We start from the raw sequence: 144,179 nt of genomic DNA, 5'->3' as shown, positions 1-144,179 counted from the left end.
CTGCTCATCCTTGGTCAAATGACAGTCCAGCTCCAACATGTCAGTGCCCAGCTGAACAGCGCTGAGGAAGAAGAAGACGTGAAACAGATGAGTTAAAGACACACCTGTTCATTAATCATGAACGTGGTTTTCATCCAGGGCTGCGTTTCCTAAAAGTATCGTAAGCTTAAGCACATCGTAGACGCATTGAAACCAGCGGCTTGGGCTTACGATGCTTTTTGGAAACGCAGCCCTGATCCAATTTTGTCACCATCTGATAACGCCACTTGGACGAGCGATGAAGAAACACTTCAGGTGCTTCTGAATTCTTCAACTCTACTATACAAAAATGAACTAAGCGTGGTAGGTTTTAATACAGTCGCACTCATCTGTGCAAGTCCAAGGAATAAACTGCCGCCAATTGAGAAACTCACTGCTTGAAGGCTGCCATTGTGTTCTCCAAGTTCTCACCAGCTCCTGTAGACGAAGGAAAACAATAGCAGTGCTTGAAATTTGTATTTGTTAGTTACTAATTACTAAAAGTGATTTTTTTTTATGTTGTATTTAGTTTCTGCAGTATTCCAGGGTTCACAGTCCACGCTCCAGTGTGTAGTCAATACAGTCAACGATGAACCCTCTGAACCAACGCTGGCCCAACACGAAGGTATTATGATAAATGACTTAAAGATAAAAAACAGATTTTCCATTACACAGAAGACAAAAATGTTCCAAGTGCATGACTTAAGGGCTTTACTCAGCAATGTTACGAATGTAACCCTGTAAGTTTCATTTATTGACTGTGCCTCAAAACCTAGTGAGCCTACTACCTAGTCAGCATTTTGTACATCACTGTTCACTAGGTTTCGGCGTACGAGGGAAAAACAGTGATTGAATGAAGGGTGAAAAGCTTTGGAGAGCTGTGGGCTTGCTGAAGCAGGGTTTGCCGATCACTTACCGCCGCGGTGTGAGATGTGTTTGCTCCGGAAGGCTTCTTTCTTTCGCCGATGCAGCAGAGACGGACACTTGAGCAGTAACGTCGAGGTGAGCACATATCCGGTAACCGTGGATAAAACATAAACCGCGGCGCTCATTTTCACTTTTATCGGTCGGGCAGTCCTGTAAACACACTTATGTAACTACAATTCATTGAAACGCGACAGTGTCTGCAGAAGTCAACGCACCGGCCGGTATCATCCAGCACCGCTGGCCAGCCGCCGCTGCCGGGCTTTAACAGCGATCACAAGAAAGACGAGAGAAGCTGTAGTGTCAGTCAGATCGGATCCTTCTTTATTTGCACCGTCATGCATGTCTCAGTTAACCCACCCATGGGCTTGCAGTCCAATGTTTCTTGACAGGCCACCCCCCTGCGCAGTTTACATATTGCTCGGGTCAGTCATAATACTACAGTCGCAGAACGCGCATGCGCACTGCAAGCGTCTGGTGACGCGCGTGAACGCGAGAGGATGCTCATGGACAAATAAAGACATTCGTGTCAGATCCATTCCGCTTTAAACAAAAAAACGTTTTCTGTTACAAAACAATGGTCAGCGAGACAAAATTAAAGGGATAGTTCACCCAAAAATAAAAAGTGTGGCTTTATTAAGGTCTACTGAGACTCAAGTTGTTCCAAACCTGGTTCTTTACTCCGTTTAACTCAAAAGAAGATATTTGTAAGCGAACAGCTGATGGTAGAAATTGACTTATGAGTAGAAGAAAACTGTTATGAAAATATGGGGAACTATGGTGTCTACTGTTTGCTTACAGACAATCTTCAAAATTTCTTCTTTTACGTTCAACCGGAAACTCATTCATAACATGTTGAGGGAGAGTAAATGATCATCCATTTTTTTATTATTGGTGAATTTTTAAAAACATTTTTAATCTCTATGTCTAAGTACCTTTATTTGTGTGATTTTGTAATTTTCTAGCCTTACATAGGCTATGAAACATTAGAAAGGCCTGTAAATGTAATTTAACATGTTAAAAAACGAATGTTATCTTTTTTACACACACACACACACACACACACACACACACACACACACACACACACACACACACACACACACACACATATATATATAATGCATTTTATGTGACATATCTAATTGGAATCTCGAGTTTTAAAAGCGAAATAAAAAATAATGGGATGCCAAATGAACTGAAATTACAGTAAAATGGAAATGACATTCAGTTACAGTTAAACATTCTCTACATTTCATTTGAATGCTAGTATAATGTAAAGTGACAGGTGTTATCTCTCGACTAAAGTTCAAGATCTCATTGTTTCAGCCATTCAAGTGTTGTTTTACATCAATGGGATTTATGAGGGATTATTGGATTACGCAACCAAGGCATGAGACTTCAGCACGAATGACTTCACTCTAAAGTAATAACTTATTCAGGCACACGGCATAAGTTTTGCAATCAACACAATTGAGCTTTTATTTCATTGATCAGATTTCACTATGTGGCTCTAAATAAGCAGTCCTTCCCACATATTACAAGCAACTGATCCAAGTGTGTCAAAGGTCAGTCAGTCTTGTCTGTCAAAGTTCACTACAAAGTTCAAGCCTATATTGCAATCGCTAAGAAATCAGATATACGACAAAGATTGCCAATTGAAATGCATCTAAACCGAAGCTCTCTTTAAATACAGCGCAGAAATCAGCTTTTAAGAAATTGCTGCGTTTCCATCGCTGCTGTGTGTATTTAGTTTTTACTGAATTCGTCTTGTAATCTAAGAAAGAGGGACCTGGTTAGAAGAGCTGTAACTGATAAAGTTCTACATGTCGACAGCACTTGCAAAAACCCTTCAAGAATGGAAGTTTCAGGAGAAAGAACTGCAGCAGCTTCAGGTAAATGATTTTCTGAATCTGTTCTGAATGTCCATATAACAGCAGACCTTCGCTAAATGAAGCGTTTCCGTGTCCAGGAGACCCATCGGCTTTACCTGCAGAAGCTAGAGGAAGTCTCCAAACTACAAAAGAGCTTTGCTGCCTCCATTGCTCGACAGAAAAAGAATTTAAAAGAGAATTTAAAGGCTTTGACTAAGTAAAAAAAGAGTTTTTTTTCATTATGAAGCTTTTTTGAATATGATTGTTGCCTGCTAATGTGAAATTCCTGTTCCCAATCAAAGGTTTAACAAAGGCCTGACAGAGGAGGAGAAGGAGGAGATTAAGGAGGCCAAAAATCACATCCGAAATATCCCCAGCCTAATCTTTCAAATGGAAGCGTTTCTTCCTAAGAAAAACGGGTACTGAAAGATTACGCAAAATAAAGGTTGTTTCAACTTTGTTATCAGAAGCTGTAGATACATATATTTGTTATATATTTGCTTATCTTTTCAAGGATTTATCTCAGCCTTGTCCTTGGGAGTGTGAATGTCAACCTTCCAAGCAAAGAGGCCAAGTAAGCACAAAAAATATTGATTTTAAACACATTTCAAATGTACTTAAAAACTGAAACTCAATAGATTTGTAACTTTATGTTAACTTTATGAATACACGATACATTTATTTTCCATCAGACATTAAAACGCCCCTATTATGGGTTATGAAAGGTGCATATTTTGGTTTTGGGAGTCCCGAAAAAAAGGTCGCCATGCATGCAAGACCAAAAAAAAACACTTTCATTGTCTCATCATATGCATTTATTTTTACATGACTGCCAAAGGATTCATTTTTCCTTACATGATTTCATTTCATCATGTACTGCCTGATAAAGCAGTGTTCGTGAGCGCTGCTCTTTGCTTTCAGAGAATATATCTGCAGTTTTGTTGCACCATTTGCATTCGGCCAATAGGTTTTGTGTTTACAATTGAAGAATAAATACATTTCTAATTAAAAAAAGCAAAATTATGGTTATTTAAACAAAGAATTCACAACAAAATAGAATAATAATTAATTTCTTTCAGCTTTTGTGGAATACATTCTTGAATTCGTCGTCCTATACCTGTATCTTTCTATTGCAGAGCTGGATACAAGGATGAGTATGAAAGGTTCAAGCTGTACGTGACCGTGACTTTGTTCCTGCTGACCTTCGCTTGTCGCTTCTTCATCAACTACAGGTAGGAGTGAGTTCACACAGGACCGACCGACACACTTTCCCTCGCGTCGCACTTCACGCCTGTCTTTGTTCTGTAGAGTTGTGGATGCCCTTCTTAACTTCCTGTTGGTTTGGTACTATTGCACACTGACGATTCGTGAAAGCATCCTCATCAGCAATGGATCCAGGTCAGAAACTGTCAGATGAAACACATTTCAGGTTTGAAGATGAGACATTGCTGCTTGAGGCCGTCACACAAGAAATGTTTGATCAGTAATGGGTTTAATAAGCTACTCTTTTTGGCTTGTGCCATCTGTACAACCTCATTTATTTATTTATTTTTTTTGCAGGATTAAAGGCTGGTGGGTTTTCCACCACTACATTTCCACCTTTCTGTCTGGAGTCATGCTAACCTGGTGAGTCAAACTATTCATTTCAGACCTACTTAAGTTTGGCCTTAAAATCAGCATAAATTGCATTCACGTGTTATTTTTCTATTGAGTTTGTACTTTTGAACGAAATAGCCTGACCAAAGTGATGCCAGTGGAAAAATCAGATATTAAGGAAAATGTTTTGGAAGTGATTATTCACGATAAATCACTTGACAGTGCTAAATAAGACTGAAGAACTGAAGAATTATGCGAAAATACAATAATATAAAAATAAGTTGAGTTAAAATGAGTTAATATAAAATGAGTTGAGTTATAAGTTGAAGTACTGGAATTACTCAAATAAAAATAAAATCGACAGCTAAATATTAAAAACAAAAACTAACAATATTGACGAAAGCACATATAAAATAACAAAGGCTTAATAAAACAATAGTATGAACAATACTAAAATAACACGGCAATTGTTTTCTTTGGAATAACATTAACATGTTAATCATTTAGGAGTCAAGGAATGTCCAAAAATGATTTTCTGTTGGTTTTAAATGCATCAGCACAAGAGTTAAAAAACGTGTTGATGTACTAAATAATCAAAAACTAAAACTGAAATGAAAATGAATGAATAACATAAAAAAAAAATACAAATGCCAAAGCAAAATTACAAATTTAACTTAAAATGAAAAAAATTATTTAAATACTTTTTCAAAATATTTCAAGTATAGTAGTAGCATGTTAAAATAACCCTGATGAGCAATAAACAATAAATAAAAATCTGTAAAAATGCTGCTGCAGTTGCTTTTCCCTCAAACTACACTTCTGTTGTTTATGTAGGCCAGATGATGAAACCTACCAGTCTTTCAGGAACCAATTCCTGGCCTATTGTTTGTATCAAAGTAAGTTACAAATTCGTCATGGATACACGACCTTGTGAAACATCTCTTGTGGGAAAAATACCAACGGTGAGCGATTCTGAAGGCAAGCGCATGACTTTCTCTCACAGGCTTTTTGCAGTTTCTTCAGTACTACTATCAAAGTGGGTGTCTCTACAGGCTAAAAGCACTGGGAGAAAGACACAACTTGGACTTGACTGTTGGTATGAATTACTGGATTTGCAAAATAAAGACAATCTGACAGTGTAGAGCTGTTTATCAAATAGTCTTCTGTTCACACAGAGGGCTTTCAGTCGTGGATGTGGCGGGGACTGACTTTTCTTCTTCCCTTTCTCTTCCTGGGTCATGTAAGTGTTTTTCTGCCCTATAGAATATAAAGGACATACATGAAGGATAAAGCTTTGAAAATGGAACAGCACATGCACTTTCTTATATAAGTAATAATTTACTGTATATCTTGGTCAATATGTCACAGTTCTGGCAGCTCTGGAACAGTATTTCTCTCTTCAGATTGGCTCATATGGCTGAAAGTAAAGAATGGCAGGTCAGTGTTGTTGCGTAGGCCTTTCCACAACATCGTAATGAAAGAATACGATGAATGCACTAACTTAGCTAAAGATTACGAATAAACTAAGATCCTGAAGTTGCGCTGACCTGTTGGACCTTTTTTTTGCAGGTGTCCATGTGCGGCTTCTGCTTTCTGGTTCTGTTCGTGGGAAACTTTTGGACTACACTCGCAGTCGTCCGTCACAAGCGCAAAAACCAGCAGAATGCCAAAAGTCTGTGATTTTTAAAAGGTTTCATGTAGAAATGTTGACAATGAAACATTTTCATTTTTGTGCAAAACGTGCATTTTTTGCTGTCGTTCAAAAAAACACGCAGAATGCATTTTTATTACAAAGTGGGATAACCTGTAATAAATGTGTTCGTAGAAGTGGAATTTTTAAAAACCTGAATAAACTATACAAATGAAAATGAAATATGTTGGTTGTTTTATGTATGTTTTTCTATTAGCCCAACACTATTTTAACGAATTTTCTTATTATTACAAAATAATAACGTTACTCATGTCGTATGACTTAATATTGTTTATTACATGATTTAAATAAATTATATACGTATTAGTCACCCAAGCGCCAAAGACCTAAGATGACCTCAATTTCCCAGCATTCCTCTCATAACAATATGGCGGCGTCCTTCGACATGCAGCCGTAAAGTTAGCCAGTTATTTACATGCGACGTACGAAGTTAGTGGTTTCTCTGGCTATTGCTGCAGACTTATAAACAGTGCCGTCCTTCTGATAGTCCACAGAAGATGTTGTTTTTAGCCGTGATATCGTGTTTGCTGTGTTGTACAGTCGGCGCTGACATGTCAGGTGGGTTTATATTGCGACGCATGGCTGACAAACAGCATGAAAACGAGTTAACTTATAATAAACGGACATGTATAATTCCTTCAATGCACGTGCACTCATTTTGCACGGCACACTCAACGTGTCGAGTTTTGCGGTTGGACTACGTTTCGAAATATAGTGAGCTTCCTACTTAGCATTGTTAAGACAACCCAGGCGCCTTTACAGTTTCAGTGTTTTTTAACCATGCTATAACAATAAAAATGCTGACTATATAGGCAGCTCGCTAGGTTTTGGACGTTCTTTTATATCGCTTTTCTGTCTCATCAAAAACGCGTATGTCTTATTGTTTGTTTACATATCATTAGGCTAAATACATGCCCCTTGCATTCATTCGCAGGCGCTTTGAGAGATGTTTGGGATTTCACTGAGAGCTACCTGCTGACTGTGTGGCAGAACAGGTTATATGTGTACACTACTGCTGCTGTTTTCATAGGAGTCTGGTTTACTCTCAACGTGCTTCTCAAAAAGGTAATAAAGCGTTTGCATAAAAAAATGGGAGGATTTTGTTAGTGTTTTTCTCGTTGTTGCTAATGAGCACAGCTTACTGGATTGCGTTTTTCATGCATAGAAGAAAATGGTCGACCCTGCGAGTCCTCTTCTTCATAAAACTGCGAAGAAGCAAGAACTTTCGCCCGAAACGGAAAAAGTCGTTCATGTTTCAGGGGTCAAAGTGTTTTATGGATCACAGACGGGAACCGCAAAGGTTTGTGCACACTGGTGGTCAAAAGCTTGCGACCGTGTTTGTGATGCGTTTGTAAACTACGATTTTTAACTCTGCCTAGGGTTTCGCAAAAGAGCTTGCTGGAGACGTCAGTGCTCAGGGGATCCAGTGTGAGGTTGTAGATATGAAGGAGTTTGACCCGGAGGACACACTGGCTGAGGAGGTGAGTGTGTAGCGTATACTATTCTGACCCAGTGCACTTTCATGTTTTTGTTGCGGTAGCATGTAGTTGAGCAGGTGAAAAAAAAAAAAAAAAAAAAAAAAAAAAAAAGATTTCAGCTTCAGGATTTGTCATGCTTGCGTAAGCGCTTCACTTTCAGCTTTAAGGATATCACAGGAATTACCTTGAGCTTCACATCTTTCAATTACCGCTTACTCCGATAACATTTACAGGGAGCATAGATCTTCTGGCTTGCAGCTAATCAAAATACTTCTCCCTGAGCGGAATGTAGAATAATTTACCAGGCTTCTGTATCACCAGAGCTTAAATATTAAAACCCCAAGACTATTAAAGGCAAAATTAAATGACCTCTGTACTTCGAGGTAAAAGCAGAATGCAAAACTGCATAAGCACCAAAACTAACTCTTCACCATTCTCAATCAGAGCCTAGCTTAAAATCAATCTGTCTGTTACAGGACAGTCGGGTATGTTCCTCTCAGCTTTTATCGCAGCTATTATTCTATTATTCAGCGTCACTGATGTATTATTGTGGTTTTAAGTAATGTTTTGAATCAGTTATCTCCCATGTATTGATGTTTGGTATTTCTTTATAGTTTTACATTATATATGTGTGTGTAATATAAATAAATAAACGCGCGCACACACAGATATACTTATTTTATATACGTATTTTATTTACTTTTTTTTATTTTTAATGTTTATAGGTAATAACAACCCTGTTTATAAATGCTGTAGCATGGTTTATTCACGATGTTTGCTCCGTTTTAAATATTAATGACAATTTGGGTGGATGACACAAATGGTCAATAAATGGTTGGATCATATTCTACCCCAAAATCAAAATAGTTTTTTCTTCCGATTTTAGTGAAAAAAAAAAGATGCATGTTTTTGCGTTAAATATTTCTTCAATTTTTCTCTAGTGCACAAGCAAGGTGATCTGCGTGTTCCTGGTTGCCACATACACAGACGGGCAGCCCACTGAGAGTGCCGAATGGTTCTGTAAATGGCTTGAAGAAGCTTCCACAGACTTCCGTTACGGGAAAACCTACCTGAAGGGAATGAGATACGCCGTCTTTGGGCTTGGGAACTCCGTTTACGTCGGCCATTACAACACTGTGAGACGCACCCTCGCTTTCACTTACTTTTTGATGGGAATGTGTTGAATCTTACCAAATACGCTTTCTGTGTCCAGGTCGGTAAGAACGTAGATAAGTGGCTGTGGATGCTGAGCGCTGCCCGGATCATGACCAGAGGAGAAGGCGACTCCAACGTTGTGAAGAGCCGACACGGCAGCGTGCAGGCTGACTTCCAGGCCTGGAAAACCAAGTTCTTGAACCGGCTGCAGGCCCTGGCCAAGGGTGAGAAGAAAGCCTGCTCTGGCAAGTGCAAGAACGGCAGCTGCAAGAATAAGAAGAAACATAAGGAGGAGGCAGAGGACAGCCAGTCGCTCGCTGAGAAGAACAACTCGGAGGCAAGCCGCCGTCCTCCTCTGATGTCTTTGAACACATGTAGTCATGGTAACAGCTCTCGCTCTGCACATCCCGAGAGCAGATTGTTCCCCTGCAGTCTGTGCTGCACTCATGTAAATGGGATCTGAACAGCGGGGGTGACGTTACCGGCTTCGGAGGAAATTTTATTCTCTTAGATGTCCCTCTCGTATTCTTTACTCAAACACTTATAGGGAGCATCGTTCTCGTAAACTTCAGCTCCTTTGAGTGGTTTAAATAATAAAGTTTAATAACCTTAAAGGCACTTGAAATCCTCCTAGCTAGTTGGGAAAAATTTGGGGAAACTTTGTGAATAAGAAGTTTTTTGGATTAAAAAAATCGTTCTAGAATGGAATATCCTTCAAATGTGTGATAGAGAAATTGCTTTAGATGGTTGTTTGAGAGAGCGGTCGGAACCTGTTTACAAAGCCTATACAATGGAGAGAAAGAACTGACTCAAAAGAATCGATTTGCCTGGACGAGTTGACAAAAATATGGGACATGCATAATAGCTGCTGAAATATTTGAATGGAAAACATTTCTTTGGTTATTTCTCTACGTAGATGTTTTCATGGGTTGGGTATAATCTCTGTTTGGTTTTCAGGAGGAGCTGATGGAGTCCAGCAGTGACGAAGAGTCCTCCGCTGAGGAAGACAAGTCTCACGGCTCCGTCATCGACATGGAGGACCTTGGGAATGTGATGAATCGTATGAAGAAAGCCAAGGTAAAAACAAAACCATGCAGCTCCACTGGGTTTACTCACAGTTTATGCTCTTTCATAATCTATTTAGTGGAGATTTAAATGGATAGTTATTTACCTTGTCTTTTGGCGGCTTTTTCCATACAACAGCAATTAAAGGGAAGAAATTCTGTTATTGTTTACTCACCCAAACCCATGAGTTTCCTCCTCCTGCTGACTATGAAAAAAGAAAACTCTTGACTCCCATAGTACAAGAGAAATGCTATGGAAGTCAATGGGTGTCGCCAACCCTTGGGTTATCCACATTCTTAATAATATCATGATATGTGCTTAGAAGAAGAAATCAACTCATGCGGCTTTGGAACAAGTAAATGATGACTGAAATAAAATCTAACTATCACTTTAGTGTCAACACAGTATGTCAAAGATCAAAGGCAAATCAGCTTGCAGGCATAGATCTCTCAAAAAATGAGAGTTGTCATCATTGACTCACCCTCATGTTGTTCCAAAATTTTTAAACTATCCCTTTAAATCTGATATTTTCCTTTCACGAAACTATTGCTTGACTTCATGGTGCTTGGAATGTATTGTAGGCATGCTGTAGGACTTTTTGCTATTTTAGAGCATGATGTGATCTCCGAGTTGTCATTGTGCGCCATGAAAACAGAAGAAATGACAGCGAGCGGTTTTGTCCTGACACGAGGGTGAGTAAATAATGACAGAGTTGGGCGAACTATTCCTTTAAAAGGACAGAGTGCTGGAGACACACCGGCAATGGCTCCATTGAAGGAGACTGAGTGGCAGATGGTTTGCTACAGCAGACAGCAGCTCCAGCAGGCGCTGGGAGGACTTACGTAACCGTGAACTGTGATCACTGACGCCCACTCTACAGGCCTGTGCGCAGGAGTGATTCATGAGACAGAAGCGCAGACAAATCTCCCCATACACACGCATACGTAGAGAGGATCCCAGCCCCCTTTAATCCAGTAAGGGCCCTTTATGAATGCCTTCAAGATTGGGTGCTTAAAATGTTTTTAAAAATGTGGTTCACAGCTCGAGCACTCAGTTGTGATGTTCCCGATGCCCAGATCAAACGATATCCCATAAGCTATGAATGTGTGTCAGCTGGCAGATAATTACAGGAGAGAGCAAATGGGGCTTTGGAAAAAAAACATGATGGATTTAATAGCGTTATTGATTTATTTACAAGGGCTGGCAGTTTAATGTGTTAGTGCTGTATAATTAGTTATCCTAAAAAGCATTTGTGTTCAGAAACATGGAGGGATTGCAGAGATCTTGATATGCATTTAACACTCAAAGCAGTCTCGGCCTGATATAACATGCACACGTGAACACCCCAGATGATCAAACAAACTGTATCTTTCATCCACAAGGGGGTCTTTTTGTGGTCCATTTGCATTGTGAGTGCCATGAAGTCACTGGTAGCCGGTTCACTTTCTGGTTCACTCTTAACTGAACTGGTTAGATGTGAAAACCTTTTTAAAAACACTAAGATACAGTGGCCATATCTGTCTGTCTCTGATAAAATAATGAAATTTACATAATAGCTTTTTTTAGCAAATTTTGATATACAGTTAATTTGATTATTTAGGGTAGGGTAATTGATTTGATAACTTTTTGCTTTTAATTGATTGGCATCCCTAATATTTACATTTTAAAGATTAAATCAAAATCGTCCAAATTCTTAATTATTTTTAAAAAGACAAATTCTTAAAAAACAAGAATTTTATTCAAATGTAATTATTATTTTTTCTTCCCCTACTGGCATAAACATGTCTGCGCGACCAGGCTACAAATATAATAAATAGGCTAATAGTAGAGTTAAACATCTAATGTGGATCGATAAAATGTCCATCCTCCATTCTTTTACTCACCCTCATGTTTCAGAAGTGAAATGTTATGATTTTCATGCCTTTTATGAATGTGCAGCCGTGACTTACAGATGGCGTGTCATTAATGTCACCAAACAGATTAGAAGAATATTCGTTGGTTGAACGCTCGCCCCATCTGCCTTTGGTCAGCCAATCAAATAGTCTCCTCCCAAGCTTGCACCATTGGTTGAGTGGTTTCAGCTGGTTGTGATTCTCAAACCAACGTGTGCCACCTACATTTGTTTCTCCACATTTAGCCTCGTTAAGACTTAACAATTTTGCAATTTATTGTCTGAGGTGTCACCTGCCTGACTTGCGCTGTTGTTGCTTTTATGTTGATGCAGCTAAACTGGTCTGTTTGGCTCTGAATTTCACATTCACCAAAGTCAAGAGCAAGGAAGAGATCTATCAGTCCCTCACTTCTTCTTTGGCTCTTCTCCGTTTCATTTTGCTCAGTGAATACATTTTGAAAGAGTTTATTCTGAATTTCTCAGCATATTATCTATTTATATGTATTATAGAGAAATCGTTAGATGCATGCATAATTCATATTCTTAGTGGAGTGTGATCATTTATTAATCGCACTGGAATAATGACAACTGTTGTGAAATGCGGAGTTAAGTTTGTGTAGATCTGGGTCTTGTAGAATTACTCCGCTTTGGCTCCAGATGGCATCAGAGACATATTGTATCTTGGCTTTACTGATGCAGACCTGACCTCGCATTGCTGTATTATCTGCGCTGCTTTAGTTGTGGTTTATTAATAGATGTGAATTTCGTATTTTTGCACTCAATAACGATTCCCACCCCTGTGTGTTTTTGACCTTAAAGATAATGGGTGTAATTTAAAATAATTGGTCATATCCCAGCTTGATGTGCTGATATAATGCATTCATCGTCTTTTTTTTTTTGATGTATGTGTGGCAGTTTCTGCACTCTAGGAGTGTCCCTACGTTTGCTACATTGTCTCGACCATAGGTCTGTGTTTAGAGAACGTTTGGTCTACTAATGGCAAAAACATATTTATGAAAGCATCTTTTTTTTGCAGCTTCATATTGTGCTGCTGGTGGTGTAAAATCTGCACACTGCTCAATTACAGATGGTGTTTCAGGGGGTCTTTATGTTAGCGTCCTCATTAGTATTTGCACAGATGAATTTTTTGGTAATATACACAACTACTCAAAAGTACAGGGTTGTGTTCTGTTTGTTTTTGAAAGAATTTCCTATGATCACCAAGGCTGCATTTATTTGATCAAAAATACCGTAAAACACTAACATTGTGAAATTATTACAAGTTAAAATAACTAAGTTAATGTATTTTAAAGTCTAATTTTCAAACCTGAATTTCCAACATCATTACTCGTCATATCCTTTAGAAATTAATTTTAATATGCCAATTTGCTGCTTAATAAACATTTGTGTCAGTATAAGTAACATTATAATTTTCTTACTGTCATTTTGATCAGTTTATTGGATCAATACTTGGTGTTAATTAATTCTTTTGTTTTATATATATATATAAGTATGACCTTCACTACTGAAGTTAAACTCTTAAACAGTATTATGTTTTTAAAGTTAACAGTTTTTCTCCCAGAAAAATGAACCAACGTATTGGTGATATATCCTGCACAATAGAGATCTCTTTATAGGGATGGTTCACCCAAAAGTGAAAATTTATTACTCATCCTTTGTTCATATTGGAAACACACATTAAGCTGGTTTTGATGAAATCCAAGAGTTTTCTGACCCTGCATAAGCATTAACAGCTACAACGTACATTTGTTAAAATAGTCCTTGTGAATTCAATGGTTTAAACATCATTTTTATTAAAGGTACAGGAGCACTTTTTGTGTACAAAAACACAAAACTTTATTCAACAATTCTTCTTTCCGTGTAACCATCTGCCACCATTCAGTAAATCTGTAAATCAACACAATTATTTATATATATATATATATATATATATATATATATATATATTTTATTATATATTTTATATTTTTTAATGAATACTCTTTAAACAAAGGTCATGCTAATGTTAAATATATGTTGAGTCCCCCAAAAGCATTACTTTTTGTGTACCATAACGTAGCTGTTTTTAGTTTTGTAACCGAATGACTAGTTTTTAAAAAAAAAAATTTAATGTGTGAGACATTATTCTGAGAGTGCTGAGTCTGTTCGGATTAAACAAAAAAATAATGTAAAAATATGTAAACCCATACCACCTTAGAGCACACGCTTTAATGTCATGCATAGATTTAGCGCAGGTGTGGATCGAGGCTATGTTTTCTCCGCTTAGTATTCGCAAGGTGGAAATTGAGATAACGGCTCACGGACGGGCACTGTCCCGCGGCCACATCGGCCCGTGTGGGACGGGCGGCAGCCGGAGAGGCTTGTCGTCATTTTGGCTGGCTGTCAGTCTCAATGTGTCAGCTGCTCAGCCTGAACTCTTCAGGGCCACTGCCTGCATCACCGCTGTCATTTGCATGGGTGGTTTGTGGGAAATGGAGCATTTCCAGCCGAAGAGAGCTGCTCCGGTTCTGTCAGTCTGAAGGAAGGAGGGGCGCGGAGAGCCGGCGCGCTGCAACAGGGACGAAAGCGCGGAGACGGCGAGATGAATCTTGGGTGACAGATTGCAGCCTAGTCAACTCTACGTCGTGCGTGGCAGCTCCACGACAGATCTCGCTGTGAAAGGGCATAATGTCCGCTTGCCAATCCTAACCCACCTGGTGCCTTCCACCCGCTCTCGTTGTTGGATTCAGCTCAAGGGACGTTGTGTGCTCTGGAACAAATGAACACAGAAACACAAACACTGCTTCAGCACCTGTCTCTCAGACCGGATGTTGAGGGACCTCTAAGTTTGTTCCTGGAACGCAAAACAAAGCAGAGATGGTGTGATGAGGCACAGATGTGCCACTCGACTCGTAGGAAGATGACTACAAAAAAATAACTGTAGGAATAGAAGCCCAAAAGAGGCATTTTGGATCATTTATTTATTTAAAGAATAAACTCCAGTCTGCATGCAGATTCGCTAGATCAGCCTGAAAAAAGCCAGATTTTTTTTTTTTTTTTTTTTTAGATTTTTGTTTGTTAGATTTTTTTGTTTTAATTAGTTTTTTTTGTTAGTTTATGGGGTTTTATTTTTTTCTTTATTTCATTGGGGGGTGCATTTAATCTTGTATTTTTATTTCATTTTTGTTATACTTTAATGAGAAAAAGCAATCTTTTTTTCTTTTTTTGTACAATTTGAAGTGTATTATTTAATTTAGGTTATAGTAAGTGCATAACATATCCCTTATGGGAATTTCATTTTTTTTTTTTTTTTTATATTCATTCTTTGGTATTATATAGTGCACATTTCGGACACGTCCTTTGAATACCCTGCGTAGAGCATCTAATGTGACCCGTGTCGTCCAGCTTGCCTGATTATTCCCTTCATCTGTCGAATACAGCGCTGTGTCTGAATCTGAAGCCAGACTGTCTCTGACCTTTTAGTGTGGAAAAAATTGCTAATGTCGCCATATGTACTTGGGAAGAAATATGGAATAATAACATTTAAGGAAAAGTCGCAGGAACTATAAGTCAGACTCGATTTCCAGCAGATTGTATATTCTGGAAGCTGTGCAGCCTGGGATCGCAATAAAGTTTAATGCAGTCTGTTCATATAAGAGCGTTTGAGCTCTGAAGGTCAGTGATGGTAGTCCAAGTCCTTCATCAGTGTGTTTCCTCAGAACCATATGGCTGTAAGTGTCATTTCTGTTTAAATACATCTACATCCCCTTAGTTCCATCATTTTCAAGTCTTTGATTTAGTAAGTCAATTACATAATTACAGTTCAATATGAATTTAAGCTCTGTGTAAAAAAATAAATCGTAAACCCCTTTCATTTCCTAAAAAATGCACCTTTCGCAGAGGAAAGATGTAAGGGATATAAGTACAGTTTGTTCATTATACTATGCATACCTTTTTCCCCCAACTGGAAATGTTTTGGTTAGATGTATTTTCAATGTTGTCAGCGGAACAATCAACTTCAAGGTTTTGTACAATAATTAAAACTTGCCCGGGCTCCATCGTATGACAGTAAAATCATTATATGCCACTGAGTTATGCAGTTATATAAATTGCATTTAAAAAAAAAAAAACATTTTATCAATTTAGTTTTAGTACTTTTTGAACAATATGTAAAGGTTCAGCCTCTGCTGGTTCTTCTGACGCACAACGGATGGTTGTGTAACTGTGACTAGGTTGTACGAATGAATGAGGCGTTTTTTTTATGTGACTGGTTTTGTTGTTTTTTTTTCTTTGTGGTTTTATGCGCTGCAGAGGATGGAGGGAGATGAAGAGGACTCCCAGAGGGTGAAGCTGTCAAAGCAGAATGGAGTGAGGAAGAGCGAGTCAGAGGAGGAGCGGAGAGAGATGATCACTCCAGCCTTGAGAGATGCTCTGACTAAACAAGGTACAGCACGGCCTTAACCCGCCTGTGTTATTCTCTCACGCAAAAGAAAGATGTCTGTGACCGAAATGAAAGTTGCTGTACAGTGGTTGTGTGCGTAAATGCATATGCACAGTTTTTCTTTTTTTTTTTTAATCAGTCCGCTTCTTTATTATATTTGAATGTCCTTGTACATTTCCTGTTTGTGTTGTATTAGGCTGTTGTTGGAAGCTGCTGTGCCGTCATTTTCGGTTACGGTTTGTTGTTAAGAACCTTCCTTGAATTTTTATTTGTAGTGTAAAAGTTTTTATTTATTTTTTTTACTCTTTATACAAATACTTTTGCTACTATTTCTGATTTAAACCACGCATTCGTAATAGAAGCATTCCTTATAATTAACTTTTTAAAAATGTATTTGTTATTTTAATAATCAAAAAAAATCATTAAATTGATGAAAGGAGACAAGACTTTCAGCATGGTACACAAGCTTTCTATTTCAGATAAATTATATCCCTTTGAATATTCTATTCATAAAATCCATTAAAAAATAGATAGGAAAACTTTTTCGGCATTGATAATAATAACGCTTGTTTCTTTTACACCAAAACAGTATATTGATTTACAAAGGATCATGTGACACTGAAGACTACATTGAGGCTTAACATTCAGCTTTGATAACAGGAATGAATTAGCTTTTAAAATACATTGAAATATAAAACGGTGATTTTTATTGCGTTTTTGAACAAATAAATGCTGCGTTTGTAGAGCAAAATATCCTTCTTTCAAAAATTCCTACCAACACCAAACTTTTGATGCTTAATCATAAGTATAACCTCATGAAACCCCATGTCTGTTTATTTAAAGTTAAAATAGCTTTGCAAAGTTCGACAGCTAGCTTTAAATAAGCTCACTTGTTACAAGCCCTCCGCTGATTACTGTTACGTCCCATTTCCCTCATGATGGACATTTCTTCCTGCTTTCCTGGCTGCTTTAATTGAATACGTCTCAGTGTTTTTCATCTCTCAAAAAAAAACGGATACCAAGGCCCTGATGGTAATTAGGTCCTCGTTGCTGGCAGAGTGTCACCCGCCTCATAGTGAACCTAGTTTTCAATTATGATTATTTCTCACACTTTTGACAGTTTCTCCCTTTCCGTAAGCGGTATCTCACGTTTATTATTAATAAACCGGCTGCAGAGCTGCAACTCTTCTCCTATTGTGTGCTACAAATTTCACCCTCATGGTCTGGTTTCTGATGGAGCCTCTGATGGTGTGACTGTGCCTAACAGAGCTTAATGATGCAGCAAAGCCCAATTACTCCTCTCCTGCTGCCGGAGTTCCCTTGAGTTTCTCACTCCACACCTTTTATTAGCACAGCCTTCCTCCAGCCGCATACACACTACACAACAGAGGCTGGCCCACTCTTACATTTCCACCGGGGTCATGTGTTCTACCAATCAGCGTCCACTGTGCTTGTGGAAACGGGCAGCACCTTTGGGCATGGTGTTAGTTTAACATGCTATGATTATAGCAAACACACAATCAGTGGAGAACAAGGGATCTCCGCTGATTTCCAGGCACGTGTTGGGCAGATATTATACTGTTTGTCCTGGGATCGGCATCCAGAATGTTTCCAGGTTATACTTTAGCCAAAATTATAGCTTATATGTATTTCAAAATAGTCAATCTCATCATTCTGTGCTAGTCTCGTCACATAATTTCAACTAGGGATGATTTTTATGCCATGTTGTTGTTTTTTTTTTCAGTATCAGATTCTCACTTTTTGTATTTTTACATTTATATGCTGGCAAATCTAATGCTTATTTTAAATTAAATTTTAAAAATAACAATAATGCAATTGTTAAATATATATATTTTTAAATCACAAAATGAATATGCAATCTTCATATGTTTTTATTGTAATGTTTTAGTTAGCATTTTATTTTTAATTTATTCTGAAAAGAAAAATGCATAATTTTAATACAGGCCATTTATCAGTTATAACCTAGAACATTTTTTATGTAATATTATTATAAATAATATCCTGTTATTATTACAGATCTTTCAGATTTAATCACTTAATATTACTTCATTTAAAACATTTATTAAATGTTAAATCCTTATTTTATTTAAACCATAAACAATTTTTTATATTATTTTGGAGTGAAACGCGTTTCACCCTAACTGTCCTCCGGTGGTTTGTTTGCAGTTTGTTTTGTAACTGTGAACGCACAAACAAATGTGTGTAATTTAGCTGATCTCGCCTGCAGTCTAGAGATGATTCTGATGTGATATTATGTAACACTCATTTCCTGAAGGGCTGACTGGTAACCTCCTCTCGCTCGCTGTTATCTTTGCTCTTTTAATGATAAACTGAAATGATTCCCTCTAGCATTATTAGCAATGATTTAAAGATGAATGAAGGCTGAAGACCTTATAAAAGAAGTTATTTCCTTTAAATCCCAGCAAAGAAAATACATTTGAAAAAGAGGGCAAATATGTTTTGGCCGGGGGGGTCTGTAGAAAGTTTTTTTTTTTTTTTTCTCTCTCACCTACCTCGTATCATAATTAACAACTTGAAATGAAAACCTGAAGTAACGAAACTAAAGTCATCCCATAGCAGTGCGTCACTGATCTTGTGAAGTTCTGTTTTGGTGCTGTTCGTCATCAGCAGGATGGCAATTTTTGTTCCCGTCAGCTTCCTACAGTCCTGAGAGGACTAAACGGTGAGGAAAAAGCTGCATAACCAGTCACTGGCAGACTCTCCATGCACTGCGCCCTTGTCTGGTTAACCTTGATAGATGAAACTCATTTAGAATGGTCCGAACTCAACTTAATAGATATGCTGTCACAAGGATTCAGCTATTAGTACATGCATAGGATTTGTAGTTAAGCATAGTAACCCAACATTAACCCCATTTACTCTTAACACAAATTCTTGGTCTTATCGATCATTTTACTAAAAAAAGAAAGCGTTTGTTGTTGTCAAAATGTAGGCTCTAAAACAAGTTTTCAGCCTTGCTTGTGGGATTAGTAGTTAGATAAATCGTAGACAAATGTCAGAAATCGGGGCAAATTGGTGTTCGTTCATGAGAGTGACAATCACGCAAGCGTGTATTGCCAAAGACGCGATCTGAAGCTATGTCGCCAAATCCCGCAAAATATATAGCATGCTAAATATCTAGAGCTGTCGGCAATTCGCAGTCACGCCGTGTGAAATGATTTCTGACTGAGAACTACATTGGCGATGACCTTGAGCCAGTGAGAAACCGAGATACGAGGCAGAGGGACGTTCGGGGAGGAGTTATAGACCAGAATATTACTGTTTTAACAGATGTACAGGTAAACAGAAAGAAGCACAAAAATGAGCTTGACCAGTCACAACATCATAGTGCTGCAAAACTACAATTTACCTCCAACTCTCTTTACAGAACACGATCTGTGTTCCCTGCATCTCCCTCCTGCGTGATCTGTTTTTCTTTTTCTCCTTGTAGCTGGAAATCAGCGCACAATTTGCGGGCTATAATTTTTGAAATAATTCCAGTCTTGCACGAGATTTTTTTCACGTGTGCTTTGTTGTAAAACGTAGTTTGCAGACCAGACAGAGCTGTCTGTGATTCCTACTATTGTGAAGTCACCCCCTGTCTCCGATCCATCGTTCAATGCGAACAGGGACTGAAAGCTACCCCAGATAGTCATGCAATGTGAAAACAACAGTCATCTGGCGAGTTTTTGGCGAACTCGGCATGGTTACAACATCGCAGACATTTAAAGGAAATTTTTCTACACAACTGTCATAGTTCAGGTCTAGGTTCTTTTAATTTTTATTTAAAAAATGGCCTAACAGAAACATTTCATGTTGATTCATGTGAATTACACTGACTGGGATATAAATGTATATTTTTAACTTTAATATTGGAATATTCTTCTTTTCATTGAAATACCAATGGTTATATTTAGGCTAATTAAGCATTCTTTATAACTTCATTTCATTCTTTCAAGCAGACGTATTTATTTAGGCCAGTCTTTCTTTTGTTGCTTGATTAAGATCATTGACAATAGTAGCTAAATTATGCTGCTATCTCTTTAAAACTGAATGCACAAATGCAGTGGATGATGCCATGTACTCCATACTGTTTACATTCACTTAAGATCTAATCGTCATTGCATACTTGTCAAAACTGACAATTTCAACATAATTTTGTATGTATTTTTCCAATAATATGACGTGAAATGGTACTCATGTGCTGTGTGAGACTCTCTCTGTGTGACTGAATTCAGTTCTCTCTTGCATTGTCAAATTCATGTGCCTGCTCTTCTCTTACTCCCACATATTGACAGTTTTTAATGTTTTATGAGACGTTCAGCAAGAGCATATAAGCTTATGTCCTGCAGGATAGATCAGTAGCTTATGATAGAGTTCAATGCACACATCTAACCTCCAAACCACGCAGCAGGATCATTCTGGATAAATCTTTTCTCAAATAGTCCCTCCCTAACATTTTCATCTCGTTTTTATTTGTTGACAAATGTCAGTAGATTTTCGTCATGGTTTTTTTTTTTCGTTTAAAATTAGTTTTAGTTTGTTATCATGATGTAGCCAGAAATAATGTTGTTGATGAACGTTATGACGAAAGTTTACAAAATGAACACTGATTGCTACCGAAGCTTCGAAGCTCAAATGTGGTATACAGACCGACCCGACTGACATGTTTAGGTCTTCCTTCCGTGCGCATGATGTGCACATGCACATTCAACCACTGAAGGCAATCTCGGCTTTCGACCGCCTAAATATCGAGCCTTTACAAACCAGCCCTGCTCTCTGAACCCGGCTCTGTACAAACAGATGCTGTTCCTCAGACAGAGACGGGAACACCTCCCCTAGCTCCTCAGCCCCAGCGAGCTATTTGGAGACATAAAAGATAAGAACATGTGTTTGATGTGGAGTTTAGCTAATCAACATGGGAGAGAGACTCTAGATTGGGATCATTAGTATGGAGCTTCACTCCTAGTACTTACAGTCCTTCATGCATGGACAGAGACTGTGTAAAAGAGAAAAACGGAGGAATAATTCACCTAAAATGAATGTTTACTAACGACATTAGTAATAATTTTGCCCAAAAGGATAAAACTAGTTCTTGTGTGTAAGTCTGTGATTAAAATAATCGAGAAAATGTCTCCTATTATAAGAGAACCTTTCAGCATAGAGCTATGACTATATTCTCTGGTCTGGTTTTATAAAGAGTGCTAGGAGTGATGGTTGCCCCAGTGATGGCCCTTACACTTGGATTAAAGTCTAAATTGAGTCTGACTCCTCGAGGGAGATGCAGCACAGTTGTGGGAGAACGAGGCTGTGGACCTTAGAAAATGGGCAGACTTTAAGTGCATAATAGGAAATGCTCAGACTTAAGCACATTTGGCCTTCCAGTTTGCTTAGATGTGCTGAGGAGCTTTGTCGGAAGATTTCCTTCATTTCTCCTGCGAAGTCCTGAGCAGACTCTAAAATGGAAAATTGAGGCCTGTCTAGCGGAGTACATGGTGTACACTATAAAAGCACCATTTGTAGGCTCTTTATTTCATTGGTGTACAGTACATCACTTTTTATGCTCCCTCGGACGCTAAATGTGTTTAATACGCCTGTTTTGAAGCAACTGTAATGTGCTTTTTATGTAAATGACTTCTTAATGATAATTAGTCATATTAATGTGCCCATGTTTGTGACTTAAATAACATACAGTCATTTACTGTTTAGGTTGCAGTTTGGTTAATGTACTGAGTGGACTGGCATTGCAATTATGCTCTAATATTCACAAAGTACATATTATGCAAAAAAAATTAAATCAAGCATTTGCATTAATGCACATTTTGTGTTTGAAAATATTTTTTATTTACTTTTGCTTTCACTTTATTTTGATGGTCCCTTTAACACATTCTGTTGACTATAATTAACGTTGCACCTACATTTCTACTAACTCTCATTAGAGTGTTTTTTAATTTTTTTTATTTTTTATTTACTGGCAGCTGTGGTTGCCAGAATTCTATCGTAAAAAACATAGTAACACCATTTGTGGTTTGAATAATATATAAAGGCTTAAGAGGAAATGAACACAAAAGCAAAGAAGTGCTACGGTCAAGTTCAAAATAAACATACAAAGTTAAATATAATATGCTCTAAGCGGGTACATAAGCACTGAACCCATGGCGCGCTATACTTGATGACACAGTAACAGTAATATTTTGAAAATTAGTGGGTTTTTGGTCCACAAGAACAGAAAATAATGCATATTGAGAAACAACGTTGTCTGTGTGAAAACTTAAAATCCTAAAATACATTGTAATATTTTGTGTTTGCACACTCTGATGTAAATAAACTCGCAGACAGCAGAGGGAACAGTAGAGGAACCAGCTGTATGACGCAAAAGAGACTATTCTAGTCAACCAGTCAGGTTCTGCTGTGAGTTTAACTTCACCCTTTTTGGTACCCTTTGCTGTGTTAGGTGCCAAAAAAGTGGTATGATACGGTTCGCTATTTTGGTAGCAGAGGCTCAGGTCAGGAGACTTGTCACAGCGCAAAGTTACTTATTGTCAGCCGACTTTTCAAAAGAGACCATGAGAATGAAGTGTCGTCTTTTCTGCCCATCAAGGTGGTTTGATTAAAAATGCTGTAATAACAGTAATATTGTAAGTAGCTGGTTTCTATTTAATACGTTTAAAAAATATAATTTCAGTCTTCAGTATTACAAAATCCATCCTGATTTGGTTGCTTCATAAACATTTTATTATAATTTGTGACATGATACAGCTTGTAACATTATAAATGTTATATATAATATTATTATTATTTTATTATTTTTTTTTCTTTTATCTGTTTTTGACCATGACATGAAAATAATAAAAAAAAATTATAATGAATAATTAAAAGCAATAAAACTATTGTTTTTCCTCGCAACAGGTCACCCATATTAGTGAATGTTTTCACTAACAACTCAGACATGTTGTTGAATAATCCAGTATCTGCTGCTAAAATTAAACAGGATTTTAGCATTCATCAAGTGTGTTTTGTATTTGATTTCTATACCTAGTGGCAGGGTATGGTTCTGTTTGTGTCTTGAGATTGTTTTTCGATCAGTACTCTGTGAACTTTCTAATCTCTATATAAGTGCCTTGTTTCCATCTTCATTGCTTTTTTTTTCTTTGTGGTCTGTAGGATACAAACTAATAGGAAGTCACTCTGGGGTAAAACTGTGTCGTTGGACCAAGGTAAGTCGTTTCCCCCAATTGATCTTGTTGTCAAGTTAGTTGGGTTTTTTTATTTTATTTTTTTATAGCTGCTCAATGTTTCCAGACAGGAACAGTTTGTCTTTGTATAAATGAAACAAATGTTGCCTTTCTTTTGTTAGTCAATGCTAAGAGGAAGAGGAGGCTGCTATAAACACACCTTCTATGGGATTGAATCACACCGCTGTATGGAGACCACGCCGAGCCTGGCCTGTGCCAACAAATGTGTTTTCTGCTGGAGGTAGACAAAGTCTTCTTTTTTTAATGTGTTTAAGAAACATTATTTATTATGTGATATTCTCCTAATAAATGATAATAACCTAAGCTTAAAAAAACAACAACGAATCTATTTCACAGAATAATAATGACGACTTCTCAATTTATATTCATTATCTTTAATGCAATTATTAAAATAACAAAAGCAGTGAAATGACAAAGGTTGATGGATTTTAATGGCAAAAAGTATTCAAAAGAGTGAAAAATTCAATAAAAAAATGCTCAATTTTATTCCGTTGCGGTTGCTATAGAAACAGTCTGAGACGTGTGCCTAGGACTGCACATGCGCACTGGTTGATCTCGCCTGAGAAATGAGCTTTTTATAACGCTATTTCAGCAAAAGAAATAAGTTTTGCACAATTGCTGTCAGATTTAATTGGTGATTTCAAATATTAAATTTAATTGTACGTTTATGAACAGTTTGGGAGAATTCAATGTTTATCATTAGTCAACTTTTCCTGTTTTTGAGTTTTGAGCATTTAAGCGAAATTTTAATAAATGAAAACTTGATCACAATTTCGTCATGCTGTATAATGTTTAAACTGATATGAATGATTTAAGAAATGAAAGTTCTTTAAGATGATATGACCTCTGATTTGAGGATTTGATCGTCATATCTGGCAATTGCAGGCACATACAGAGGCCTGAATATATATATGATATATGATTTATTTATGGCAGGAAATTTACAAAAAAGATCTCATGGAACGTGACCTTTACTTAATATTCTAATGATTTTTGGCATCAAAGAAAAATCAAAAACTTTTGACCCATACAGTGTATTGTTAGCTATTGCTACAAATATAAATGTGTGGTCACATTTTTAATAATAGATTTTGCTACTGAAATTAACACTATTTACAAATACGTTTTTTTACCAGAAAAAAAGGTTCCATCACTGGTCATAATTCTTACTTTAAAATCGAGGCATTAAATAACGTCTTCAGAATCATCTGTAGATGCGAAACCCAGCTAAGAATTAAACAAATAACCCGAAGCCTGTCTCTTAGGAAGACAGGAGCCATGTTTTTGTTTTTCTGGCAGATAAACTGCACTTCTATGTAAAAGCATGATGTGCTGCAACAAAACGGGCACTATTTTTGGAATCAAGCACACTGACATGAAGTAGTTTGGTGCAATGCTCACGTTCAGATTTTGAACGAACACCTAAACCTAAAAATGAAATAGTTGGTGCATAACTACTTTACTACAGCCTATAGGCTTTGAAAAGTGCCTGAGCAAACAGCTGCGATGTCCATCTGGAAATGCAAAGGTAGATGCAGCAGTGATGATTCACAGCGACACTTGTGAAAAGAAGGTAGCGTTCGATATTCCTGTCTTTGGCAGTGAGGGTTTATGTGAAGAAAGAGCTGTCAAAGAGCATCAGCGCACCTCCTCTGAAGAGTGGATCTGGGATGATTTCCACCACGAGTGACCTTGAAAGCTGCTCGCTGACTGAGATGGACTTGATTTAAGGACATCGCCGTGCGAGCGTGACACACACACATCCACCCATAAACTAACAGGACACTGTCTCCTGCCCTACAGCTCCGGGACAGGGCATGCTGGGACAGCCTCCAATGCACAGAATCCAACTTCTGTGTTTGTAGTTTGAGCTGCGCTGTCAGATTAACGCAGCAGATTGAAGGCGTCTCGGAGAGGGCTTTGATCCCGCTGTTGCGTAAATCTGTCATGTCGGATCCAATTTTCTCATTGAATCAGCTGATTTTGTGGCATTATGTGGCTTAATGAAGAAAAATCATCGTCTGGAGACTGTCAGTGAACTCTATTTTTATGCCCTTGTGTATAAGCGGTGTATCGGATCGCGTCGTGGGTTGTGTTTTGTGTCGTGCCGCTGTGACTCAGAGCGTCACGCTAACCAAATTTTTCATCCGTTTCATCGCCGCATGTTGCGCGTATCCTCAAATGCCACACGCTTAATGACATAATGCAAATAAATGCGCTGAAGAAATGTCAAAACGCAGAAGTCGTTTAGTCCTCCGCTTTCAGGGAATGTGATGGAAATATTGAACTCTGTGTGAGGGGAGTAATTTGGTTAAAAGTGGCACTCGAAATTATGAGTCTGAAGAGGTCTCTTCATGTGGATGGGCTGGATATTTTAGGTGGTATCTCATGAAACTGAGTAAAGGCATTAGAGGAAAAGCTCTTCAACCCATCTCGAAGATGGGCTCTTAAGCCCAGAAGCTCATCTTGACAAAGGCAGGAGGGCAAAAAGATCAAGCCTTTTATTTATAATAACGTCATCTGTATGAGATGTATTTATGGTGTTTTGGTTGTTTTGATTCTCCAAGCGTACCCACGTAATTGAATCATTTTTAACATTAAAAAAAAAAAAAAATTAAAAGTACTTTAACTTTATATTTAACATGTTATATTTACATTTGTTTTTTTTTTTTTCAAAAGTTTGCTTTTAAGTATAAATGGATCACAGCGGCTTGAGTTGATTTAATTTTTTTCTTAATTATTTTTGGGTTCGTTTAATTTTTGGTAGTATTTGTTGTTGTATATATATATATACATTTAATTTTCTTAATTGTAAATTGTTTTATAATGACCAGCATATCATTGATTCAGTCATTGTAAATAATAATATTCAGGTTACCAAGCACACACACATGTTAGTATTGGATCACATACTTTCATACTTTCGAAATATTTCCTGTATGTGTGTGTGTGTGTGTTTTAATATATACATAATAAACACAGTATACTAAACGCATATATTATGTAAAGAAAAACCTTTATTTTGGATGTGACCAATAACTGTCCAGGTGCATTAATTTCCTAAAACTAAGAAACTTGTATAGGTTTGCAACAATCTGAGAGTGTGTAAATAATGAGAGCATTTTTTTTTTTTCGGGGGGATCAAGCTAAAAACTGACTGAGATATGGTGCCGTATTCACCATTGTCCCCACTCCTGTTGCTATTCGTGGCCAGGGGACCGAAGTAAAGCCACGTAGCCTGGCATTTGTGCCCTTTCATTTGATTTGAGAGCTGTTGAAAGGTTCACAGGACGCTAATTTGCGGACCGTAGGGGTGCAGGTGTTGTTCTCAGGGGAACGAGACTGCGGTCCGGGTGTGTAATGCTGTGATGGTGACATGCTGACAGGACCTGTCCTCTCTCATTCTCTCTCTACAGACACCACACCAACCCGGTGGGCACCGAGTGGCGCTGGAAAATGGACCCGGCCGAGAAGATCATTCAAGAGGCTGTGGAGAACCACAGGAACATGATTCGCCAGTTCAGAGGTAACGACTCCCGTGAATTTTAGGCTCTGTTTTCATTTTGATGTGTAAGTGGGAAGAAAAGGATCATCTTGTGCCAGAAACTTATAGTAGAATATTCACACATGCTGTTAATAGTCCCTTACACTGTAATTGTACAGAAATAACTTGTTTTGTTTGTCTGGTGGGATATAAATATAGCAAAATATATTTAAATCCTTTTTCCTCAGAGGCACAAATCCAGTTGGAAGCTATTCAGACATTGTGTGACATAACACTATGTTGACGTCTCTACACTCTGAACACTCTCCTGCTTTCAGAGATTGTCCAACAGACACTGGGGTATATTTAGCTGTCACTACGGTTTGCAGAAGGCAGTAACAGGACAGGCTCTAAGTGCAGTTCGACTGGGTCTAATTTATTCATTTGCACCCTGTCACTTTCTTCACCATCTGCTGCATCAGATCAGTAGTGGATCCATCAGCTTTCAGCAACATTAAGGGGATGAGGTTTGTTGCTGGATCAGTTTGACAAGCCGAGATCAGATGGAAAGGGCATCTCACCGAGACTTCTTTCGTAAAGCGTCATTTAAGAGTTGTATTTGGTTGTTTTGCCTCATACGGAGTTATGTAGATTGTTCTCTCTTATTACTGGATAATTGGTGTTTCATAGATCCCGACAGAATCAAACGTGTCTGTGTTTTTCCTCAGACAACCTCAAAAAAAATATTAAAGATCAGATAATTATACTGTTTTTCTACCAACCCTGGCTTCCTCTGAAAAATCTAATTTCATATGAATAGGAGTATCTGCGATTGCAGCAATTTATTTATTTTTTTACACAACGTGTCGTATTTATTTTGACTGTATCTGAAGTTAAATTTCCCATTGCATTATCATCATTAATTTAGAACATTTTGCAAACTTACTTGGTGAGATAACAGTTGATGGTGAATGCTGAAATGTGATGTAAACAGAAAACCACTGCAGAAAAGTTTACTCTTTCTTTCATGAAGTTTGAGTGTGATAGTGTGGTGGCTTCTGGGCTGTTAACTGAAAGCTTTTAGGTTCAGACCCATGATGTTAAAGGATTAGTTCTGTCAATTACTTACCCTCATGTCGTCCTCAATTTAAAAAAAAAAATTATGTATTTCTGACCCTGCATAGACACCAATGCAACTACTGTACTCAAAGCCTAGAAGTGTTGTAAGGACACTGTCAAAATAGTCCATGTGACATAATGGTCATAGTTTTATGAAGCTACAAGAATACTTTTGAGCAACCAAAACACATATTAGTTATTTAACAGTTCCTCTCTAATTCTCGGCGTTCTCTGCAGTTTTAGATTATTTTAATAATGTCCTTACTGTCTTTCTGGGCCTTGAACATGGTTGTTGTATTGCTGTACATGAAGGGTTAGAAAACGGTCTGAGTGGTCAGCTGAGAGTGGACCGTAGGCAGGATTGTATGCCTTGTGGAATTGAAAATACATTTAAAAAATGTAACTTAGTTCCTTAACTGTTAACAATATTCTGAATTGTTCAGGTAGGTTTAATAAAAAATCAGGAAAAATAAAATAAAATAATAAATCATATGATGTAAGTGTAGTTTTTAATTGCAGTAAGTATATCATGTGACCAGTTTGTTTTTTAATTGATGCTCATGAATTGATAGTGAGCTAATTCCCAAACCCTGAGTCATTTTGGATAAAAGCATCAGCACAATGACAAATTAGTAAAATAAATAGTGTCAAGAATCATGCTGGTTGTCAGATGGTACTTCCACATGAAAACATCTGTTTTGATTGCAAATTCTTTGTAATTTAGGTAAGTCATGGCAGAAAATGGTGTCCTGCACTCTATTTTTGCAACGACAAACCAATATTGTGTCATAAAACAACCCAATGCCAGCAAATTTCCTTTTCCCTCCAAAATGTGCCCGTAGGGACGTAACACATTCCTGTCTCTCATTCCTCATCTCACAATCAGGTGACGTCAACACATAATGGGTTGTGATTTCACCGCCAGATCCAAAGTTCAAGTACTTTGGTGACCATCTGGATCAGACTTTTTCTTGGGATTGAGGGGGCACACCAGATGGATTTTCAAGGACCTTAAGATGGGAATTGACGACTCCTGCGCTTTTTCTCTGCGTTTCTCCCTTAACATCACTGGTTTTGTTTTACCGCACTGCCTTCATACTCCAGAATATGGGGTGATTTGGAGACTTTTTGATGTTTTTTTTTTTCTCTTCTCTCCATCTGCAGAGTAGTCTGAAAAATTCATCAGAGATGTCTAGAGTAGATGGCTACAAAACAGATCTGCAGCTAAGAAAGGGGAGTTTTCTGATGATATCTGCTGGGAATGTTATTAGGTGGGGTGGCACAGTCCCAAAGTCAGTTTGATTCGATTTTATCATTCTCAAATTAAGGTTTCTGCTGTTCGAAACTGAAGACATCTGTCTTTGATCATCTGTTTTCAGTACAGATGTCAAACTTTTGTATTTTCTGAAATGAACATTACTCAAGGCCTACTGTTCTGGTTGAATTGTTTTTAAGAAATCAAATAATGTTCCAGTCAAGCTTTTTTTACTTCAAGTTTCAAGAAATGGACAAGGAATGTTTTTGTTTTTGTTTTTTTAGGCAGTACATATCTTTTGGTCCTTTTAGTGCATCTGAGCCAGACAAATTGAGGCTCCTGATGGTGGCAGCTGTAGGTTTTGTTCAACTGAGTTAGTGCCAGATGTGTGTGCATGTGTGTGTGTTCATGTTTGTGTACATTGCACCACCTCCGCAACATCGTCTTGGTCTCACCATCCTCTCTGGCTTGGTGGCGCAGTTGACATTTTAGCAGTGACATCACTGCTTCATGTGGCAGAAGTAAGGCATGATGACCCAGGGCTGAGTAAACAAACACACTAACAAGTGAACGCAGAGCGGATGAAAGGCCAGGAAGCACGCTGTGCAGAGGGTACAGAGCTCAAAAATGGAGCCAGACTCCAGAGGGAACAAAATGTAGAGTGGCTACTAGAAATTGCACCAGTGTTAGCTCTTGTTACAGATTAAATACGTTTTTATTATTATTGTCAGTCTGATTAGAATAAAGTTTGTTAATCAGCTTCTTTTTGGTGAAGATTGCTAACCTGCACAAAACCAATTTAGAGTTTGCCTGTAGTCGTCTATTTTTCCAAAGTTGTGGCTTATTATAGATTAAAACGGTTAAGAAGTTTAATTTGCTGAGACAGTTTTAAGATATTTGTTGATTGGTTGATTTAACCGTGTGACTCCTGTGCTTTAAAACATTGCCACTTCACAATCCTAACTTTTGGTGAATTTCCAAAAGAATTGATAAACAAGTTATTTTCTTACCAACTGTACACTAGAAAGTGGCCAAAATGATCACTGACCACTTTTTATGCATATGTTATGTTTTCACATAACAGGTGTTCCAGGAGTGCGTCCCGAGCGCTTTGAAGAGGGCCTCACTGTGAAGCACTGTGCTCTGTCTCTGGTGGGTGAGCCAATCATGTATCCTGAGATCAATTCCTTCCTTCGACTACTTCACCAGCAGAACATATCCAGCTTCCTGGTCACAAACGCCCAGTTCCCTGAGGAGATCAGGTGGGATTTAAAACCATTAGATAATGGAATTGTCCAGCTAGGGGACTAAATACTGAATCTGCTGCTGAAAAACAGTTGTTGCCCATCCACTAATGTATATATTGTGGGCACACATTCCCATCAATGTCTAAGATGATTAAACTTTTGTTATGTATCTTGTCATGTATCATTCAGTGATTCTAATCTGGTGCCTACAGACAAAGTCTGTTTTTGCATGCGTTTGTTCTCTGTATATCTGCAGTAGTTCTAACAGCTGAACATCCTCCAGTTTGAAGTTTTCCCTCAGTCTTTGAAGTCCCACTCGGGCTGTAACTGGACTGATAAGCCATAATCAGGCTCTGAATTGCAAATCACAGCTTCTTCGACTCCCAGCTCCTTCAATTCCACCAGATTGTGCAAAATTTTCAGGAGCAGCCAAAAAGCTTTTAGCTATCTCTCCCTTTCTGCTCCTCAGCTTAATGCAAAATACATCCTCACCTCATTCTTCAGACTGTTGCACGCTGAATTCTCTCACAGATCAGGCAGGTTATCTGAGGGTGAGGGGACGTCACCTCAGCTGCTCGAATATCATGTTGGCAGTGTTCTGAGGAAGTGAGAAACACTTGTCAATCGTTGTTGTTTATCTCGTAGCTGCAAGCTTCGTCACGCTCCTTTGCTGGAGCAGGCCTTTTCTGCGTGATAAACAAACCAACTGAGGCAAAAAATACATATTCACTGAGGGTCCCTGCAATGAGCTTTTTTATATGCTGTTAAAATGAGAACCTGGACATGCTGCTTTACTCATATCGGTATGCTAATGTTTTATTGAATTCTTTTCGGAAGGAAAAGATGAAACTCTACACTGGCAAAACCTCACGCTTACAACTCAGAATAACCAATGATACTGAGACTTATTTCATTGTTATTGATTGGCTTATATACCATATAAAGAGCTTGTGTTTTACTGTATTATTAAGTAGCATTTTTATGTTTATGTGCAATACTTTTAACATAGTGTAGACAGAAATTAATGTGCAGGCCAAGAGAACACTTCTATTTGCTATACACTTTTAGAGCAGAATTCTGCTAAATTATTTTCAATATTTTTGCATCATGTATTTTTTTTTCACCTTTGCTCTTTTTCTAAATTAAGGATTCTTCACAATGCATGATGCTGAACAACTGTAAATCATGTACTGTAACAAAAAAGATGCTAAGTAAGAATAAAAAAATCTGGAAGGAAATGACACCAAAAATACGACAAACTGTTTACAGAGGACAAAAGCAAAAACTTTTTAACGACCCTGAGTAAACTTATGAGTTTTAATTAGGTTTTAAAGTGAAGAAGAGGCAAGGCAAAATTAATATGTGACTTAAAGCTGAGGCTGAAGTAAAAAAATCTGTGAGATAAAACAACTTTTTTTTTTTTTTTTTTTTTATTTTTTTTTTTAATTGGGATTGAGTTTTTCAAGCTGCGGACACTTTTAACATCATGGATACACGTATATTAGAAGACGAAACCCTGTCCAGGCCAGCAGATACAGATTTGCATTTCATTGGCATAGTAATGGTATTTGAGTGCATGCCATCACATTATGTAAATTAAAAAAAGGAAAGGGTCCAGGACTGAGCCTTGGGGGACACCATGAGCAATGGGATCAGTACTTGATTTGGTTCAGCGAAAATGAATGTCTTTCATTAATGTTGGATATTAACCAGAGGAGAGCAGTCTCAGTAATGCTAAATGGTAATATCTGGGAAAATATTGTGGCAGACTGTCAAAAGCCTTGCTGAGATTTAGGAGTACAAAAATAGCTAAGAATCAGAACACAAGAGGAGGTTATCGTCTGCCTGCTGAGATTTTTGTGAATGAGTGTAAATCCACTCTTTTCAAGATTGTTTTAAGATGACTCCAATGTTTGAAGGAAGCACTTGGTCAGCATGTCTGTTTTAAAAGCCAGTGGCCTTATTGACTTGTCTAATTTTCCCATAGGGAAACAACAGGGAAGATTCTGCCCATCACTTATCACTCTGATATTTTGCTCTACTGCCTACTGACTTGCTATGTTACACTGTATACACTGATATCCACTTATTAGAAATACCATGTCTTTAGTTAAATTATAATAGTGTGATACAGGTAGTATAGGCAGAGCTCAGTTCCAGAGTTGTACTGAGCGATTCAGTCTTATTTGGCTAATGCAACTTTGTCAGTTCTTTGTCATTATTTAAATGTATACATTTCTTACTCATGGCTTAACTCCAGTTTTCATCTCAAAAACTCAATCACTCAATTGTGTGCTGTTTTATTGTGTTGTACTTATGCACAGTGATAAAGAATACAATACAGTAGAGCCTCTTGCTCTGGCAGGCCAAAAATGGTTTAGATCCTGATCCTTAACTGCTTTCCAATATTCTTCAGTTTTATTAATATGTTAAAAAGCAAGACTTTCTTTATACACTCCTAATTTAATTCTCCTTCCAACTCTTTTTCTCTGTCTATAGGAGTCTTGTGCCTGTTACACAACTTTACGTCAGCGTTGATGCCAGCACTAAGGATAGTTTGAAGAAAATTGACCGTCCCCTCTTCAAAGACTTCTGGCAGCGCTTCTTGGACAGTCTCAGAGCGCTTGGTGAAAAGGTAGGTCTACTGTGCCTTAGTCCAGATAAAACAAGTTTTGACTCCGGTGGAACAGTTACAACCTAAACAACCTAAAAAGCAAATTTAGATGGACAAAAATCTGAAATTCGGTTCCTGCAGCTTTTTCAATATTAGTCTGAAAAAAGCTGATGGAAGACTTTTTAGGACCAACTGTTGTCAACAGTGACCAATGTTGACCTTTGCTTAGCAAGAAACCCAAGCAAAACTGTAATCATCAAGAGCACAAGACCCAGAGTAACCTTCGTATGTTGCTGGTGATCTTTAAATGGTGGATCCAAATGAATTATCTTGAAATGAATTTACGTTAATTAATATTAATAATAATAATCGTTGTGTCTCTGCACAGGCCATGAAATGAAGACAGAAGAGACTGTGGTACACAGTTGCAATAGTTCTGTTGTGCACGTTAAAATTAAGTTGTTGCGGGCCCTAAATATGATTATTTAATTGCCAAAAGCTGTTTTTCTCACTTCTCTCCTCTAATTATTTGTCTGTAATTCATATCAGGCCTGTATTAAGCACTCTGGAAATCCCTGCTATCGATGATATTAATGACTGCAAAGCTCCAGGAGTGATTTTATCATAACTCAAATCCTCAATTTATCAGAGTAATAACTTGCGTCGGCCTCTAACGATGTCATTTTTTTAACGTCCAAAGAAGGACGCCTTCAGATTTAACTGCATTTTCGAGCTGAAGTTCTGTTAAAAATGCTAGCTTGATGAAGTACATGCGTAGGTGCTGTCCATCAACGGCTCTTACTCTGGGTTCAGCATGCTGAGATGACAAAAGCGGTTTGTTACACCGGGGCCTTGGCATTACTGCTTAATGATTTTAAGTGGCATCATTCAGAGATGATTCACTCCGTCTGTATGCTTAACTTGTGTAATGACTTCCCTGCATTTGCCATTGAACAGACCGCTCACTCTATGTGTGTGTCTGTACATATGTGCACATGTGAGTCATAAAAAGGAAGACTCGGGAACAAAAAGTGCTCTTCTGTTTTCTAATGAGTCGAGATCACCTGCAGTGTCGTTTTCTAGCCGAAGAGAGCAACTCGACACTGATGGCACTAGGCAGCAGGATTGTGCGGCATTCAGGATAGTGCTTTTATCCAAAACCGCTTGCGAATGAAAGAGGCAATAAAGTTTGATTTTGAAGATAGACATTCAAACTGCCCATTTCTGTTTCAGTGGGCCATTTGTGACCAAAGTAAGCTGCAGTGTTGCCAGACTTTACACTGATGGTGAAACTCTGTGAGACAAAAGCGAGAATTTCATGTGGCTGACACATGCTGTGCCTCCATCAGTTGAACTTCACCTGTCTAGACTGACACTGATTCCTTGTTCAGTTTTTCTGCCATTTTCCATGCTAATTGTGCTGTGGCTTATTCATCACCCTCACATTTGAACAATTTAATTAAAAGGCATTTGTTTCTGACTCTATTTGTCAGAAATAAATAAGACGAAAGTATAAATACAAAACCATTAATGGCTGTTTTATTCTCAACATTCATCACCATAACAGTTCTGTTCCATTTTCCCTTTCCCCCTATAACTACGACATTACTTTCTCATTAATTTTGCTGTTCGTGCACATTCTGCTTAATTGGTTCTCAGATATTGGCCAACAATCTGTTTTTATTATACACGGTTTACGTTAATTTATTGAATTTATTTTTTTTTAGTTCATTATACAAATCTCAAACACGTTTTTCAGAAACTAGCTTTAGGAACTTAATATAGGAGCTTTTAGATATGCTTTTTAATACTTTTATTAGCAGTTATCTTGAAAGTGCACTGCCTGAGATATATGTTCTCCTGTGTCAAGTTCATGGCGTTGAAAAGGAGCTTTGCCATAAAACAAGTTACAGGGAACGTGTGACACCAATAACCCTCCTCGGACACTTTCACAAAATGGGCAGGAATCCATTTGTACAACACTGGGGGTTGAATTTAAATGAAAGGTTGTTCAGTGCAAATCTACAAGCATCAAACATCGCTGAACAAGCTGTTGAATCCCAACAATAGAAACAGCATCCCCATGTTGTTTGGTGTTGATAGGATTTTCATTTAAAAGTCATAAAATAATATTAACCAGTTTGTCTGTTTTCTAATGTCCTCCTGTGAGATATAGACTATATATAAATTCCAATAGATTCTTGATAAGAAAAACACAGAATTAAAAGAGAAATAAATGCTGTGTGCTTCAGTTCACTCTGGCTAATTAAGATATAGGCAGAATCCTTTGGGAGACACTGGATTGATCGTCTTTGCATCTGCATGCTGTGTTTCTTATTTTTCTTTTCTATTTGGAGTTTAGACCCTGTCTTATCTCAATGTACTTTTTTGCAGCAGAGCAGGTAAACGTAATGATGTTTTTTTTGAGAGAGAACAAAGGGGCATTTGAACGTTTTTCCCTTCAAAATACAAGTGCTTTATATCGTGCGTGATTGTCTATTGGACACATTATGTAGATCAAAGATGACATTTTCACCACTACATAAATAAACTGAATAGCGTGTAATGGCATCATGAATGGCATCTTCAGTTTTTTTTTTTCCCATGGAAAAGGAACTTATGTTTCTCCATGTTGTGAGAATAAACCATTGCTTTAGTACAGGTGTTTCAAAGGGGCTTATTAGAGCTTATGTACCATAAAGAAATAAATAGAATAAATTACTGCATATGGGAAACGTTTCAGCTCTCAGAAACCCACATGAAGAGGTGTAAAGCTACAGTGTTTGCCAAGGATTCAGAAAGAGGCTAATGTGGTCCTGAATCTGGACCCTTGAAAGATCCTGTCAGTAGAACTGACTTTATAGTGTGTGTGTATCCAAAAACATTAATTTTATAATAAATGTATTTATTATACACCCAGAATCACTAACTTAACTTTATAATAAATAAATAACTGTTTATTTATACGTTTTAAAGTTAAGTGCGTGTTCTGGATCAGTTCTGCTTGCGAATAGTACCTGAAATCTGACTTCAAATGTGTTCAGTCGGGGCTCATCAACACTGTAATGGAAACAAGTTCTGCATTTAAATATTTAAGACTGTGTTTAAGAACGAAGAAAATCCATTGGAATTCATCTCAAGTATTCTGTGTCTCTACAAATCGAGACTGGGGTTTCTGTGTGCCCTTGCATGGTTGAGTGGTGTAGGGTTTAGTTAAGTGCACACAGACAGAACCCATCCTTCCATACTAAGTGTGTCCTTGGGATCTCTAGCTCTCAGGCTCCATAAGTGCAGTTCAAGTTGAAATGCATTGCTCAGCACTCTTGTTTTTTAAAGAAATTGTACAAATATGGCACATGACAGATGACAAGACATGCTAGAATGTGTGGCACTTTTTCAGCATAACTAATAATTTCCTATTGCATGTAATCCGTAAGGAAACATTTGACTATTCTGGTCTGTGTTTTGATTGATGTTTTTTTTTTTTTTTTTCTGGAGCGAGCTGTTTGTGTGCAAACGGTCCTGCTCTTTTAAGACCTTTTGCGAAGCTGAAAATACCATGCACAGTGGTGAACAGAGGTCAGACAGAAAAGTTGCAATGCGTTTTATAACTTTGTTCTGCCATTTCTTAGCATTTCCATCCTGCTCCCGCTGACTTCAGAGGTTGAAAATAAATTCTCTGCCCTGGCTTCCAAGTCACAGGAACTTTATTTCTTTTATGTCTTAGTTTAATAAAGTGCAGCAATTTCAAAATCCATAAATAGAAAATATGGTGTTCTTGATGGTTGTTGCCACAGCTTTTCTGTATAGGTGCTAAAGTATTTTGAGTCGTTTTAGATGTTTCCATCGAAGTTACTAATTTAACTCATGCAGAATATTGAAAAAATGACTTACAAATGCCACTTTGCTTCATAGTTTCAATTGGATTGTCACGTCATGACATGTTGAGACAAAATAACATGTAGGGGTGGGCGAGATCACTGCCTTTGACTAAACCACTTTTTTGTAAACTTTATATTTACACAGTGAAAATTATGCAGTGTTTTTGCACTCATACTGTGATTCATAAGATTTTGCCCATATCGCCCAGCTTAAATAACATGGACACGTGACAATGCCAGTGGTATTCGGCCAATCACAACACACTGTATAGCTGTCCAATCAGAGCACACCTGTTTCGGAAGGAGGAGCTTAGAGGAGAAACGATAATGTACAGCATGTGGAAAATGGGTTGTTTTTTTCTAACCTTTAACCGCCTAAACACACCAAATACACAATGTTCTTTTTAGCAACATCATATGACCCTTTTAATGGCGTATATGTGGAATAATAACAGTGAGGCTTGTCTTATTGTGAAGTAAAGTGCTGATACAGAGCTTTGCATGTTGGCACGCTACTGTTCTGGTCCAGCATGTGGCTGTCTGTTTCCACAGAGCCCTGCTGACCTGCTGCCTGATTCTGCCTCAGGTGTAGGGCGGATGAAGCTCTCTTGGCAGGTTTAAAACAGGCTGCTGCTCTAAATATCCTCACCTTCTGCCACATCACTCCAATTATCCGTCTCTCTTGCCATCTCCTCCTCCCTGGTTCACGGGCACATACGTGAGCGCACCTGTGAAGGCCAGATCCTCTCCAGCTGTTGGGTTTCATTGGCTTCCATCCCCTCGTTTTTCCCTGTCTTGCAGATCCTCTAGTTAGCATGAATCAGGAACGGTGCTGACTGCGCTGACATCTGTACTTCGACAGAAACCAACCAACCGTACGGAGACATTCAGTCTACAGGGACAGACATAGTTATTCTGGGCAATGTCAGACTGACACTCGGACAGTTTGATTGACAAGGTGCAATAACAGGAATGGGAGGCATGAGTGTCCATTATCACTCGCTGTGTTTTGTGAGGGCTTCCTCGCCTCAGGGCATCGGCGCGTGAGGGTCTGTGAGTAATGATATGGGCCGGAGCTCTCCCAACTACGGGACCCCAGGGCAGACACTGGAGGCTGAAGTTTGGAGAAGCTCACTTATTAAAAAGTCTGGCTCCTTTTCTCCATGTTCACCTGACTCTCTTGTCAATGACATTAAGCACCGTCAGCAAAATGTTATGTTGACGCAATAGCTGGAAATGGAACATCCCACTTTAATTATTTGGCAGTCATGGGATGTGCTGTTTACTTCATGCCTTCAGTTAAATGTTGGCAGATTTTTGTGATTAATTTTCATATAAACAATTACAATTTTTGTCACTTACAGTTCATTTATACATCTTAAGAGCTTCAGTATTCACATGATGCTTGTATAGCAGCAGGAGCAGATTTTATAATGGAAATGATGAAGATGATTATTATTATTTAATTAATCTTAATCATAAATTAAATATTAAAGATTAAAATAACAGGAGTAATGGTGGCAATAATATATCATTACATTTTAAGAGGATGTATTACTAATAAGAGTAATGTATTATTTTAATATCAATTTTTCATTGATTTTTATGACAATAATAATATAAAATGATTAATAATAATAATAATAATAATAATAATAATAATAATAATAATAATAATAATAATAATAATAATATAATAATAATATAGTGGTAATACAAATATATAAAAATAATTGAGAAAGTGTAGTATTAATACAAATAGAATTTTAAAATATGCAATTATTATTAATAATAATAATAATAATAATACATATAATCTAATTGTATTAATACAAATAATCCCAGTATACATGCATAAAAATATTTTGCTGGTATTGTTTTTTATAATTTTATAATTTATTTTTTTACAGATGTTTATGGTATTTGAATAATTCTTCCCTTTCATTTGGCATTTTACAGTGATTTGTTATTACTGAGTGCATGTTTGGGCAAAGACCAAACATTTTTATACCATCCATCTCTTCTGTTTTTGCAGAAAATGCAGGCATTGATGAAATAAAATGGTGTATATATATCTGTCAATATAATTTCAGTAGCAAATCCTCATCATTTATTCAAATCCTTTTTAAAATTGTTTTGTGATAGCTCTTTTTTTTTCTCCGCTGATCGTAGAGCTTCACTGAAGAAGACATCAGATTATAGATGAGGGCTCTCGATATCACTTCATATTCTCACGCGCATGTGCGTTGGTTTAATTAGGCAGTAATTTGACAGCTCCTCCTTGTGTTTCCTACTCTAGCAACAGCGCACGGTGTACAGACTGACCCTGGTGAAGGCCTGGAATGTGGATGAGCTGAAGGCCTACGCAGATCTCATCGCCCTTGGACAGCCAGATTTCATCGAGGTCAAGGTATGCCTCTCACCCACCTAATTCAGGAATGAGCCTCTAATGAGGGTCTCTGAACCCTTTTGGGTTTAACAGGTGAAGCTATTGCTGGAATCCCAAGAATTTCTACCTAATCCTTTTTGCAGGAAAACAAGGTAATGACCAGACTCATTAAATTCGTTCTCTGTCCTAATGCGTGTACTGAGAGAATTGATTGGAGCTCAGATAAGATGAACGTGTAGCGGGAGCCACTAAATGAAATGCCGTAACAGGCCGTGAGCTGCAGCAGTTTTGGTTTGTTTGGTAAATTATTAATTGATATTAAACTTGATATTAATCTTTTTGGAATCGTAAATTTATTTTTAGCTTTCTCTTATTAAATATTGGTTACATAATGTGTATTTTCGCTGAAGTTAGAACAGCTTTTTAGACACTGATATAGACTTGTGTTAAAACGCAGTTATATCAGTTTTATTTATTTTATGCCATTTAAAGGAATTTCTTAAAATGTACTTTAACGTTTTTGTTATTATTGTACCTTTGCTTTCTGTAGAAAGGATTTTTTAAATGCGCAGGGCACTCTTTTCCATACAATTACAAAAACATCAGAAAAGCGGTGTAATAAAAATGGTATCCATTTGACTAAAATCTATCATTTTGTTTTTTACAAATCTGTTATATTTTCTGTAGTTATCACATTTCAGTCTTCTATTCAAGCAAAAAGAACTGACCTTGAATATACACTAAAAGTATTTTGTAAAAAGTTTGCAATTGAGATTCTTCAAAATGTTTACGTTTAGTCTGTGGTTTATTTGTGAAATTTACTATCAATTTCTGAGCAAAACATTTCACCACTAGACTCTTTTAGGGCACGATTTATGTGGACCGCTTTTTTAACAAATATTTATATTTTTTAAAACGGTTCTCAATCATTATTTCGAGAAAACGATTGACCTCTGACCTCTTCAAAATCTCTGTTCGATACAAGAAAAATGGTCATAAAGGTCTGCTACAGTATGAGGATAAACAAATGGTTGCGGAAATAGAATGTGAACTATTTTCTTTAATTTTAATAAAGAGCTATACGTCATTACATTCAGAATCCCATTCCTCCAGTGATCCATGAAGATCAAGTCAGTCCTCTATTAAATGCCAAGACTGAAGCTTTTAAATAGTCAACTAGTGACTTTAATGGCTTTTTAATGAAATGCTAGTTTTTAATCTGCAAATAAGAGTCTCATTGTACTTAATCAACCTGTCTTCAAGATTAATGCAATTGAGTAAACTGATTAAATCTCACTTCATCTCAGCCAGCTTTTATTTGCCTTAATGCATCTGGTGTTTGTTGACCTGTGTAATTAAACTGTCCTGCTTTAATTGTACGGATCTGAACTGATTCACTCATGACCTGATAAATCGCAGACCAGCACGGCATGAAATCCTCTCGGATGAGGGACACGCATTGTTTTGTAGCGAGCCATTTTTCCTGTTCCTCCAAGTAGAAAAACAATCTTTCACATCTGTTAAATCACAATTTTATTCATCCTTGTTTCTCCACCTTTTTTTTTTTCTCCCTCCATTCAGCTGCAATTTGCATTAATTCTTCCAGGTATTTCTTCCCTCCCGGACTCTTATCTTCACATTAGCAGCTTCTTTTCTAATGGAGGGAAGAGGGGGCTGCTGCACTGAGGTTTCGCAGAATTGCTCGTAATCTCATTACAAGTCAACAGCCAGTCATGTGACCTGCTCGCACCTGGCCCCGTAGGGAACCCGCCTGAGCGCATTCACATTCAAAGCAGAGCCACTCCAAAGTAAAGCCGGCTTCAACTATGACATGCTGTTACCTAGCAACAATAATCGCCCACTTTGATAGACCGCAGAAGGCGAGGATTTACGCCTCCTCCTGTGGGATGAAATAAAGGCCATGGAATAGTGTGAGGGAAATATTGCTGAGTTTACCTAAACGGAGGCAGGCTGTCTGAATCTCTGAGTCTGCGCTCACCTTTTAATGGTTCGTCAGCTATGGGTTAACGGGCCGAATGACAAAGGAGGTTTCTGCTTCTGGTTGTTTTTTGACATTTGAGCTTCACGGTTGTGGTGTGGTTTGGTGCAAACTGGCTGTTCACATGCTACGTCTGAGAATATTTGCTTATTGTCGACAGCCCAGTGCTGGTTTAACTGCAAAATGGCTTGACAATAATCGTGGTCCGGCGATCTGTAGCCATTGAAAACATTTTAGTCATTTGTCCTGTAAGATCAGTACCGTATCGTACGTGCACATGTGGTTTTATGCTTTAATATTCGGCTGCAGAAATGTATTTTTTATTATTGTGTAAAATCGTCTGGCTGACTGACTGCTGGAATCATCAGCTAGAATGGATTCTAAATTGCAGAGCAATTTGTGTATGGCATGATTTTTCAGTAAAATTGTTTGACATTTGAAGTTACAAAAGTTTAAGTAAGTGTTGTTTTAAATAGCTTTTTGTTCCTTCGATCAAAATGATCATGTTTCCACAAATTATTAAGCGACACACATTGATCACGTTTTATTTTTTTATGTTGTCATTCTAATAATTAGTTTACTGTACACTCTAAAAATGTGTCCACCTATTTCAAGCTAAAAACTTCAGTAAATAAGTATTATTAACTTAGCTTTACAAGCCATTTCAAGATAAATTACATTAAACCAACTTAAAACAACAACAAAGTCGATTTAAAAAAAAAAAGGAAAAAACTTAATATTGAGTAAAAACATAAGCTGCCATGTTTTACTGATTATGTAATTTTTTACATTGTGTTTTGATCGGTTTGTCTATAATTAAATTAGCTTTTGGTATGTACATTTATTAAGAGTCCAAACATCAAAAATTTTTACCAACCACAATCTTCTGATTGGTTGTATGTGTGTTATGTATATTTTTAATATGTATTTAAGTAATGCTTGCATTTTAAGATTTTATTCTAGTGAGCAATTTTAGGGGAAGCGTGAAGCTGAGATCAGCTTATGTTTTATCACAAAATGTGATTATTTTGTGTCTGGATTGCATTTATAATTAACCATTTATCAATTAATGTATGTCTTGGGAACTGAACCCATAAACCCCATGAATTTAACGCATTAGAAGTCAATCCAACCACCATAAAGATAAGCCTTTTTACTAGCCACTTTTAAAAGTCACCCTTTTTATACGTTGCACTTATCTGGCCCTTTAATTAGACACATTATGCTTTTCATGCCAGACAGCAAGGCTCTCCTAGCACAGTTTATGTGTAGCAGACATCAAGTTTTCTGACATCTCATTTACTTCTATAGGACACCAGTGACCCAGTCGTCAAACCAACATGGTTTTGTGTGCCTTTGCTCACTTTTATGGACGTGAAACAGAGTGGTGATATATGCGGAGGGTAATTAAGTTTGGTAGTAGCTGAGCAAGTTTGATATGTTGCTGTGAGTTATGAAGGTGTTCAGCCCCCTCCAGCTGTTCGACCCCACTGTAATTACAGCATCTAACAGCTGCTCTTACCCCTCACATTTACCTTTGTGTGTGCGTCTTTATTTTATTCCTGCAGGATCTGCTAGACCTGCTGCACACTCCATGTGAGAGATTTACTCTGTCTGACAACAGATGTTTCAATTGTTGTCTGTTTCAATGCGTTTTATTTATTTTTGAAGTTATTACGTTTTATTATTTGTGTGTGTGTGCATTAAATCATGCACAATAAGACCCAAAACACAATGACTTTTTATAAATTATATAATATAAAAAAATACATTTTACTGATTTTAGTTTTTGTTTGTATCACATTGTGTACAGTATGTAATAATTGATTTGTTTTAAACTTAATGTAAATATTAAATGTATAAAATAATAAATATTTACAGCGGCCTGTATGTGACTTTTGGAAAAATATATTAATAAGAAGTTTTTCCATTTGTTTTATTCATAATTTTCTTTGTTTTACTCATTTATTTGTTAATTTTAATGATTTGTTATTTTGTTTTAGTTCATTCAATTTTGTTTTAGTTTATTCATTGTCATGTTATATATATATATACTAAATTTCATGTACACGGCTTTTCAGTATAAATTATACTGAAATTATATATGTATATGTATATATGTGTGTGTGTATGTATGCATGTATGTATGTATGTATATATATATATATATATATGTGTGTGTGTGTGTGTGTGTGTGTGTATATATATATATACACACACGTATATACTATGTGTGTGTATGTATATATATATGTGTATATATATATATGTGTGTGTGTGTATATATATATATATATATATATATATATATATATATATACACACATATATACACATATATATATATATACACATATATGTACACATATATATATATATATATACACATATATACACATATATATATATATACACATATATACACATATATATATATATACACATATATACATATATATATATATATATATATATATATATATATATATATATATATATATATATATATAGTGCATGCAATAACATAGAGACATGCTAGTGTAATGTGAAGTCAGTCCCGTTCCTCTCAGTGCTGAGGAATCATCCTTTTTGGGCGATTATCGAACAAATCATTATTCCTGCACAATTAGAGCGTCTCAGGGGTGTTAGTCCCGACACAAAGATGGACAGCCTGTGCTGGGCTCCCAAATTATCTCCACCTTAGTTATTCAAGAGGTTAGACGTTTGAGGACAAAACTGAGATCCAACTGCCTAACTTTTTGGACGACGCTATTAGTGCATCATTCATGCACCACTAATTCCTTTTGCTTTAATCCCACATGCAATTAAATGATTTTTCATAGCGCTTTTATCAATTCAACTTTATCTTCATATAAACGTTTAGTTGGCTTATTAGAGTCTGATTGTTGGTCTATGACAGGAAATCTGTAGCATTGTTACTTGACATAGATGAACTGGAGAAATGCCCTCACTTTCCTCGCCTCATTGATTTATCAGGGCATTTCTGTAGGTAATCATTATTCTCTATGGCTGCAAATCAGATAGATAAGACTTGGGCTCATTAATTCTGTGCCAGACTGGGAATATCAGCTTTGGACATCAGCCACGGCCCACAAGACTGAGATGAGGAAGGCAAGAGTCCCGTCCTTTCGTTTCAGTGTCCTCTATGTGCTCGGAGATGAATGTGATGCGTAGGGATGGTAATAGAGCTATATAATACTTACCTGCTTATCCCTGTATACCCTATACCTTATACATACACTATGACTGTAGTGCATTGACACACATGAAGAACAACATTAAATAAGTTACTTTATTACTTTGGTAATAATTTTATTACAACTTCATAAGTTCATTTAAGTATTTTAATAACTTTTTGAGAAATGTGTAGTTTAACATTTTATACAAAACATTTAAAAATGTTTCTGACCATCTTTATAGCAAATTATGTAATACAATACTGCAAAATATAATATGTAGTAATTATAAGATAATTACAAAACGATAGTAATAATAGTAATAATGATTAAAACCAAAAATTATAAAATATGAATAATTGCTACAATTATTACTGCTATTATTACAACATTATTATTATTATTATCATTATTATTATTATTATGTATAATGATTATTACGTTATTTTTGTTAATTCCGTTAATTGCAGAAATATAATATCCAAAACTGAATTTTAATTAAATTTATTAGGACAATTGCACAAATTATCTGTATGAGTTAAACTATTACACAGTTTCTTATTATGGATATCGTCAGTTATACTTATTTATTCATAATTGTAAGCCATTGGCTTCATATAAAAGAGAGCTGTAGGAAATTCTGTATTAATCATTGCTTTATGATGCCTTTAGTGATTTTTTTTTTTTTTTTTTTTTTTTTTTTTTATTTTTAATTTTTCACCCAGTATTCACAATTTAGAATTATTTTTTTTTTTATCTCCTTTATTTTGGCCTTATGGTGTATTAGTTTCTGAACCATTTAAACCACTGATGCGTTGTTTACACTTCTGTATCTGATATCTCGTTCACATGACATCTTTTTTTTGATTCTCTTTTGATGTTCGTCTATCGATTGTCTGGCATAATAGAGTGCTAACAGCTCAGCGTGATGAAGACTGAAATAAGATAAAGCCTCACCGAATGGGTTTTCACTCTTATCACAGGATGAGTAATGTCTTTTCAACAGCACAGCTACTCCTACACACAAGCAGACCCATGAACTAATGCTGGCCACACCACGAATGAGGCCGGTTTTCATCCAGTGGTGATGTGTCACTTACTCGGTTGCCAAGGATTATTAATGACTACTTTTCATGATGTGTGAAGGTTCAAACGGAGTACGTGACCTTGAATTGTGTTACAAGACTGTATTAATGTAAACTGAATTTGCGTTATCAGCATGTGATGGATGCAGCCCTCATAGTTCATCCTGATCACAGCCTCATCTATGAGGTGTAATGTGAACGCCGTCCTGTCGCGTGCATGTGTGTAGGAGTTGAATGAGATGATCTGGCTGTCTCGGTCTCCATTATCCAAAGAAAATCCAAATCATCCTCCACGCGCCGGCTTGTCTTTGGGCAGTGTGCGCCGATACGAGTGTTTTGTCATGTTATGGCCAATAACCGATAAGTAATGCTGAAATTCTATATTGTTTTGTCTGAATATCGTTAAAACTTCTCATTTCTAAAACCCAAATTAATCACACATCAGTTTGGGCTGAGAAATGAACATCCAAATCATAATCTCAAGTGATGATTGATACGAAATTCCAAAAACTTGAAATTGATTCTACTGAATTTATTACAAATTTTAGTGTATGTGGCAATAAAAGGTTTAAAATCTGAAATGGCAATTAAGTATATTCACGCAAGCTGTTCATAGGTGACATGAATGCATTTACACTGCAATTAGAATTGCATACGCTATGAGAATATTGGGTTTTTGCAGCCATAGGTGGTTCGCTGGATCATTGGCTCTTTTGATCGCTGTGAAACAGATTTTTTTTTTTGCCCTCTAGAATTTTAGGTGTATATTACTGCACTCTAATAAGATGCACAGCACAGTCAGCCTTCATGCATCGTGTTCATCATTAGGAATATGTACACTGTCCTCCGAAGGTTTGAAAACACTCTTGGCAAAGTGTGGTTTTGGATGACATCAGCATAAATCCTTATCTTTTTTTGGTGCAAATGCTGTTCGTTAAAGTAACTTGACATCATTAAAGACCAGCAATAATAATTTTTATTTTGATTACATGATAATGGTAATATATACATGCCAAAGGTAAGCTACTATTGGAGGAACTGGACTGTGATGTCCGTAAGAAGTGTCCAACCAGTGTGAATCATCTTTGGACAATCCTTCAGGAGGCTTGAAGTAATATAGATTATGCAGAGCTGTAATAGCTGCTAATGGTGTTGTGCCTTATCGGTGCAGAATTATGACAAATGAAAAAAGATTAATGCCAATGTTGTCCAAAACCCCACTTTTTTTTTAGAGCATCTATATGTGCAAAATATCACCCAATGTTTTTTTATTTTTTATTATTATTAAAAAACATTAAATATAAAAATACATTTCACATTTCTGACTTTTTCTTAGTCTTTTGAATAGCGAGAGATATAAGCTTGCATTTGCAAATTATAAAGTCAGAATTGCAAGTTTATATCTCAATGTAGACGTTTTCCCGGAATTACTTGAAACAAACTCACAATTGCGAGAAATAAAGTGAGAATTTAAACTCAGTTCAGACTTTTGTTTTCTTCTCGCAAATGCGAGTTTCTATCTTGCAATGCTGTTTTTTTTCTGAAAATTTTGAAATCGAAACTCAGAATTGCGAATTCTAAAGTCTAATTCTAGGTGCAAAAACACTGTTCTTAGAACTGCAAGATTTTTTTCATTCAGAGGCAGAAATGTCCTTGCATACCTATCCAATGAGACAAACCCAATGGAAACTCTGTCTGTTTTATGTTGATACTTTTATGATGAGAATTAATCATGCTGTGTTTGTGACAATTTAAATGTCCCATTTTACGGTTTTGTCCCTCTCGTTTCTTTGCCCGTCCTCTAGGGAGTGACATACTGTGGAGAGAGCTCAGCCAGTAGCCTGACAATGGCCAACGTACCCTGGCACGAGGAGGTCATCTACTTCGTGCAGCAGCTTGCCAACCTGCTCCCAGACTATGAAATTGCCTGCGAACACGAGCACTCCAACTGTCTTTTACTCGCACACCACAAGGTAACCCTGAACAGGCATGCTGTTCATAGCTGCTGTTCTACTCCTGCGCTGCTTTTCGTAGAAACGGAGCTCATACTGTAATTTCATTTTTCCAGCTTAAACCACTTAAAGCTGTTACAAATAAAGATACCATTGCCATTTCTGTAAATGCCATTGGAAAAGTGTTGATATGGGCACTTGCATTTAAACTGCCATTCAGGTGAAGGGTTAAACCTTCCTTCCTGCGTTTTTATGCTGTCTCCTGACACAGCGCTAGTCATTCTTACAGCTACTCTTGTTTTACATTTGTTTCTTGTGACAGCTTCTCTAATGGTTTGCGTGGGCAGTGAGCCCTTACCAGCACTCTTCTCTCACAAACAAAAAACATATTTATGTGCAAGTGTTATATGGTGCTTCAATATCCTTTTATGATTTGCTGTTTGTATTCTGAAATCAAGTACCATAAATTTCTGCATGTGATTCTATGGTGAATATTTCCATGCTAACACACAGTAGGGTGTTTCATTTACTAAGAAACATAAAGTAAAAGGAGTGCTTCATGTTTTTTGGAATGCACCTTTGACAAGTGCATTCCAAATGACCAAATAATAATACGCACATGTCTCCACTAACAAGGGGATAGGCTTGATCACTATGATTTGGTAAATGACTATGACTTGTACAATACTCGAATTGTTACATCCCTAAAAAAAACCCCAGACATGAACACAATAAGTGCAAATGTATGTTAAAATGTGTTCTTTTGTTGGTGTTGCATAATCATAAATGAATTTACAAATTTTCTTTCTGGTGATCAATTGCTTTAAAATGATTTTCATTTCTGTATCTTTTTTATTTCTATAAATATCTTTCACTCATTTAACTCCATATTTTGAAATACTGTTATGGAACAATTCAAATTTTACACAATTTTTGACACCCCTCCCGAGGACACCAGACCTCTCTTGCCCTCTCATTTCCACACCGTTTACTTTCTTCTGCTGAACACATACCTCACTTGATTTCTAAATATCCCATTTATTCATTCAGCTTCCTTTTTCTCTTCAGGCGAGGAGAGCACTCTAACATGCATTAAGGGACTGTAACTGCATGTGTCCACCCATGTGCATCCTTTAAAACCCCTCCATTCATTTCTTGCCTCATCATGCAGAGCTACAAACACAGCGGCTGTAAATGAGCTGCAGTATTGGAGAGTCGTAGTCATTGTGAGTGCCCAGAGCAACCTCCACTCAAGCCCACATAGGCGTGAGAAGGTGCTCGGTCCTCCACTGCCTTACCATCAAGTGTTTGGAAACAAGGCGAAGAGGCTTGTTGGTGGGCAGCTTAGAAGGTTGGATGCGAGACCTATGAAGATGGAGTGCCAATACAGTAATAACAGCAACAAATGATTTATGAAGGACTTTTCATAGGCGTGTGGTTTGTTGGATGAAGATTATAAAACCCTTCAGTCTTCTCACCAAATATGCATGGTTAGATGCATGATGTCACTCCTTCTGGGTGGAGTTGCATCTCATTATTCAGTGAGGAAGATGCACAGGGTATAATGCAAATTTAAAATGCAAACCCCCATTTTATCCAAATGATCCTGACTTCTTTGCCGTCTTCGGCAGTCAATACCGTCTTGCTTCTGAAATTCAAATGACACACTGATAAAGCCAGTCCCAGCACTCAAGCACGAGCTGCTTTGCCTTCCTCTGCAAGGTTTTTGTCCCTGCTTTATGCATGTTAAAGAGCTCTCTTTGCGTTGCCTGTGACAGACGTCTAAATGAAAAGGCATTGAATTTGATGTGAAAATTCATTCCTCTCCACATCACCACCGACCACACAGGGACTCATTCTCAGCTTCTGTTCGATTCGGCCGTGACTCACGAGGGTGCTAAAAAGGCCCATTGTTCCTGTAATAAGAAGCCATTTTTCACACTGGACCTTGGAAAGTCACCGACCGTATTTCATTGCATTGACTTTGTTTAGCTGCTGCATTCGTTTTTTTCTTATTTCAGGGTTGCAAACATTCGCCCTTTATTCACGGTGTTCTTGACGAGGTAAGACCCTCTGAATGAATTTACAGCTCTTCACTGTGTGAAGCTGACAGCTTATATTCTCATAAAGTTAGAGCACTGCGTCCTCATAAAGCCCTTACTATCTCTCCGTGTTCTGAGCTAGAAGAAGGAAATAAAAGCATGTAAAGCAGGGTTAAATGAAGATTTAAATCCATCAAGTGCTTTATAATTAGAATAAGCTTGATTTTCTAAAATGTCCTGTGATATTCTAGTCAAGTAGATATAATTCTGGTCCGTCTTTCGATGTAAATCCTCTGATATTTTCTTCCTTTTTATCTTCTTCATCATTTAAAAAAAAGTAATAGCAGATTTTTATTCAGCAGGCAGAGCAGTTTAGTTATTCCTGTTCATAACACAAACTACAGAGAAAAGTTGTGCACCTAAATTTAATACTTGAGCAATGGTAGTAGAGATGTTGCCTTGAAGCATGTTGCATTTTTTAAAAAGCCTTAGCTGGCCTTATGAACATTCATTAATTCGTAAACAAGATTACCCATTTAAACTTTAAAGTCCCAATAGTCTCTCAGTAACTACACCAGACTGTAGAAGCCCTGCAGCACACCGTACAGACAAGACCATCATTAATTTTGGGGGATGTTTATAGTGTTGAGGGAATGAAAGAGGGGCTGCAATCTGTGTTGGATGATGTGGCGTACACAAAACCACATTTGCATAGTGACTTCATATGTTTAGTGCTCCCAGTTAGCTGTGCAGAAGCAATTTTACAAATGAATGAAGCCTTAAAGTGCACTCTCTCAATGGCCTGGCCATCTGTTGGCATAGCAGATGTGGATAGTCTTGCACTCCGAAAATAAAAGAGCTGCCAGTTTCCCTCTTTTACATGGCATCTAAATTTGAGTATTCCTGTCTATTTTCTCAATTATAGACTCTACTTAAGAAAGCTACTTTGAAACTATAGTGTTTTGATTGTTAATTATATCACTTTGTCGATACTTAAGAAAGCTACTTTGAAACTATAGTGTTTTGATTGTTAATTATATCACTTTGTTGATACTGTGCATTTAATTTGCTGCAAATCTTAAATTAATATTGACTTTGCAGTGATGCATAAATAAACAGTGTAGCATTTCAAACGATTGGCACTGAAAGACCCAGTTTGTTTGTTTTCCATTAAATTGAACAGCACTTGTAAAAAAATTAACTGGACTTGCCAACAATATTTGGGAGAGAGATGAGTGATTTGGATAATTGCTTAGTTGTTACAGGTGTAAATAATCTAGTAGCAATTCCATTTTTAGTTACTTCCAAACACCTTTTTTCCTAGTGTGAGTAATATAGGAGATGGCTGAGCCAAACTGCATATGTCTAAGATTGACATGGAGGGGAATAGATCTTTAAAGCAGTTGGGGATATATCCTTGGCCTTCCTGGAGAGCTGAGTTGGACCTCATGGGAGCTTTCATCTTCTGACTGCTGAGTATCTGTGAGAAGGCTATGGAGTGATTCACCTCAGCAAATTACTCCGTAATGAAAACATGCAGCTGAGGAAGAAAGTTCCCCAGAGGATGCAAACTGCTTAAGGCCTTATAGACAAACTGTAGAGACAGCTTTTGAGGATGCCTCTAGGAAGCTTCAGGTAAGCAGCTAAACAGAGGTGATATGACACAAGGACAAAGATCACATTTCTGGCACTGCACTAAAAGGAAGTGGTGGCTTTGGCATTTTCAGCACTGGGAAGGTATGTTTGATTCTCAGTTGTGGTGCACGTTGACCAAGTTGTCTTTGAAGCAGCAGGCAGCTTTCAGCAAGTTAGACAGTGGTTGTCCTCCAGAGAGCCTGTGGTGGTCTGATGTACTCTTGACAGCTTTGTTAGCATGGACAGAGCTCTTTAGAAACTGTCCAAACAACAGATTTGCAGCAGCTAAGACTTCTTATTTCAAGTTTTGTTTGTTTCTTCAAGTCTTGACTTGAAAGCATCCTTCCCTTGAAAGAGTTATTTTTATTTTCATGACTTTCTTTGGACCCTAGTCTCCAGCAACCCAATCAGGCAGCTCGACAATGTCCTCAGAGCAAAAAATACTACAGCTGAATCGATTTTATGGCAACGAGGAGGTCTTGGAAAGAGACAGCATTTTGGGAGATGGGAGGAACAGGAGCTTGGCGCCTATAGCTGATTGCATCACCATGCTGAGCATGGATCAAAGTACAGCATCTCATCAGAGCAGTGTGAAATGTAATCAGTGCAGCTCCCCACAAGACTCTTTACGCCTGTGTGTCGGAGAATGCTTTAAAGGTGCTGATGGAAATTGATTAAATGCATAGGGTGGGGAAAACAAGCAGAACTAAACTGTGCCTAAACCCTGATATAGAACCAAAGCTTGAGAGTCAAGATTGGGTAAAATTGATTGAAACACGAGGCTTGCTTGAAAGGTCCATAGGTCCTGCATCTCAACTAGATGTGCAAGTTTGTGAGTTATACTTTACACCCCCAAATGACTTTATGTGGACCCTGCCGTCTTCTACACTTGTCCTGAAGATTCCAGGGTGTCCCGTTTGATATCTGTTGATTATGAAGAGTGCCCTGTTTGCAGCTTCACTCTTGAGGTACTGGCATTTCAAGTTTGATCTTGAAAAAGGACTTCAAGGACTGAGAGGGTCATTGAGGACTGTGTCATTATCTGTTCCCCGAAAGCAACTTCCTTTGGCCTCTTCTTCTAATTTGCAAATGCTTTGGTGTTTAATACCAGAGCTTTGCCCAGTTGGCAGTTGGCATGTGCTTGTAAAACACCATCAGACCTCATTAGTCAAAGTGAACACCTGTCAGGCAGGGAGACTCAGTCCAATCTTCACCTGTGTGTCTGTTTTTTTGTGTGTGTTATTTATCACCTGCTCTCCTTACCTCTTTTCTTTCCTGTGTTTCTGCAGTTCAAAGTCGATGGGGAATGGTGGACATGGATTGACTACGAACGCTTCCAGGAGCTCATTGAGGAATACGAGGAGAGCGGGGGCACCAAGAACTTCTCAGCGATGGACTATATGGCTAAGACCCCCAGCTGGGCTATTTTTGGGGCCCGAGAGAGGGGATTTGACCCCACGGACATACGCTTCCAGAGAAAGAATAAGACCAAGGATATCACAGGGTGCTGATCTTAGTCTTCCTTTCCTACTTTAAGTCTGTAGGGGACTTGTTTTTAATGAATGGAATAGATGACCTGATTGGCTGCACTCATAGACTAAGACTTTTGTTTTTATTATATTAGCCAAGGCTCAGTTTGCTGTCCAAGACTTGCCTTAGGGATGAAATTCTGGTTAGCTTATACTTGCAGATACATGATAACTCTTTTCATTCATGCTGTTTTAATGAATGCTAGCTGCTGTTTTTAGCTATGGTCACAGTAATAAAGAATTTCATTCTCATGTCCTGTTCGCTCTGAGCTCTGGATCTAATAGCCCTGGTAAAAAAAACCATCAGGAAGACAGAAGTCAAGAACAAGTGACTTGAATTTAAGGCTTCATTTACTCATACCACCTTAGGGCCTAAATTTAGAGTGCACAAGAGGAAAGAACTGCAAAAGAAAAATATCACTATGGTTAGCTACGTTAATAACATGTCACCTCAAACTGTGATTTGTGCATTCTTTTAGACGTTTAGAGGTCAGTTGAGTCATATGGGACTTTGAATGGAGCAGTTCTTACGTATTGGCCCATGATACAGCTAAAAGCTATTTGAAATCAGAACTGCCCTATAAATATCTCTGTAATAACCACTCAAGACACTGAAATGTGAAATTGCAGTTCTTACCTTTTGCATTGTCTTACAGTTTTTTGTCTTGGTTTTCTACACAACTTTGACAAGTCACTACAGGTTTTTGTTTGTATTATTTTATCCTTTTTTTGTTTTGCTAAATGTTGTAATGCAGTTATGAACCTGATGTCTGTCTTTTATTGGGTTATACTGATATTGTGAATACACCCAAAAAGCATCTCCGAACTGCATTTGTTATTCATGCACATTCAGGTGCGTTGCAAATGAAATTGAGTTTTGTTGTAGTTGCTTTCATGGCATCTTATTATTAAAATTGCCTTTATGGTGTTCTACAGAAGTTTGAATGTTATTATGGGAGATGGGAATGTGCTTGATGCTGAGTGAACTAGGTCACAGCCGTTTCTCAGCTCTGCGACTGAAGGAAGCGCTCTTGAGTGACAGATGAGAGGCGTAATATTAAGACCAGACCCGAAGTTTCCCTGCTTTTTGTCTTTCTGTAAAGTCAACTTGTAATGCTACATTCATCTAAAGTCAAATTGGGATATTCTTACTTTGTTTCCACTTATAAATGTGCTCCATTATATAAATGTGCAAGTTTTTTTTTCTCAGCACCACACTTTTATGACACATTGATGTAATGCATGGCTAACCGTAGCCGCAATCTTATTCTTTAAGTTCACACTGACTTCTCTTGTCTCTGGATTCTGACAAGTTAGCAAAAGTTGGTGTCCACCGAGAGCACTTACAGCTGAAAGTTCACCGCATTTATCGGATTGTTTAAACTCCAGCCTTTAAAGTGCCTCGTCTCCTAGTTGTTTAAACATAACAGAAACAGAGAGATGTGTAATGGTCTGTGACAAGTGACAGAAAAGCTATTTCACACCGCTGTGAAAAGGTGCCGCGCTGATCTAGGCTAATGTGGCGCATTGTCTTCCTCGTGCATTTCAGTCAATTTAGCCACCCGAAGGGAATTCATCACCAAAATACACTCTTTTTGTAGTCCATGAGGGCATTTTATTCTGAATTTAATTGGGGTATTTCTGTGAAATTGTTGACTTCTTTTGCAACAGCAAATATAAAAGATGGTATGATTTGGATGCTTTTTTGACAGATAGTAATGCCATGAATGTGTACACTTTTGACAAGTAATGTTGGATCCGACAAAAATAAATCGAACAGGAGAGTAGCATACACAACGTGTGCCAATTGGTGGGCGGGGCTAAACAGGCAGCGATGTAGAAGCAGACGTTGATCATCTTTTGAGGAGGCGGTGCTTATCCACACTATCCAAACTTTCTTCTCCGTTACTAATGTTTTTATAGTACAATGACGTCTTGTATGCTAAAGGATGAAGGGATTCGTTGTCACTTTCTTCTTAGATTTATGATGTAATTTTAACTGCATGAAGACATGATGGGTGGCGTGAGAATGCCATGGCTTGACGAACATAGCAACTTTAAGTAGGGCAGGGGCAGGTCTTTGGGAGTGATCAAACTGTATATGGTGTCATTTGGAGTTAAGTACATGTTCTTTCTAATGTGCCTAAACAAATGTTTCATTTCTCACAGTGTCTATCTCAGCCTTCGTTACTAATGGATTTCCCCATCATGAGTTCTCTCTTGGCTATGCCATCCTAAACCTCAGTCCCCCGAATGGGTTTCACAGAGCGAGGGATAAGAGACAAGCTGTACTGGAACAGCATGAACCTCTAGTCCCATTACCTCGGTGTCCTCTTCTGTTTTAAGCCTCCAGTCTTACTGTCCACTGAACGTTTTTAAGAACGATAAGAAAAAAAAAAAAAAAAAAAAAAAAAAAAAAAAAAATATATATATATATATATATATATATATATATATATATATATATATAGGGACAGTAGGCATGAGCAAAAACAAAGAAAATGGCCCTAAACTGACACTGTGTTTTGATGTGTTGTCATAAGTTGACTGACAACTCAGAATGGCACACTAAAGATCTGAGACAAATTCAAGGGCTTTGTGGCCCTTTTGTCAGATTTCAGCATTTTGCCTTGTGACTGGAATTTATTTTCAAGTAAAAATGTTTCATAGGGTGTGCCACAGCTTTGATTATTTTTTAAAAGGGCACACTAAATATCTTGCACTTCAATAATTGTTTAAAAGATATAAGAACAATTAGTGTTTTTTTTTTTTTTTTTTTTTAGGTTTTTACTTATTTTATTCACTCCTTGTCCTTTCACTTTTTCCCAAATTGACTCCTCATATAGCTATATCTTAATGTCTTTTAAATCTATTTTTGTTTGTTTGCATCTCTACAGTATTTTAAATGCATTTCTGATTTTTATTATCTTAACAAAAAACACAGTTTAACTCTGTTACGCACCATTACCATCACTTATTTCGTAGACTAAACAAGCTTGGCTTGTAGTGTGCAGTAGTGACGGTTAATGGTTGGATCTAGGGATTGGACTGTTTGACAGGTATGCTGTTCCAGGACCAACAAAAGATTCTGATCCAGGAACATGTCTTACTTGGCAGAACCACGGCCATCGCCACTGCTTTTCTACCTTTCTCTGAATCCAACACTAACCCACTGTCTTAACAACTGAGGCGGTCAGGAGCCAATGGCAGCTCTGTTTTGTGACTGAGAGGCACAAAGCTCTGGGCTTCTTGTCAAACAGACAGATTTTGCTGAAGCTGGAGCCAAACCGAGCTGTCCTCTGCCAAAAAGGAAGTTGCTTAAAATGATAGCAACAGCTCTCAAAGCTCTCACCTACTACAGATTTGCTCTGAAACGCAAAGTCGAGACCCTAACAGAATATGCTTCTGCTTGCTTGCTTAGAATATTAAATTCATCTTCTTAACTGCTGCTATTAAAGGCATAGCGCACCTAAAAATTAAATATAGCTTTACTAACTACTAAGATTTACTAACCTTCAAACCATCTTGCATATATATGCTTTTCTTCAAGACAAATACAATACTAGTTAGATTCTCTTTCAAGCTTTATAATAAAATTAAAAATTATTCTCTTTCAAGCTTTATAATGGCTTTATAATGGCAGTCAGTTTGATTTTGAAGCCTTAAAAAGAGCAGCCAAAGAAGGCCTTTATTAACCTCCAGGAGCTCGATGATGGATGCATTGACATTTTTGGTCTTCAAAATCTCTTGCTTGAAACTCGAAAAGAGCCAGGACATTTTTGTTAAATATAACTGATTGTATTTGTCTAAAAGAAGGAAGACGTCACACCTGGCTTGGGGGGTGAGTAAATCATGGGGTGAGTTTCATATTTAAGTGAACTATTTCTTTAATTCTCATTGCTTGTTTTCTGTAACAGCAGCGCCAATAATCAGGAAAATCATCTCTACTAATTTCCTTAACTGATGTGAGTCAATTAACTTCACGGCTGCAAGGAACAGTTTCGTCTGGCATATGGATGTTTCTTTGCTGAAAGAATTGCATTTTAATTACAAATCTGCTTAGGATATTTTCTACACAAAGTGAATCACAATGTATTCCACATGTTGCACATAATCCACCTTAATGCACAAAAACAAAATGCCAAGCGAATACATGAATGGATGCCTGGGATCCATTACTGGCCCATAGGTTAATTATATAGCAACCTCTGGTCTTCTTGTCATTACAGGGGTCCTGACTGGTGAAAGAGGGCTAATAATAATATATGTGAATGACTAAGGAGGATGTATACACCATCAGTGCCTGTGTACACTGTAAAAAAACGAGACCAGCTCACAGCGCTTAGTCACAACAAGCAGCATAACGGCATAAACAAGCTGTCTTATAACTAAATAAAAACTGTGGTGAGTTTGTTTTATTTAGTAGCGTTGTTCTCTTTATATATTCTTTGAAGTGCTTCATCATAAATGCATGCGTATGATAATATCCAGAATGAACCTGCTAACCTCTGTATAACTTTTCTCACACTCCGCTTGTGATTTCATTGCTGAGACAGATTGTGAAGAAATTTGTTTAAAGATTGGTGTGTTTTCACAGCCCCTTGATATCCTTAAAGGAACAGTTCACCTCAATACCGTCTGAGCGATGCTCGGGTTAACGGCTCACTCGAGGCGGAGATCATCAGTAAGTAACTTTGTCTGTGTTAGTCACACAAATCTACTGTACGATTTGAGAGCACTTGGAATATCGATTTATAGGGTCATGAGGAGTACTTTTATATTCTTATGGTGCTTTTGTGGCCTGTTTGAAGCCCCAGTCTGCTCTCAATGTAATTTCATGGATTGACCAGACTTCGGAGTTTCTCCTTTTGTACTCCACAAAAGAATAAGTCCAAAAAAGTGTTTCTCGTAGCTGACGCCAGCTGACTCTGTGTCACACCTAAATGTGTCCTCATGCGCCACAGGGTCTCTGTCTGTGTAGCTGACTCACACGAAGCCTGTCCTGGATAAAAACCTCCACTTCTTACTCCATTATCAGCCAGAATTTTTGTTAAAGTGCCCGTTAAGGATTTTTGAAAATTACTCGCGCGCATGGAAACATTAAAAGTGAATCCTGCAAAGTTTTGAATCAGAAAGGGCACAGCGTATAAAATTATCGTCTCTCAAAAGAAAGAGTCGACTATCACCGAAACGAGTCCCGAGCCGCTTCATCTAGAAGTCAACATTAAACATTAGCATATCCCCGCCCACTTGTTGCGTGCGCAGACCTGGGAAAACTTTGAGTTGGTCAGAATGAAAATGCTAATTTATTCTTTGCCGCTATATGCCGCTTTTGGAGCATTATAAGCTCATAAACACTGCTTTTAAAAATCGACCAATCGTTTGGAAAAATGAATCGAGCGAATGGTTTGGGAGTCGTTGATCAAATAAGGTAAAAATAATTTTTTTTTTTTTACATTTTTTACCTTGCACGCATTGCAACCTGTTTTGGATTCCCAAAACCAAAATATAAACCCTTCATACCCTATAAAAGTGGCACTTTAATGACCGTATAGTTGAATTTGTTAACTTCAAATAATTACCCATGTACCTACTTGCATCACAACCTTTGGTATAGGTGTTGCTATCAGTGTCAGTGATAATTGATGCTTCTCCCTTCCATAACTCAGTTTTTGGGTTAAGATGGCCTTGTTTTAACAAAGATGCAGCGTGTCTTTAACACGTGTTGACACACACAGCGAGGGACCAGTAAAGCCTCAGTGAGCAGAGCGCCAGCTATTAACCAGTGTGTAATGGAGAGCTCAGAGACACACCTGTGTGTCATTTATCTTCTCCTCAGCCCAACGCACGCCACGTTCCATCCGAGCTTCATACTTCAATCCCTCGCAAATATTTTTATCCCTTAAATCCTTCATAATAATACAATTTCCCTGTGAAAACGCAGCATGTTCCACCTGGTTGCCTTTAATTTTGCAAGGTATTAGCTTTGCATCGCTTCGAGTGCCGGATTCAGCTGTGCCGCCGTGAGTTTTGGGTGGTTGTGCATGAACAGTACGAGGAACTGGGTCAGTACTGATGCACTTAAAGGGGTAGTTCATCCAAAAAATGAAAATCGTTCTAGTCTCAGAATTGTATGTATTTGGCTCCCATTCGATGAAAAGAGCCGCATGAACAAAATATCTGAATTCAAAATATCTCTTATTGTGTTCCTTATAATATGACACTGTTCTATATATGAAGTTAAATGCATAGTATGTCCAGCTTCTTTTGCATGCACTATCCTCTATATAGCAAAAATGTATCTGTATCACGCAGCTCCAAAGCATATATATGTCCAGCTTTATCTCCCTACATTATACTCACATGAAATATTAATTCTGTCATATAATTAATTGTGATTAATCCAAAACACAAGATTTAATTTAAACTGTGTTTGTGTATATTTATTGTAGATCATTACACACACATACAGCATGTAAGAAATATCTATATGTATATATTTATATTCATATAATTTGTTATACATAAATATATTTCATATAAAAACCTAAAATGTTTTTCTTAAATATATTCACGCATGTGTGCGTATTTATATATACAGTACATAGCAGGCTAAATATACACAGTGCTTAACTTGGATGCGATTAATAGCAATTAATCGTTTCGTAGCACTGCTTAATTGGTATTACTGCCATAATCTGCTAAATGCGACTAAGGCATGTAGTTAAGATGTGAACGTCACGATTTTCTGTAAAGCTGCTTTGAAACGATAGATAAATAAATAGCTTGTTCTAAGGAAGAGAATCAGCTGAATAAATAATACAGAAAACTTGACGTTCATGTTCCTTTGACATGCAGATTTATTATAAATAATTATGTATAATGGTTGGTCACTGCTGTGCAAAACAAGCTATAAGCACACTACTTTTTGGCTCGGTTTAAGTGCTAGCTGGAGCGTAGCAGGTTGCCCTACTTAAGCTAATGAAAATGAATGAATCGCTTTTTCATTTCTTTCACACGCTCTGACACGGGCTCACTTTGTGAAGCAAAATTGAGAAGAGCGTTAAACCGGATAAAAAGCTTCCCATCACTCCGCAGTTACTACATTTCCAGAGACAGGTAAAAAAAGCAAGTGTGTTTGGAGCGGCTAATGCTTCAGTAAATCTTCAGCGCCGGCCCTGACAGGAATAACATTGCGATTTCCTTATTTCATAACCGGAGTCATTTTTCAGCTCCAATAAACTCTACCTTTAGTTGCAGTTTCCCGATTCAGCGGCGTAATATGACAGGTAATCTAGCATTAAAAATGTTCCTTCCGTTTAAGATTATGATATCGCTAAAGTTTAAGCTTCACTTTGGAGAAAGTGCGTTTTTTTTAAAGTGTCATCAATATCAGCCGGTTGGCAGCTTCCTTTCGGGGCTTAACTTTGAGGTCAGCTTATCCCGTGCTCCCGTGACTGATGTCTAGAGAAAAATCCCAGCATGCTCCACAAAAGTGTGCGTGAGTCACCGATTCAGCCTCTGTGTTTGTGAGTCAGCTGGTGGAAGAATTTAGAGGACACTCAGGCCGAGAAACGAGGGGGATTTTAATTATCACATCATTATATCACTGTGTGCGCTGTGCGCTTGAGATGGAGTGAACTGGTTTCTGTTGTGCTGTGTTAGTTATGTGGCCCGATGTGATGGGTCATAACATGCTCAAGATGTTCACTGCGAAGAGGAGCGTGTGAGTTTAGAAATCGTTTGAACAATCAGCGGATAGGAGAAATGTTCAATGCTGTTGCATGGCCATTTGTTTTAGCTGTTATAGAGGATTCTGTTATAGAGGATTTGTCAAAATGTAAATTCCTATTAGAGTGTTTTTTTAAGCATGGCCATTATAAAGCATCACAGGCTGACCGTTCATTTTATCATGTCTGTGACTCAGAATCATGAAGCCCGCTCTTTGATTCACGCTGGTAAACATGATCTCTGTGTGCTTTGATGAATGAGTAGCCTCGCTCCTTTGTCAGTTTCCACAGGGCTCTGAGGGGGTTCATATTGTGCTGATTGTTTGCTCCTTACTCAAATGTTTTCTTGTGTGTTTGTGGTGGTGGTGTTGTTTTCTACCCATTTCCTGTTCTTTTTTCTTATCAGCACATTAAGTTTCCAGGGTTGAGGTGTTTGTGGAGTTCCTCTTGCACACACACACACACACACACACACACACACACACACACACACACACTCATTTACAGTTCTGTCCAGGGACAGCCGACTACTCTTTGAAAAAGAAAGATTGCTTTACCCACATAAGCTGATATCATTTCATGTTAAATAAAAAATAACAATAATACATTTATACAGCATACTTTACCTTGAAAAACTGAAGTCTTTCTTTACTCATTGATCGCTGTAAAATAAATGATGAGTCTGGAGTGCATTTCATATTTGTTTGCTCTTCTTTCAATTCATATAAATCATATAAAACGATTGATATATATATATATATATATATATATATATATATATATATATATATATATATATATATATATATATATATATATAACACCACCTTAAATATTCAAAAATACATTTAGTGCCACCCCTAGCATTCACTATATACTCTCCAGTCTAAAAATATCTTTCCTCATAATAGCCATGCAAAACGAACCCTTATATTATAAAAAAAGTAGAGTTTTTTCTTTACCAGATTTTTTATGGGCTTAAAAAGCATGAAATGGTCTTATTTCCCCCTGCTCCCTTTGACGTCACAGCTCAGAGTCTCCAGTGAAGAACTTGAGACTGTGTGTTCTTGTGTCACCATTCACCAGTCCGTGTTGTCATCGCATCATTTTCACGTGTTTAAGAATAATTAGTCACATAATGTTTGCAGGATTAGTGGGTTACTGCAGAGATGGGCAGCTTTGATAGTGACAAGGACCAGTATTTTTTCTCCTTTATACCAATCAACATATTCACACCTTTTACACCATCTTACTCCGTTTCCTTAAGGAAATTAAAGTATAACTAATGTAATTTGTTTTGAAAACTTATGTTAATTCAAAAGGAAAACTGTCAGTGGAAAGAAATATTACCCCAACAAGCCAAGATGAAAATATATAGTATATTTTTTGAATGAATTAGCTTTCTGTCAAACCAGCAGAAGGGCTTATTGAAAAAGCAAATTCGTTCTTTGCCATTAGGTTTCACTTGGTTTCCCCGGTAACGTCTGGACGTAAAGCTTTCAGCGCTCAGGTTTATTCAGTGAAATCATAGCCTTTTTTAAATTTAATCGTCATATTACTAGCAATTCTTGTCTTTCCGTCCCCAGATTAAGGCCCCTTCTAGTGTATGCGTTTTGTACAATTTAAGAGTTTCAATGGCCTTTAACAATTTAACTAAAGACGTTTTAAGGTACATTCAGAACATTTCATGCATTTGGCAAAACGGTTTTGTGGACTAGCGGATTTTACATTTGAAACTTTTGCTAGCATTAGCTAATGTTTACATTGAGTGCACGTCCTACTGCGACCTCTTCTGGTTGGAGATTGTTTTAGCATTATAAACGGAAAGCAATCTTTAAGTGACTTGCTTTTCAAATATTTTAAACTTGATCATCCGGCTCTAATATGATCCAGTGCGCCGTACTAAAAGACATTGGCCATCTCTGGGTTACTGTGCATGTCCATGTACAGTATATCCCAAACAGTGCCTTATTTCTTTCAATTTTCAACAATAAAATTGTCTTTCCCATGTCACAGCCTATCAAATATAATTACCACAAAGATATTCAGATGGATGGATGGATGGCGGGTGAACGAATAGGGTGATGTAGGGAGGGTTGGGCGGGTTAATGGATGAACGGGTGGGTGGATGGATAGATGGAAGAGTGGATAGGTGATGGTGTAACCTCGGGTAAATGAATGGGCTGATGGATGAATAGATGGATGGATGTGGAGGTGGATGGATGGATGGGCTTATGGATAGATGGACTGGCTGTTGGTCAGATGGATGGATGGGTGCTTGGGTGTTTTGAATCTCCATCAGTGTATTTAACGGATGGATGGATGGATGGACTGACAGATGGATGTATGGGTGGATGAAAGAATGGATGGGTGAATGCATGGGGTGAAGGAAAGATGAATGGAAAGATAGATAGGTGAATGAATTAGGTGATGAATACACGGGTGGATGGATGGATAAATAGATTTATGTGTTGGTGGATGGATGAACTGATGAGATGATTCATGGTTGGGCTGATTGATAGATGATTGGGTGGATGGATGGATGGATGGATGGATGGAAGGGTGGATAGGTGATGGTGTAACCTTGGCTAAATTAATGGGCTGATGGATGAATAGATGGATGAATATGGAGGTGGGTGGATGGATGGGTTTATGGATAGATAGACAGCTATTGGTCAGATGGATGGATGGGTGTTTTAAATCTCCATCCGTGTATTTAACGGATGGATGGATGGACAGACAGATGGATGAATGGGTGGATGAAAGAATGGACGGGTGAATGAATGAAGTGATGGATGGATGCAAGGACGGACAGACAGATGGAATAAATTAATGGATGGTTGAATAAATGGGATGAAGGAATGATGGATGGAAAGATAGATGGGTGAATGAATGAGGTGATGGATGGATGAGTGAATGAATAGGCTGATGAATGCACGGTGGATGGATGGCTAGATGAATAGATTTATGTGTTGGTGGATGGATGAATTGATGAGATGATTCAGGGTTGGGTGGATGGAGGGACGGATGGGTGGTGGATAGATGTTTGAACGGGTGAATGGAAGGATGTACGGATGATGAACGAATAAATTGATAGACTGGGGGATGGATGCGCAGACGGGTGGTGGGATGGATGGATGGTGAAGGATGGCTGATGATAGATAGATAGATAGATAGATAGATAGATAGATAGATAGATAGATAGATAGATAGATAGATAGATAGATAGATAAAGTTAGTGTATTAGTATTTTGTCTGTGTGTAGAAGCAGCAGTGATGTTCCTGATGACTGCACCTGATCCGCGCTCACCTGCGGCTGAGTGACAGTGGAGCTGTAGGCTGGACCCGCTGACTAATGACTCCAGCGCTCACTCACTCACCACTCACTCAGTGTGTTATGGGTTAATTCATCTTCTGTGAGGAATCTATCTGCTTCTTTCTCAAAGGAACCGTCTATTTCTAGGGTTTTTTGACCGTTAATGCCCACCAACAGCTCGTGGACAACGATATCCAGCCGGACTGCTGATTTGACAGCGATGTTTATTGATTGTTTTCACGAGGCTCGTGCGCGTGTGTGCACGGCTGTCGAAATCTACGAGCACCTTTTTTGCGATGCGAATCACTTAAACTCGGGAATTATGAGCTGGGATTCGCTTAAGATCATGGAACTACTGAAGAATCCAGGGGCTCATTAGAGCTGATTGGAGTTGGGGGCAAAAGTACAACTGGTTTTATCGCTTTCGCCTTGAAGTCGGACGTTTAAAAAAAAAAAAATCCCCCTCCCCGGATAACAATCAGGATGTCTGGCTATTTGCGCAAAATGGCTAAAAATATTAGTCTGTGAAATCGCGCATGAGACCTGGAGAAATTCCTCGCAGTTCAGCGTCAATCCATGATCCAGATTTCAGCAGCGGGATAATCTGGATCCTGCAGCGACATCGGCTCGGATCATCAGCCCGTCGGGATCTGAGGGATCACTTTCACAGATCGCCCATCATCACCGCTGAAGGTAAGGGCTCGGGTTTGAGAGTTGGAAGTGGACTGGAGTGACATGAAGGCTTTGATGGGCAGCACGCTTTCATAAACTGCAGCCTACGTTTCTACACTTTGGCACCTGTTGTTTTAATGGCTTCATTCGGATTCATCGGGCAGACGGAAGGTTTATGATTTATTTATTGTCGTATACAACTCGGCTTGCATCATGGCGTGCTAAATTATTAATCTTTTTTACTGATTTTAAACGTCCATTATTTAAATTATTAAAACATTTTAGACCGTGATGCTGCTGCTGATATAATAATAATAATAATAATAATAATAATAATAATAATAATAATAATAATAGTCAGAGTAGTAATTATAAATTAATAACATAAATGTATTATGTCTTTTTATTTGTTTATATTATTATTATTATTATTATTATTATTATTATTATTATTATTATTATTATAAGTAATACTTTTCAATTTACCTTTAAATATATCTTATTTTAGATTATTATTATTATTATTATTATGGACAACTATAGTAATTAAAAATAAATATTATTATATTATTATTTATTATTATATATATATATATATATATATATATATATATATATATATATATATATAATTATTATAATTCTAAACAGCAATATATATATATATATATATATATATATATATATATATATATATAAATTATTATTATTATTACTATTAATGAATAATAATAGGACATTAATAATAACAATAATAATAGATGTAGCTAGCTTGTATTGTATTGTTACTATTATTATTTTTACTATGGATGTATATTCCTAAAAGCTGTGCAAAACACACAAAGCAACATGTATAATTCATTGTTGGCACGCAGATGCCAGTTTCCGGGCAAATTATTCACCTTAGTCTCATTTGACAAGTCAGGTGGTGCCCAGCCAACACCCCCTTGAGGGAAAAAAAGTGATGGACATGCTAATGACTAGAGAACCTGGAGGAGCGTGTGCAGTGTGAGAGAGCAGGAGTGACGGTGCGGTCCGGGGGGCTGGTCAGCAGTGTGTGTGTGTGTGCTCTCAACGGAGCTGCAGAGGCAGGACTACTTATGTCACCGAGCCACTGTTATTATGAGCCCACCGATGACACCAGAGTGTGACATGAGGGAGCTGCTGACCGGCCGAAGGGATGAACGAACGCATGAATGACTGACTACCTGCTCCGGGCTGCTGAAATTTTAACCAGGGGTTTTGGGCACTCTATGCTGCTCGGGGAGAGGAGCAGCTCTGGGACGTAGTCAGGCTGTGGCTCTGCTTTGCTCTGAGCCTGGAGCGCGCTGTTAGATGGAGGTCACCGATCTGGATCCGGACCCTCGGGCGGAGGGGTCCGAAGGAGAGGGTCCGTGCGTCCCGAGCGGTCCCGGGACAGAGCCTGTTGTGCTCGAGTATCCTGTAGAGTATGATCCGTACGGGTAAGCAACAAGGATCACTGGGATCTCGCTGATTACACACTTTGGCATGTAGGGAACATGTTCAGAGGTGTTCTGGGGGGCGGTGTATGTGCTCTGATATTAATGTTAAACGTCTTTTTGCTTTAATGAGCGTGGAGAGATGCCCTGCTTTGATACTTCTGTTTTGATACGTGTATGATCACTGGCTTAATTTGTATTGATTTTAATAACTCTAAATGTATTCTTGCTCGGGTCTGTCCGTAGGTTGCCTTTGTACGAGGTTTAGATTGAATTACTTTGACATGATGTGGAATGATGTTTTGACACTGGACTTCTTTGCGGTGACTTTGTGAAACACTGCGCCCTTTTATTTGATTAAAAGATGCAGACCTTTTCTCGTTCATTTAATGTTTTGGACTGTAGTAAACAAGCAGACATGGCTGAGTGCAGTTTTTTATTAATTAATGAATCCATTGTAATGAATGCGTTTTATGCTTGTTTTTTTAGTACGTAATTGCAATTCATGGCTGTTTTCTAGGAAACTTTGAATGTGATGTAGCGCTGCTGGATTGGAAAGTTTTGCCCTCAGCTGAACATGTTGTGATCAATTCTGCCTCCACCTCTTAGTTACACTCTTTATGTCTATACACTCCATTATCCCTCCAAAATAGAACAATCTGTTTGCAATGGTTAGTTGACATGACATGTCAAACAGCGTCCTATAATGTGACGCGCTATAATGCACACAAACCTGTTTAACTGTTACTTCAATCTTCAGTCTAATTCTGTATAATCATTATAAAAAGCAGGTTCCTTGCGACTACATTGAACATTTATACTTTTATCTGGGACTATTTAAGTGAGAGATGTGCTGTGACTATTGATTTATCATTTATTTAATCTGTATTTTTTGTTTTGTTTTTTAAAATACGCTCACCAAGGCTGCATTTATTTGATCAAAAATGCTGTAAAAAATTTGAATATTGTAAAATATGATCATAATTTTAATTTATTTTAATACATTTTTAAAAACCTAATTTATTCCTGTGATCAAAGCAGAATTTTCAGCCTCATTACTCTTCAGTGTCATATGATCCTTCAGAGATCTTTCTAACAAGCTGATTTGCTGCTTAGGCAACATATTTATTATTATTATTGTTATCATAAATACTGAAAACAGTTGTATGAAGCTGTGATATATTTTTATTTCAGCATTCTTTGATGAATAGATGTCTTTAATGCCACTTTCGATCAGTTTAACACGCCTTTTACTGAAAAGAATTAAACAATTTTTACTTACAAATTTCTAGTAAATTTCACAATGTTTGTAAATTCCCAATATTCACACACTGAATTACACATGACATTTTTTAAGTAAAAAAAACGATATAGTATTTTATGTAAAATATGCTTAAATAAACATTGTATTATATAAAACTATGAAAAGAAATAATTTAACTAAATTAAGTTATGAATTCTTCTTTTGTAACTGACCCAGACCTTTTGAATAGTGTATAATATAAATATGTAATAGACATATAAATGAAAATCTAGGCTCTTATATGTATAACTATTTCTGAATGCTAACTTAAAATCTAAATGTTCTTATCTGTGTTATTCAATGTTGCATTTTTAAAAATACTTCGACTTATTTTTTTGCCAATTGCAGTCCCTTTTTTCATTTTGTCATTTACACACATGAAATGCATGGCAGGTAAATTAGTCATACTTTCCCCTGGACATACTCAGACTGTCAGCCTTAGCCCCAGGGATTCTGGGTTTGGATATATAATAAAAAATGCACAGAGATAAGTTTTTTTGCAGACAAGCGTGCTCTTTACTTTTTTGCATGCCATCCTAGAACATCTTATGTAGTCCAAAGGAAACCTTTCAGAGGTTATTTTCCTCGCTAAGACTTTATATTTATTATAAATGCGATGTGTGTTGTTAGCCAGTAAGATAAGAATGAATCGCATGGATAGCGAGATTTATGAGTTATTTCATGAGCTATTTTAAAGCAGCAAAGTATACATCAACCATCAACTAAGTGGGACCATTAGAAAACAAGAAGTTGATTTGAATGCTAATGAACCTGGAGGCACTGTGATAATTACCTTAATTAAAATTGCCCACATAAACAGTTCATCTGTGCTTTTTCCCTTTCGGGGACAATGATTTATTTGGCCAATTCAGATCTACTTGTGCAAAGTGTTGACATATGGTGCTTTATAGCACCCTGTAAAAATGGAAAAATAAAAGGCTAAATATTTGGTATTAATGAGCTTTCACATTGAAAATAATTACAGACAATAATTCATTGGCGTGAAACATTCCACCAAAGGCTAACTGTAATCGTTTACTTTTATTAATCATTTCGGACATTCTGGTAGATTACCACAAGAACTCTACTGAAGAAAATATTTTCATAGAATGCATGTCCGTTTTTAATATATGTTACAATTTAAAGGGCAAGTAAGTTTTTTTTTTCCTTTTTTTTCAAGAGAAATGAATAGTTTTATTCGGCAAGGACACATTAAATTGATCAAAAGTGTCAGGAGAGAGTTTCACAACATTGGACCTGAACCAGAGAGATTTTAAGCTACTCTAAGGCCATTAAAGGCTTTGCACATCCCAATCAACTGCCCCATTAAAGCAAACCCCAGTCTCCTACGTTCGTCCCAAGGCAGCATCCATATTTTACAAGGGTGTGCCATCCATCATGGGATATGTCCTTCAGCAGACTGCTACTACGAGCTCAAGCTGTATGTGTTTTACTCTTGATTTGGTAACTGGCTGGAGCCCAGCACATACTGTGATTGTGGGCTCAGGTCCCAAAGCGTAGTCTGTGATCTGGAACCTCCTGCCCCTTCATGCTGACTGCTGCTTCGAGTGGCTTTTCTTTCTCTCTCTTGCTCTCTGCCGACGGTCTGGTGGTATTTAACCTGCTGGGTGACCACATTGTCCCCATGAGAGCTTTAAGTTCCTGTACAGGACACCAGCAGTTCAGCTTCACAATCTGAAGGAAAGGCTGCTTTTAGCTCTGCTGAAGGAAGTCAATCTCTGTAAACCAGACTAACATTACACACAAGAGAGGGATTTGTAAGGTCCACTCACTTATTTAAAAAGTATTCTACCAATAATAAAAACAAATCAATTGCATTTTTGGAAAATGTTTTTAAATCATTTTGTCCAGTCATAACAGTAGTCCAATAAAAGCCTTTATTGAGTATATATCTGGGGTTAGTAAGATTTTATAGACTTTTATTTCTAAAGAGATGAATACTTGTTGCAATAAATTGATAAAAATCATTAATTCAGATTTGTACATTCTTTTATTTACAAATAATTGCTGTTCTTTCAAACTTTGTATTCTTCCAAGCAAACTATTACTTATGTTACTATTTTCACAAAAAAGTTCCCTCTACATAAAGTTTTTGTCTCTCAAAAGAAAGAGCCGACTCTGAATCATTTTTAAAATGTTTCACTTTCAAAAAATTTACATATTGCCACCCACTTGTTAAACTTTTCATCTTGGCCTTCTGTACCACTAGTAGCTGCTTTTGTAGTGTTTAAAGCTCATAAGTGCTTGTTTTAAGTGTAATCGACCAATCACCGGAGGTAGTTTGGAAAAATTAATCATTCAACGAATCGTTTGAGAGTTGTAAAACAAAATAAATGCATATTATATTAATATGAAAGTGTTTTTTGACCTTGCATTTATAACATCCGGTTATCTGGGACTCCAAAAACCTACATATGAACCTTTTATAAACGATAACAGGGGCACTAACTGTTTTTAACATTGACTGGTCATATCATGCCAGTCAATGGGACTCACGGTTTTGAGAGTAAAAAAACAAACCAAAATATATACATACAAAAGCAAATTAAACCCTGTGGCTCATGATGATATACGATCTCTCAGATGGACCACTGACACTATCTACAATCTCAGTTAAGAGTGTCAACGGTCCATTTTTCATTCTTCACCTCACCTGTTCACTTCTCAAGCTCAATCTGATCAGGCTGTGGCTGGGCCACTCAAGGACCTTCAAAGAGTCGTATAAGCCACTCTTTCTGTGTGCTTAGGGTCATTGTCCTGTTGGCAAGTGAACCTTCTGTCCAGTCTGAGGTTCTGAATGCTCTGGACTGGGTTTTCTATAAGGCTATCTCATATTTTAGTGCATTGAGCTTTCTTCTACTCTGATGCATCCCTCAGTCCCTGTCATTGAAAAACAGCCCCACAGCATGGAGCTTCCAGCACACTTTATTTTAGGGATGGTACTCTACAGGTGATGAGCAGATTCCTTCAAACGTGTTGCTTGGAATTGAAGTTGATCAGACCAGAAAATCTTGTTTCTCAGATTTTGAGGGTCCTTCAGGTGCTTCTTGCACATTTCAAGTGTGTTTTCATGTGTCTTAAGTGCAGAGAGGATTAAGTCCTGTTAAACCACCATAAAGCACAGATCAATAGAGCACTGGAGTAATGGTCGTGCTTCAGTAGATTTCTCCTATCTCCACATATAATCATGAAGCTCAGCTAGAGTGATCATTAGCAAATACTGTCCTATTCTAACAAATAAATGGGACGCTTATTATTTCAGTTTTCAGATGATGCATAAATCTTATAGTCCAGGGTCACATAATATATAGTGCATGTTATAGTATATATGCTGTTAAATAACATAGTTATAAAGTATATCAGTATTTAATCAGCCAGCCTACTCTCTAGATATTGTTTGCAGCAGATATAAAAAAACTCATATCTGTCCACCAGAAATTTTGTACAGAAACACGTCTCTAAGTAAAATGCTGCGGTCAGTTGTGCTTTCTCTGCCACTTTAACTCTAAGCCTAATCTAGGCAATTTTACATTGTTGAAAGCTTGATTTATGTTTATTTTGGGATGTATTTTAATAACGGCTAGTGCATGGTTGGCGGCTGTCACATGGGCCTTGAGCCAGGAACTACAGTAAAGCCTTCAGTGGGTTTGTTTGTGGGAGTACTTGATACGCGCAGAATCTTGATCTGTGAAACGGCCTGCAGGATGCGGAGAGCTGTGCATTTCGAGTGGGCTTTTGACATTCAACCCCGTTTTTTAAAACTCACGTTTTCGAAAGGCACTCACTTCATACTAATCAACAGGGAGCCCAATTACTGAGAGAAACTCTGTCTCACATCTCTATCTGACGCCATTGTATTAAAATGATTCCGATGGCTGTAACTGTGCTGAATAATTAATAGAGAATTTCTGAGAAACAAGAGATTTGCATATAAAGAGCAATTCCAGATTCTGTTGACTGCTTGAGCTACTAAATGGTCATCAGGTTTAAGGCTAGTTGCTTAAAATTATGCGCAATTCAGTAGCATCACTAAAGTAAGTATACATGTAAGAAGGACACAGCAAAGTGTTATCATTCTTTATTTTTATATATTATATATTTTTTTAAATATATTTTATATAATTTTTATATAAAATGTTGTTTACATTTATTTGATAAAACATGACAGTAAAGACATTACAAAATATTTCATTAACATTTTCACAGATTAAATAAAAATATTAAGCAGCAGAACAGTTGCAATTATTGCTAATAATAATAAATGTTATTACTGAGCAGTAACATGTTAAAATGATAATGTGAAAAATCCAGTTAATTGCATTTCGTAATATATTCCAATATAGAAGACATTTATTTTAAGTTGTAATTATATATTACCATTTTTATATTTTGGGTCTAATAAATGCATCCTTGGTGTGCATAATTGTTTTTTAATAGCTACATTTAAAAAATATTGCCAATGCCCAAGCTTTTGAACAGCAGTATTTATGTATTATGTATACAGTTCATCAGCAGTGTATTGTCCATTCTTCACTCTGTCTCTTGGGTATCAGCCAATATAAAGCCCATATTGATAGACCACTATTTTATATATGAGAAAACACAGTTGTTAAAAATGAAAACTGCAAGTGTCAGCAGGATTTTAATGGCACTTCAACAACACCTGTAAACAAAAAGCGTGCTCTCATAGACACTAAATACTAATTCAGACGGCCAGTGTATGCTTTCAGCTTTAACAGCTTGCTATTTTATGGCTACTTATTTCATTAGCATTAATCCTCATATGCACAGAAACAGCCGTCATATTCTTTTACAGCAAGACTTTCGCTTAATAACGCAGCAAAACATTGGAAGTACAGTGTTATCTGCTGAACAAAGTGATAACGGATGATTCCTCCGTGGAGACATTTGAAGAGTTCAGATGCAAAGCCTCTATGTGAGAAGTCTGACATTTTTCTTTAAAAATGTTTTATTTCTGCATTAAAATAGCATTTATTTCTGGCTACTATGTATAGTTTCTGTGCATGTACTTGTACTTCCGAATGGGATGAGGCTGGGATTTAGCGTTTGAAGAGAAAGTACTTGATAAACATATACGTGTGGAAAGCATTCACTTAGTATCATTTTTAAGGTGGCTATTAGAGGCTTTTGTGTTTAAACTCTTCATGTCAGGAAACATTAATGGGCGTTTTTAATATAACTTAAGCAGTAGTCACATGTGAATCTTGATTTGCGTAAATCTAACAAACATTGCTGTGTTTTGTGGTCTGGTTGGTTATGCTCTCCTGCTCTCTCTATCTCTCAGGGAGAAGATGCCGTTCCACCATGTGACGGCAGGATTGCTGTACAAGGGGAACTATTTGAGTCGCTCGCTGTCTGAACACAGCAATAGCGAACAGCTCGCCAGCATCTCCGTGGAGGAACTAGATGGTGAGCAATGAACTTACAGACAAATGTGATGCACTTGATTTAAGGTCAAACTTCGAACCGCTTTTTGTGAGTGTGACTTAATATAGCAATTGCTTATTCAGCTTTGAGCAGCACTTCATAATTATTTTCGGTAACACTTCACTTTATGGTGTCCATAATACAGAGTAATTACCTAGTTAATTACAATTAATTACATCTGTAATTGATTTCTGTAATTCCATTTATAATTATACTGTTAACTCATCCCTTACACCTTTACCCACCCTAAACCTAAGTTACTAAAAAAGTTACTTGATGGGTATTTATACTGTACACCTTATCCGGCTGTGCCTTAGTTTGATTAGACAGCTTATAGATTATATATATATATGTAATGCCTTTCTAATTACATTAAAATGACAGAATATCGCACAAGTGTAAGCTGCTGAACATAAAGTGCATCAAGACTGTACTTGTAGTAGTGTAGTAGCTGTGTAATAGACTCAGCCCGTTACATATGTGTAACAGTAGCTGCTTATTACATCTACATAATTACAAATTGTAATTACAGGCTGTTCCATAACTTATATTAATTACACAGTAAGCTGCTTAATGCAAGTACAGTGGCTGGAGAGTATTGCAACGCAACGCATACATACATTTTAATGTATTTGACATAAGCAGCCTTTACGTCGGGGGGGAAAGCACCTGCATGAACGTAGTAAGGGTTGTTTACGTTTAGGGGAAAGTGTGTGTATGCACCAGGATACTCTTTAAAAAGACGTAACTCAGGGGAGTAAATTTATTATTTTTGTGTTCTTTGCACAAAAAAAGTATTCTAGAAATCTCATTTTGGGGGTTAATTAACTCTTTAAAAGAATAAGTGAATTTTATACCTAGGTACTATATGAGGTACTATAGTTATAATAACCAAAAATTATATATTAAAAAATGTCTGATTTAAAAAATGTAATTTTGAGTTTTGGGACAATGTTAATAAAAATCTTTTATGAAAGTTAGCAGCATGTTGTACACAGCTTTAAGTCAAATGGTTAAATAATGGCCTTATTATCATTCGTATAAACCAAATATTTCTGCAAACCGTAATTTTACTAAGCAAATGTACGGGAGTTCAAAAAGTCAGTGTGAGGTTAAGGAAGTAACGTGATGAGCAAGGCAAAACAAGCAAACAAAAAAACATTATATTATATTATATTAGCCTATGTGTGTAATGGATAATAAATGTGTGATCTATCTTTGATTTATGTACTCATGCATATTCATTTTTGAATAAGAATGAATTGCTTATCCCTTAAGAATTATATAATTTTTTATTAATAACATTTTAATGAAGGCTATTACAGAGTGTTACCCTGAAGTGTTTTTGGTTTTCATATGTAAATCAGGCATTAAATCATAAATCAAAAGTCAGAAATTGTATGAAAATTATGATCAAAGCCGCACACGTCCCCCCCAACACTCTTCATCGTGATTTGGGGCGAGTGAAGCAGAGCGCTAATCAATTAACTCTGCCTTTGTCAGCAGAAAAGAGCTCATGAAGAGAAATACATTGAACCCTTGAGGCCTGAAAATGAATGCTTAAGTGACATATTAACTCCACGGGGCATCCGCAGATATACGGAGTTGCTACAAGTCATTGGCTTTGTTGGTTTTGCTCTGAAACAGTCCAAACTGTGAAATGCAGCTGCTGGAGCCCTGCTGATGTTGTACTGATCGTATCAGGAGGGGTCAGCAAATACTCTGTAGCATCTTAATCACAGTGATACGCTGCGTCATTACTGGAGTCCTTACTGTATTAAAATGCAGAACGAATCTAACCGAATCTGCATTTGATAAGGCAGCAAAAAGCCTTTGCAAGGTTTCCCAGATGTTAAAAGGATTGTTCACTCAAAATAAAAATTTCCTGTTAGGTTTAAGGGCATCCGAGATCAGACTGCAGTCCTTGGTGGTTTATAAAATGCAAGTTAACTTTTTAAAGTAAAGTAAAGGCAACACGAACTGAATACCCGTGGCTCTTGACGATAGTATATAGTTCTTACGAAACAAAATGTTTGGTCTGTGAAAAAAATAAAATGTTATTGACAACATTACATTGCAATATTACACTTAGCTGTAATGTTTGTGACCCTGGAAACAAAAACAGTCTTAGGTAGCATAGGTATATAGCAATAGCCAACAATACATTGTATGGGTCAAAATCACACATTTTTCTTTTTTTATGCCCAAAATTATTAGGATATTAAAGGGGTCACTGGATGTGTACTCAACTATAAAAATCCACCCAAACCCCTTTCTTACGTCAAGCCGGTCTCAGATTCGGTCCCTGTGATGTAGTTTTGCACAGGCCCCTCCCACGTTTTATCAAAGCTCCTCTAATCGATTGCATTATGTTAACGAGTGATAAGATATATGTTTGTTGTCAATACTGTTGTTATTTGGGGTTCAGTTGTTGAAGTGCCATTTGATTGTTTACCTTTTTTTCATTTTTGTTTGGTAAAGGCTACATGAGTGTATTTAGAGCAGTGGTTCCCAACCAGTGTGCCGCGGCACTAAGGGGTGCCGTGAGATCTTTTGAGGGTGCCGCCAAAATTTCGGGGCAAAAATTCCAAGGGTGCCTCAAACAAGAAAAGGTTGGGAACCACTGGTGTAAACAGTATTCTCATATCATCTAGGACTAGGTATAAGGTGTTGTTGCATGCAAACTCTCAAAATGAAACAAATAAATAAATAATAATAAAAAAGCTACAGAGATTTTAAATATCTATTTCCTTATAAGGGTGCCGGGAACTTTTGAAAGGCTTTCCAAGGGTGCCTCAAACAGGAAAAGGTTGGGAACCACTGATCTAGAGGTTAGTCTTATTTGGGGTCAGTTTGTTGGGGCTGAGTTCAGTTCTTCCATCTGGTTGTTTTTGGTTTTTTTCAATTGTTAGCAAGGCAGATTAATTTTTTTGTAGACCTGTTTAGTCTCAGGTATTTTTCTTGATCTTGGCTCAGAAGAAAAGGGAAGGGTCAGAAGGGTCACCCATCCTTTGCTAATTAACATTTAAAGAAACGTGCAACAAAACAGCTTGCTATAAACAGAGCGGTTTATTACATTACCATTGAAAAATGTTAACCAAAGTGTGCTATAGACTGTTCATTAAGATCCTAAGAATCCAAAATGTGGACAATTGGCATCCAATGACCCCTAAAAGACCATGTTTCTAATTTTTTAAAACATAAATATATCAAAGCTCCATTTTTGATTAGTAATATGCATTTGCTAAGAACTCAATTTGGTTGGGAATTTTCTCTCTCTATATATTTATTTTGCTGAAAAACGTGGATGTTTTACATGTTTAAAGCATAAGCTTGTCTTCCCTTTTATTAAAGTGCTTGGTTCCTGTCATCACTCCGAGTTAGAGCTGTTTAAGCCAAAAACCGACTTCATAGGATCATATACATCAGGACTTTAGCTCATCTAGCCGTATTAAGCTATTTTACATTCGCAGAAAGAAAGACATTCTCTTATCTTAAATACCTTAGCGTTTAATCTCACTGCATCTTCAGGTATTAGATCTGATAATGGACTATTACATCATCTGCTGTTTTCATCTCCAAACTGAACAGCGCTTGTCAGACAAATATTCTCTCAGAATTGAGAGGGCGAAATGTTTCTGAAGGTTGTTCAAACAGGCTTTACATCCGCAACAGACTCCTTATGCATATATTCATGAGTTTGCCTCTAACGTACAAAAACAAATCTAATGCCTTTACTGTCCAAACACTCCGCAGCGCTCCTAAAGTCTTCTTGCATGTGTGTCTTTGTGGAATAACAATTATGTGCCTCCTTTTCCTGAGAAAGATAATTGGCTCTGAAACATGACTGTCGGCGTAAATGTCCATAGCTGTTGATGCAAAAGTAATTTGTGCAGCTGTACTCGTGACAGTATGTATAAAACATGTAATGATTGATTTATATCTCTGGAGATTAATATCTCTGGATTATTATATATTGTTTCAGTTACAAATTATTTGACGTTATTTGGCTCTAAACATGAATGATTTTACAGCAGGAGAGGTTTTATAAATATGAATTAATATAAAAATTAATATACAATGCAGTTTTAGAAATGTATGTACAGTAATGTATGTTTCAGTATCGATTTTTACGGTCATGCTCTGCTCTAAAAGCATTCCAGTTTCTCACTAGATATAGCTCTTCATGAACCCCTCTATAGAGTAAAATCTGATGACGGATAAAATCAGTCTGTTCATTAAGGAGTGCTTTGGGATTCTCTGGGTGGTATATATTACTAGATAATTGTTTTTCCAAAGCCTTCTTCCTCAAGGAGAGAAGTGGCAATGAATCATCCATTGAGGAGCCATCCAATCTCAGGGTGTTTTTGTCTTATTGGAGACCTTTGTACTCGAGAAAGTTATTTAAATTCAAAAAATGTAATTCAAAAAATTTGACCCAGAAGGTTTTGCATTGTGGAAATATAATGGAGATTAATTTTATATATTTCACACTGTTCAGAATAAATGATTTTGGATAAATATTAATGAATAAGGATAAATGATTATTCACTGGTTGTTTTATTATAGAATTTTTATTTCTTTAATTGATTCATTTCTTAAAAACTTTTTTCAATAAAATAATATTTCTATAATTTACCTGTTCATTTATTTACTTTTATTATTATTATTTATTATTATTATGATGCTGTTGTTGTTGTTGATGATGATAATGATGATGCTTTTTAAATATAAATATTTTATTTTTAAAATTGCTTTTTGTCTTATCAGTTGAATAACTGAATATGTGACCACAACAAAGAATTTGAAAAAGGAATCCCAATAGAAATCTCTACATTCTCTATAAAAAGTCCCTTGTCTGGAAACTGCTGGAAAGGTCATGGAAAAATGATTGATATACATTTTTTAGGAATCCTTATTTAGTGTATTACTGTAATGGAAATAGTAAAGTGTAGTGTAGTATAGTATAGTATAGTATAAAAAAATATATAAAATCATATACTATTTTTCAAATAGCTTTTTTTCATCAAAATGATCATTTTACACAGGCTATGACCCTGGCATAACTGCATAACTTGCCGTGATGTGCAGTCTTTGTTTCAGGTGGATGAGAACAGAGCAGCGTGCCGTCAAAGCTTTTGTTTCCTGTGTGTTTATTCCCAGGCTGCCGACTTCAAATAGCGTTATACGCAGGCAAAATTAGCCAATGTACTGCTGTGTGCTCGAGCATGCAGCGCAAGCGTAGTGTTCTTCAGAGATGTGACACTCAAGCTCTATTTTAAAACACCCATCCTTTGCTGCCGCAAGTTTTCTCCTCACAGAAGAATCGTTTATAAAATATGCATTTGATGGAGCCAACTCCTCGTCGTCCGCGATTCGAGATATATGTGCATTTCAGAGGCAGAGTCCTCCTCTGTAGAGCAGATATCAAAAGAAAAAGCCTGGCCTTAAGATGTGTTTGTGTGGCTGTAAAAAAACACAGATTTTTAGTGCTGTTTTCAGCTGTAAAATGAGCTGTAAAGTAAGAATCGGTAAAGTAGTACAGGAGCAGAGAAGGTGGCAAACCACTGCAATCATTTCTCAGTGGAGGACGACCAGTGGGGTGTCTTGTGATGGGAAGCCACCTGAGGTGTTGAGTCGCACGCTTGTTTGTCTTGACAGAGATCCGGGAGGCGTTCAGGGTCCTGGATCGGGATGGCAACGGGTTCATCTCCAAGCAGGAGCTCGGCATGGCCATGCGCTCGCTAGGGTACATGCCCAGTGAAGTGGAGCTGGCCATCATCATGCAGAGATTGGACATGGATGGTGAGTTCCTCCATTCACCAAAACACGTTCGCTTTGCCGTCATTGAAGGGAATTTTCATTTCTATTCGTTTTTTTTTTTTTTTGTTTATACCTTCAAGACAATATTTAGCATGCATGGTTATTTAGCTGGAAGAACCTGACTCACACACATAAACTTACGGTGCATGACCTATAATTGCTCTTTTTCATTCTCAGTGTGATTTATATTTAGTGTACTGTGCACACTAGCATTTAATAGTTTCTGGCAATCATTACTCCATCCTTCTGTGACGTATGATCCTTGAAAAATCAGTCTAACGTGCTGAAAGTAACAGTCATTTTGAACGGTAATGTGTATTTGAAATAAATGTATAACAACAGCGATTTCTGTATGAACATTTTTGCTGCACCAACTAATTTTTTCAATAGCTATATGTAGAAAATAGTCGCAAATGTGAAAGGTTTAGACTTTGAAGATCTGATAATGTCGGGGAGCATTCACGTGCATGTTATGCTAACTCATATTCACAAAGGTTTAGCCACACTTTCTCAACATGAACGTTTGTCAGTTGCAGACACTGCTGGATGTCACTATTTATTTTACTGAGTTTTTATTCAAAGCAAATTGCTTCAGTTTCATCTCCTCTAAGCCGGCAGGACTAATCTACAGGCTTCAGGGCCTGACACAGTCTCACTTTTTTTGTATGTGGAGTTTGAGTGGAAATGAATTAATAAAGCAGCAATATTTTCCTGCTTCATTAGCATTTGGTCATAAAACAGTAACTGGACATTACCTTTAATTTCAGGCCGTTCACCAGGAGCCCTGCATTAATTTTTATGACAGCTAAATTCTGCTTTAATCCTTTTTTTAATCACATTTGAATCATGTTTTTTTTTGTGAGTCTTTTTTATTTTATCAGGATCAGAGAACTAGACTTTGAAGCTCTAATATTAAACAGCACGAGCATGAACATCAGTGACAGATATACTGTTTGAGAGATGCTGAATAAAATGAAATACATGAGCTCTTGGTTATGAAAACAAAGACATGTGTATATATTTTTGACATGAAGCAAATGGCTAAAGCTATTTGTGCTACAATATTTGTTAATTTTCCGTAACAGTGGAATTATTGAGTTTTTAGGTGTAATTTAAGTATAAGCATAGCAAATACTGATCATATTGATTCAAAAATATAGTTTACAGAAACATTCTGTCATCATAACAGTTGATGGCAACCATTGATGTCCATAGTATAGAGAAAACTACTATTAAAGTCAATGCCACAGTACTTTTGTGGCTGAAAGAAACTTTGTTTGGAACAGCTTGAGTGTGATTAAATTATGACTTTTCTTTTTTGGGTGATCTATTTCTTAGAAAATGAACGATCCTTTATTTTTGGAGGGGGGTTGTCATTTTGTCAGAAAATGCATAAAAAGTAAAAGATCAAAAGCTTTTGATCGAAAGCTAAATATGGCATGTTTATTCAACATAAAGTAACATGTAAGAACAAAATGTTTTCTTTTCTTTTAAAATATTTAGTTTGACATATATATAAAACATTTTTCATAACTTAGAATAATAATAATTATTATTATTATTATTTATTTACTTATTTATTGTATAATGACTCTTATATCAAAATCATATAATGGGACTAAATAATTTAGTGAGTATCTCAGTAGTATTAGCAGTCAAAAATATTTATAAAATATAAAATACTCAACGGGGAATGGAGAGAAGTTGCAAGCAGTGCTAATTTGTTACACGGCGGCTTGATATAATAATTATTATACTTTCTGTTATTGTTATTAAGGTTTTGCTCTTTAGTATTCCTGACAAAATGCTGCTTCTAATGTTCTTTGCATACTGTGATGGGCTGTCAAAAAATAACAAAAAAAAAACTGTGTGATAAAATCATAATGACTCCAACTGTCCATCACTGTCGGCACATCCGTGGGTTTAAGTGCCATGATCGCTGGCCATAGTCACCTGCAGCGAGCCGAACTGCCAGACGTCAGATGAATGTGGCCAGCGCTTGATGATTCACATCGGTGTTCAGAGTTCAGCTCAGGTTTGTCACACCTCAGGAGAAGCCTATACGTAGTTCTGCAAACACAGGTCACGCTCATTCAGACACTTTTAAAAGCATGTTAAACAATTGTTCGTTTTTAGCTGATGTGCTAGTTAGTTATCATATATTTACTCTCTTATAGGCGAAGTGTCTCAATATTAAAATACTTCATCATATGCCACAGTGTGGTGTTTTCAACAATCTTATATGTTAATTATTATAATGATTGAGTCTTCTTGTCTGAATGATCGGCAGTAGAGGTGTCTGGTGTTCATTTTTTGCATAGAATTATTACCGATGCTTGCTAAAGCAATGCTCATGAACAAAAACGATGAGCATTTGTATTTTTGTCCACAGACATGCCCTGACTTGGATTTCTAAATGGCTTAAAATGTCTATTTAGGCTCTGTATTCTTATTGTTTTATTACTTGCTGGATCTACACTCCAAAAATATTTTTTATTGGTGTTATTAGTTCCATGAAGAACCTCAAGCATCCACGAAACCATCAAAGCTTCTTTATATTGGAAAAAATACGAACTTTTCAATACAACAAGGTTATTTTGGGAACCCAAAATGGTTCTTTCATGCAGCCACTGTGAAGAAGTTCCTTTCGGATCTGCAAGTGCAAGAAGGTGTAATCTACAGAGAACAGTCAAAGCAGTCCAGATACACACACATATAATGTTTAAAGACTGTAAAGCGTGTAAATATGAAAAATAGGAAAACAATTTGTGTAGTAAAATTCAAATGGCAATGCATTTCTTATTTAAATGTAACTTTCCATTACCACATAAATGTTTGGTGCAGAAGGAAAATGAAAATTAAGTCATTTTATTTACATTTGTCATGTCAAACAGTAGTCTTAATATGTAAATTGCATACAAATTTTAAAACTTAATAAATTGCGAAATGAAAATGAAAATCTATAACCCATGTTGATTTGATGTGCATAAAAGGTCCATGCAGAAAAGCAGCAAAACGATCATTGAAATGTTATTAAATGATCTTTTTTCTTTAAAATGGTTACATTAACCGTGTTTTTTAAACAATGTAAACTTGACTGACTGCTTAATTTGCACTTAAAATGATGCCATCGATTTTAAACATAGCTTTTGGGGTTTGTGACATAAATGTGTTTTTCAGGTGATGGACAGGTGGACTTTGAGGAGTTCATGACGATACTCGGACCCAAACTCCTGTCCTCTGAAACGCGGGAAGGTTTCCTTGGAAACACAATCGACAGCATATTCTGGCAGGTAAGACGCCATAAGACAGTTTACTGGTGGATGTGCAAGACTTAATTGTCAAATTAAATGATATTATTCAAAAACCATGTCTAAATATTAAACAGCTTTTTTTTTTTACATACTCTATTTTATTTTTGCCAGCTACTCCATTCTGTACTTAATGGTTTCATTAAATATTAATAATCAAAAGCATCTCTAAATAATTGATTTTTATTTAAAAAACATTTATTGTTATTCATTTCATTAATTTTTCCAGAAATGCTGTGTTGCGCGTTTACAGCTGTTTTTCTGCTGAATACATTTTGGTAAAAAAAAAAAAATCTGCTAAATATTCCTTTCAAAATAATGTTTTAACATTCATTTTATTAGCAGAACTATCATTGCGTTAAGTAATATTTCTGTCACGGTTTCTTCAAGTTAAACCGATAATTTGTTTTATTATTAAGACCTTAAGGATTATGATATGACGATAGTTTTTCTCAAAAGTTTTTATGTATTTTATGTATTCATATGCTCAGTATATACCATCAGTATTTTTTGCGCATCACAGAAATCACAGGGCCTTAATCTAATGCTTGCTTTTCTGAATAGCATCAAAGAGAGGTATTAAGCGGCGAGTGCATTCCTGTATATTGTAACGTTAGTGACGTTTGTGTGTGGACTGTGGTTTGTAAGAACGGTATTCGGCTGATTTGAGCTGGGGAAGCAGTGAAGAAGTGAACCTGTGGGTTTAGTGAAGTCTCAGGATTGTGATGATGTTGAAGAAGATGAAGCAGAGCCCATGCCAGCCCCACTTGGCTAAGACGGGGGCTCGTGACCTTGGCTGGCCCCGTTGGAGGGACCGTCCCGGAGGAGTTTGACAACTCGGTGTTTACAGAGGCCAGCGAGACATGTAATAGACATTACCTTAACCCTGGCTTCTCATCAACAGAAATAAATGTCTGCGTAAAGAATCTGTCAGTAATTTGACAGGCACCCTTTGGAAACATTACAACGAACACCTGCGTAACAGCGGCTGGTTGTTTTTGTGTAACGTGAGATCGTTTTATTTCTTAAATGTTTTTTAAAAGTTGAAATGAATCATCGAATGTCTTTTATGCTCACTAAGGCGGCATTAAAACAGCAATAGTGTTAATATTATTAAAACGGTTTGGTATTTGAATTATTTTTGAATGAAATTTGTTCATGTGATGCAAAGCTGAGTTGACAGCGTCATCGCTTCAGTCTTCAGTGATCCTTCAGAAATCATTTTAATATGCTGATTGGATGCTTAAGAAATATTTATTTATTTATTATAGAGAGTAATGTGTAAAATATGACTCCATATATTTGTATAGGTCTTTATATATTTGAAATATCATTTTAATTTCATGAAATTCCAAAGGTGTTTAAGTAAACACAAAATTAGTTTAAACATGTGGTTAAATCTTACTTAAAATATCTTATATAATTAGTGGTATTGCGTTATTTAAGTAGATTCAGTTTTTAGTTTGTTTTAATATTTTTTTATAACTTTAGTAATGTTTAAAAATATTTCTATTTAGCTATCATTTATTTTTATTTCCGTTTCCATTTTTGTCATTTTAATACTTCGACTTTAACAGTTAGCATTTCTGTTAGTTGCCAAGACAACATTTCTCATGTTTGTTAAGTTTTGCTAATATTTTATTTTATATTTATATTAATGAAAATGAATAGTTTTTTAATATTTGCAGGTAAAAGGTAAAACGACTCTAAATGCGTTCATATATATAATACACGATATTTAATCATGTAAACCGGAAAAACTGTTAGCGTTTGATTCCTTTCACTGTTAATTGAATTGATATGTGTCCTTTTGTTGTTTTTAGACTTGGTGCGTATGATCTTGCGGTGTTATCTGTCTAAATTAATCTACTCCCAAGAGCGGCTCATTCCCGCTGTGAGGGGAAAGAATCATTGAGGCGGTCCCATCCATCATCTGCGTGTGAAGTAGGATGAATCAACCTTCCCATTATGAAGGACGTTTTTCCTGTTATATATCCAGTTCCAGCCAGTGATTGTAGAGAGGCACTTCCTGTGTGCCTTCACTATTCCTGGTATATGTCAGCAGAGGACGGGACACTTCCCTGAAGCAGTGCTCCTCGAATGCGTTTAGCTTTGGGAGTAATATTTGACATTGGACAGGCGTTGACTAAAATACATGGGAAGTGTATATATATATATAGATTTATGAAGGATCATGTGACACTGAAGACTGGAGTCATGATGCTGGAAACTCTTGCATTTTTTATTTTGTAATAATATTTCACAATATTACAGTTTCTACTGTATTTTTGATCAAATAAGTGCAGCTTTGGTGAGCATAAGAGATATTGTGTCTCTAATCGTCACCTTTGATTTGCATGATAATATGATTAGCTGTATGTTATTTGCCTTTAGAATAGTTTTTTCCCTCGTTGTTGACCCTATCAGAGCAGATCTCTGGTTATTTTTGGGTCATGACCCACCGGGTGAGATCCACTGCTGTAGAGAAGCTCTACTCTGAGAAGCCTGAGCTGTGCTCTTCCTGTGGCGTTCCTCTGAAACATGACAACAGAGGTTATCTCGAAGCATTCTGCTGCTGTCAGAGCTTTAATTATATTTTATGAATCATTCCCCAGACTTCATGGAGGACTCTGCACTGAAGTATTTATTTTGTGCCGTGCTGCTGTGTCAGGTTTATTTCATCAGTGCTGCATGGCTTCGTCGTTCTCGTGCACCAGAGTGTCTCTCCAGTCAAAGCTGCACTGTAAAAAGTAATACCTAGATCTAACTTATAAAAAGTGAGGCAAGTGGCTGCATTGGATGTTTTAAGTTGAGTCAACTTGCAGTCTTTTTTAAGTATAATAAACACAGTAACATTACTTAATACAAATGCAACAAAATCAAGTTGAGGTAACTAATAGCACTAGTATTACTTAGATAAACCTACTTTTCTTGGTACAGGTAACTTATTTATGGGTTGCTACAAGCAACCTGTACTCATTTTAATTAGGTTTTATGAACTTTATGTTTTTAGTAAAATTAATCTAATCATATTTGAATAAACATTTTAATTGAGTCCTGACTATACCCTCAGAAAAGAAATTTAAATGTTTATATTCTAAACCCTACAGTGATTAACTTTATATAAACAGACTGTCAATAACAATTACAAAATCAATTGAAGAAGAAAAAGATAGGATAGACTGAAGACAACATTTATTCAGTGTCAACCAGTGTCACATTTAACAGTGACTACAAAACAGGCCATTAATGTGGCTGCACATGTACACAATAATATAAAACAAACATTGTGTAAGTGTAATTTCAACCTGTTCTGAACAGTTAAGTGAAATAGCCAAACTGCCCAATCTGCAATGTTTAGATAAATGTAACTGTGAGCCATAACATCACATTGTATTGTCAAAAACAAACGAAAAAGAAAATCTGTAAGATTTTTGTATTTTAAATCAAAATACTTGTAAAATTCAGAGACTTGTAAAATGATGGCAAACAATGTCAGATGTCATTGAGAAAACATCTAAGATAACTTAATGAGGAGATTGGTATACTTGGATGATGGCTTAGGACGCATGGGGTCCAATCAATCCACAAACAGCCTCTGATATATCTCGAATGTGTACACCAACTTTGGGGGATACTTGAGGTCGAGGGCATATGTAAGTCCAAACAAGAGGCAGCATGCTTTCGACAGGTTTGGCACACCTCTGACCACGGGCTTTCCTTCTATGATAATTCCAATTGTGTCGGGATGATGGCACATGTAAATTTTCAGTGGGCAACTGCCAAGCTCAGCCTGCACCTCGCTTTCATCATGACTCTATTGGTGGAAACAAACAAACAAAAAAATAATCAAGAGTTAGGTCAGATGAACAGGCAATGAGAGCAGACAGGTAAAAGACAGAAAAGACACAAAGTCAAAATTTTACTTTTGTTGCTAAAGGTGGTGAATATTAGATACTGTAACTAGCGCATGGCACCAGTGAAGTCTACCATGACAATGCCATAGAGTGTGGTACTACACTGTCATGATCCAGCATGAGTGATGTCTTTTTCTGGTTTAAAGGATGCATTACAATAAAACAATGCAATTGTCCTTGCCTGTACCTGATCACATTACTGTTTATTAAGCTACAGAGTTTAAATATCTTTCATGTCATCACAATATTAATACATACAGACAGAAATATAGAAGAGTAGCTTTAAGCCCAATACATACGTGGTGGACACTGATGAGGTCTTCCTGTCTCTCCCCCATATACTCAATCAGGCATCTGAGGACCACTTCTCTCCTTTTCTCCACAGAGGCAGATGGATCCTGTCAAAAAGAAAAATCTGATCAAAATTCATAGCCTGATGACAGTAGCACAAACTGCAGAACATCTGTATTTTAACTATTCAATTGCTGTAAAAGGTCCTACTATACATACACCACCGTACTACAAGATCTCACACTATCAAAAAAAAAAAAAAAAAAAAAACATGTACATGTTGTTTACTCAAAAAAGTCAAGAGGGACAGTTCAGAAAATTGAGATCTAACTGTCCAAGTAGGCGGTGTTCATCAATATGAATCAAGCTTCTATTAGTAGCATTCTATCACCTCAAATGCTTTCTTAAACTTGTTTTAGTGGAACTTTTATGTGTAAAGAGACTGCTTAGGAGCAAGGCTCACTCTTGGAAAATGGTGACGAGGGAATTGCATCACTTATGCACTTACATACATATGCAGCCAGCATGTCTATTAACAAAAATAACAGTCCTGGAGTACACAGATAAAGTGTAACTTCACTGAATGTTCGGGCATACATTTTCACACTAGATCATAAAAATAGCAAGGCCATGTTAACTCACTGTCACTAACTTAGAACAGTGCCTTACATGTAGTAGTCCTTTAAAGAATGAGATGGGGGTTCTGACAATGTAGGGTGTTAAAGGAACACTCCACTTTTTTTGCAAATAGGCTCATTTTCTAACTCACCCAGAGTTAAACAGATGAGTTTTAACGTTTTCGAATCCATTCAGCCGATCTCCGGTTCTTCCGGTAGCCTTTTACCATAGCTTAGCATAAATCATTGAATCAAATTAGACCATTAGCATCATGCTCAAAAATAAAACCAAAAAATGTCAATATTTTTCCTATTTATAACTTGACTCTTCTGTAGTTACATCGTGTACTAAGACTGGCAGAAAATGAAAAGTTGTGATTTTCTAGGCTGATATGACTAGGAACTATACTCATTCTGGCGTAATAATCAAGAAAATTTGCTGTCGTACTATGGGTGCACAGGCACAATGACATTACGCAGCACCTGAATGTAGTCCCCAGCTATTTTACTATTACCTTAGTGGCTTAGTGCTGGTCACGTTGAAAGTTATCTAGCTGGGGACTACATTCAGGTGCTGTGTAATATCATTGCGCCTGTGCACCCATAGTACAGCAGCAAATTTTCTTGATTATTACACCAGAACGAGAGTATAGTTCCTAGTCATATCAGCCTAGAAAATCACAACTTTTCATTTTCTGCCGGTCTTAGTACACGATGTAACTACAGAAGAGTCAAATTTTAAATAGGAAAAATATCGAAAGTCTTTGGTTTTATTTTTGAGCGAGATGCTAATGGTCTAATCTGATTCAATGATTTATGCTAAGCTATGCTAAAAGGGCTACCGGGAGAACCAGAGATCGGCTGAATGGATTCAAAACGTTAAAACTCATCTGTTTAACTCTGAGGGGAGTTGGAAAATGAGCCTATTTGCAAAAAAAGTGGAGTGTTCCTTTAAGATCAGTCTCTGGGTAGTATGAATGTGCTCACCATGTGTCATAACAAATGGCTCACTAGATTTCAACATATGCTGCAGATACACACACAACACCATCCTTCCCATTAGGAACATACGGTGGCCGAGAGAGCTCAACCCGCTGCAACTTAGAAAATACATGCAAATACAAATAAAACACCAACAAATTAAGAAAACGTCTTCACCAGTTTGATAACACATGCGCTACAAATCCTCGCAACACTACCAAAAATAAATAATAAAGAAATAAAGAAAATAAAGAAATGCGCTGCAAACACAGAAACGTGCCACAAATAGCAAGGATCACGACGGAAATGTTTCGAGGGGACCCTAAAAAGTGACGAACCCATAGCATTAAATTAACGTTTCACCGTTATTTGTGTAATTCGTAAGATTATTTAATCTAATAATATGCAAAAGACCATGCAATCGTATGATCAGGATCAAATAAACTCACTTCTTAGGTTCAAGAACAACACCTCTGACCTAAAGCCACTGACAAATTATCAGGTCCCAGCCGGGTTCGTCACTTTTTAGGGTCCCCGCGAAACATTTCCGTTGTGCTCCGTGCTTTTTGCAGCACGCGTTTCTTTATTTGTGGCGCGTTTCTGTGTTTGCAGCGTTTCTTTATTTGGCGTCGGCGTTTCAGTGTTTGGTAGTGTAGGCGAGGATTTGTAGCGCATGTGTTATCAAACTGGTGAAGTTTTCTTAATTTGTTGGTGTTTTATTTGTATTTGCATGTGTTTTCTAAGTTGCAGCGTGTTGAGCTCTCTCGCCACCGTAGGGAACATGGTGAAATATTGCTGACTAACTACATGATAGAGAATACATTTTGGATGGTAAATTACATAAGACAAATTTTCCCTTTTACCTGGATGAGTGTCATCATTTGGGACTTGATTCTTTGCCCGACGGCTCCTCCTTTTGCGTTGAAAAGTGACAACAGCTTTGGAGTTTGCCTGTCCAACTGTGACATAAATGTTGATTCAAGAGATATGCCACTGATTCTCAGGAACTCTTCATAGATCTGTAAAGAGAAATACACCATCTTAGTTACATAGTTACATACCAAAATATATGTTTATGATATGTTTTTTTCTGTGCTTCAAACAGCTTGAGAGTTTTGGATACAAATTAGTTTTCAACCAAATGAAAATCATGGACAGTGTCAAGCAGTAAAGGAATATATTTACTATATAGTTATTTATAGTATTAAAAAATATAAGTATGAAAAATGCAAGAATGAAATTGAATCTTTAGTGAAGTTTGTTGCCTTATGTGCCCTGTCCTCACAATTATGGGCCATGTACCATAACTGAGCAATGTGAAATTAAACTAAATGTGGCACAGCATAAAAGACCTCTGAGAAGACCTCATAAAAGAGTCTGATGTTGAAGAAAGTTTTGTGAATTATAATTTGAAAAAGATACTGTTGACTTTTTTTTAGCCATAATAGTAGATGAAAAAGAATCAGATTTTAGCTAGTCAACTTTGTTGAGTTTACCTTACCTGTGATGGTTCAAAGAGGGCAGGCCATCTCTCTAGAAGATCTGCAACACTTGGGGCTTGACCTACAATCTCCTGTCTTCTCAAACTGAAGGTTCTTGACATCATCTCATTTACAACTCTGCTGTTATTCTTTTTCTTTGTCTCAGAAATCAAGTCCAGCCTGTTACTCTCAAGGGAATCTTCTGTTTCCCCAGCTGGATGAGGGGCAGGTAGTTAACCTCAGCTTTTCGTGGTTTTTTTATATTCTTTGCTGGTTGCTTATCTTCAGAAGATTTGCGCTTTAGAGAGTTCACCAAGACTTCTGGAATCCCATGCATCCGTAGTTTGCTTCGGTAGTTTCCTACCTTATACTTCAGGCTCTGCTGCCATCCATAGAGACCATTGAAGGAGCCTGGCTCCTTCAAACATGGGTTCTTTTTATGAGAGCCTCTGCGACTGCACATCGATGTGCATCACTTGGGTAGGGAGTGTAAGAAAAGATGAGCTCAGCTAAACACTCCAGAATGTTGGACTTAACACCAGGTAAGACTTCTCTTTGCACAAAAGGAACCATCTCTGAGGTAGTTTTCATTGCCTTTTGAAGCACGAGTTCAGTGTTATATATGAAAACTTTGGGATAGGAAACTCAGTTGGCCATGGCTTGTGCATTCCAGGGCTACGGGGACTGAGTATTATAGTGTCATCAGATTCCGCAGAGATGGAGCCACTTGATGTTGATGGTAGAGACAAAGAGTCATTTTCTGACACTGATCTGGAGACAGAGCAGTCTTCTTTTGGGAGCTCAGGAATGTCAACATTTGTAAACAAAATGACAGGTGGAACATACACTACTTTCAGGGTGTCCCTATCCTTCAGGTCATCAATTGAACTTAAAGTAACAAAGTCATCAAAATCCTGGTCTTTGCGCTGAAGGCTTATGTCCATTGAGATCCCAAATGTTTGTTTTATTGTTGCTTCCAACTCTTTAACTGTATCTGGCATTCCAGGAAGACAAAGTTTCTTTATGTCATGGTCCAGGATGACTCGAAATTTTACAGCTGCCTCCATTTTGGTGATGTAGCCTTAAAAATATGACAAAACAACATTTTTACATTCAGTTAGGCATTGTTTAGCAAGCATTCTTTGTTGTATGTGAATGGTATATAAAAGAAACTTGAAGAGAACTGTGAAAAATGCATACATCAGTACCAATTAAAATACACCAAATGGTATATGAAATGCGTATCTATTCAAGACAAATATGGCGCTTCAGCATCACCATACGCCTTCCTGCAACCTTGTAGTCTGAGAGCGGACATACATCACTGAGATCCTTCTGTTCCACAAAAACTACAAGCTCTGTGCTCTCCAGCTCAAACGCTCGAAAGTGCTCATCATACCAGGAAATGAATACTTTAGCAATGAAATGGACCTTGTCTCTCAGAATGACTATCTGAAGAACTTCAATAAAGTCTGGAAGTCCTGCAGTAGACCCATAGGCCAAAATCATGCCTTTAGAGTATGTAGTTCCATAAACTGACACAGTGTTGGAAAGATGTACAGTAGTCTGACCTGGAGACACTCTTCTTATCACACACTGTACATTTGTATGCAAAACAGCTACAGGCACTTGGGATACTCTGGCAGTACTGAATGTGGGAGCTGTTGTGGTTGCTTGCAGATGGTGTGCAATCATCAACTGATGCTTGGTTGCAAGGGAAAATAGTATGTTTTTGAAATTCCCTGTATGTCTTACAACTTGTTTGAAATAACGATGTTTTCCCTCGAATCGCATCGTCCAAAGTGCAATGACAGGTCCAAACACTTTAATGAGTGCTGGATAATGCTCCAGGAAGTGGTGTTTGGGGATCAACTTAACCTGAGGAAATGCAGCAAGTAATCTAAGTCGATGCTCAGAAATCTTTGTGTCAAGATATGACAAACTTGCTTCAGTTTGGGTTGGTGCTACCACAAGTTCAACTATCTCTTTAAGACACATTATTACATTCCATGCAGGATCATTCAGTGGTATCTTGTGTCCTATCATTACTGGGAGCAGTCTGATGAGGGTCCAGTTTTCGTGGGCATTTCCTCCGATACTTTTCCGAGTGGAGAATGCAATGGGAATGGGCTGTGGACTGTCTGTCTTATCTCCCCACTTGTATGGAAATGATTTGATTGTGTTGTTAAGGTCGTCAAGTGTAATGTACTTTTTGGCTATGAAATCACTAAAGCACAGTGCTAATTCCATGGGAATAATCCCCTCAAAAAGGTCGTGCAAAATATCAGGCGGATAGCCCTCAACCATGTGAAAATGGCATAGTTTCTCTGTCAGTGGGCAAGGCCTTTTCACACCATAGCAGTGGGGTAGTGCAGGGTTTGCTTGTAGAGTTTTAACATGAACGGAATAATCCTCCTTTGTCCGGATGTGAAAAGCACCTGATCGCACTTCCTTTTCTTGAAAGTCAACGTGCTCTCCTAGACAGAACCTGCAAATGTATGGTCCTGAGAAACTTTCAACAAGACCAGCAACTGAATGTGCGCCAAGATTGTCAGCAACTACACAGTAAACAGTCCCTTTGACAGTTTTCCCAAGAACAGGAACCAAAATACCATCTTGTTCCAGTGTAGCTATGTCATCCAAGAGTGGCTTGAGAACCTCTGCATAGCCAAACCTTTTAATATTATTAGCTTTGCACAAAAGTGCAAGATACACTGAAGTTAGTGTGGACCGAAAACAGGATTGGATATTTCCCAATATCCAGTATACGGCTGTTATCTTATGTTTCCTTCGAGATGTTCCTAAGGGATTGCATACCTCAAAGTCATCTACATAAAGGAATATACAGATTCTCTGCTCTTCAGAATAAAAATCATTCTCTCTATAAATGGCACCATCACGGAATGATCTGTACCGTGCAGGAATAATTGTGTGTTCATCATCTGTAAGGAACTTCTCTCTGATATCTTCATTGTTTAAAATTTGTTTCAATGATTCAAGGATTGGAACATACTGAAAACTCTCATTTTCATTCGGATCGAGCATATATTCAACAGGCTCTACAACGTTAAACCTTTGTAGAAAGTACTGTCTCCTTTTGAAAGCTGGCGACAGCGGACCAGCCTTATCAAAAGCCATGCTTATGGGGCTGGATTCATTTAACTCATCAAATAAAGATGTGACAACTGTGCTATCAATCGCACAATTATTCTTCTTCAAGTGTGATTCAACAAAGTCTCTGATAATTGGTATAGATGCTGATGACACAAACTGCATTTCATCTATTAATTCATCAATACACCTGTTTGAGACATTATGCACACTTTCCAGTTTGAGCAGGAAAGAAGCTATATGGTCCACAATTAAGTGCCTGTCATCCTTTTCCACAGAATGTGCATCTGAGCTGGTTCCTTCTCCACTACCTTCATCCATATTCTCATCATGGGTGTCTCCAGTGTTACCTGGTTCAGAAGTTGATTCCTCATTTGGCTTTTCCAAAAGAACAGCTCTTTTAAAATCACTCAGAATATGAGGAGTGTGCTTCCTGTGTTTGTGTGCTGTAAATGTTCCATAAATATTGGTTTGAAAATCGCACCCTTCAAACACGCACTCAACAGTCTCACTACTTTTAAGGTGATGGCCAACATGTGCAAAATATTCTCTCTCTGTTGGAAAACCTTGTGTCCTACACACCAGGCATGTAAAGGACAGGACAATCTCAGGTCTTTGTGTCTGACTTTCCACATGGCATCGAGACAAATGTGAATGCAAACTACTCCAAGTTTTGAAGGAACATGGACATTCCAAGTATATGCATGGTAATGAATGACTATGGCTGAAGGTTCCATGATGGAGTCTATAATGTTTCAAAATCTCACTTCTGGTAGGTAGGTGTTCACTGCATCTTTTGCATAGCCAACTCATTTTTACCTGTGCCTACATGAATTAGAGAGGAAATTAAAGGCAATGTAATGACATCTTAGGTAAACTTTGCAGTTACAATAGTGAAGGCTCACCATTTTTTTAATGTTTAGATTAGAATGATACAAGGATGAAACCCCTCAGGATGCCAAGATTATTAAATCATATAAATAATTTAAAGCAATATGTAACTTTTTGTATTAAATTGTCTACAAAAAAATATGTATGTTATATACTTTGTGTTGTGTACTTAAATTATTCCAAGTGTTGTCAACAAGATCAAATTTGAAAGAAATCTGTCATTTTATTCAGTGTAATGGTGCGTTACATTTTGGTCACCTGTCAATTATAGCATCCCTTACGTTCAGGCATCAGTGTTGTGGTTGTCTGCTGAAGCCACATTTAATTTACTTTTTCTCCAATTTAATTTTTATGATAAACTTTTTAAAGCCTGTTTTTATTTGTACAGTATATTTAACTAGATTAAGGATTTTGGTCACCACATGTCAGGACCTTAAATTATCATAGAAGAAAGTTGAGTAAATGTTAGTGTTGTGGGGAGGAGGAGACAGAAAGGTGATCATATCTGCCTTCTATTGGTGGTTGGTACATAAAAAACATCTACAGAAATGTAATTGTATTGAGCCCACACTATTGTTTGCAATTTTACCTATGTTTTACTTACCTGGGAATAGTTATAGCTGCAATTGTATCTTTTCTTAATTTTTCTTACCTGAATATGAAGCTTGAAGACCCTCAGGTAACAAAAGTGCTTGGGTATCTAAAGACCAGGAAAATACATGTTAGAATAAAGTTAAAAATCAGTTGTAAATGTAATTGATTTAAGTAATAGGTTAGACATAGTTTTGCAGAATAATTCTTTGCAGACCTGTTATATGATCCAGTTCCAGCCAGTGATTGTAGAGATATAACTTCCTGTGTGCCTTCACTATTCCTGGTATATGTCAGCAGAGGTGCTGGGACACACTGCTATCAAGCAGTGCTCCTCGAATGCGTTTAGCTTTGGGAGTAATATTTGACATTGGACAGGCGTTGACTCAAAATACATGGGAAGTGTATATATATATATAGATTTATGAAGGATCATGTGACACTGAAGACTGGAGTCATGATGCTGGAAACTCTTGCAGGTTTTTATTTTGTAATAATATTTCACAATATTACAGTTTCTACTGTATTTTTGATCAAATAAGTGCAGCTTTGGTGAGCATAAGAGATATTGTGTCTCTAATCGTCAATTTGCAAACCTAACCTCACCTTTGATTTGCATGATAATATGATTAGCTGTATGTTATTTGCCTTTAGAATAGTGTTTTTCCCTCGTTGAAAAAAGACCCTATCAGAGCAGATCTCTGAAGTGTTTTTGGGTCATGACCCACCGGGTGAGATCCACTGCTGTAGAGAAGCTCTACTCTGAGAAGCCTGAGCTGTGCTCTTCCTGTGGCGTTCCTCTGAAACATGACAACAGAGGTTATCTCGAAGCATTCTGCTGCTGTCAGAGCTTTAATTATATTTTATGAATCATTCCCCAGACTTCATGGAGGACTCTGCACTGAAGTATTTATTTTGTGCCGTGCTGCTGTGTCAGGTTTATTTCATCAGTGCTGCATGGCTTCGTCGATCTCGTGCACCAGAGTGTCTCTCCAGTCAAAGCTGGGTCATGCTTTACTTACTGGTGTCTCTGTTACAGAGCAGTACTGTGTTTGATTGAGAGGATGTTTATGTTTGTAAGGCAGGGTTTAAAAAATAGATTAGATAGATAGATAGATAGATAGATAGATAGATAGATAGACAGACAGACAGACAGAAAGATAGATAGATAGATAGATAGATAGATAGATAGATAGATGGACGGACGGACGGACGGACGGACGGGACGGACGGACGGACGGACAGACAGACAGACAGACAGACAGACAGACAGACAGACAGACAGACAGACAGACAGATAGATAGACAGACAGACAGACAGACAGACAGACAGATAGATAGATAGATAGATAGATAGATAGATAGATAGATAGATAGATTTCTATGTATTATTTTATAAATATTCTATATTTTAAATTTAAATTATACACAATATAAATGTAAAAATATTATTATTTTTGATATGGCATTGTTATAAATATTATACAATTTAAATATACAAATAGATTTTATATTGTATAGTTTTTATTATTATTATTATTATTATTATTATTATTATTATTTACATTTTAACAATTTTAATTTAACGTTGTATTGGGTATACTCACATTTTTTGATCATGTTCCAGCATGATGATTTGCAAATGCACTTTTTTTATATTTTTAATGGTAACATACTGTAGATATATTAAAGCTTTACAGTAAGGTTCATTAGTTAACATGAACTAAGCATGATGAATACTACAGCATTTATTCATCTATTAATGCATTATTAAAATCACCAAAAATGTGTTAACATTAGTAAATGCACTATGAACTAACAAATCTGATGTTTTGAATTGGCACTAAGCAGAATATTGCTGTACAATGTAGTATAAAGCACTGTGCATTTAAACAGTGACATTGTATTAGTGATTATACATTTCCTCAACTAATGGAGGAGAAAACTACAATTTTCAGGCTACAGTTAAAAGCATCTAAAAAGGCAAATCAACATAGATTTATATAAACAAATGGGTATAAATAAAATGATTTAGAGAGTAATAAAAGCGTTTGGAGAGTAAAAGAGGTAAACAGCCTAGTAGTACAGTGCCCACATGCTGCACTTCATCCAAATGTCCAAAATCTCCATCCAAATGTTGCACATTGCATTTGACAGAAATAGTTAATCCAAAAATGTACATTTTGTCATCTTTTACTCACCCTCAATCATGTCCAAGCTTCTGTTTTACATAAAAGCAAAGTGCATTGGTGACTACGCTGGCGAGCTTTTTAAGCAAAAAAACTGTTCATATGATGTGTGTGCTATATTAAAAAGTCATATGATAACATCGTATAAAGAACAAACTGAAATTAAACCCACTCTACCTCCTGTTGGCACATTTATGACAAAGGTTTAGAATGAATGAATCATTCTCTTCAGTCAGATCTGAATCTGATTGTAAACACTCTTAACAATAAATAACCTTTACATTTTAGTTTTTACATTTTTTTTTAAATTCCAGGTTTGTTTCTCACACAAATCTATCATATGTCTTTAGAGGGTGCAAGAGTCATACATATATGTATTACACTTAATTTAACTTCATTAAATTTTCGGGTGCACCATCACATACACCATTTGTAGGGAAGGCGTCGCTATTTTTGAAAATATAGTTATATATAGAGTATAGTTCCTAGTTATATCGGCCTAGAAAATCACAACTTTTCATTTTCCGCCTGTCTTTGTACGCAATGTAAGAAGAGTCAAGTTTTAAATAGCTCTTTGGTCTTCTTTGAGCGAGATGCTCATGCTCTAATCAGATTCAATGCTAAAATCCTTCCTTTCAGACTTGAAGATCGGCCGAATGGGATTGAAAGGAATGTCTTGCTCGTCTTCCACCATATTAAAAATAGTGACTTATTAGTTGACAGATAATTTCGTACGGTGACAAAATCATCAGATATGACAGAGAAGACATAGCAAACATGGGCAAACATTACAACAACTTGATAATACATTTCTTTTGGAAATAAAAGAAGATCATACGGCATTGAACAAGTTAAGGGAGAGTAAAAGACGAGTTAATTTTCACTTTTGGATGAACTATTTATTCTTTCCTCTCTTTTCTTGTTCTCTGTACCTCTCTTTGCAACGGAATAAGAAAGCTTTGCTTTGAAAGCATGAACGCAGATTCTGCTGTGTGACACAGCATGGAGCCTCAGAAGCCCAGGACATCTATCGATACGAAAGACTGAACCCCGAAGCCTTTATTCCTCGCAGATCTGAGAGGATGAAACTGATGCACACCGGACTCACCCTTAAACCGGCACACACTTGAAATCCAGCAATCTGAACGGCGCGAATCAAGCTCGGATTAGTGAATTAATATCTATGTCTGGTTTTTAATTACCAGCGTGTGTCAGGTTTGTTAATCTGCCCCCGGAGCGGGAGACCACACTGCGTCTCGCTAATGAGACAAGGATTTCGTCCAAGAGATGCCGAAGGAATCGTCGTGAGCGCTCAATGAGAAATGATGAGAAAATTAGAGGCGTGAGAAAAAAAAATCAGTTCCCAAAGCCCACTTCAAATCATGACGACGCAATTGCTCAGTGTGTCACAACTAATGTCCCGTCTGAAAGACCGAGGCGTTCGATTCCTTTTGGCAGCACACCAGCTGCAATCTTCGAATGCGATCATGTCTTGATATTATTGCGCAAGCAAATGAGTTTGTAGCAAATGATCCGTCACTCCCCATCCATTTTTGCTCTGGCTAAAGCTTATGTTAGGGCTGTCAAAAATGCTGTTGACTGTAAACCAAGGATAGAGTTGTACTGAATGAAATAGAAATTAAACAAGACAATATGTTGCCATATAAAAACATTTTTTGCTTATTCAGTGAATTGCCGAACTATAATTTCTGAATAATATTCAACTTTTTAAATTAATGAATATAACAGAATATTGAGTAATTAGATTTTAGTCCAGATTTTAAGTGATTGGCAACCCTGTTTATAGAATTTATTATTTTATAATAAAAATAATAATATAACATAGTATTTAATTTCATTTAATTTAATTTCATTTAATTTAATTTTACATAAGATTTCAGGAAGATTTTATGCCAATACATAAAACACATCAAATTCTTAACTCCTCAGAGATCTGAGAGGATGAAAAAGATATTTGCTTAGAGGTCTTTAGGTGTTTCTTTAGGTGTTTTTTTTTTGACGCGCTAAAGCCCTGCTCGTTGAATTGTGCCCGTTTTATTGCTATAGTAATAAGAACATTTAAATAATCCTATTGTTTATGCATGAGGAGCTTTCTGGACCCTAATCTTTTCTGAAATATTAAAATAAATGATCTATAGCTGTAACTGCAGGCACTTTGATTTAGTTGACGACATGATTTGTAAATCAAAGGGGAAATAGGGTTTCACAACAAGAAAAATAGCTCATGATAGAAGCATTTTCTTTCGTCAGAAGTAGAGTATGCATTTGATTCAGATTTGTTGATCCCTATTAAATATTAAGGAGATTTATTTAGCTCAATACGTGCGTTAGATTTTCCATCAAAACGGCAACAGCTTTGTAAAGCGGACCAGACAGGATCTGTAGTTAGAGGATTATTTCCCATTTCTTTCAAAGTCAAGTTATGAATCATTGATGTGAATGACACAAAGTTGCAAGAACTGAGGTCTTAAAGAGTGTCACATTCAATTGCATGCTATTCATTCCTTATTGCCGAGTATTTTCCCATCGGAAAGCTCATATCACTAAGGATCCGTCCTTGCATCTGACTTTTTGAAATAAGGTCAGAAACGTAACGATGCGAAGGAACCTAAAAATGATATATCATTTATAATCGCGTTTAATTATAAAACTTTTTTAGCGCGTGAACCTACAGAATTTGTGGGCTCTTGAAAAAAAGATCTGAAAGAAAGCTTTCAGATAAACGAATATGTAACATTATTTTTGGCGAGACTGCACAGTGCGGGATCTTATACATATAGAGTGTAGGTGGAATAAATTATGAAAATCTGTGGAATAAAATATGAAAGGAGAGGCAGCGGGTGGCAGGTGATTACAGTCTTCGTCACCATTTTTAACTTGACACTTATGACACACTTACCTTTTCTCACACTTGCAGCCGCGACTAATTGCCCAAATGTGCTCGCTTCGCTGTAATGTGACTGTGTTTATTACAACTATTAACGCGAATGATTTTTCTGTTATGAAATGGTGAAATGTTCGATATCAGTAACCTCAAATGAGTCCTGCAGCACGGGTGCAGATTTGCATGTGCTTGGTTTGTTCTCAGACTGCGCTGGGTCTTATGAACCTGTCAGTCACATTGCTGTGGTTTCGGGTTCAGTCATCAATGGATGTCCTTGATGGATGTTGATAAATAGCGTTCCTGGCTTGACCGAGGCTGAGGTGATGATTGGCTCTAAAGGCCTCACGGCTGTGAAGTGACATGAGAAGACGTATTGAACTGGTGCTTTCAAATCTGGGAGGATAGGTGGGTCGTTTTCGCCATCACTGTCACATTTCTTACCCAGACGACCTTTAGAAGTATATGTACAGTAATAGATAGAGTGATCCCTAAAATGATCCGCACTCTCTCTCTCTGGCTGTCCGAGACATACATTGTTTTTTTTCGTCATTGGAAAAGATTTGGAGAAATTTGGCATTACATCATTTGCTTATCAATTGATCTACTGGAGTGAATGGGTGCCGTCAGATTGAGCCACATAAAAACACTCCACAAGTAATCCACATGACTCCAGTCTATCAATCAATGTCTTGTAAAGTGAAAAACTGCTTCTAGGAAACAAATTCATTAAGATTTTTTAAACTTCAAACCAAAATTCCAGTCCAAATAATCTGTAATAACATTTTCTCCACAAACACCCCCCCACCTCGTTATTGGTTCTTGATCTGTGCGCACTTCTCTCCTGATTCAGACGAGAAGACATTTTAACGTGAGAAAACTATATGATAGACGAATACGGACAATATTTTAATCGGAAACAACAGTTTGAAATGAAACACGCGTTTTTATCAGCTTTTATTCTGACGGCACCCATTCACTGCAGCTGACCCATTGGCGTTTTATGCAAAATTAATGATGAAGAAATAAACTCATCTACATCTTGAATAGTGTAATGAAATTTTCAGCAAATTCTCATTTTTAAGTGAACATTTTCTTTGAGCCACATTTTAAAATGCATTAAATAACATAATATCAAACTAAGTGGCATTTACGAACAAATAATATCAGCGATTAGATTTTTATTAATATTGTTTTACTAAATATGACAAGTGTCCATATATTTTTTGGATACACTGCTAGAATAAATTTCCATAAATCCATATGCGTGGCAGTTACCGCATGGTCTCCACTCAGAGCATTCTGCCTCTTTTGTCTCATCTAAAAGCCCGGTTGTTGTCACACTGAGTTGGCTGTGTGTGGATGTGTTAATTTGCCAGTGTAATTGTCTTATGCTCGTACACTGACTCCTCTTGTAAAGTTACACAAGCGAGGTCACAGGCCGTCAGATGCAGTCGAGCTCAGCTCACTGAAAACGTTCAAATAACCCCCAGACCTGCTGCTGGGCTGTTACATCACAACACCGGGATCTTTAACACCCATTCATTTTTAATGAATTTTTTTTCTGATGTGTGGTGTTGTTTATTCCTTTCTTCCCTTAACCAATCAAAGGAAATGAATAATGCACAAACACATTGATTTGTTTTGGTAGTGATTGGAGAACTCTTCCGCGTGTTTTAAGCCCACTCTTTTGACAATAAGTGGCTACAAAAAACAGGTATTCATTAGAACTGTATTATGATGGATTGGTTTGAAGTGACTGCAGTAATTGTGAATGTGAAGCATTTATTTAAAAGGGTATGTAGCCGATTTTTCAAAAATATGATCTTGTCTAGCTGAGCCACTTAAACTTGATTATTTACACAATGGTATGAAAATGAACAGTCACTGTTAGTCGCTCAAGAGCTTATCAGCTTAAAAGTAGAAAGAATTCATCAAATCTATTAGCTACTGATGTGTTTGTTATTATTTGCCCTCTATAATGATATCACATCCTCATGGCATAAACGTACCTTAGAGAAACGCTAAAACATACCGATAGGTACATATCACTGCGGTTTCCAAAAGAAACGAACACTTTTATCCTTTTTCACACAAATGTACAGTTCACACAATTGCTTGAAGAATATCATGTTGTGACTTTCTTGTGGCATTAACCAATATTAATGTGCTGGGAGTTTTGAAAACGATGCTTTCGAACATTAGCATCACACATATCCAGCTTCATAACCATGGGTTTTTAAATAGAAGATAGGTTTGTTTGGTAGCTTACGGAGTACAAAGATGCACTTGAGACTCAAGGAGCTCCGGTTCAAATCCTGTGTAACTACAGATTAACAAAACAGTTCAAATCTGTGTAAAAGGAAGCTGAAATGACACGCTTGCATTAATAAATGCACTTTTATATCAGTTTTGCATTTGCACTATCGGGTAGGTTTAGGGCTGGGTTTAGTATAGGGCAAGGTAGAGCATTAGCTTTTAGCAACGGCCTCCAGATATTTAACCTACATCAACGTAATACCAAGGCTCACATATTGAACCTGTGCTTTAGAGCCATTCAGTGGACATTTTCTTTGAAACTGCGGGGAAATGTGCAGTAAGGAACATAAAAATGGTGTTGTGCAAAACTGCACAGAGGTACATATTTTTATGAGACCAGGTTTGTTTTTGTAAGCCAAGCCCCTTTGACCTACAATACTTGAAACATATAAAGCAGTTAATAAAGCAATAATTTATTAGCATGTGCTGTCAAACAATTCATTGTTATTAATTGAATCCAAAATATTTTTTTGCTTACATTATGTATGCATGCTGTTTATATATTTATGTATATATAAACACACATTTATATATTTAAGAAAAATGTTATGAAATATATTTATTTATAAAATAAATTGTGAATATATACGTAAACATAAATATATTATATATATATATATATATATATATATATATATATAGTTATTGCACAACTGATCTTGTGAAGGTAATGAAGTCTGTAGATGGATTTTGCCAATACAAAATCATGAGTTTGAGTTTTGACTTCAATGGAGTTGAAAGGTTCTTTGTGTTTCATTTGCCCACTTATTCCGACCCATACTTGGCTGTCAAGTGCTGACTTTGATAACAGTCAAGTGTAGCTTACAGAAAGCCTGTGTTTGACCCAATCATCAAATAAAAGGAAAAATGGTTTCCATAACCTGAGCGCTGCATTATACTTTGCAAAATACTGAAAGATAACTGCCTCTTGTACTATTTGCTTTTGGCTAACTAAACAAATCCTTAAAAGGTCTGTTCCAGCAGTGTTTTGCCGGGAACAAAGGCAGCACATTCAAAGACATGGCACAGATGCAGCTTTTCTACCTTTGAGATGCTCAACATCATATTCTTGTTGTGACAGTCTTCAAGAGCAACATTAGCTGAGACATTAAAGCAAAACTGTGTACCTACATCAAAATACTGATATGCTGCCTCTTCCTCTATATTCCTGGGGTCATGTTATGTTTTATTTAACAGGAGATTGCTACAGATTTAAGTATATCATTTCTGAAGGGTCATGTGACTGAAGTAGTACTGCTGACAATTCAGCTTTCTTCAAACAGAAATAAATGGCATTATATATATATATATATATATATATATATATATATATATACATATATATTCAAACTGAATGCAGTTATTTTGAATAGTAAAATATTTTGCTGTATTTTGATCAAATCAATGCAGGTTGAAAATAATTCTTTAAACAGTAAGAGTTCTTATGTTTTTTAAACACTTTTGACTGATAAACCATTTTCCTGTATAATACAATGTTATTAAATCTGGGGCCAATAAGATATTTTTGAGCTGCAAATAAACTTATTAGAATGATTTCTAAAGATCACGAGGCACTAAAGACTAAATATGACATTAAATATATAGCTGTTTCTTCTTCATATATGCTATTCAAAATAAACGTTTTTGTTTGCATTATATATATATATATATATATATATTTATATATGTATATATATATATATATATATATATGTGTGTGTGTACTGTGTATATTTATTATGTATATATAAATACACACATAAATATATGTATTTAACAAAAAAATATATGTATATATTAAATAAATGTGTATATATATAATATAAACTATATAGATATATATATGTAAATAGATATAAATACATATTAGATATACATATATGTATAGGGTTTTTTTGGAATATTACTATATTTGTAATCAAACTTCTTTCAAAAACATTGTGTCAATGTGTACATAAAATGCACAGTTCTCGGCTCTGATATTATGATTATGTCAACATAAAACTGTTTACTTACTTTTTTTGTACAGTGTTGCATAATTCAGAGTGGTACTGCGTTTTCTGAAATAAACAGGGTCCATTTGGACTTTGTTGACTTTACATAGCAATAATAATGCAGGTTTGCTCTATAAGCAAAGGTTATGAGTTTGAAGCATGGCAGTGACTCACCATGACGTGGTTCCCTCCGTTCCCGACTGGCTGGCACAAGGGGGGTAATTGTGCTTCTGAGCTGCCTACCTGCAAAAAGAAAGGTCTTAGTAATAATCTTGTGTCAAACGCGTCCCACATATGAATGTAAAATGTCAGCGGAAGGCTTCTGTAGTCTTTTAGCTCTGCATGAGATGATGTAATGCGTCGGCTAAAGAGTAGGACAAATGATATCGTCTGCATAACATCTGAATGGCTGATTATAGAAAAAAGTGCACAGAAAGGACTTTTGATGTTTCACAATGGGGTGAAATGACCTGGAATCAAAACCCCAGTGGCAGCTAACTAGCACTATATTAAACAACTGCTTTGATTATTAGAATTGCTCAGTAATGTGCAGTGAATGGGTACCGTCAGAATGAGAGTCCAAACAGCTGATAAACATTACAGTAATCTGCATCTTATGATGAGAAAAGCATATCTGTAAGAAACAAAAACATTGCTTCCAGTTAAAATATAAGTCTTCTCTCCGTAATATTGCTTCCTCCAGTGAAAAACATCAATCATCATCAGTATGCGGAGATCAAGCACCATTTATAAGCATAAACAGTCCAAAATTACTCCAAACAAATATATCTGTGGATTTCGATGGGAGAAGACAACAGAGGATGGACTTTTTCAGTCTGATTATGGATTATGGCCAGAAACAACGATTTAGATACTTCATTACTTTCACTTCGCTAATTGATGGACTCAGGTTGTGTGGATTATTTTAGCTGTTTGGATGCTCATTCTGACGGCACCCATTCACTGCAGAGGATCCGATGCTGAGCAAGTGATGCAATGCTACATTTCTCAGAATCTGAGCAATTCAGAAAAAAACATTTACTTGATTTTTGGGTTGTTGCAAACCTGTGCGACTTGTAAAACACAAAAAGGGATATTTTATGAATTGAAGTTGCTCTTTTCTACAAATTGAAAGTCACAATGACTGTCTGCTCATTACACAAAGCTGTTACATGAGTTGCACTTTATTTTATAATATGTTATACTGTCTTATAGTGTACTTAGCTAAGAAATTACTGGTAATATGAAGTAGCTATGGGGTAGGTTATGTTTAGGGGTAAGTACCTAGTTTTTACATAGTTTTTACCTAGTAATTACCAAAATATCAACATAGCATGTGCGTGAGTATCAAGAGTGCAACCGTTATATAGGAGACTTGAAATAAACATTACATGGGAAACTTTTACGATGCTTTTATAGTGGGTTTTGTATCTATATAACCCTATAGTCCCCATTCATTTTCTATACGAAAAAGAGCAGCACAGAAACCAGCAAACTTATTTTGTGTCCCACAGAAGAAAAGAAGTCACATGTGTTTGGAACGACATGAAGGTGAGTAAATGATGACAGATGATGAGAATATCTGGCAAGAAATGCTGCTCTCTTGGATGAGCAGGTTCATCTTTCAGGGCTGCTGTAATGGTACCTGGCAGTTTTGTTTCTCTAATGCATTAATTTAGCTCAGAAACGTCTGATTAGTCTTACGGTCTAAATGCTAAATGCCATATTGAGTATCCAAAAAAGCTCAATGTCAATAGATTCATTCTATGCTTCATTATCTCCCTCCTTCACAATCTCTCTCTTTCTTTGTTTCTGCCGTTCTCTTTTGCTCTCCTCATTGTTTTTATTTCAAATACATCCACGTCACCTCTTCAGAATTTCATTTTCGTTCCATCGCTCTCTGAAATGGAGGAAAGGGTTGAGAATGGGCTGAGAGCTGTTTCTTCTGCAATCAGCAAACCTCTCCTACCTCTGCCTGTTTCCACAACCCCAGCACGGCGGCTGTCACTCACACACACAGAGAAAATTACAGCACTGCACTCCTTACACACACACACACACACACACACATAATCAGGTATGCACAAGCACAGACCTACACACAGCCTTCCTCAGCAGGACAGAGCGCATGGCGGAAATAACCACAATTTTAATTGGTTATTATTAGATACGATTATCTCTTTAAGTTGGAGACTGTTCCCATTTGAACATTTCAGTATTCTCAGCAAGCTTGACGAAGCCTGGGCATGTTGAACGCTGGGAATAGTGTTCCAGAGTAAGGAGAACTGAGGTGTTTTTCTGTGAAATTGCAACGGCATTCAGCAGATTAGGTGATTTACTTGCCATTATTAACGTTCCAGGGATTTTGTGATATTCGTGCGCAGAGATCATGATATTCGTTTTTTCAGTTTTGTTACAAATCTGTATGAATTTCTTCCATAGAACGCAAAAAGCTGAATGTCACCCGTGTGAAAAGCCTTTATTTCATCATTCACTAAAAATCTCAAGTTGTACCCAAGAACCACATTATTCCAATTAATAATTCTGAAAGAATTTTTAAAATGAATTAAAGAATTTCTTGTTTAAACATATTGCTATTCGAGATTTAGTCATCAAAGAATTTTGGGAAAAATATGAGTACAAATGTTACAATGGTTTCTGAAGGATCATGTGACTCTGGAGATTGGGGTAATGATAAATTACGTCTTTAAAGAGAAAACCTATTTTTAATTGCAATAACATTTCACAGTATTACTGTTTGAGCAAAGAAAAGCAGCCTTGGTGAGACTTCGCACAGATTTGGAACGACACAAGGATGAGTAAATGGAATTTTCATTGGTGGATGAAATATTCCTTTAATATAGTGCAGCTGATGAATTTTCATGTCATGTCGGAGCATACAAGAAATAATCTAGCCTAATTCGGGTCCTTCTGTTTGTTTATCACATGGTCATTCTTTCTGAAATGTTGGCGGTGCTGTTGGTGGACAGCCGGAGAGCGTGTATAAATTGTGTATTGTATTGGTGCGATGCATTTGCTCTTTATTGCGTGCAGCGGGGTGTGCATATTAAAGCAGTGTGTCAAAGGGACACTGTGGAGCTCATTTTAATTTCAGATATGGAAATGGGACAATGTTGGCGCTCTGACAAATTCTTCTCCGCTGCTGGAAAGACGTGCCGGGTCCAGAATCCGTTTGTAATTCTCAGACGAATGATTTGGTTGGAAAACAAGAGAAGTGACAGTTACATATTGTTTTCATCTGCTCGCAGTATTTGTGCGTGACACTTTGTGGACATCTCTGTCTGGTTATTTAAAAATAAGGATTTTTTACATTTTTAACAACAAGCAACTATTTGATAATGATCCCCTCGTGTGGGACACCCTTCATAAGTAGTATTTATTTTCATATATGAAAATCCATGTATACTGTGCAGAATACATACTGCATATCCAGATGTTACATACATAAATAGAAAAAAGGAAATAGAAAGCTAATAAGGACAAACATTCTCCCTAATTAATCACTGGCTTTTATTTGTCGTTGTACTAAAACCCCAAAAATTTAAATATTATTTGGAATGAATTTACAAATTGAAGACAAGTCAAATTTCTATATGAGAAACATTTTCAATTCAATTTAAATGTATTTGTACCGAACCTTTTATACTAATAGAATTCAAATGAAACTTTAAAGTAGTAGTTTGTGTAGATTGCAGGTTTTTCAATGTATTATATTTATATATATATATATATATATATATATATATATATATATATATATATATATATAGTATTGTATAGATTTTTAATTTGAAAACCTTTACTTAAATGTATTGCAAATATAAAATTAATTAGTTTCATAGCTCACAAAATGTTATTATTTAATTATCAAATGTTTATCAAATGTTTCATTTAAAAAATATCACTACAATAAAGTACAATACTCAAAGTTAGTAGAACAAATCATTATGGAATGATATAATAAATAAACTATGAATGGTTTAAGAAGTATTTGATGAAAAATGTAAATTTTGTTCATATTTAGATTTCAGGTATTTTAGTATATCTGAGCTCTTTTTTTGACGCTAGAAAAGCATAACAGTTATGACCCTCAGTTTGCTCTTTCTTTATCTCATTTCTATAGGATAACCAATTGAGATATTAAAGAGATCTCATTTATGATTTTCCTGTTATGCAGTTTTTCATCCCTTGTACGGCTCATAACCGTCTGAATAGTTGCACAGCACAAAGAAACAGCGGTTTAGAGCCTTGATATGCCTTATAACTGACTTGCATTGCTTTTGTGACATAAAGCTTTTCTTCTTCATTATGGTCCCACTGACAGCAGACATAATGAAACTCAATGAGTAGATGATGATTCAATTACTCCAGTCTACGGTCCTTTATGATGCAGCTAGTATGCAAGCCATAGAAATCTCCTGCCTCCTGCATTTTGTTCCCCATTTCAGACAACAATACCACAGAAAGGTCACGATCATTTGCATTCTGGTCAGCGCAGACTCATGGGGCAGCGGCAGAGGACTTGCTGGATATCTGACAGCAAAACGAGAACTAGAGGGTTTCCTAAAAACCTGGATTAACACATCAGGAGACTTTAAACGTGATGTTTTTGTCATCTTTTCCACTATTGACACAAACCATCTGTCCAGTCAATTTCCAGGCCAGCCGGAGCTTCCGGAAACGAATTGCAGGGATTGTGGGAGAGCTCTTGACTAATGGCTGCCGTAGGCTGAACAGTGTCCATATTCAATGGGGGTCACATCATTTTGCTGTCACCCGACCTCAGGCGTGGCTCAAAGTGTCACCGGTGCACATGCTGTTGAACATACGAAGACTGTTAGTTGTGATAAGTCAATAGGATTCGATTCACACAAACCTAAATGACCAAAGCTATTGTGCTTCTAACATGGTCAGGCTGCTGAGAGATGGATACAGTTTACCAAGCTGTTGTTTCAAAAACAAGGATGAGCTAATCTCCGTTACTCAGTCAAACCGTACGGCATATCGTGACTCTTTTAGATCTATCGCTACTTTCAAGGCTTGTTCTCTCAGATTTAAGTGGCTCTCTGCTATAAATATACCTGGCCACATTATGCATGTTCAATGCCTCATGGATAACTATCTTGCAGAGTCATCAGTTCATTCCCATACACTCAAAGTGTCATTTATAGAATATTCTGAATAAAAGGGCCATTTTTAAGTCTTAAAAGTGTAGAGCAAGAAGACTTTTAATACTAACTTAAAGGAAAATTAAAATGAATAAACGTTTACTCACCTTTATGCCAATTCAAAATGAATTACTTTCTACTAATAATGATTCTGTTGATTTTGATGATCAGTCTGTTAAAGGAACCCTTGAGTTTTACCGTTTCTCTGGGTCTGGAGATAGCAACATATATATACACATATACATTTTTTAGTCATGCAATAAAAATAGTTTTAGACCCCACTGACTTTCATTACAAGGACAAAAATGTTGAATATGCAAAAAAATAAAAACTGATCCACCGATGCACCTCCATTCAATGAATGTTGAATCATAGTTTTTTTTTTTTGTCACTGTGTCTCATAAAAGGACATCTGTCATGTGACTTTCATGGACAAGTGTGTGTGGTGTTAAAGCTGAAATGTTGACAGTCTCAGCGGGACAGATAAAAACCAGGTTACAGGCAGGACATAAAGTGTCCCGCTCTTCATTATGTGCTCAAAAACTCCCTTGGGGCTTGAGAACGTGAGAGTCATAATATTTTACTGACATTCCCCTGAAGTGGGCCTTGAGGATGGGTGGAAATCAAATGGCTGTCACACAAGGGCACAGTGCTGGACAAATGATGCACAGAGTATTACAGAAGAATTGTTGGTGTTTTATCACCATTTGCCTTTAAGAATTGATTCGTACGACTTTTAAACTTTTTGACAGTTGATTCAGAGATGTTGGAAAAGTATATTCGTAGCTTCACAAAGTTACGGTTGAACCACTGATGTATTTTTACCAGTGTCCTTACTACCTCTCTGGGCCTCGGTCGTGTTAAGTTGCATTGCTGTCTATGGAGAGTCAGAAAGCTTTTGGATTTCATTAAAAAAAAGAGTTAATTAAATTTGTGTTACAAAGATGTTACATGTTACACGTTATGTAATTATGGTATTATTTAATGAGAGTTTTAATTTTTAGAGCAATTTCTTTAAGGTTAAAGACGTTCTTGTTAACCACGGCTTGATTTTTCCTTTTTGGGAGTCTGACATATCTGCTATTTCACCCACGGCTTGTACTAAATACAACTTATACTACATTGTTATACAACCTAGAGTGCACAGCTATAACAAAAGGAAATACCAGCATTAGTTTTTTCGCTGTAGCCTACAAAAATGATATTAACACCAATAATAATGAGTGTTCACATTATTTTGTCCAAACCCTGTGTATATTTTCATGCTGGACAAACAAGAGCTTGACTCTCTACTGTAATGTCAGTATCCAACATTAAAACAGATTCTGTCTTTCACCCATCTCCCTACATACTTCCTTTCTCTCCTCACACAGATTCTCTTCATCGTGTCCGTCTTTATAGAGGCAGCAGTGTGTGTTGCTGTAGTGGAGCGGGAGCACCGGATCAATGACCACCGTTGCAGCAGCAGGGAGATTCCATTAATGTGTTACTAATTGCCGTTAAGCGGCCTGTTGTTTGGGATGAACGGAGGCTGTCGATTCGCCTTACTATGGCATATAGGGACAACTCAATGCAGGCCAACACCCGTCCCACCACAGGACACAACATCACCTCATCCATCCGTCCTTCTGTCTGTCAATCTGTTGTTTTAATATTCAACTATAAATCCAACCTATATAACTCTGGTTTTCATTATATTGACAAGCTGTTCGATGGTTCTCTTAACCTGCAGGTATCTTTTCTTCTTTTAAAACAAAGATCTCAGGTGACCTGTAAGCCATCAGGTCTAGTCTGTCTGGAAATTGCCATCAAACACACACACACCATCCCGACAAAGATTACCCCTGTCTTCGGTGCAGAAAGTCAAGCTTGAAGGTCATTCTGGCCACCATTAGTGATATATAAATACTCATAGCAAGGAAAGAGTGTTTGAAAGAAAAGAAAATGGGATTTGTTATCTAGCACGAGGGCTCTTAATGAGCTGCTCTGCTGCCCACTCTCGTGGCCTCCAGTGGAAACAGATGGATCTGATGGCCTCGGGCGGCTCTGTCTCTGTGGCTGTGGGTTGTCCGAAGGTTACATCAATGCAGTTAGTGCCCACTCTTTCTCTGTGGTGAGGCTGGAAGCTTCCCAACTTTACTGTCTGGATGCTAAAGGGCTGGTTTGCATGAGAGTCCCTAGATGACTTCCCCTTTCTGTTAGATCGTTTACCCTATTTTTTGATCAGGAATCCAAACTTTGCAAGTTCATTGATATTGATCTTACAAATGAATAAAAGTGAAGCGTCTATTACCTACCCTGAACTGTTTGTTTTATGGGCTGAATGTGTATTCAGAAATCGTGCAGCATATTGTAGAAGCAAGCTATTAGATCAAGTTGTATGCTATCTATAATATTTATTTATTTATTTATAATATATATAATACATATTATTCTACTTCTTATACTTAATAATAGTACAGGGACCAATTCTCACTATTAGGTAACTGCATATTAACATGCCTATTATTAAAATACAATATTTACTATATAATACATATATAACCTATTATATATTATATATATATATATATATATATATATATATATATATATATATATATATATATATATATATATATAATGTGCTTGTTTGGAAGTGCTTGCTAAATGACTAAAACATACTTAATAATTGCAAACTGGTATTTGTTATCGTATTATTTTTTATAAATACACCGAATGTAGCACAAATAGTTTTACCGTTTACTGCATTATGCATTATACTAGTTATTTAAGAGACTGATGAATCAAAATTCTCACACAAAAAGAAGCGTATTTCCTTTTTGCGAAATAAATTGGATTTATTATGTGATTAAAACAGAGAACACAGTGCATGGGCATAGAATCGTTGTATAAAATGCTCGTCTTGTGCATTCTCAGATATAAACACAAGTTTAAAATGATTCATAGGCCTGTTTCTGAAGTGTTTACTGCATCGTGCATGCTGTAGTACAAAGCAGTGTTTTGCTCTCATTCTTACTGACTTGCTAAAGTGGAGTGAAATGACAAGTAACTGTGGAGGTAAGCATACTGAGGCTGTAATACTTAATGGCTTGTCAGATTTATTAGCTTGCCAGCTATTGTAATATCCTGCTGTCTCTCCTCATGAGCTGCAATGGCAGCACATCCTGTCAAGCGTCTTTCTCCAGAGCCACAGAAGTGTACTGTGAGCTTCCTGTCACAAAGTCGGAGCTTTCCGTTCTGTATTTTATCAGTGTTTCGACGAAAAGTAAAGTTAGATTTGAACTATATGCATTTAAAACATTTGCTAGGAATATCATAATAATGTGTGTCTTGTGCATCTGCTGTGGTAATTAGATGAATATATTCTGGTATATGATTAGGTTACCACAGTGTTAGCATTCTGTACTGTTTTGTAAGGGAAGGCTGAATGATTTAGTGGTGTATTAATATGTAGCCGACTATATAGCGGTTCCTAATGACTGTTTGTTCTCTAACCTGACAGCTTTGCAAATAAGCTAGTGCGCCACGGTTTCATTTACATCCTCCTGAAAAATCGATCTCTGGGCTAATGCTGCCTGGGTAATTAAAGGGATGGAGCTCATAAACGCCCTCTGGATACGAGTTATAAAAATCAACTTTCAATACCGAGCATGAGTTGCAGTCCCCGTGACAGTCTTCCTCGGATGTCCTTTGAATTCCTTGCAGTTAATTGTGTTATATCCGTTTATCAAATGCCACACGAAAGCGTTCAGACTGATCAATGCACTTTTTCTCCTCTATCACAAAGGCCTCATTGATTTTTTTTTCCGTGCTGTTTTAATATCTAAGCACTCGACTGCAAAACGTGGCGTTCGAAAGCCGAACAAATGCAAAGCACGCAGACGAAACAATTAGCATTCAATAAATTAAAAAACCTGAGGTGGAATATCCTTTGACGGAAACATAAAAGAGTTTTTGAAGAGTTTGGGTTCGGTTGAGTAACTCCTGTTATTTGTCTTTGCAGTTTGACATGCAGCGGATAACACTGGAGGAGCTGAAACACATCCTTTTTCATGCCTTCCGGGATCACCTGACGATGAAGGACATCGAGAACATCATCATCAATGAGGAGGAGAGCTTGAACGAGAACTCTGGGAACTGTCAAACAGAGTTTGAGGGAGGTGAGCGTAAACATTGTTGCACTGTTTGTGTGTGTGTCGGTTTGGGAAAACTTACATGCACAGGAGGCAACACTGTCAAAACACAGTTGTCATGTAAATCAATGGCCATAACTCATTAATAGTTTGCCTTGTTTTGCTTAAAAAGGTGTCATATGCATGTAAATGTCCCATTAGAGTGGGCTAGATGTGATATCACTGTATAGGGAAGGCTGAGCTCATGAATATTAATCAGCTCTAGATAATCACCTGTCCAGTCAAGCCACATGAATTCTAATACATTTAGTCCTTAAGAAAGTCAGTACAAGATGCATTATGATATAAATTTTTATTAAAAGGAGTAACAGATGAGGTGCAATATTCACGATTTTAGTTTTATGATAATGGGCATTTCATTAAAAACTTTTTTAGTAAAAAATGCAGGTGGCGGTCCGTGTGAAAATAAAGTAGACTTTAAAAAAACAACTTATTAGAGTAAACACCTAATTCCATGTTAATTACAGTTAAATTAAAATGTATTATAAATTAAAAAATATTTGGCTTATATTATCGTCATGGCAGTTTATGTTTTTAAATTATTGTAAGTTATCAAAATAGGTTGCACTGTGTAAACTTTTTTTCTGAGTTTTATCAAATTAAAATTGACATGAATAAAAGTCGGTTCAACATAATTTTAGTTTAAATTAATTGTGCATCCAAGTTAATTACAGTTAAAAACTTAAGACAGCAACTGAATTGAAGTGTTTTAAGCTGAAATTCTGGAAATATACATTTTTATATGTAATTAATGAATTATTTCTACCGGTTTAAGTGAAGCATTCTATAATAGTTCTGATTTTAGTCATTATTTATGACAAACATCTAAGTAAACAAACAAGCAAACATGTAAGATGTAAGAACTGTATGTAATGGAAAATAAGTGTAGTAAATAGAAAAGCGCATGACGTATAACATTCAAACAAGTAACTAATTTCAGCTTTTGGATTATACGCTAAAAGTAATTCTGATCAGCCAAAACCCTTCAAACTCAAATGTAGGCATCTAACTCTAACAGCAACGTTTGTAATGGTGTGTAGGTGCTTCTCTAGAGTTCATTATAGGCTTCTCGGCTTCGGTCTGTTTGTTTTACCAAACTAAAATGGGCTGATGTTGATGTTGTTTCATGCATGATAATACTCCTGTTACTGCGCCTCTATAGGCTCGTCTCAACACAACATTCCTCGTTTTAATACACAGGAGGGTTAATGCTCTTTTACAGTAGGCTGCGTGATCTTCACAGCCTATTGACGTCAGGTGCAGTTTTAGAGGCTTATTTGGTTATTAAAATCAGAGGAGTGAATTAAAGATGCAAGTTTGGTTTTTGAGTGGGCAGCTCATCTCCAGATACATGAGTGGGTTTTGTCACGCCATCTACAGGGTCACCAGCTCAATGTAGCATATGCTGCACCACAGATCTCCCGAAACTCATAATCATCTTATGAAATTAAGTTTTGAAATGATGAGGTAAATGCACTATATTCAGCCTATGTGACACCTTGAGTGCCTCCGACCATTAAAAGTTTTTTTTGTTAGTTTTTTTTTTTAAACTAATAAATGAGTAGTACTTTAAACTGTATTTATACCACACAAGGATCACAAAACCAGTATTAAGTGTCAGTTTATCAAGGGTCAGGGTTATACGTCATCTGAAAGCTGAATACAAAAGCATTCAATCTATTCTATCGTCTAAAAAAAGCATTCTGTTGATGTATGGTTTGTTATGATGGGATAATATTTGGCAGAGATACAACAATTTGAATACCTGGAATCGGATGATGCAAAAAAAAAAAAAATTAAAGATCAATCAAAGAATCATATTTAAAGTTCTCCCAATTAAGTTCTTAGCAATGCATATTACAAAATCAAAAATTAAGTTTAGATTTTACGGTAGAGAATTTACAGTCGTAGACCTTAAATATGTCATTTTGACCTGTACTATGCTTTTTTTTGGTCCAGGGTCACATTTTCTGTTTGCTTCTAGAATCAAAAGACTTGGAGAAATGTAGCATTACATCCCTACACACCACTGGATCCTCTGCAGTGAATGGGTGCCGTCAGAATGAGAGTCCAATCATCATTGAGCCATTTTTAACTTCAAACCCTTGCCTGTGGCTTAAATATTCCTGAGTGAAAAAGTAATTTAGTCTCAATCAAGCGAGAAATATGCACTGTTTATAAGTGTCTTATCAAGTAGTTATGTTACCAGATGATAAATTAAAGCCAATGGCTGAATTTAGAATACAATGCTAACGATCTATTGTTTCTGCTATATAATTAATAATCCCTATAATTCTTTATAATATCAAACACAATTTAAATTGTAAATTAGTACACAAGCAATACGCATTAGAAAGCCACTACTAATGATTTTCCGCATATGAACGTTAGGTATGTATGGACCACGCTAGCACAGTGTTAGCATTGCAGGGGTCAAGCACATCCCTTATGCCAACGGCATAAGTCTCTGTCCTACCAGCAGTAACAGATGTCCACAGCTCTAAAGCAACCCTTATCCACACCTTCTGTTGAGCCCGCTGTATTTATGAATCATTCATGGTGGCACCTGGGCAGAGCTTAGGTGTTGTCAACAGACCACACACTGAGACTAAGTTAATGAATCCAGAGACACAAACAAAGCTAAAACTCCTAAACTAAAACTAGCCAAACAACTGCCTTTGAGATGAATGGGTATGGGGATGTAGCATTTCATTTGGTGATGCTAGCAGAAAATAAAAGGCAAAAAGTAAGAGCAAAAAGTGCAGCTTTACAGCAGTACAAAATGCTGTCATGCTTCTGTACTTTTTGTAGTGAGGGTTTTTGGCGTTGAAAAAGTACTTTAGCATACGAGTGCTTGATATAGACTAAGTTATACTATTTGAATTGAATATAATGTTGTTGAACGCTAAATTGATATGAAATGTAATTGATTTGTAATTAGCTTTTTGACCCACTTAATCTTATAAGTACTTATATTGTCTAATATGGTCCAAACCAGCTATTTGCACAATTACATTGTAAATACACTTGTAAAGAAGAAGTTGCAGTTTAATACATGCTCCTGTTAAAATAATATCATCATAAGTGTTTACTTCTTTAAAAGATGCTAATAAAATTATATATAAATATATAAATTATATATAATATAAAGATGCTAATATAAATTATATATAAATTATTAAATTATTAAAATGGACATTTCATTTGCATAGCATTTTTAAAAAGTACTAAAATGTTTTAAATTTATGTTAAAAGTACTTAAGTGTGTCGAGTAATACAATTAATAGAAAAAAATACACTCTTAATTGGCCTCGTATGTAATAATATTCAATATTTCCTGCAAGTACCGTTTTTTTAAAAATATACTTCTGAAGAATTTAAAATGGACATTTAATTTACGTTACTATAAATGACACTTTTTAACAAGTAATATATATATATATATATATATATATATATATATATATATATATATATATATATGTGTATACAGTCTCTCATACACATGCACAAACACTCACACATGTATATGTATATGTGTGTGTGTATATATACTGTATATACATACATATATTGCTAACTGAGACTTGTAAAAGCACTTGCATTTTATTACTCTTTTGTTGGTTTTGATTGCCTCTTGTCCTCCTTTGGAAGATGCAAATTTGCTTTGGATAAAAGCATCCAAATGTAAATATGTATTAAATGTTAAAAGTACTTAAGTGTGTCAAGAAATAAAATAAAAACTAAATCTGCACTCTTTAGGTACACTTAATTGGCCTTTTATTTCATAATATCCTATATTATCTCCAAGTACAAGTTTTTCCCAAATATAACTTTGAAGTAAACTACAAGTGCACTTTCAATACAAGTACGCGCACTTCTTTTTCACAAGAGGGTTGCAGTGCTTCCGAGACTTTTTGAAGTTCAAAACTCAGCTGCGAGACATTTTATCTCGACTTTTATCTGCTGCCATTTGCAAAGGCGAGAGTGGGGCAAAAAAACGAACGTTCTCCTCAGCAACACACACTCAAAAGGCAGAGGAGTCGCCACGTTCGCTGATTACCGCGCTTCCTCTCCGCCGTAACCAGGCCAGGGATTGGCTGCAGGGGGCGGGACTTGCTGACTAGCGCTCTGTGCCGGAAGGAGGACTGGAGCGGAAAATGATATCACGGGGTGAGGCTGGCACACAATCTGTCTCGCTGTGTGTTCCCAGAAGCTCCTAATAACTAGCTCTATTCTGGGCCCAGAGCCTCCGAGCCGCCACATGTGCTCAGGTGAACCTCAAACCCCGGTCAAAACACCTCCACCTCGCAGCTGCGCCAGAAACGCCGCTTTATTTAGACGGGTCAGATTGGCAGATGAAAAGCGGTCGGCTAGAATGCAAATCGACGCCTACGCGTTCAGACACTAATATGCCACGTATGCTAATACGTTTTCCTCAGACTAAATCGCTGTATTTTGTGTCTTTCGCAGTTCATCCCAAAAAGAAGAATCGGCAGACGTGTGTGCGCAAGAGCCTGATATGCGCGTTCGCCATGGCCTTCATCATCAGCGTCATGCTCATCGCAGCCAATCAGATGCTGCGCAACGGCATGGAGTAGCGACACCACTGTGAGCGGGGCGGAGCCTGCATGTGCATGCCTGTGGATGAAGTCGTCGAAAAAAAACACTCGAGAAACAAAACCAAACACCTCACTACTGAAAAGAGGAGCTTTTTATTCTTTTTTTATTCGTATTCTCCCCGTTACTTTTCCACGCGGACCAAGCGACACAGGAAGCGTAGAGGCGAGCCAAGCCAGCATGTTACACGGGGGCCTCATCTCTCAGGCAGGGACTTTAAAAGGGCTGACTTTCTGCTTTTCGCGCCACCTCTGTTCCCTAATGCAATAACACGCAGGAGTTCATAAGCCGTCGCCGTCTCCTCCGCGGCTTCAGATATTTCAGCAGGGATTCGCTGATGAGCTTCTGCTGGGTTCGGGCCTGCTGTCGACGTAGGAAGGCAAAAGTAATTGGCAACTCATTACACCTTTGTGGAGGGAGAGTTACAGCATCCACTCCGGAGACTATTTATGTCTGCTCTTGCCAGAGTGCTTTTCTGGCTCGGGGGATGGTGGGAGGCCGGGAAAGGAGCGCTCGTTGTAGTCCATAATTAAATCCATAGTCGTCAGCTCCAAAAATCCATGAGCCTGACTCATAGTTTTCATCATTTCGAATGTGTTCCGCTATTCGATTGTGCGATCTTCCTGTGTCTAATGCTTTTCCTGAAGTGGTTTGTAATGAGCACGCCCACGCAACGGAAAGTTGTGCAGGTTTCCACAGAATTAGAGCTGCCATCGTTCATGAGTTCTATTTCCGTGTTTGTTCCGACAGTTGTTTTCCTTCAAACAGGTACAGCAAGGTAAAACAGGTTTAATTCCCAGGAAATCAATGTATATCTTGAATGCGTTGTAGGTTGCTATGGGTAAAATTATTCACACTATAGAGTGCTGCAGTCATTACGCCAAAACCCAGAAGGCTAATTTGCCCTCAAGATTTACCTGTGGGTTTTTTTTTTTTTACAGGTTTTTTCAATTTAGGAGTAAAACAAGATATGTGGTTTATTTAAAGGGATGATGCTTAATGAAAGCGTGATTTTGAAGCATTTAAGTGACTACGTAGTAACTAAGAAGTAACTACATACAAAGATTGTTTCATCAAGTTTTGGTTACCGCAGACCTTATTTTACCTATTAATTCATAAGAATGAAACTTTATGGCAAATTAGTCTTTTAAGTTTTTACGTCACTTTACACATTCATGTTTTTTTATCTTTATGTTTTTGCAGTGACATTATGGTACATCGATCTTTTTCTTATGCAGTATTTTTTGGTTAATTTTCCAACGGAAGTATCTAAATATTCTCCAAGCAAGACTTACTTTGTAAAATTACATAAAAAAATATTCAATATTATATAAACTATTATATAATTCTTACACAATTGTATGACCTATTAAAATGAGCAGATTTGCTTTTGAATGATTTTAAGTTTTAGATCACGGAAAATGTCAAAATGACAAAAAAAAAGTGATAAATGATTGACAGGATAAATAAAAAAAGTAAAACCTTTATATTTTAAATACCATAATAATATCATGGTAATAATACCATGTAATATAAATAACATATAACTTAATCCAGGCCTAATGAGCGAACAACAAAACATCTCTACTTCGGTTTCGCACTACTTCAAGGTGCTTAATGTGGCTTAATGGTACTTTATGATCTGTTCAGATACACGTTTTCAGCATTTTCTGAGAGGTTTATGATGGTTCTCAGATTCGTGTTAGTGGATGAGCTCGGGTTGTTTTGCTCTGCTTTGCACCCATCGTCATCATCCTGCTAGAAAAACCTTACTTTTATTACACCGACCTCTCTTTCTGAGCTGCACAGAAGACGCCCTTCACTTTACCATGAGCCACAGTCATGTTCACGGTTATGTGTAGGGTGCGTGCCCCTACTGCACTGCATTTCCTGTCTGTATTCAAGCCGCCGTAGCACCTTGCGTTGACGTTTCAACAGATGTATGTAATGAAGATGCTTCACGTCTTCGGTTCCGGGAATGTAAAAAAAACGAAAAAGAATGATTTTGGAAGACGATTGTATCTTTCACGTCTAGTGGGGTGGCTAAAACTGTGCCTGATGCATTTCTTCTCTCTGTGTTTCATGAATGTCTCCTCTGGACACCTGTAGAAAACGCACTGGTATATGTTCTCCACCGCGTTTCCCGAGGTCTGCTTCGACTTTATTATGCATGTGAATGAGCAGAACTGTGTAAATAGAGCTTTACATGTGTGTTTTCCGTTCGTGCATGATAGTTTAAAGCTGTAGCTTCTGCACAGATCGTGTCAGAGCTGCTGAGGGGGCGGCTGAAATCAATACGCGTCTGCCAGCTCTCCGTTCTCCCCCGAGACCCCCGACTAAAGCCATATTTGTCTTCACAGGTGTACTTTAGAGAATAAAGGTGCATACACTGAAATTATAAAGGTATAATGTTAGTCCAAGCCCTTTTTCTCACTCAAATGTTGATCGACGGTTCATTCTGGTACAACGGCGACCCCTGGTGGTGGATGCGATTACTTCACTCACTGTGTTTTGTCCTCATGCTGTCCTTGTCTGGTCTAGAATGTAACATTAGCTTGTAGCATTCAACTAAAGATCTGGATGGGTTGATAAAATGATATATACTACGTGTTTAGATGATTTTGACCTCCACAATAGCGTGGTGAATGTGTAAAATTACACTAGACCTGTATTTTGGGCTTGGGTGGGATTTTAGGAGTGAAGGAATGTATACCAAGATACACCCGTCAGTTATTTCAGTTTATGTCATTATTTAAATACAATATTGTAAAATGGCGTTTTAGGGTATGTTGTGAACGAAGTATCCCATGAAATCGGATTAAATCAGTATTTTAAATGGGTTGTATTTCAAATGAATGCTTTAGGGTTCGAAAAACGAGGGTAAACGTAACAGTCGGCTACATTAAATGTAATTGTAAAAAAAAAAAAATGTAAATAGCCATATTTACGGTTATTCACTTAATGATAGATCTGTACACTTTGCATGCAGAATATTTAGCTATGTAGTTGAGACTAGCTTGTTGCAAGCTGCCCATAGATGATTTTAATATACATATTCAAATATGTACAGGACAAATGCATAGAGTTTATGCAATAAAGCATTTTTGTAATATTTGTGGCATCTTTTCTGTTTCCCGAGAAACTATTAACATAGCTTAACCTCAAGATATCACACTGTACGTTAGCCTATTAATTAGGCCTAATATTGTTTTTGTTGCTGTTCATCATTATATAAAAACGAACTCTTCGTTGTAGGTTGGTGAACTGAGAAGAGGCAACTCTTTGTAGTTTGTGTATATTTTGGGCCTTTAGAGCCTCCTACAGTTAAGTCGTAATTACATCGGATCTTGGCATGTTTGTTGCTGCCATAAAGCAATCAACCCTCTTCAGGGATTTCGTCATTTAAATTTACTCTTAAAACAGATGTTTAGACGGGAAATGTGAGAAAGAAACAGAAAATGTTTGTTTAGTAGTAGCCAGTGAGCCATCAGATTGATTTTTAAACTGATATTTTAAGGTAAATAAAAAAAATGATATAGGTATTTTCACAATATCTCACAAGGAAAATCGACTTTGTTTCACACTGTCAAGGATGCATGAAAGTTTGAGTAAGTGAGTATTTTAGACAGTTACTTTACGGTTGTCTGCTCTGTTTTTCCACATAGTCCAATGAGTCAGTGTTGAAATAATTTGAAAGAATAAGGGAATAATTCAATGACACAGATTTAAAAAAAGAAGATATATATATATATATATATATATATATATATATATATATATATATATATATATATATATATATATATATATATTTAAAAGAGAAAAATGTTAAAAGGTGAGATTAGATAAAATATCTTAATTTCCTTTTTTTTAATTTTTGGTGGAAAACTATTTAAACACGTAATATGAAGGAGTCAGAATTCTGTGATGTAGATGCGTGCCAGTGTGTATACTCTCCACCCTATCTGTCCTAAACAATATTGAAAATGACTAATATCACATAGAATTTAGGTTGATAGAATGCACATAGGGACACAGGTTTATAAGTAGTTTATAAATGGTGTAAGTCGTGAAATACCTACTAATTTTTCAATGCCAGAAAATGGCTTTCATGGAATTATCTGGATCTTGGCTGTAAAACAAGTACAACCGTAAATGTGACACTGTCATGGACGAGCGTCACAGACAGGGAACGTGACAGACACATTGCTTGGTATCCATGTAATCGGAAGTTTTGCATAAGGGCAAAAAAGTTTGTTCTTTGTTGGTCACACAGATTGTGGCGTTGATGTGTCTCCATGTGATAGAAAACTTTTTTTTTTTTGCCTGCACCTGCTAAATTTCGCCAATGTGACTGTGCCTTAATATAAAGAGAGAGATTGCAGAGCACAAAGACAAACGGTAAGTAATGGGTTTTAGTCCAAAATATGAAACCATACCACACTTATTCAGAGTCACTCATCAGCCATGCCTCTAAGCTTTGAGGATGAATCACTAAGTTAATGAGCCAGTAATGAATCATGATGATCAATATCAACGGTGATGAACTATGGGGGCGTATCGTCTATTTAAATTATTTACTCTTGTACTATGAACTACAAAGTCATTATGTGTGTTCGAGAGCAATGAACCGCTACAATTTGCTACTCACTGCTTCACGGCTTACCATAAAATGAAGCAAGCCTCCTATAAAATGTGAAAGCCTCTGCAACAAAGAAAATCCATAAGGCCTATACGGCGGAGCTGCCAATACAGCTGCCAGAGTTGTTTAATATGGAAAGATGAAAAAGAATATTTGGCCTAATTCTAGCTATAAATGCATAATAAACAGCGGTTGAATATTTAACAGCCCTCAAACATGTGGTGCGGCTCACATGACTGGGAGTTGTCAGTCACACAGAGCCTGAAGCATCACAGCAGGAGAGGTTTGGCTCAGTGGTAGGAGGCGCTCAGAGGGTCGATTAGTATGCACAGTTGATGTCCTTTTAAGTTAGAACAGCCTTACCATCGCTGAAGGAAGGATTGTTGTGTGAGAAAGCTCAGCTGGTGCTTTTTGACATGTCAGATCAGCCTCTTGGTAGCCCATCAGCCTCCTGTCACAGGAACATTGTAGTCTTTGCCACTAATCTATAAATGACAACCTAAAATGCTTCGTGGAGCGTTACATGCTTTGATCTTTAGATACGCTGCTTTGTAGTTGCAGACGGTTCCTCAGGTAAAGTAAAAAGTGAGGTACTTAAATAGGGCATTTAAATTCTTTTATAGATGTAGGACACCGAGCACTACAACAGTTCACCATTTTATTCAAATCAGTCCTAGTCAAAATGGAAGACGGTATGGGTGCAACAACATCTGAGGAAACTGTATTTAAATGTACAGTTTATGACTCACGTAACGCGTCCTTATGTAACTCGGTCGACAGTCCCTGACGATTATTTTTTCCCATATTCCCATCGCCTACATACTGGCCTTGTTGCTTTAGAGTGTGGTTCAAAGTAACAGTATGACTACTACAGGATCCATTCAACAGCAGATAGAGCTCAGTTACCATAGTTACTGTTAAACTGCGCACATATCATAATGTCATTCTCGTGAGGGGCTACTGTCGAAAAAAAAAAGAAGCAATAAATAACATATTTCCAGAGCAGACATCTTATTTAAACAAAAGACGCGCTGGGATCCGTAACTGCTGACAGTAAAAAACCTAACACAAGAGAATGGACGAAGAAATACAGTACAACTCAATATTGCTAAACATTATGTCTAAATAAAGCTGTCATGAACTCGTTTTTCCAGGATGTTAAGTAAATTTGCACGTATATAATTTAAGAATAGACTTACAGGATAGGTTCACTTCTAGAATAACATTTTTCTCATAATTTACTCACCCGCCAGTAATTCAAGATTATCATGCATTTCTGTCTTCAGTTGCAAAGAAATTAAGGTTTTTAGGAGAAAACATTCCAGACTTTTCTCCATGTAGTGGACTTCGATGGTGCACAACAGGTGAGTTGAATGCAGTTAAATTACACCAAGGAATAAGGGTATTATCTTACGAAATAATTTGTAATTTTCCAAAAAAAAAAAAAAAATTCGTTTAGAAGCATGTGTGTGTTTTTGTGTGTGCCATTGTGCATTGTTTTATCATAATGTGCGGATAATATATTGTTTTAAGGATATGACAGTTCATTTCCCTAGATAAGACCCTTATTCCTTGCCTGGGATCATGCAGAATTCTGCAAAGCTGCATTCAAACTGCTATTTGGACATTCAACCCATTGGCAACCACTGAAGTCCCCTATATGGAGAAAAATCCTTAAAAAGACATGCACATCTTGGATCATATGACAGTGAGTGAATTATTATGAAATTTTTATTCTGAATGTGAACTGATACTTTAAATTACACACTGTTATACAGAGTATCTGCAATACAGCAGTTGATCATCTACAACGTTTAACTGCCATTTTGATTTCAGCACTCAAGACTTGGTTGCTGTCATGGTTGAAACTCAAATGTTGCACACCTAACTTCAACATAGTTTATGTGCTTCAGAATATTTAATTACAGCGAGGTTACTGGAGGAGCTATCGATGTTCTTTACAGTTCTTGCAACTTACGAAATCCAGTGTTCCTCAGAGAGCCGTCATTTTTGAAAGGATGTCTAGAGGTTTTCCAGAAGATGGAAATCTGAGGAAGCTACTGTATGCAGTGGTTCTTTCAATGTCAGTTTTTTTGTACTGTGGAATGTAATAAGACCAAAAACCCAAAACACGCAAACATGATCGGCACCCCTTGATTTCCACAAAACTGGCTCCATTTTCTAAAGTTCAATGAAGGCCATAGAGATTCCCAACTTTCTAAGTTTGCTAACTCACTGCCCTCAGTCCTGCTTCATCAAATTCTTGATGTTCCACTTCTGGCCAGTGCAGGAACGCAGGATCAGAGCGTAGCCGAAGTAGACATTAGCCGGCACTACCTCAAGACAGCGTCCTGTAGCTCGGTTGATGATTGCTTCATTCTTCAGGGATCAAAAATAATAAAAAAATCCTTTTAGTGATCAAAGGCAAAAGGACATTTTTTTACAAAGTGCTCTATATAAAAAAATAACCCATTCACCTGTGCAAAGTGCCATGTTTTCTGGCGTACGCTGGAGACTTTCTCACAATTCAGGAGCTGTGGGTAGCTGCTGATTTTATCGTCCACCACACACCGCGTATCTTCGCCAGTGCTTCCCAGAGGACCCAGGAAAAGATAACCCTCCTTAGTGTAGCGACCCAGCTACAAAATAGACCACAGAGGGGATAATGTGAATTTATTTAATTCAGTGATTTGGTAACTGGGTCACTGAGTCATTCAGGGGCATTTTGGCACCCTGAGCTGATGATGTTTGCCAGATAGTTTTTGGCAGTTCCATAATGACTATTAATTTATTATAATTATTAGCTGGGTCAAGCTCCAGTGCAGATATGCAAACTGGTCAAGACTAGATCTGGATGTTATGGTCTCCAAGCTAAAATTATAACTAGAAAATATAATTTCGTATTTCACAGCATTTTGTAATTTCATTGCTTAGTTGCTACTGATGAACAGAATGCAGAGAACTATGTCATGAAGAGACTCCCTCTAGACGTAACCTATTTCCAGCGTGCAGAGTGAGTAAAGGTTTAGTAGAGGTCAGGTCTGTGGAGATGTATAGCTGTGAGGAGTTGTGGCTCTACCTGAGGGCCCCAACCATGGCAGGGGTGCAGAGTTGCTGTGTGGTTTTCCTTTATGCCCTGGTCTACACACAGATGGGTCACATTGGTATTGCGTATCTAGAACACAGTAAAAAGATGTAAGATGACCTGCTTTTTGTTGATTAAAAAGCTATTATCTTGCTGTGAAGCTTGTTTTGATCAAATTAAGACCTAAATAACGATGCAGTGCCTTCTTAAAGCGATGGTTCGCACAAAAATTTGAATTCTGTCATCGTTTAATCGCCCTCATACCTTTCACACTCATACCGGCCATCCCTTTATTTGTATATTATGAAAAAACAACTTGCCCCTTTAAAAAAGGTTGCGCAGAAACCATGTGAAATTTAATCTTGTGCGTATGTGTGATCCATAGAATGAACATAAGCACAGAAATGTACATTAGCTTCTCTTTCAGGTGTAAAAGCTATGAATTGGCAATGATCTTGAACTTGTGCCCAACTGGTTGGTTTCAGCTCTCTGCTTTGTAAACGACTTCTAATTAATGCCATTAACATGTAAGAGATCACCAGTCATCCTCCAAATCTTTTCATTTAGAACAGCAAGCCACAAGAACAGATTACATTTCCAACGGCAATACTCCGAAACGTATGTCTGCTCAGACCCTTATGTGACACTTCATGTCAATGGCAATTTTTACAAATATGGGTGTAGATTTTAGCATATACACATTCTAAGATCAATATAAATATAAAGACTCTCAGACTTTATAAATGAGACCCCATAGGTTTTGGTGTCACAAAGATCACTAATATGAGATCACTGAATGACAGTGAATGTTTCTAAAAAAAAAAGGGTATGGTTGGGGTCAGTTTGTAAACACTTAGGGTACAAATGGTGAAGTTGTACCCTCAATGGGTCAAGTTTAAGGTACAAATATGTTTCCAACTGTCAGAGGGTGCGTGTTTGGACCATTTAATCCCCAAACAAACGTACAATCACTTGTGTGACAACAGGAGTAAGACAAAGTGTATGAAATGGTCCCTCAAAATAAATTAAACATAGTGTTACGTCCCTAGGATATATATTTTTTTTCCTTTAATTTTTCCTTAAGTTTTAAGTTCCTTTGTTACTCCCACTGTCTTCTCAGTACACCCCTCTGCCAAACCTCCATTGATTAATGTGGAAAGCATGTTTACCCTGCATACTGTGCACTTGTCTAAAAGTGAGACGCCATCTAAATTTGGTTCGTATGTCTGTGAACAGTAGTGAAAAGCTTGTGTCTTGATCCAAACCATCTGATTGGAGACTGTAAGACTTGGAAACAGAAAAGACTAGCTTCTAAGACCAAAAGTGTAGCACTAGTACAGACTCAGTGTCAAGTGAGCTCTCTAAGTGATGAGAGTTACCAGCCTTTTTTGTTTAAAGACGCAGCTTCTCAATCTTCCGATTCCATTTTTAAATCAGTAAGGATCTTGTGTGACACAGGGTCAGCCCAGTCCTTTATATCAGCAAATGTTTTGCCCTTTTCAACTGACTTGTTTACCGGTACCAACGTTTTAATTTGAGGGATTAATATGCACTTTGTGAATGTACCACTAACTTAGCTGTGCTGTAACAACCAGAGTTACCTATTGAGGGGGTTGATCTGATTTTGGGGAATGACCTAGCAGGTGGCACAGTCTTTCCTAGGCCAATTGTATCATGCAAACCTAGCACTACATATGGACCTGATTTAGCAGAGAATTAGCCATCTACCTTTCTTGCTTGTGCAGTCACCCATGCCCAGTCAAAGAAATTTGAGGAGGTGGTGGATCTCTCAAACTCCTTTTTGGTTAATAATCCTGACTCTGTAGAGTGTGTTCTGTCTGTAACTCCTGACCCTGACTTTGCTATAACCTTTGGGAAGCTAAGCTCTGAAGCCCTACTGGTGGCAGGTAGAGAACACTTGTCTGCAGCTCAGACCCTTCCCTAGCCAAGTGTATATTGGCTGCAGACAGGCCTAGAGAAACAACTAATTCAGGGGTGGTTTACTTCTGGCAACGTGGATTGTTAATGCGTAGATGTAAGCCCCAACAAGAGGATTTAGGCTGGCAGGAAGTGCTCCAGATTGTCTTACCTGCTGGGTATCAGCAACAAGTCTTAAAACTTGCTCATGAAAATGCTTTGTCTGGTCATGTAGGTATAATAAAAACCTACCATCGCATTACTAGGTACTTTTTCTGGCCTGGTCTTAAGACAGCAGTTTCCAGATTCTGTAAGTCATTCCATGTATGTCAGACAGCTGGGAAACCCAATCAGAAAATTTCTCCTGCTCCCCTGTGCCCAAGCTGTCTGTGACCCGTTTGAACGCTTGATTGTTGACTGTGTTGGACCACTGCCTGAAGCCAAATCAGGGCACCAATATATTTTGACCATCATGCGTGCTGCAACTCGCTTCCCTGAGGCAATTCCAATACGCTCTCTGAAATCTAAAGTTGTTGTAAAAGAGCTGCTTAAATTCTGCACCACTTTTGGATTGCCAAGAAGTAATTCAGAGTGACCACTTTAAGTGTCAAACTTTACTTCCAAAGTTTTCAAGCAGGCTCTTGAAACTGGGAAAGAGTGGGTTGAGGGACTTCCTTTCCTGATGTTTGCAATCAGTGCAAGAATCCCTTGGCTTTAGCCCCTCTGAATTTGTGTTTGGCCATACAGTTTGTGGACCTCTAAATTTGTTAAGTGAACTGTTGCTGGATAAACGTTCCAAACCTATTCCTGACAATGTTTATGTCACTTCTATCCATGAGAGGTTGCACAAAGCCCAAAGTCTTGCCAAACTTCATCTAGCCACTGCTCAGACTAAAATGAAGGCATGTTTTGATAATAGGTCGAAAGAAAAAGACTTTTGCCCTGGTGATCTTGTGTTAGTTCTACTTCCAATCCCCGGTTCAATATCACAAGCAAAATTCTCTGGTCCTTACCTGGTTGAAAAGAAGCTAAACAACACCACCTTTCGTATTGCCACTCCTGACAGGAAATGTAAAAGTCGTCTGTGTCATGTAAACAGACTTAAGGCCTATGTACACAGAGCTCAGACTGTAGAGAGTGCAGATCCATCTGAGGTTTCCCAACTGCTTCCCTCTGTTTCTACTGTGGCAATAGTAGCAAACTACTCTTTAGAGGATGATGGCTTGGTGAACAAGGATGTTCCTGTTTCCACCACTTGACTAAAGAATTCTGCAATCCTGGAAAACCTTCCACAGTTCCTTTCACATCGGACTGTTACATAATCTAAGGACTTAAATAAATTAATGTGTTCCTACCCTATTTACTGATGTGCCAGGTAGAACCACTGTGTGTATTCATGATATTGATGTTGGTAATGCTGCCCCCATAAAGCAACATCCTTATAGAGTTACTCCTCAGAAACGTGCCATCATGCAGACTGAAGTTTAGTATATGTTGCAGCATGGTATTGCAGCCAGAGTTCATGGAGTTCCCCCTGCTTGCTTGTCCCAAAGTCTGATAACATCTTTCGTTTTTCACAGATTATAGGAAAGGTCAACAGCGTAACAAAATCTGACTCTTAGACTCTTTGAAAAGGTTTTCAAATGGCTGGCTGCAGCTTCTAAACCTTGCCAAATGCCAGTTTGCAAAATGAGTTGTCTCATACCTGGGAAAGCAGGTAGGCCATGGAATGGTTATCTCAGCCATCCTCAAGTTCCCTGTGCCTTGTAACAAATGTGAACTGAGACGCTTCCTAGGTATGACTGGATATTACAGAGGTTTTTGTCCCAATTTCTCTACCATTGTCTCTCCACTCACAAACCAAAGATTTTTATGGACCAATGACTGCCAATTTGCATTTGAAGCTGCCAAAGATCTGCTCTGCCATGCACCTGTCCTGTCTGTTCCAAATTTCAAGTTGCCTTACAAACTCCAAGTGGATGCAAGTGCTGTAGGAGCTGGAGCTGTCCTATTACAGGAGGATGAGTACTATATTGAACATCCTGTTTCGTACTTTTCCAAAAAGTTCTCAGAGGTACAAAAGAACTATAGTGTGATCGAAAAGGAAGCTCTAGCATTGTTACTTGCTTTTCAGCATTTTGAAGTATATCTGGGGAGTAATCCCAATCTTATCATTGTGTACACTGACCATAACCATTTAATGTTCCTTTCTCGAATGTCAGGTTCAAACCAGTGACTATTACGGTGGTCTCTTGCTGTACAAGAGTATAACCTGGATATCCGTCAAAAGAAGGAAAATGTTATGGCCGATGCTCTCTAAGGAACATAAAATTGTTTATTTGTTGTTCCTTAAATGCTGTTCACTAGAACAGTGAGTGTTGAAAGTGTTGACTACAAACCTTGGTTGGTATTTTTGGTGGTGGGAGTGTTACGTCCCTAGGATGTATACATATATTTGTTGAGTTGCCAGCCCCTGGGCGTGGCTTTGTGACCTGTGCATGTGCTCTCTCACTCTGTTTGCTTGGTAATTGTCCACAGGTGATCCTCATCAAGGAAGTGTGCTACAGACGGTTCTGCTATAAAAGAGCAGGATGACGTTTGTTTGGGGGTTCACTTCTCCCCTGCTCCAGGCTTGCATTCTGATTGTATCTTCATAGTTGTTAGTGATGTGAGGTTAAACCTGTAGTATGAGTTATTCAGTGAGTAGCCTTGTGATTTGCTACTAATAACTCGTTAGCCAGCTGAGTGAGCTGATTGTTTAATGTCATCTACTTTAATACTTTTCTTTTTGTTAGCGATATAAGAAAGGTATTGTAATTTAGCTTGTTTAATGATAAATGGGAAGCTGTAGGGGAAGGGTGCTGTTTAATTTTTTAACTTACCGTTGATGGTTAGTGAGGGAGTGGAGGAAAGCTTTTGTTGTTTATTTATTTTATTTTATCTGGTTAGGTTAAAATAAAAGAACCCCAGCTAGTTAGATGCTGTTTTGTTTATTTTGGCCTGGTCCTCCCCTGAAGATTTTTTTTTGTTGCATCCATACTTTTGTTTTGCAGATAAACTGTTTAAGTCTTCTTTTTCCCTAAAATGTTGTAATTTCATTTCTGGGGCAGAGGACTGGAGTGATCTGTACATGGTTTTCTTTAATTTTTCTTTTCTTTTCTTTGTTACTGCCACTCCCAACTGGAATGGAAACGGGAATGGGAACGTAACAATAGCAGGATAATAATTTTATTTAATTTAATTCAAAATGATTTTAACATTGGTTGATGCCACTATTATATCATTGTTTCCAAAAGACAAAGTCACAAAAAAGTCACACTGACCACTCACATGACACTCTTTTATGGTTATTTTTGTCCTTATTAACTTTAATTGTATGGACCAGTGCAGTGAGGACCTACAAAATATATTTTTTTGTTTAATGGAAGAAAGTCAGTCGTGTTTGGAAGGACATGAGTGAGTAAATGGTTGATCAGGGACCCTGTGTCACTTTTAAACCAAGCAGCTTTCTGTTGGTCAACATTGCAAATTCATGTAACCAAACTGAAGCCATTGTGAACTCAGAGAAATGTGCCAAATGTGACCGCACCTTTATTTATATGATGTGGTACTCACCTCTCCATAAAAGACAGTGTTGTTGTATCTCCTCATCTCTGGATAAATATTGTCGAGGTACCACTCAAAGTTTTTGCACTGGAGTCTTTTCCTGAGTGCTAATCTCTGGGATATGTCTCCATAGTCAATACCATGGTTCTGTATGGACAAAGAAAAAGAATGTACAAAGTTTTATTTTATTTATTGTTATAGTACTGCAAATATGTCGAGTGCTTACCTTCATCGGAAGGTTCCATGCCAAATAGACATTTGATTTGTATTGGTCCATCCAGACTTCTGCCACTCGAAGTGCATTGCGCCTCGTGTGAAAGGCTATGTTACTGTGGTAGGGCTTTTTTGTTCTTGCAATATGAGCTACTCTGGAACAAGGCAGAACTTCCATGCTTCCCCCACACAGCCAAACCTGGGATTTAAAAATATGAACATACACCTATCAAACTTCAGTTCTGGCATAATTTTTGAAGAAAAAAGCTAAAATTCTTTTCAAATGAAGGCCCTGTGCACTAAGCGTAGGGAGGCTAAGTTATGAATGCTCTACTTTAGCGGAGGGATGTGGGTGGCATACTAACCCTGATTCCCAGCTCTATATTTTCGCCTCCATACACGTCCATCCCTGCGTCCAGTAGGCCCAACTCCCCAAAGTATTCCCGGTTTACCACAAAAGAGCAGCCTATCATTGCAGGCGTCCTAAAAGTACACATTTTATACTTATTTTCAGTGCTGTTTCTTCTCTAATATACTGAATAATTGATGAAGAAATCATTAATGTCAATGTTGAAAAAAATAAGTATAAATAATTGAAAATAATGTAATATATTCCGAATAGTGGCGGTATAAAAGTATATTTTAACTGATAAAATATATTTTATGTTAAAAGTACTTTGCACTATATTGAAACCACTTTACATTAAGTTTCTTCAATACCTTTTTTTATAACTGTGGGATATGAATAGTGCATTATTGAACACCGGTGCCAAAGAAACACTTTGTGAAACAATTGCTGTGCTAGAATATCATGGCGAGTTGTTTAGCAACAGAAAACCATTCTCAAACCAAACAATGCCAACATCATTAAATATTAATGCACTTTGTACAGTCACAAACTTTCAGTGCACTCTCTTTAGTTTCAGACTTTGAGCCAAACACTTAAAAATACTCCTGTGTATTTCCTTCTATACCTTTTTGTATGTTTCAGAGGATTTAAGTGCACAGCTGGACAAGCACGTCCTGCTTTAAGGAGGATGCAGTTTCTATGTGTGCTTTACTTGTCCTATCCTTTCTTATATTTTTTGTTATATTGTCCTTACTACCTCTCTAGGCTTTCGACGTGTCGAAAATATCTTAATTTGTGCTCCAAAGAAAAACATGGTATGTCTTACGAGTTTGGAACGCCATGAGGGTTAGTAATTAATGACAATTTTCATTTTTGAGTGAACATCACAAAAGCCCATGAAAATGAGGAAACCCAAGGCTGTCTTCGCAATGAAAGTCCAATAAGATCCTACCTGATAGGTGCAGAAGTGTCTCCTTCATCCCACCACTGTTTCGGTGGGCTGATATACATACACCAGAGCTCCCAGTTATAACCATGGCCTGAGTTCTCATAGCGTTCCAGCTCAAACGTCTCGTCTTTAATGTTATCTATGGAGGGCAGTATGATCCTCTTGTGGTTCTCCTTGATTCTAGACAGAACTGGTTCAGCCCTGACAAGGGGATGTAGAGGTTAGATCATTATAAGCAAAAGCTGTATTGCACAGTGTTAATAACACTTCTTCAGCTCTGCTGTGGAGCTAAATCTAATCCTGGCTTGCAAATGTGTTGGCTGGTTTCTCACCTCACATCAGCCAATTAGACGGACCTACAGAGGAAACATAAACTAAAACTCTGTTTACACGTGGTATTCATAACTGTTTGGTTTGCTCGTGAAGACACTAAATACATCTGTGAATAGGCTCCACTATGAAAGGGCTGGTTTCCTATTGTAGACATTTATGTGGACAAATGCATTCATGGGCTTCTTTTGAGAAAGCACACCAAAAAGCGATTCCACATTTGTTCAGCTGTGCCAGAACACATTGATTACAATTAGGTTGTAAGCAGCGAAATGGCTCCATTTAATTCAATTGTATTTGTGTATCGCATTTGGCGCATCATTGAAAATTATATAAAGCAGAGGTGCCCAAATCCTGTTCCTGGAGATCTACCATTGTGGAAAGTTCGGCTCCAACTCTGATCAAATTCAACACAAATTAACCAGCCAATCAAAATATTCAGCAGCACTTTATAAATACAGGCAGGTGTATTGGAGCAAATCTGGAACAGAAGTCTGCTTGTAGGCAGATGTCCAGGAACAGGATTGGACTCCCCTGATATAGTCTTCAAGCTGTCACAGAAGACGCGTTTAAAGTGCGTGTTAAGTTAGTTAAGATCTGTGTCCAAAATCACCCCCATACCCTTAAATATGCACTATTTGAGGGGACATCCACTTATAGTGGTATCCTAAACCATATTGGTATCTATCAAGTTCACACATTCAATTCCATAATGCACTGCAATAACAAGAGTACACTCAAAAGCTAAAGAATGCAATAATGCAATATTAGGGTTATGCCAAATGAATTCCTGCTTCTCGCCAATAGATGGCGCCTGCAGCTGAATCATCCATTCATCCATCCATTCAATGTGGGCTATACATGGGTTTTACTCTTAGTTTAAGTTTGCTAAGATTCAATTAAACAGCAAGGACAAACTATGCAAAAGTGGCAGCCCTTCCAGTGCATTTAGCGTACAGATTTGTTCATTTGTTTTCATTCCCTCCCTCATCTTAACTATATTAGTGGACTAATGCAAGGAATAGTGATTGAGCTGTAAAAAGTAGGTGTAAAAAGTAATGCACCTTGGCTAACCACGTGTGACCAAATCACTAAAAATGTATCTTAATATACCAGGTGTCAACAGGGCCAAAACCACATGGGACAGCGTTCCTTGTAACACTAATCTTAGATGTTTTCAAACCTCTTTTATATGAGTTCGAATCATACTAGGCTGGTCTGTTTTTTTTTACATTTTATACTTTTCCAAAAAAAAGGTTTTGGGTTAAAATTCATTAACATATTTGACAGAAACACAGATTTTCTATGGTTTTTCTTTCTTATTTTGACTTTGTAAACACTTTATCACTGGCACAGTGATACACCGTGTTGAAAAAAAATATGCTGGTTATATATGTGAGAATGGCAGCTGATTTGAGCTGATTTAAGTTGGTCCTTAGCTATGCTGGTCCCAAGCAACTATCACCGGCTTAGGACCAGCACATAACCAGCTCAAACCAGCAGCCATGCTTCAAAACATCTAAAATATGTTGGGGTTTTTCAGTAGATGAAGGCATGAAATCACATATTTAGAGACCCACCACTCACCATCCAATCATCAGAGTCACAAGAGACATATTTGAGACATATGTTACTACAGCTTGTAAACAGCTGTCTGTGTTGGCTGAGCATCTCAGTTTAGATCACCCAGGATGGATGTTAATACCACGTGTAAACAAGGCCTAAGAAGTCGAGGTGTGAGTTAGACCATCAGTAAAACCAGCAGCATAATGTTCTCACCATGCAGGCGTGAACTCAACATGGGCATCAAAGAAGCCAGTCACCTCCCCAGTGGCCACTTTCCAGCCTTCGATGCGAGCCCGGATGAGACCCTCTCTCTTCTGATTGCGCACTATTTTGATAAGACCCGGGTAGCGCTTGTTGACATACTCCTCCAGTGGCCCTTTCAGTTGTACTGTCATGCATAAACACACACACACACACACATAAACGTTAAAGAGGGAGAAATCTCGTTTCATGGTGCTTGAGTGCTCGTCGCTGTGTTTAAACCAGACCAGAGGGAATGTGTCTCCTACGCCAAAACTCTTCCGTGCCTTTGATCTGTGCTACGGGGATCCACACCATCCCCCTGGAAAACACGTTCTTGGAAAGTGTTCCCGATCCCCACGTTAAACACTGTCATCTGCATTTCGAGTGACAAACCGTGAATCACTGACATTATGAGGACAGAGATGGGTGTGCTGTTCGCCTGCCCCCTCATTTCAGCAAATGCAGGCTTTTCCCCCTGCGCTGATGGACAGTTGGCCCTCCGCCACCGGCTCATGCCAACAATGTGATGGAAATTGAACTGTCTCTCTGGGAAGGCCTGAGCACACACTTTGATACAATAGACAAGCATGGCCATGCGCAACGTGAGCAAAGAGTGCTTGGCAAACTACTCTAGGTTATCAGTGTTGACACTCGTGCTCGAATGCAACACAATGGATTAAACCCTGTCAGAATGGTTTATGAAACTAGATTTTTGCATTTTCTATTTGCTCTTTAGTTTCTAAGGTATTCTGAATGGTGTTTAGTGCAGTTGGTGCAGTTGCTGGGGGATTTAGGTGAGTATCTAGTAGTTTCTTAGTGGTACAAGACAAAAGAATAGTATGTTTGAGTCCTGTTGGAAAGATCTTAATTATGAGTTTGATGCATAGCAACCACAACAATGTCATAATTATGATTGGGAAACTTGGGCTTTTCTTGGAGTGAGAAAACACAGTGGATGCAATTGATCTGTTGGGTATGAAATGACTATTTTTCACTATTTGTGCATTGCTATCTTGGTCCGATTCATTTGAACACACCTGACAACACAATTATGACTTCCCAACTGGTAAATACAATTTTGCAGGAGGAATTCTTTTTTATATCACATTATTGTTCATTTTTACAATAACCACTAAATATGATTTTGTACCATGTAATTTAGAGATATAATTCTCTTGTTTCTCACCGTCATCGCTGTTGTCATCCACTAAGATGATTTCCTTTAGGAGATGAGCTGGTGTGTGGTTGACAGCTGAATGGACTGAACGCAGTATGACAGACAACGCCTCATTTACGAAGATGAAAATGATGGAGATCTGTGGCAGGTCACGGGGATATAAGGCCTTTTTGCATCTATAAAAACACAGATACTTGAATAAACAGAAGATTTAGTTATCTTTGAAACAAATCACCTCTTTGGATCTTTGGTACACAAGGCTGTGAAACCTTTCACTGAGACACTTCTCACGATTACAGAACCTTGGGCCTCATTTATGAAATGCAGAAACCTTCCTAAATTTGATCTTATGATCATTTCTCAGACATGAGTACATGCAATTCATAGAATAAATGTACGAACAGAAGAAACGCGCGTACGCCTCTCTTTCAGATGTAAAGTCTATGAATGGCAAATGATCTTGAACTTATACACAAATAAATAGTTTGTCTCTGCTTGTAAACGACTCCTAATTAATGTCATTAACATCTAAAACATCACGAATCATCAGAGTTTAGACCATGCAAGAACAGCGTCGATTTTCAGAAACCTGCAATACTTCGACAATAAAAAGTGTGTGTGTCTGCTTAGACCCTGACGTGACGCTGAACATTTTTCCACATCAAAGAATCTTATGAATGAGTTCACAGGTCTCAAAAATAAAGCTTATATATAGAACCTTGCTTAACTGTGCTTAGAAACTGCAACTTTCCTTTCTTGGTAAAAGAAAAACCTTCTACTCAAATGGTTCTAGAGATTCTAGCTAAACTATGCCGTACCATTTCTAGTCAGTTAACTCAAGAGCAAAAGCTATAGGTCTTTGTATAGCTATTTTTCAGGGTAAAATAAAAAAAGACACTCACTTGCTGGGTCGATAATCTGGAATAGATCTATCGAGAGAGATTTTGTCGCTCAGAAATGCATTGTAGCCATATTTCTCCCTCAGGTATTTGGCCTCCTTTTCTTCCTCTGGTGTAAGTGTTGCTGGTAGACCTCCTCTACCTCGGCCTCCAAAACCTTCAATGAGCCCAAGAGACTTGGACAAACCTATTGAACACAAATTATGGCTTTCTTGTTTTGTAAAAGGGCATTTTGTGAATAGCAGTTCTTTTCACGATAATGAAGAAGTTACCATTCAGTTGTCTGTACACTACATCCTCCAGTGACCCCAGTCTCTTTAAGAGCACATCATGAGTGATGCTGATCTCCTGAACAGATCCATTCAGATGCGTCTGTCCTCTCACATCAGCAGCCACCGCCTGTTGACCAACAGCTTTGGTTGTGCGTAAATTGCACTTGCCCCAAAAAGTGATGAAGCCAGCCATCGTAAACACATTCAGCACCAGTAAGATTTTCCATCTTCTCATCACAAAGGCCATAAATGATTTTGGTGTTCGGAATCCAGCGAATCGCATCTTAAAAACAAAAGCAAATGTGTGATATATACTGTACTGATGGAAACCGCAAACTGTCCGTTTTATTGATAGACATAGTAATAAAGACAAGCAAACAGGGGAGGGGACTAGGAAGGGAACATGACCTGGGCAGGACTTAAACCCAAGTCTTGCATGAGGTACGACAGCTCTATATGTCAAAAAACTCACGCTTCCAATATTTAGATACCATTTAATAGCAGTTTATTAGGTAAACTTAAAAAAAACATTTTGCTTTCATGTGTAGGCTAAATAAAACGGAAAATAACATCTTCTATTATTCTGACAGAGTATTTAATTATTTTCATTACATGCACTTGACTGTGATCGCACCATTCAGCGACCAAATAAATATAAATTAACGCTGTAAAACAGACCACAATATATCATATCCTATATGCCTGGACTACTTTCGAGTGTCTAGTATCACTCCGCCTCTCTCTCTCTCTCTCTCTCTCTCTCTCTCTCTCTCTCTCGTCATAAAAAAGGTCAAAAGGCTTTATCTTTCGACTAATGGTTAAAAATGTTTTTACATTGGCATTAAGATCAAAAGGTAAAAGTACAAGTGTCTATGTAAAAGTATTAGATACTTTTACAGTGAACAAAAACTTCTGTTAACTAGTAGATGCTTTAGGGTCCCCACAGAACTACAAATAAGACACAAGAAGATCGATGAGAGAGAATTTAAGTTCAGGAATTGTCTGAATGACTACTCTATACAGGCTTCATTCATAACAATATATAAATTCGTATTTAAACAGCCCGTATTAACCTATAGCCGAAATATTCTCGCTTAATTACTAGTTTTCTACGTGGGCTATTTTCTTTGCGCCTTAACGCAAGCGACAAAACATTTGAACAATTTCTATTGAACGTGTATTTATTTATTGAAGCAGGACGTAGCAAGCTGGATGTGCAAAATAAACCCTTTCAGGATGACAGTGACCGACTGACCGTGCAATGTACTGTTTTTCATTTATAATTCTCCACTTACTTTTATGTTTCTGTATTCATAACCTCTCATTTAACATCATTTCTGCTATTTATCCGGCAAAATCCATTCACGAGCCCATTCGTATCACCCTAATATGTTAAAGGCAGGCAGCTCACTAGGTTTTGAGACACAACAGGCTTCTGAAAATAAGACACAGCCTACATTGTATGAATCTCCAATAACCAACTGGCTATTGTAACTGACAACTTGAATCACACTGCGTTTATTATGCTTGTTATCCCCTTGATATAGCTTAGTTTATTTAAAAAAAAAAATGATTATAACCACTTACCATTTTGAATGGGTAAAATGCATCTTGAATATAGAGTCCTCCTGCGCGCTTTCATCCGTATTCACATGTTCTTATAAATAAAATCCACATGGGGAATTTATTTACATACTTCAAAGAGTCACAGCAAAGGGTCCGAAACTGCAGTCATTCATCACAAGACATCTGTCAGTCAAATCTACGAGGTCTTCGCCGACAAACACGGCTGTTCTTTGCTAGAAATAATGTCAGAAGGAGTCAGACTTAACGTGCGCGTTTGCCCAGGATGAGCAGAAGTATGTGAGATCCCTCCACTTGAGCTACGAGACCCCGCGGACGCAGCATCATCTCCAGCCGGATTCATCCACAGCAAGCGCAGCCTTCATTAGAAACGCTGTTTCATATCCCGCTGCTGTGTGACGCTCGTCGGTGATCCGCGCCGATCCACGGGCATCCCGCATCTCGCGCCATCCACGCTGTTTTCTGCAGTTAATGTGCCCCGTTAAACCGTTTTGTCCACATAATGCTGGATAGCGCCTCGGCTGAGGCTGACGGAAAACACGGAGTGGATGCAGCATGTGGAGCAGATGTGTGGGATTAAAGAGCTGCTCACGCGCGCGCCACTTAACTCTATTCACCTACGTGGACGACGCCAAAACGTCACATGCACGGAAAGAAGACCGAATTTCTACTTGCACTAAGTGCGCCGTTACTTTCCCTTAGTGTATGTAGCAATGGATTATATTTACACTGAATGAAAGTAGCCTGACAGTTTTTTTCTTAGCCATATAGTGTTTACACTAAGTGCAAATAGTGATCGATTCTATTTACACTGCTCGGTTTAGTTATTTGTAAATGGTTATTTCATCATTTAAATCTTGGCAAAGCAGCTTTTTGTAGTTTTGTACGTTGTTTAAGGGTTGGCAGGTCCTCTGAGACATCTGCATCATCTCTTCTTAGGTATACACACACACACACACACACACACATATATATATATATATATATATATATATATATATATATATATATATATATATATATTCAACAACGGAAGTAGAAGGTTATGAGATACATTATGTGAATGTTTGGATAAAGAGATATGTCTGTAGTCTAAATAGAAACCTTGAACCTTTTGGAACCAAATACAAAAAAGCTCTACCTTCTTTGGTGGACATCCTAGCCTTCTATGGAACTAATTGTGAATTCACAGCTTTTTATTTTAAGGTAAAAAGAAAACATCAGACCTTTGAACCTTTAAACCTTTGTCCCAGTAGGGTGAATTTATTTTTGGCAAAATGTCCCAAACCTCAGAAACAATCGAATGCTTTTTCACTATCTGAAAAAAGGGAAAAGGTCTTACTGTTTCAAAAACCTGCTCTCATGTTTGATTTGGAACTCGCGTGTGAAAATGTTGACACAAATTCAGATGCAATTTCACTGCCTGAAAAAACGTGTGGTGAAATGCATGGAAACAACTTTAACATTGCGTTTCATCTAGAAATTTCAAATCAACTATCATACAACAAGTAAATGTCAACAAGAAAATGTATCACTGGAGCATTGCTGCCTGTCAGAATAGTAATGCCGATAGATATTGGCATCATTCCTGACCTCTGGTTGTTGTATTGATAAAATCTTACCAGCTGGCGTACAATAATGTACACAAATCCCTGATTTCCACAGAAACATGTATTCCTCATCACTGCCCTTCACCCTCATTGTTTCTATCCTCCTTGGTCCTCAACAACTTCTTTACTCCCTGATTTTCTGATGCTCTCCTATCAATATCATCAATACATTCTGAAAGGAGTACAGATTTGTCTGTTCGCCTTCCAATGTACAATAATGAACCTAAAATATGTGGATAAAGGCTATTATACTGCCTGCAAATTCTGTTCAAAAGTGCCAGCTGCACAAAATATGCATCCCGACTTTATCAGTTACGATGCTCAGATTTTTAGTTATTGTTTATTTTCAAGTATAATATGCTTTAAGAAAAAAAAATGTATTGCTTTAAATCTGAATTCATTGCTTCTGGAATTTTTCTAGAATACAGTGAATATGAAAGGGAATTTGTGACCTCTGACCTCCAAATGCATATAATATTGTGTGTGTTTCAACCGGAAATTGTGTATTTCTGATCTCATTTGCACTTCACATCAAATTTGACATCAATGGCTGTAGAATTATGTGATGTAGAAATATGATAAATATGAATAAAATTGAGAGTTGCGAGGTTGAGTAAATAATGATCAGTATTGCAAAACTATCTATTTTTGCTTGTGACAAAGAGACTAAAGACTCGTTTCTTTGGGGGGTTTTTTTCAGACCTGGTCGTTCATTTATTTCTTTCAATTTGGCAAGATTGATGATGACTGAATTTTCACTTCTGGATAAACTATTCCCTCAGAACGTGTTTAGGCAAGCATGCTTTATTTATGGCACAGCAGGGATTATTTCACTCACAGAGGAAGGGTTTTGCATTTTGGCGTCTTAAAGGCATGTTCTAGAAGCATCACATCTGATCATCTCCGTTTTGCACCTCACTCATAAGCATTGCATTACACCGTAAGCCAAAGACATCAAGACGCTCCTACAGTATCACTGAAATCCTTAATTCTAAACCGAACGTATCCTACAGGGCATTTTTATGCCTCATCCATCATATACAGGTATTCGCTTATATGAAATTTGGAAGGTTTATTTGAAGCTGTCACCTTCAATGTACATTAATAAACGCTATATGGGTTGTTCAGTGGCTTTCCTCTCTGTTGCACCTTTAAATTCCACGAGTTTAGGAGAAATAGGTCACCCAGATAGCCCAAGGAACTGATGTGCCTGGCCGCATATAGCGGTAGCTTGGTAGATCTCGCCACACTGACATCATTCCCTCTCTGCATGTCGAGTCCTAGCACAACTGCACATGTGACCCATGGTTCTTCTACAGGACTGACATTCTTGTTCTTGATTACTTGATAAACAGGAAGTGGCATAATGAGGTTGAATACTGAACACAAAGATGAAAGTAAGAACAGGAACCACCAAATAAATCAAATCGCACCAAAAATAATTCAGGGAGCTGCACCCATAACAACATTGTCCTCTAATTGGGCCAGTTAGGGATCAGCAGTTTTGATGAGAACATTGTGTCTTATGTGCCAACGTACAGCTCTTGTTAAAGTGCCCCTATTATGGATTCCTGAAAGTGACCTTTCATGCACAGATCTAAGTGAATGAAAACATCCCGCAAAGTTTTAAATCTGAAAGTGCACTGTGTTGAAAGTTATTGCAAAAGAAATTGAATCATTAAAACGAGTCATTTTTACAAACGAGTCCCTAGCGAATATGAAACATTAGCCTATTGCCACCGATGTTGGTCTTTTATCGTTGGTCTGAATGAAAATGCAAATGCATTCTTTGCCACTAGGTGCCGCTTTTATAGTTTTTAAGGTTCAGAAAACAGCTTTAAATGAAATCGACCAATCACCGGAGGGGTTTAGAAAAATTAGTTGAACGAATGTAAATAAATAGATATTATAAGAAAATGAAAATGTTTTTTTTTACTTTGTATGCATGTCCACCAGTTCTTTTGGACGCCCAAAACCAAAACATCAACTTTCATAACCCATAACAGGGATTAAACACAATCTTATTATGAACAAATTAATACTCGCACATTATTCGAACATATAATGTGAAAAAAGACACCTGTCAGTGGTCAGACTGATTAAGAATTAATTCCCTCATTTTAGGTAAATCCAGATAAAAAAAACTGAAAGTACAGCATTACGTTACTCTCTGCAATGTAAACCACAAACAGTAAAGCAGAAGACTTGCTCTTAAATCAGTTTGGTTTACTGTGGGCTTTAACGATCATGAGCTCAGCTGTGTGGATCTGAACGACATTATCGCTCCATCAATATAGAGCTCTTGAAGGAGAAGGAAGGGGATGGGATGGAGAGGCAGGTGTTCGTTTGTAAATAGTGAGTTTTTTCCTCCTCTGGGACTGTCTAGAATGAGGTCAGCAGCAAATTGGTGGTGAAATTGGGCAATGGTTTGTAAGAATGAGTTGCTGATAGCTGCTACTTACTTCACGGTGTAGGTGATGAAGTTCACAGAGGTAAGTGATGAAAACAAAACAGCAGATGGGTTAGTCGAGAAAAGAGGAGTAGAGTAGCTTGTTGAGGAATAATAGGGCCTCGAAAAAGTTCATACATACATATATATATATATATATATATATATATATATATATATATATATATATATATATATATATAATTAATTTAAAACGTATGAAACAAGCAATAGGCTATATTTAACTGTGTTGCAGGAGCAAGTATTTTACAGCATTTCTTCCACAGCCTCACATTCACACTTATGTCTTAGAGACTATGATGTTTGTGTCTAAAGTTTATACCGGTCTCTCTGACTCTGCCAGCTTGTCTGTCACAACAGCCTAAATATGTGCAATAATATGCTGTCAGGACCTGTCTGGGAATAGCTTCAAAATCTGTGCGTCTAATTTTGTATGCCAAGCATGCATCTCCTTCAACCATTTCTAGAGTTTACTCCATAAGTTGCCAGCAAATTCAGATCGCTTGCCATAATACTCAAGGTAATAGTCTATTATTGTGCGCTGTGAAATCTTAATGTGATCATAGAACGTATTATAATCCTTTTCATTATTCACAGATGATGTGTTTTGACCCAGTTTCAGTGTATGTAGATATAGCTTTCCGAAACGGAATTCAGCCTCCAAGATTTAAAGCTTTTGTAGGCTGCGTAAGTTTTGTTAACCTTGAAAAATGAATCTTACAGCACACCAACTTCTAATGAGGACAATGTTTCTTTTCCACGACCCCCCCCAAAAGTCTGTTCTAAATCCCCATCGGCTCTCGAAAAAGATGAGTTTAGTGGATTTGTAACCCACAATGCAACCAGACTTGTGCACAAACCAACATCAGCAAATTGTGTGATGACCCTCACTTTGATGCCGAGTGTGATTTGACCGGGACGGTTTCCACACCAAGAGAGAATGGACATCTTACTACTTAGATCCAGGTTAACCGTGACAAACTGTTTAACCTCACAGAGAAACAAGAGACAGCTGTATGTGAACTTTCCAGTGCACTGAAACAGAGTTCTTTGCAACATGAAAGTCAACTGGAAAGTCTTGCTGATAAATTGGACAACCAATCAACCAAGATTTGAATCCATTGCAGTTACTTTCAGGATCTGCTATTTTTTTCCGCTCCAGACTTTAAATAGGGCAGTTTACTGTGGACGCTTCCAGTAAAGAAAAAAAGAAAAAAGTATGGACTTTGGCCCGGTGCTCTGTGTTTCCAATCGCAGGAACAAGGATTTAAATAAAGTTCCCGGTAAAATGTTGCTTCTCAGAAAGTCCCTGCTTGCAAGGAAGTAGTTTTTCAAAGGTCTGGGACTTTCAGGGGCGGGACTTGGGCGTTGAACATGCTGATTGGTTGAGTTTACTCAGCACTGTATTTCAACCACCATTCGCAACATTTGAAAAAATATTTATTGAACTGTTATTGTGTTGTGAAATGTAGTTTTAAAAGCATTTCGGGGTGAAAGTAGTAAATAAAATGTGCAGTTTATTTGTAAAAACAAAGCCTATTTGAAAATGTGCTTCCACGCAAAATAATATTTTGTTTCATTGTAGTGTATGTACGCTCCCTAAAATAGATTCCTGCGGTTATTAATATGTTTAAATGAAAATTAAAAAAAACTGTGTTTGATAACATATTCCATGTAAGTACAGTGAGGAAAATCGCAAGTCGTCCTTTCCTGTCAGTTCACACGAGTCAAACTTACCTAATCTTCTCAATACTTTAGACTGCGATGGAAATGCAGACATCAACAGGTCTGGGGGCAAACCGTTCCTGGGACAAATTGTTCCAGGTAAATTTGGTGGAAAATAGTCTAAAGACGTTACTACCCCTGCTGGACCTCTTTCACTTCAGAGTAATGCCCTTTGGACTCAGAAATGCCCCAGCCACTTTTCAACGCTTGATGGAGACTGTCTTAGGAGACCTGCATGGACTTTTTCATTTATATTCTTACATGTTAGAGCTCTCCTTTTCCTCTTTTTCTCACTTTGTTGCGGTTAGCTT

General features: G+C 37.3%; 5 protein-coding genes across 7 annotated transcripts in view; 3 read left to right on the top strand and 2 right to left on the bottom strand.

Moving 5' to 3' along the window:
* The window catches only part of gdpd1 (glycerophosphodiester phosphodiesterase domain containing 1), a 6,274-nt gene extending 4,757 nt beyond the window's left edge, over positions 1 to 1,517 (bottom strand). Inside the window, exons 1-4 of one of the 2 annotated variants that reach the window (XM_043259758.1) lie at positions 1,161 to 1,517; positions 935 to 1,095; positions 414 to 456; positions 1 to 61 (exon numbers count right to left, since the gene is read on the bottom strand). The exon at positions 1 to 61 is cut by the window's left edge and continues 75 nt beyond it. In XM_043259758.1, coding sequence (XP_043115693.1) covers positions 1 to 61; positions 414 to 456; positions 935 to 1,070 — 240 coding nt within the window. In that variant the 5' untranslated portion in view covers positions 1,071 to 1,095; positions 1,161 to 1,517. Of the gene's footprint in view, positions 62 to 413; positions 457 to 934 lie in introns of both variants that reach the window. The other variant, XM_043259757.1, reaches the window with a different exon arrangement.
* Positions 1,518 to 2,525: 1,008 nt separating this feature from the next.
* tmem120ab (transmembrane protein 120Ab) lies at positions 2,526 to 6,285 on the top strand. The gene is made up of 12 exons (XM_043259756.1): positions 2,526 to 2,837; positions 2,915 to 3,033; positions 3,119 to 3,235; positions 3,331 to 3,390; positions 3,953 to 4,048; positions 4,125 to 4,214; positions 4,377 to 4,442; positions 5,247 to 5,308; positions 5,416 to 5,508; positions 5,588 to 5,652; positions 5,781 to 5,849; positions 5,982 to 6,285. Exons 1-12 carry the CDS (start codon positions 2,769 to 2,771, stop codon positions 6,090 to 6,092), a joined length of 1,017 nt encoding a protein of 338 aa, XP_043115691.1. The 5' UTR covers positions 2,526 to 2,768; the 3' UTR covers positions 6,093 to 6,285.
* Positions 6,286 to 6,465: 180 nt separating this feature from the next.
* tyw1 (tRNA-yW synthesizing protein 1 homolog (S. cerevisiae)) lies at positions 6,466 to 54,042 on the top strand. Its single transcript, XM_043259755.1, has 16 exons — positions 6,466 to 6,681; positions 7,058 to 7,188; positions 7,289 to 7,423; positions 7,503 to 7,604; positions 8,543 to 8,737; positions 8,815 to 9,093; positions 9,714 to 9,833; positions 16,024 to 16,156; positions 23,339 to 23,391; positions 23,532 to 23,650; positions 26,847 to 26,956; positions 30,373 to 30,550; positions 33,035 to 33,170; positions 39,330 to 39,440; positions 47,506 to 47,673; positions 52,619 to 54,042. Exons 1-16 carry the CDS (start codon positions 6,621 to 6,623, stop codon positions 52,838 to 52,840), a joined length of 2,253 nt encoding a protein of 750 aa, XP_043115690.1. The 5' UTR covers positions 6,466 to 6,620; the 3' UTR covers positions 52,841 to 54,042.
* A 9,866-nt stretch (positions 54,043 to 63,908) lies between these two features.
* On the top strand, positions 63,909 to 120,343 carry caln1 (calneuron 1). 2 transcript variants are annotated; one of them, XM_043259498.1, is made up of 6 exons: positions 63,909 to 64,597; positions 72,666 to 72,790; positions 78,470 to 78,613; positions 81,812 to 81,924; positions 112,422 to 112,578; positions 117,085 to 120,343. In XM_043259498.1, exons 2-6 carry the CDS (start codon positions 72,673 to 72,675, stop codon positions 117,210 to 117,212), a joined length of 660 nt encoding a protein of 219 aa, XP_043115433.1. In that variant the 5' UTR covers positions 63,909 to 64,597; positions 72,666 to 72,672; the 3' UTR covers positions 117,213 to 120,343. The 2 variants fall into 2 exon arrangements, with proteins under 2 accessions (XP_043115433.1, XP_043115432.1); XM_043259497.1 differs by lacking the exon at positions 63,909 to 64,597 and adding an exon at positions 65,588 to 66,039.
* A 2,174-nt stretch (positions 120,344 to 122,517) lies between these two features.
* On the bottom strand, positions 122,518 to 138,801 carry galnt17 (polypeptide N-acetylgalactosaminyltransferase 17). Its single transcript, XM_043259654.1, has 12 exons — positions 138,067 to 138,801; positions 136,480 to 136,762; positions 136,211 to 136,394; positions 135,318 to 135,484; positions 134,102 to 134,276; positions 131,996 to 132,193; positions 131,060 to 131,177; positions 130,708 to 130,893; positions 130,491 to 130,628; positions 124,953 to 125,048; positions 124,351 to 124,512; positions 122,518 to 124,252 (listed from the first exon to the last, which is right to left on the bottom strand). Exons 1-12 carry the CDS (start codon positions 138,067 to 138,069, stop codon positions 124,115 to 124,117), a joined length of 1,848 nt encoding a protein of 615 aa, XP_043115589.1. The 5' UTR covers positions 138,070 to 138,801; the 3' UTR covers positions 122,518 to 124,114.
* Between the last annotated feature and the right edge of the window lie 5,378 nt (positions 138,802 to 144,179).

The sequence above is a fragment of the Puntigrus tetrazona genome, chromosome 15 (assembly GCF_018831695.1).
Source record: "Puntigrus tetrazona isolate hp1 chromosome 15, ASM1883169v1, whole genome shotgun sequence".
Lineage (NCBI taxonomy): Eukaryota > Metazoa > Chordata > Actinopteri > Cypriniformes > Cyprinidae > Puntigrus > Puntigrus tetrazona.
This window is presented reverse-complemented; position numbering and strand designations above follow the sequence as displayed.

Excerpts from the sequence above, each read along its gene's own strand:
- tyw1 (XM_043259755.1), top strand. The coding sequence starts at position 6,621 with ATGTTGTTTTTAGCCGTGATATCGTGTTTGCTGTGTTGTACAGTCGGC. Across the intron at positions 8,738-8,814 it reads ACGTCGGCCATTACAACACT|GTCGGTAAGAACGTAGATAA; the intron begins GTGAGACGCACC and ends TTCTGTGTCCAG. Across the intron at positions 16,157-23,338 it reads AGATGCTCTGACTAAACAAG|GATACAAACTAATAGGAAGT; the intron begins GTACAGCACGGC and ends TGTGGTCTGTAG.
- galnt17 (XM_043259654.1), bottom strand. Across the intron at positions 131,178-131,995 it reads GACACTTCTGCACCTATCAG|GACGCCTGCAATGATAGGCT; the intron begins GTAGGATCTTAT and ends GTGTACTTTTAG. Across the intron at positions 125,049-130,490 it reads ACACTGTCTTTTATGGAGAG|ATACGCAATACCAATGTGAC; the intron begins GTGAGTACCACA and ends ACTGTGTTCTAG.
- caln1 (XM_043259497.1), top strand. The coding sequence starts at position 65,912 with ATGGAGGTCACCGATCTGGATCCGGACCCTCGGGCGGAGGGGTCCGAA. Across the intron at positions 66,040-72,665 it reads GTAGAGTATGATCCGTACGG|GGAGAAGATGCCGTTCCACC; the intron begins GTAAGCAACAAG and ends TCTATCTCTCAG. Across the intron at positions 112,579-117,084 it reads TCAAACAGAGTTTGAGGGAG|TTCATCCCAAAAAGAAGAAT; the intron begins GTGAGCGTAAAC and ends TGTCTTTCGCAG.
- tmem120ab (XM_043259756.1), top strand. The coding sequence starts at position 2,769 with ATGTCGACAGCACTTGCAAAAACCCTTCAAGAATGGAAGTTTCAGGAG. Across the intron at positions 3,236-3,330 it reads TTTCTTCCTAAGAAAAACGG|GATTTATCTCAGCCTTGTCC; the intron begins GTACTGAAAGAT and ends TATCTTTTCAAG. Across the intron at positions 4,443-5,246 it reads TCTGGAGTCATGCTAACCTG|GCCAGATGATGAAACCTACC; the intron begins GTGAGTCAAACT and ends TTGTTTATGTAG.